Source organism: Anas platyrhynchos, chromosome 5, assembly GCF_047663525.1.
Source record: "Anas platyrhynchos isolate ZD024472 breed Pekin duck chromosome 5, IASCAAS_PekinDuck_T2T, whole genome shotgun sequence".
Classification (NCBI taxonomy): Eukaryota; Metazoa; Chordata; class Aves; order Anseriformes; family Anatidae; genus Anas; species Anas platyrhynchos.
In genome coordinates this window covers 57,844,533-57,951,972 of record NC_092591.1, presented here as the reverse complement: position 1 = coordinate 57,951,972, position 107,440 = coordinate 57,844,533, and the positions used below count along the sequence as shown (strand labels likewise).

The window sequence follows — 107,440 nt, the reverse complement described above, 5'->3', positions numbered from 1 at the left end:
GGCAGTAAGCAATGTTCAGTGCAGTAAAGACTGTTTAGACTAGAAAAAGTCATTGTGCAGTATGTACTTTTGCTTTTTCGTAGCTGCTTCATCTTAGTTCTTCCAGCAGTTAAACCTGCTGGTTATGTCTCTGGCGAATGCTTCTGTGTATGAACGCAGATTTGTTTGAATCTTCCTCCTGTTTCTTTCACATAGAGTAACTTGCACAACCTTTGTAGGATCTGCTTCTCTATTTGTGTTTAACATAGTTTTAAGCTTAATGCATTCTAATAAATGTGAGTGTTCATCTCATTGAGCTCCTCCCAATTCAAACTGATGTTGTTACATGCTCGTGTTTTTCAAGGATGCTGTTCTTCAATTACTTATCAAATCAAATGAAAAGGCTTACTTATCCTCCCCTTTGCCTTCAGTCTTTTGCTGAGCAGATACATTATTAGCTGCTACAGATCTTGAGCAGATACACATACTACGCCTCGATACTGGGAATGGGTGAGCTTGATTTGCTTGACTGTAGATCATAGAATTATAGAATAACCTGAGCTGGAAGGGACCTACAAGGATGGATCACTGAGTCCAACTTCCAGGCTACACACAGGACCACTCAAAAATCAGACCATATATCTGAAAGTATTGTCCAATCGCTTCTTGAACCGCAGCAGGCCCAGTGCCTTGACCGCTTCCCTGGGAAGCCTGTTCCAGTGCCCGACCACCCTCTGGGTGAGGAACCTTTTCCTAACCACCCTGACCCTCCCCTGTCCCAGCTCCATGCCATTCCCTCGGGTCCTGTCGCTGTCCCCAGAGAGCAGAGCTCAGCGCCTGCCCCTCTGCTCCCCTGTGAGGAAGCTGCAGGCCGCCATGAGGCCTCCCCTCAGTTTTCTCTACTCTGGGCTGAACAAACTGAGTGACTTCAGCTGCTCCTCGTGTGTCTTCCCCTCTAGACCCTTCACGACCTTTCTCACTCTCCTTTGGACACTCTGTAGTAGTTTTATATCCTTATACTGTGGTGCCCCAAACTGTGCACAGTACTCGAGGTGAGGCCACACTAGTGCAGGGTAGAGTGAGGTCCCTTGACCACCTAGCTAATGCTTTATCATTCTGTACTTGGATTATTGTTAGTAAAGAAACACTTTGAAAACAATACATAAAAATGGATGATTGAGAGAAAATCAGGAACAGAGAAAAGAACACAGAATTTAAGCTACCATGCTATTTATGCCAGCCTTTCTCTTTTGGAGTATCTCTTATCCAGCATATATGTAAATGCAGAACATTCTTTCTGATTTAAATCTACTCATTTCAAAACAATCAGCACTACTTTTCTGTAAAATCTAAGATGGCACAAAGGAAATTACTTTGCTTTGATTTTCTATTACAGAACTGGGTTCTTTAGGCTACAGATTGATAAAAAGGTGCCTAAATGACTAAAGCATTTTAATTTGAATGTCAAATTCCAAAAGAAAATGTGAGAAAATGAAGCATAAAGTGTACCCCTTAACTTCTAACTTCTCACATTCTTTTGCTATCTACTGTCTCCAGTAACAGTCATTTTCTGATGTTTTTGATCTTAAAGTTCTATTAATTCAGCTTCATTTACTTTTACATTAGTGGATTAATTTCCAAAGTTGCTATATAACTTTGGATAGGAGGGAGAGAAGAAGAAATCTGTTGCTTATGACATACTGTTATGCTGGATCTGGCTGGGATGGAGTTAACCTTTTTTTTTTTTTTCCCCTTTTTTACTGAATGAATGGCATTAGAAAAAATAATAACATAGAATAAACATGCTGCTCATTTTTGTATTTTAGCAGGCTCTTTTTAGTTTAATATTGTCTCAAATGAACTCATGAATGAATTGCACTATAAATAGGTATTACTTCAAAATTTTTGTGATAAGATAAAAGGAATACACCTAGAAGGCCAGAATTTTATACTGTCTAAAGCAATGATGTGCCCAATTTGAGAACATAATTAATGTCATTGTATGTAAAGATTATACTAGTTGCTGCCTAACTGACCATTACTTTTACAAATTTTTAATCTGTGTACACAAGTACAGTCATTGCACAGGTTAATTAAATGCTATTGAAAATCAGACTTGGTGTAAAGGTTATATTAAATAAATATCAGACTACTGAAAAATTAAAAATTGGTCAGACTTACATGCAAGATATACATTTCAGAGTAGAATTCTGAAGTAGTTTTATATTACTGTTAATTGTTTTTACTTTTCTCACTTGATATATCTGTGAGTACATAAAGATTGATTGTTCTTAATACATTTAAAATAATTAGAAGGAAAAAGACCCTTTGGGATTATAAATCTGCTTTATATGCTAGTCTGTTGAGAGTAAGAAAAGAGAAATAAAATTTGAGATTAGTTTAAAGATTTAACAAACATTAAAGAGGTACAATATATCCTGTTCAATTTGCAGTTTTATTTTTGTATATCATTAATTATTAGATTGATGTCAGTCATGTAAATTCAGATAAATTCAGAATTATGACCATCCCAAAATGTTACTGGGTTTAGTTTCTGCACTATAATTAGATTTTTGTATACTAATTAAAACCTAATTTTATTTAAACTGGTAAAATATGTGTGCTCATATTCACATCCCAGTTACTTCCATGAGAATTTCAAAGACACAAATACAAATTAGCTTCCAATACAAGATCCAGAGCACCTACTTCTATTTGCAGAACAGCTAATAATGCCATGTATGAAAATCATACGTTGTCCACAGCAAGCTGATTGAAAGTTTTAAAACTGAATGAAATCAATGCCAGTAATTAGATACTACAAACAGAAGACTCAAAAGTCATCAATCTGCTCCCTGCTTCACACACTATGCCAATTAATTAACGAATTAAGCTTAAATGGATAGACAGTGTTGGCAAGGAGAGATCAGAAATGAAGTTTTTCCATCTTTGCTAAATATGCAACTACTATGGATAAGAAGAGTAGTTCTTTTGGGATTTCTCTTTGTCCTCATTTAAATGTGTAATGACCTTTTTTCACAATGAGACCAATGAGATTTCTGACCAACTGTGCTGTAGTTTGTATTTTAAGAGGCTCCTGAGAGTGGGACAAACTAGTGTCAGGCCCTCTGACTTCTTCAGTGACTGTTTTGGCAGCTAAGCTACGAAGTAAAACTAGAGGACACAAACCACCTACTGTGTTTTTGAATATAGGTCATATGGCTAATTTACTTCTGTTCACATATTGGAGCCTAATTGCAGAGACTTGGGAAAAAATCACTCTGAAGGATACAGACGAAATGAAATCAAGCACCTACAAAGCGAAGTGCTCAGTGAAATGTGAAACACTTTCTCGGTGTCTGGACCACTTCCTTGTTGTTAGATGCCTCCATCTTCAAACCCTTTTTATTCACCAAAACAAATACCTTGATCTTGTCCACACTTTCTATTGAAGTGCAGACATCTGCATACCTGAGCTCCTGCTGTAACTGGCAATCTCCACCAAAAGTTTATTAGCCTAGCAAACTTTTTTTTTTTTTTTTTTTTGCTTTATACTGATTAGATCCATGCCTACCTCACTGATTTTTTTTTTCCACTTTTCCTCATTTCTTCTTCCAATATTCATTCTTCCTTTCTTTGTCCATCTTTATGCAGCCTTTACCTTGTTGTAGCTATATTTGCACCCTCAGATAATCAACACCATTTTCCTTTCTCTTAAAAACGATAAAATTCAATGAAAGGCGGTAATAAAGGGTTGGTTTCGTGGTAGTTATTGCTGTGTGGACATACCTAGTAACAGCAGGGATTCATGACACATCATTCTTTATTCAAAAAACTGCCAATGTCATTTCTTAATCTACTACTTTTATGCTTTTGCCAGCAAAACTGAATTGATGGGCTAAGAATGTATACAGCTAGCTAACTTTGATGAGAGGCATAAATGCTAGATTCTGTTTTGAGAATTAATGGGAGAAAAGATAAAATAGACATATCCGTATCACAAAGCTATCATGTTGGAAAGAACAGTAATTCATTGTATCAGAAACAAATAAATATGAAAGAGAAATCTAGAAAGGGAAAGACGATCAAAATGAGGGGGGGGAACACTTAAAAACCGTGGAAAAAATACATGTATTTTTATTTTTCAAATGTTCAAAAAATTCTGGCATTAATGTGCTTTATAAAATGAATGTAAAACACATTCGGTACTACTTCAAACAAAAATGGCAGTGCAGTTTTTAAACTGTGAATTTAATTTATGTACTTTGAGTGTTTCTAAGTGTTATTCAGTGTATTAATAGGATACAGATCTCAAAGATTATAAAAACACATGCAGTTTGTTATTACACCCTTTTAGGTGTGGAATAACAGTTTTTGCTTTTCTTTCAAATGCAAACTTTCTTGTTGAAGGACTTCTGAGACTCCTGATTAGTGTGTGGTAATATTTTTTAATTCTAGATCGTTGTAAAATACATTGTTAACGAGACATTTAATCTGCTTTTGTGATGTCAAATTTTGTAAGTTTCATCTGCATAGGAAACTTTGAAATGCTATGACATTTGATGCTTTTACATTTTGACATACCACTCTGTAAGCATACAGTTTGAGCCATACCATAACCCTGAGTTATAATGCCAAAAAGCCATTTATAGATTTAAAAGCTGCCATCTTCATGCTATAAATACTCACTGCTGTCACTGAAAAGAAGTAAATGAATAAATCTGAGTCTTTTAGCCTCCTTCTTGTTAAAGACAAGGTTTTACAGCAATGTTTACTTGGCATTATAATATAAAATATTCTGTTAAAAAAATCAATCAGAGATTACTGTACATAATGTTTTCATCTTTTTTTATCTACTTAAGAGAATGGTAAGATATTAGTATTTGTAGTTTGTTGTTACCATTAATGCGCAAAATCCTTGCATTGTGTTTGAAGCAAGGCTGCTATGTACATCAACATTGAAATTTGATTCCACTGAAATCCATGGGATCTTCAAAACCTAAAAAGCACAGAAATGAAAAGATTTGGTTACCAATACTAGTTTTCCTTCTCTGTATAACAGAGACACAATTAGCCTGTATGGAACACAAACATATTGTAGAGAATATGGTATAGAATTCATAGGTGTGCTCTAATTCCACACCACCTTGCCCTAATGAAATCCATGATTTTCTGCCAGACCTATTCCCAGATCCTATAGTCTCTCCTTTAGTGAGAGTGCACATCCTGGAGTTTGAAAGGCATGGCTAAAACATTATCCTTTACATGAGCTAAACAAAGTATGCTACATTTTTGGCTGTAGATGTGGGGTCAATAGCGAGTTGTGACTTGTTAAAACACATAACAATGCTGACATTTTTCTGTCTTCATTTTCTTACTCTTCTTGCCTTTGTATTTCATATAACCAGAGTAACCATAATGGATGCATAATAAAATGATTTTAGGATGGTAAATGCATAGGTTCTTCTTCTTTTTTTAAAGGTACTTAATTATTCAGGTTCATGTATATCAAAGAAACCCATTATCATTAAGTCCTCTTGACAGACAAAGAACAAAATGGCTGATTGGTTTTACAGAGAGTACAAAAGAAAAGGTAACTTGTTTTCCTTTTTTAAAAGACCCTAATTGTTGTCCGTTCTTCATCTTCTTCAGCTTTTTCTTAGGCAAGTATAATAATTTCCAGAATTTCTTGAAGTAATTTTTGATTCGTCAAAGATCATCTTCATCTAAAAAACTAAGATTCATGACCTTACCAGAATCCATTCTCAAGGCCCCTCGGTGTTTTCAGAAAACATTACTGAAGGCATATATCAAAAAACAGTCTTGTATTCTAGTCTTGACCTTTCCAAAAAGTCTTGGAAGTTTTTGTTTGTTTCTTTGACAAAGAATAATAGTATTTTTTTTTCTGGTAATTAACCAAATAGTGATAAAACCCTAGAAGGACAATGAGACTCACGATATGCCAAATACAAAAATTTGCTTTTCTGTAATTTTAGTTTAGTTTAAATTCCATTAAAATCTCACAAAGGTTGTTTACGCAAATTTTCTTCTGTAATCCTATGAGATTTAAATGGTGCACCTCCTTTGTCGTCCAGCAATAAAGGTTCAGTCTTGATGGTATTTGCATTTCCATACACAGGCCCCTTTTAGTACAAAGATTTACTTTAAACATCCACAGACAGAGGTTTTCCACATCTCTTGTTTTTCATTGTGGATCATTCTGCTATGTTACCACCTACCCCTGTGGCATCTTTGTTTATCCTTATTACCTTCTTCCATGATGTAGCTGTTATAACTCGACCTTTTATTTAACCTGTTTTTATTAACATCCCACACATGAGCAAATGGATGAAATGAAATGTAGGTAGCTTGAAGAAAAATAGGAAGTTCAGAATAAATTCTTTATTCTAATGTTATAAACCTTGTCATTGGTTCTCTGAAAACCCAGGAAAAGCAGTTGAAAAGAGTGAAAATAAAATCACATTATCCTTGATGACTGCAGACAGTTTAAACGTGACAGCTGGTTCTTCGTTTGTGGACATCTGCAGAAAGCTAACAGAAGTCAATTTCCTGTGGAGAGCAACTTTTTGTCTGAGTGGTATGTATTCTCTGTGCACCCTTTCTCTTCTGTAGTGTATAGACGGACAAGATACGGTCGAAGCTGCCCTCCTGTGAAATGGCTGGCTGCTGTGTGTGCGACAGGCCATCGAGGGGCTGCCTCTGGGGAAGGAAAAGCATCAAGCAATGATTGCCTTTTCCCAGGGGAAAATCTGGGTCTGTCTCATCTACCCTATGTCCATTTTTATGTAGTTTTTTAGCAAGGTAATATACCTGAGTCCTTTATCTGCCTGCCAGGTTGGATTGGAATTAACCATTGGATCTGAAAGATGTTATGGGAAGGACCAACAGATAGACAGATTATTGCAGTGCCATAAGCTTTATTTCCATAGGTAATGAGGCTGATTTTCTGACAGTTTTCATTGATTTTCTGATAGTTTTCATTTATAAGAGTAAGAGCTTTAAACTATGTGTACATGTTAATAAGATGTTATAATAGCATCCTCACTGCCTTACAAAGGTGACTAATGATAGAACAGTTGATGTAATAGAAGCAGTTAAAATAAATGCAGATATTTTCTTCACTTTCAAGGATTTTGGTAAATCTGCATTCTTTCGTGGAACTTCATTAGGACATTTATCTTCAATTATTTGTCTATAGTTGAATCTACCTAATTTTGTCACTCTTCATCTTTTTAAAAGAATTTTATTAAATATTTTTCCATAATAGCAGTGATTATACTGACTAGCTACTAAAATCCATATTTATCCATAGAAAATATAGACAGTAGAAATACTGTATTTATTTTATGATATATTTAGAAAAAAAGAGTCAGTTATCTATAAAATATCACATTTTTCACTGATATACATACCAAGAAATGTAGAAAGAGAAAGTTATGTTAAGATATTGTTAAGCAATCTGTAATGCACATCGTTATGGATTTAGGAATTTATGCTATAATGAGGTACAAGTATTTTTTGAAAGTCCAAATTTATTCATATAGTTTGGTATTTGTGCACTTTTTTGACCTAGAGAAGCCTTTGTAACATACAAGGTTCTTCCCATACAGATTTTTCATGAAACAGTAATTTGAAGAATAACATTGCCTATGTCGGGAAATGAACTATTAGAAAGCAAGTTAAATTATGCTTTTGACAAATGAGGTGTAATGCGTGGGCTTGGTTAAAACAGAAGAATAGAATTCACCATAATCTTTATAAATACATGAGGTAACTCAAGGCAACTGGCAAGCAGTTAATATTTAAGTTTAGTAAACTTCAGTGTGGAAAAAAATCAGCAGTTTAAAAAATATGGTTAAACACAGCTGTGTTTAACACTGTGTACCAGCATGGTTGTCACGTAACAGCTACTCTCCTAGGACAGTAATAGAAAGCACAGGCAATAGGAAGAAAGTAAATTGGGATTATTTTCAAGCACCTAATCCCTTATCCAAAATTATATATCCATGAATAGTGGGAAAAGGCCTTTGCTGTTGCAGAACAAGACAGAAGTTAAACACAAAGTAGAAAGAAGGTGACATTTTTTTTTTCCAACATCTAAACAAAAGTTTTCTACATATTAACCCTTGCATTAATTCAAATACAAATCTGATTAATAGATTATTTGCTATCTGAACAGAATGATGTCTCTGTATTTACTGGACCTTTACCTATCAGCAAACCTGTTATTAGTTTTGCCTTGCAAAGCACTTTTTTAGTATTTCAGGCTCAATAACCTGAACAGTATAATTTCCATCTCAGAGGAATGAATGACAGCCTTTAAACCAGCTATGATGGTTCACGCAAGAAGCCCTATCTAGCCTGTAATAGTGAAGCACTGTGGAGGTTGGACAAAAAGAACTCAGGAAGAAATGAAACTCATTCCAAATGCACTGTATACAGAGGTATTTCAATATACTTCGTGTGAATATTCTACAGTATAAAATATTTTTCACGTAGTTAAAGAACTTTAGCAAATATTTTGGTTTTTAAAGATCCCAGTGATAATTTAAGAAGATTCTATATTACATTCTTTCTGAGGGGCTTAACAATGTACTCTAATATACATGCCATTTAAAGCACAAAAATGTTTCAGCTGACTGTAAGTCAAGAACTATGACCTTTAAAAAGATTAAAAAATAGTCATACAGACATGCGCATGACTAATTACATGTAGGACAGTAAAACAGGACTGATTTCAGTGCTAACAAATCCTTAGGGTAACTGTCAAAATATGAAAAGAGCAAAGAGTGAAGTGCTGTTTACTTTAGAGGCATTTAGAATGTAAAACGTAATTCTCATCCATATGGATAAGCAGTCAGGATTTTAGTACATGGTCATGCAGAGGATATGTGATCAGATCTTAAGCCATGATATATGTATGTAGAAGGTGTAGTAGGGACTATTTTTTTATTCTTCACTTTTTTTTTTTTTCCCTTTGGAAACATATTAATCAAAACTGCATTGAAATTGCATGGCTTAAAAGGAACAACTGGTGCTAATAACCTTAATACTGTGTAGCCTGTTGATGTGTTATGTAGTTTGTTGATGGTGTTGACATCACAAAGAAAGGCCGAACTAAAGATAACAAATAATGCTTCAAGATCAGATTGGAGAGATTATCTAAGCATATGGTGTACAATATAAACTGTGCACAATACATATTTCTATCCTAAATATGGAAGGCAGAGGAGAAGCAACAATTTTGTAATTGAGCATTATCTCAGTGTGCTGGGTCTGTCTGAAATATAAATGGAAAATGAAATATCCTAATTATAGGTAAGCAATATCTGGATTGTCTGTTGGCCATAATCAACTCTTGTCTCAGTTGTATAACATATCACTCTGTGATGCATTCAGCTTAGCATATATGTTCTTTCTTTGACATACCACTGGAGTATTTGAAATGTATTATTTTATTTATGAAGTCTAAAATCTTGAGAGAAATTTTTGGTAATTTTTCTTTAAATTTTTCATTGTATAGACATATTACTCAGAGTTGCAATCCAAAGGAAATTTTTCATTATTATGTAAACTTCCATCACCCAACCAGAGATGTCTGTATGATCAACCAGATGCAAAAAGAATTGTGCTTATCTGAATGGTTATAAACCTGACCATAGAACTTATGCCTCAGGAAAAATAATTGCAGAGGTAAAGATACTAAAAGGGAGATCTGACTGTCAAAGACAGAGCCTTGTATCACCGAGCAGCTTACAAGACCCAAGTCTTGATGGAAAAACATGGAGATTCAAGGATTGATTTCTTTACTAGATTAATTCCATAGATTCCTATAGTGCAGTCAGACTAATGAGAATTTCACTAGGGAAACAGTTTTAACAGCAGTCGTGCAGTCCTGTTACTTTGAATCCAGAGTAAAATGAAAGACATGGGCTATAAGATACAGACAATAAGGTATAGTTTGTTTGGTGGTTATTCTAAAAATCTCTTGCCATTATATTCTTTCTCCAGATTCATCCTCTCTCTTTGATTGTGTCTGGTACTATCTTGTTGCCTTCTTTGTCATTTTACAGTCTTCTTACAGCTTTCAGTCCTCCCTCATCTTTTTATTATGATATGGACAGTAAAATTTCTCCATGTAGATGAAATTGTGTCTATTTCCAAAGATACCCTTATTAAGTTACAGTCTTTGTGATTTTATTTTTTTTATCCTGTAGGCAGGACTCATCCACATGATCAAAAATAAAAATAAAAAATGGTTGCCTGCTAGAAGAAAAGTAAAATCAGACAATTCTTTTGCCACCTGATAGATTACATCTAGTTACAATTCTTGAGGATTGGTTACGTCCCAACAGTTGTTTTAGAAAGCAAGTTTGAATTTGCTGGCAATGTGAGATATAGCTGTGCTCCAACAGCAGATTACTTTTAGTTCGATGAAGTAAAACAAGAACAAATACTTGCAGTTCTATATCTTACAAATAAGGTGATTTTTTTCAGCAGGTTATCATCTTTTCTAGTATTTTGATCATCTGTGTCTTTTACATTGCTGTATCTGTGAATTTTTTTATTTATTTTTTTTTTTTGTGGAATTTTGAAGGAAAATCCTAGTCTCTATGATGTGAGGGCTTTAAAATATGACAAAACTAAAGGAGCAAAGGTCATTTGTTTGTGCATGCATTAGAATGAAATATTATCTTCAATATTTGCTGAGTTATTACTGTACTTAATGCATAGATCTGAGACCTAGGTCATCAGGGTCACCTGCATTGTCAAGAGATGCATATAGCTACCCATGAAATCACTGCTGTCTCTTCCTCCTGTGTAACTTATGGTCTCACCCTGACCTGCAGCTGCCTCCATCTCCTCTCCTGAATCTCTGTATGCATTGCAGCCAGGTTCTGCCCATTGGCTGTTGATCCACAAAAAGTGACTCTAAGCCTGGCATTAAAGCTTTATTTCCTTCTGCTCTGCTACCCAGGGGTTCAGGAGGACAGCCACTCTCTTGGCTTACCCTGTACTGCTCCTTGGAGTCAGGGGAGCCCTGGCAGAGGCCAAATGTAGGCCTCAACAGAGGAATGGACTCTGCCCAGGTCCAAAACGCTATTTCTCCATGTGTTCACACAATCCATGAATTGTGCTGACTTTATTTAACACTTCACATCTAATGCCTGATAGGTGATATTGAAAACAATATTATAAAGCAATTTCTTATTCTTTATGTAAATGTATATGTGTATGTGCATTCCCATGCATTCAAAATTCAATCATTCTCTGCTTGTCCATTTCTTGAATTTGGGGGAATAATATGGTTAGGTTTCACTAATTTGGGGGAATAATATGTGAAGTTGCAAGACTGTAATGATCTATTCCTGAAATTCGTCAAATCATGACCTAGACCACCTTCTCGTCCAGAATGAACTGTGCCAAGACATCCAAACTACCATAAAAGCATTCATGTTGATATGATATTTGAAAAACATTTACAATTACGAGATATTAGATGTCTCTGTCTATGGTGGTAACTGTAAAAGCATGTCCTCGATCATTTCTGCTAATCTTATATTGTATGGATCAAATCCAAACCATTTTCTTATTCAAACTCTTGTTAACAATTTTAAAAAGTTTGTGTGGGCCTTGACTGAAGGTCTGTGGAAAGAGGTATTATAGTGTTTCTTTTACTGGAGCAAGTTCTCTTATACCATTATATGCCAGTATTTTATTATTATTATTTAATTTATAATACTTAGGCCTTAAATACATACTTGATTTTAAGTTTGTATTTTCTTTTTCATCTACTAGATAACCACACCTTTCAGCTAAATGCACAACAGCCTGCTAAAGCTCTTTGTACACGAGACAGTGAACTGCACAAATCATGAGATAAGGTAGAGAGAGACGTGGTTCTGTATGTTTCTTAAGGAGAACCTTTTATGAGCAGAGGAGGTAATTAATTAATCAGATGTATCCTTCTACAAAAATTATACGAGCTACAAAGTCTTGCCAGATGGCCAATGCATGTTACTGAAAAAAAACGGACAATAACTTAACTGCACATAGCGAGTAACATCTGAATCCTTTTGAAATTCTTCATCTAAATATAGATTTAGACTTCATCTAAATTTAAAGTTTCAGTAAAACTACCTTTCTTTAACAAACTCCATTTTAAACTGTAATTTGGCTTAAGCCAATTAATTTCTCAAATTTTATTTGATCTTTCTTTTCCCTTTAATGGTTTTTTCTGGTATTATTGACATTTGCATTATAACATATCCTTATTGCAAGCAATTCATCAGTTTGGCGGCTGGTTTCTAAACGCCTAAATTTATATTGTCTTCAGCTGTCCTGAACATCTGATAAAGCAAAGCTATAGATTAAGGAAGCTGTTCACTCTGTGATTCCTTAGCTTTTGAAAGGCAATACCATCATTCATCAATCTGGATGTTCTTGAATTATATTGTAATTCAACTTAATGGAGTAATAATGAGAAACTGAGTGGGAGCAATGGACTCGTACTTATCCTCTGAAATAAAAAATAAACAGTATAGGAATTAAATAGCAAAGGATATAGAAATTACAACAGATTTCCTTGATGTCTTACTCTCTAACAAAATGAAATATATTCCATTCAACTGATATTCCTGTGGTAATTGGTATCGCTAATCATATTTCCAAGGAGCACTGTATGAGATTCACCAGAAAAAATAGTGAGTTAAATGACTGCATGTGAGGAGCATAGACAGAATTTCCCCCTCATTTATTCAAGATTGAACACAATAACCAAGGAAAACTGATGTAGCTAACCACTTCTGACTTGTGTAAATTGATATGGGATGGAGCTGTCATCTCCTAACCAGATTAAGTCTTTTCTTTAGGCCATTTTTAATCCAAGTTCCTTCATGAAGTTTTACTTGAGGGCAAAATAAACTGCTTGGTGTGCCACTACTAAACTATTGATTTAATAAGATGATCAAAAGATAATCATCCACTGGTAACCAGGCATTTTAGTTGTGTGTATTTTTGTGAATGCCTTTTCACTTGTCCTTCACAATATTTTGGGTATTATAAGTGGAATAGGGACTAAACACTAGCTTGCTTTAAACATGGATATAATATTATGGCATGGTTGGTTGTTTGAATTGTTGTGATATGGAAAAACTTGGAATGTAGTCATTAATATAAAAGACACACAGGTAGAAAAGTAATTTTTATTAGGTGCCTTACAAGGTAACATCTGACTGCATATGAGATTGAAGGAACTCATACTAGGAAATGCAGCAGCAATACTTACAGACACCTGAGAAAGCAGATTGACCTTTAGTGTGGTCAGAAACTTGAGCTCTAGATTGTACTAAGACTCAATTATAAATTTTTCACTCATCCTAAATTATCAGTGATAGTTCTCAATTATCATTTACGTTACACTGAACTCATTTACATTCCTGATGCATTATGGTTGTCAGCATTTTTCTGGGTTTACTGCTTTGTACTTCAATTGGAGGCTTACAGTTTTATATCTCCCTGTTTTTCAACCTCTATAGCTTATAATATTACAATCCCCCTTATGCTAACTTAAATCTACCTAATATCCCAATAATGCTTGAATTCTAAAACCTGATTATCCCTTCCACTTCTGCAAGGGATGAAATGATGATCCTCTTTTGAGAGGTGATGAAGGAGCAATAGCAATAATCCTAGATTTTTTAAGACTCCACCAGAGCTTTGTGCAGTCAGAGGTCCCCAAGATTTTGGAAAAAATAGGCAAAATCATAACAAAATGTGACAAACTATTCATTTCTGAAAATGGTTTCAGGACTAAACCGTTCAAGCAGCAAGACGTTATTTGCTACATAGATCTCCTATGGTTCTTTTTTTGTAGCTGCTCTACAGAGTTAATTAGTCTGCAGGAATGGCATGAGTGATCACATAGGAAAGAGATGCTCCACTGTTGTACGGTAGGGCTAAATAACACTGAATGCCTTCCTTCCCAAATTTTGACTACTATTATTTGGGTCCAAGAGTTCTCTCTCTTTTTCTTCCTTTTTTTTTTTTTTTTTTTTTTTTCCAAATGTGAGACCAGAACAATCTACAAATTCCAAGAGCCAATTTGATCTGTTGTTTTTTTTTTTTTAATCTTCTTTTCTACTATGATTTATTTCTCTTTATGTATCAGCTTATTTCTCTTTGCATGCAGCTGTCAAAAAATACAAAATTGTTTAATATTAAAATGATCAATAGGAGACATACTACCTGACTGAAATTCTGATTCATTTCCTTTAAATTCTATAGCAGCTTTTAGTCTGTAATCTGTAGGTCAACCCAAGATACTTTAAGATAATATGTATTCCTGATATTTTGTTCTGTCATCTCGCTATATTTTTATTTATAAAATACTGTGTGTTGTTGTACAGAATACAAACTATATATATATAGTATATAATTAAGGCATCTCTTTATAAATTTTGATTTAAAAATGTACAAATCTTAATTGTTATGCCAGCATCCAAAGGCAGCAAGATCCAGCTGCAACAAATACTGTTATTCTTCCTCCAGGGAAATCTAGCAGCCAGATTTTTTTGAAATAGGAATTTTAAACAGAATCTAGAAAAGATATATGGACACTATTTTTTTTATTTATAATTAGAAGTGCTTTATTCCATCACTGTGGTACATCAGTAGTATCTCTATACAGTTCATCTGCTATGAACTTCATAATAATACAGAATTGATTAAAAGGATTCTAGATGTGTAATGCAACGTATTTGAAAAATTTATCGTAAACACAGCAGTAGACCTGATAACTAAAGATCTTTCTTTGACTTTATTAGAAATATGCTTTCCATTCTATAAAAATAAGAGATGCTTTAAATTTGTAAATGCATGACCACATTCAATCAAGTGAATCAAAAAGAAATTTTGCTGGCATTGTCATGGAATTAACCCATATGAAGTTCTGCCCTTAACTATCATACCAAGTGGTCTTTGTGTGTCTGTCTCTCTCCTAGGAACTGTTGTCATATACTTTGGGACTGATGCCACTTATAATACTATATTTTTATTTTAATGCAGTATAGGCTACTTTCACTTTAGTAGAAATTAAGCAAAAAGCTATTAAAAACAAATACAACACAAGTATCAAAGAAGTTCTCTAAGTGAATAAGAGTCTCATATCCAGTTTTTCAGAAGTAAAAACATGTAAGTGGAGTTTCATAATGTGTTAGGCTTAATAATCAAAAGCTGAATGGGTCCAATCTAGCCAGAATGCTCACTTACAAATCTTACTTTGTCTAGATAAATTTTTCAGTAATGCTATTTTCCAGTGTGGTTGAACTAGGCTAAATTTTTCTGTGTAAGCGATATCCCCAAATTCTCCCTTCATCCCCACTTGCCAAGACATGAGCTGTGGTAATTCCTACAGAGTAGTGGCAAATATCTCTCATTTTTAAGTCATAAAAATCATCCCAGATGTATGAAAAAGGTTTTTTTGTCCTAGCCTGGCAAGGAAGAAATCCCAGCTTGTAAGGTAATATCTGTTGGTTCTCCTCACTGAATTTCTTTAGATTAGTTAAATTTCCTGCTAATATTGTGAAACAACAACAACAAAAAGGTAATGTTTGTTGTGTCCAGTCCTACTGTAACATCATTAAGCAAAACATAACTGCCTAAATGTCTAGTATATTAACCACTATGTAGAAAAACAAGTGTCATCCTTGTTCGATATTTAACTGAAAGATATTTTGAGTTAGTCTGAATAATGAGATTTTATGAAATAAACAATATCAAAATTTGGTTAGTATTCATTATTAAGTGAATCCTTGTCAAGTAAGCTAGAGATCTTTACTCCTAAATGCTTAAATTAGGGTATGGAAATGGTGGTAAGTGGGTGGTACATATGGGTGTGGAAATATTCACTGTTATTAATCCTTCAGTTAAACTTTGCACTTATGGTGACGATTGCAAAGTACCACAGCTTTGTAACAAACCTGGTAATTTCTGTAGGACTTTTAAAAATTTGCATCAACTATTTGAAAGCTACAGATTAAATTCCAGTATTTTAGATGAATGAGAAACCGTGTTGTTATTAAACTCGAAAGGTACCAACATCTCTGAGCTTGACAGCATCCCATGGAAGATATATTTCCTGCTGCTACAGAAACATTAAGGTGATCCAAAGGTAAATCAGCAGTGACAGATCAGTGACCATACTGCACACTCAGCATCCTCAAGAGTACTGTGTTTGTCTGCATATCTCATACTTTTCTTGTCTAAAGAGTTTTCATATCCATAATTAACATGAGGATGTGATAGCCATAAAGTGTTTATTTGCAAGGTGTTTTCAAGCAAAATAAAAAACAGCTCATGTTGTGACTGCCTCCCCTTCTGTAACTGGGCTACAGTTTTGGACAGAGTGGCATATAAATTGAAGTCTGACACTTTAATGTTGCTGTAGCAGCTTCAGAACAAAATATATTGAAATCAATTATAGAAGAAGCTAAGATATGCATTGCAATGTTGCAAAATATGCAAATACGCCTCAGGAGCTGGTTGCTTCTTTATTTCTATAGACTTTCTATGCTTATATTTCTACTGATGAAAAATAGTAAATCCATAGTTATACATATAAATAAGATTTAAAATATTCATAATTTTAAAGAGAGGTTATGTGTAGCCTTATGCCATGGCTTTCCTTCTTTGGATTGTTTTTTTAAACAATATGGGGTTACTTACAGAGGGGCAGAAATCGTTCTCTTTCTTTAATAAATCATAAGTGTTTCAGGATGGTTTGCTGTTAATAAAATGTTAGCATCTGCATGTTTGCTAAAAGAAGTGAAGAAAACACTTTTGTTACAACCTACTGGTTTTTAATTTTATTTTAAACAATGCCTAATTTAAGAATATGAAAAATAGCTATTAATGCTATGATACAGTGATTATAATTATCATTTTCTATTAATACCCAGGCTCCCAGTTTCCTTTTGGATCATACTAGCAGTACCCATCTCTCTGCTTGAGGCACTAGGTAAGCAGCAGATGTGGCCCCCATTTTGTGACAGATTGCTCAATATGTGATTAGCTGAGCAACTGACAGCCTTCAATGTCTGTAGATAAATTCTTAAGTAATTTATCCAACATGATACTAAGAGTGGAAACAATAATTTAGAGAAAATTTCAGACAGAAGCTGAAATGGAGTTGGTCAAATCATTACAAGATATTTAACAGCTATGACATAGTCCACAGCATGTAAGCGATAGCAACAACAAAAATGCATATCTCAAAGATTTTTTTTCCATAAAATTGATAAAGAGGAGTGCTTTGTCTGTAACTGTGAGGCAGGTTCAAAGCTGAGAAGAGGAAAGAATTTGCTCAGAGCTGAGAGCTTTATCTAGTGAAGTTATGTGTCCATTGCGCACCACAATGAAATTAATCTCACATACTTTGCTAAATTGAAGCCTAAGCCTATTACCAAAAACTGAGCAAGCAAAAAAAAAAAAAAAAAAAAAAAAAAAAAAAGGCATGACAAAGAATGGCAGCTTTATACCGAGGAAAAAAAGGAAAATATAAAAAACAATACTACAAAGTAGCTGCACAAAACCAGAGAGTTTCATACATAGTTTACAGAACAGATCTTAGGAGAATGACTTCACTGCCCTTAGAAGAATATATCTCAGAATTGCACGTGATACTGCAAGATTTCTTTGGAGAACATTTTACATTGAGGGAAACGCAAGTCATTAACTGGTTTTGGTGCCTGTACACTACCATGGGATGAAAAAAAAAAAGTTAAAATGTGAGGAAAAACTGGCAATGTAAGCAACAGAAACTCATAAACTCTTACAATTCCTGAAAAAAAATTCTATCTTTTTGAGCTAAAAAAATTGTCATACTCAGGGTCAAGCATGATGCAACAGAACCTTTAAGATTAACTATTTCTTTAGTCAACTTCAAATTCCGATTGTCTTCACTGGGAATCTCCTGCTTAAAATTAAGGAAATTTTTAAGCATATGAGAATCAAGAACTAATCTTATCTGCCTATGTGATTTTCATTACTGTATTGGTTAACTTCATAGTTGTTAATGTTGTTAGCAGTCTTGCCCCAAGACGGATTAGTGACTACTGAGGCTTGGTAATTCAGTTAGAAACCCACCTTATCGCAAGGATGTTCTGCTTGACATTGGTAGGCTGTTATATTAAGAATTCATTCCTCACTGGGACATTAGTTTGGTATTTCAGGACTCCTTAAAAGCTACATTTTGAAGGATCAGCATCCTGTTCATTATTACATCATTTTATGAAAAAAGCTTACCAGTAGCTACTATCTTTGCTATGAGAATATAGGAGATACAAATCAGTATGAATGACCCACCACATACTGTGCTTTTGAGGGATTGTCTATGTTTTAGGAATCTTTCCAAAGTAACATTGGAATTTCACTTGAAGCCAGGGGGATATCTGTAGTCATTCTGTACGGCTGTTACTAACAGGAGTCCAAATAAATGGGTTATATGTGTGCATGGGTTGTTGAAGAGGATGGTAGGTGTACAAAAAGATTAGTTAGGCAGAACCCTTCGTACATTGTGGCCCATGTATCTGGAGCACAAGTTAGGCCAGAGCTCTATCCACTCTTTCACCAGCAACATTTCACGGATGTTGCACTTGATAGAGCAATCTGACAATAACAGGAGTTCTTATGGTCATGTTATCTTCTCTCTGACCTTCCCTTCCTTCTTGCAGTCTCCCTTGACACGGAGTGTATTCTAAGAAGAGTTTCTAAACTAAAAGAGGGGAGATTTAAATTAGATGTTAGGAAGAAATTCTTCACTCAGAAGGTGGTGAGGCACTGGAACAAGTTGCCCAGAGACGCTGTGGATGCCCATCCCTGTAGGTTTTTCAAGGCCAGGTGGGACGAGACCCAGGACAACCTAATCTAGTGGGTGGCTGGCATCCGTACCCATGGTGGGTGGGTTGGAATTGGATGGACTTTAAGGTCCCTTCCAACCCAAGCTGTTCTGTTGTTCTGTGATAAAGTGTGATTTACATATGCCCAGGTGAGGTACTGCAACTGAAAAAAGCCCAAACATATATACACCAGCTGTGGGAATGAATATGTAAATACCTTTAAGAATTCTTGTTATTTGTAAATAACCTCCCTTTCAGAGGGACATTGCCATAGAAAAATCTACAAAAATCCTTATGTATTCTTATACAAATATTAGTAGTAGCATTAGAGCACAATTAGTTTGAGCATCATATGTAATTAAAATTTGAAACACCCTCAATATACTTTTGTACAGGAAACACTAATTCCAAGGTACGTTCTATTTTCAGAAAAAAAAAAAGGAAAAAAGAAGAAAAAAAAGTAAAGATTTTAAAGATACTAAATTAGGTGACTTGAAAGGATCTAAAATACATCAGTAGTTTCTTCTTCAAAGATGAGATTGAAAAAGCTACCATGATCACACCTACAAGAAAAAATGGTATAACACTAAAAAGTTACCAGTTAAAATTTTTACTTGTCTTTCTTCCTTTGATGTAAAGAAAATCTTTTGAGATGAATGTGGACTTAAAAAAAAAAAAACAGTGAAATTACTCAAGGAATATAGTAGAAAACTTAACCTTTTGACTTCTGCCAAGTGTCCCAAAATCTACTAAAAATGTTCAAGGTGATTCAATGAAATGAGTTCAAAGCACTAACATCTCATCTGCAGCAAAGAGCTGAAATAGCCCTTTTGTTTGAGAAGTTTTCCCATTCCATTTCCATATTCCTCCTCCTTTCTGTGACAGTCTATTCTTTGTCTTAAACTCTTTCTCTTTCTCTTTAACTTCCCACTTTTCCTATTTTTCAGTGTTGAAATTCCTAGACTCCTGCCAGATCACTTGTTTCCTTCTGAGCTGAGTCAGTGTCCTGGTTTCAGTTAGAACAGAGTTGATTTTCTTCCTAGTAGCTGGTGGAATGCAGTATTTTGGCTTAGGATGAGAAGAGTGCTGATAACACCCCGATGTTTTAGTTGTTGCAGAGCAGTGCTTATACTAAGCCAAGGACATCTCAGCTTCTTGCTCTGTCCTGCCAACGGGCAGGCTGGGGGTGCAGCAAGAGCTGGGAGGGGACAGACCCAGGACAGGTGACCCAAACTAGCCAAAGGGGTATTCCATACTTATTCCATATTTAGGGAATCACAATTACAAGTAGTATAAAAATCTGCTCAATGCCCCAAATAATGGTATAAGGAAATAGAGTTGTATCTCCATTCAAATTACTGAAGTACCAGAGTCAATGAACTGAGAGCAGTGTCTTACGTTCATTTCTGAGGTAAAACTGGAACTGTCTGGTGTTTCTCTGTTACCTGCTGCCCTTGGCGGGGGCGAAGAAGGTCCTGCCTTGTGAAGTTTACAGTGCAAGGGCATAAGGGCTTTTGAAGCTGAGTTCAGGGGCTGAAAGATGCAGAGGAAACAGCACATACAGAAGTAATAAATTACTCTTATCTTTGTTACTGCTGAATATATGAACATGTCCCAAGGAAACCAAAGATTAACAAAAATGTTGTTTAATGATAATCGAATAGTTGATAATCATTAAAATGTTGTTTAAAGATAATCGAATCAGTTGTGTTGATGAATTGCATCAACTCTGTCACCTACAACTGCACTGAATCAGTTAATATAAGCTCTAAAATACACAAATAGACTTAAATGTAATTGACTGTGTTACCATTACTACGGCTTTCATGCTTTAAGCTAGTTCTTGGTTAAATAAAAAAAGTCCTCCTAGTAAAAAGGTCTCTACCATATAATCAGTCCTCTCTGGCCTTTTCTTGGACATACAGAATAGATCTTAACTTGTCAGCAAAATAATGAAGTAAGAACATCTGGAAAAAAAAAAAAATTGGAGGCTTTAGAAAAATGAAGATCATGACCCGACATAAAAGAACCAGCTCTGTAGTTCAGGTAGATCCAGGCTGATTCATTCTTCACCCCCTCATCCATGGAGCACTTCACATAACCCCCTTCTGGATGTGCCATATAGGTAACATCTGCAAAGAATATGGGCATCACTCTAAAACCAGCTATGGTTCTTTGTTGTGTGCTAACTGCGAAGAGTTTCCAATTAGAATTACAGCTCATCAAGACTGTGCCAGCAGGCTTCTGGGTGGTTAAGCCTCCAATTTTAATTGAACTGCCTTTAGCTGGTGATAAAAGCTGTCTTTTTAAACAGGCAAACTGCATACTTTCTGTAGTTAGTTAAATTCAAGTTGGGTTTGCATTCAGGATAATTACATGGAGTGGAATCTAATTGATTTAGTTGAAATGTGTATTTTATTCACCACAGTGCTGGAAAATGCTATTCGTTTTTTTTTTTTTTTTTAGAGTATTCTGCTTTATTTCTCCCCATTTCTTATTTCTCTTTTCCTTTTTTTTTTTTTTTTTTTTTTTTTTTTTTTTTATTATGTTCTTCTTTGCAGAATAATTAACATGTAAAGAATAAGACATGAGAAGGGAAGAGTTCTCTGGTTGAAAGCCAATGTGCTTCAGAGTTGCCATACAAATGGAAAAGCAGTTTAAAAACTAAACTTAATTCATAATATACACCTTGTACTGCCAGAAACATTTAGCACTGTGTGAAATTTAGAGAAATATAGTGCACTAATTTATCAGATGGTAATACCAGAGGTTACCAGAGTTTCTCCAGCTTACTGTGCCATAGAAGAGCAAACAAGGAAAGAGTGTATTTCTCAAAATATTAACCAGGGAAAGCATACTTTTAGGACAAGTCCTCTCCAAGAGTAGCAAGACAGTCTTTAAATATATTGTTCATCCACTGTGTTTAAATAGAAGTATAAAATAATCTGGGGAGAGGGAAAAGTGGACAGACACAATATATTCTTTAAATCTCATATGTATTAAGCTGTAAGTATTAATAAAACAAAATTTTGAATTAAAGAGGTAGTGTAAGTATAGCTTTTAACTATTTCAGGATATTTTTAAAATTCACCAAGTATTGTAGGGACAATCTGAAACTAGTCATAATTGTATGTGGTGTAGTTAAGCTATTAATGTTAAGAATTCAGTCTATGGCTATCCAGCAAAACAGGTAAGCACACCTATTACTTTAAATGCTCCAATTATCTCCTCAGTCATGTTTATTATATTCATTATATAAAGTGGTGATGAGCAACAAAGTATAGTTTGCCTTCTGTCTGCTTCACTGCACAGGCATGTCTGACAGCAAAATGATCTGCCTGTTATATCCAGGCTCACTCGTCCAAGGGGTGCAATTTAGCTAGAGGCCTCATTTGCCACTGATCAAATATGTGGACATGTCATTATTTTTCAATGATGGGGAGAAAGTAATTATTGATCTTCAGTTGCAAAAGCAATACTCAGAGTGAAAAAAGGAATTTTAAGACGTTCAGCAACAAAAGCTATCAAATGCAGCAAAAACAATTCTCTAAATTATGCATGTACAAAAACTTCTTTAAAAAATTGATTTTTTTTTTTATCCAGAATAATCAGCAGTTGAAAGTATGACAAATGATTCACCTTCCAGCAAACCTGCTGTAATCTTTTCAGGACGGAAATGTTTGGGGGAAGTACACAGAAGCCACTCTGAATGCACATGGCTAGAATACTGCTCGAGAATATATTTTTCAGAATCATAGTATCATTGCAAAGTATGTCTCTCAAATGATGGACTATCTGCCACTCAGGATTATCTCAGCATAAGTACGGGCAAACTGCTTTGACAATCCCTTTTGCAGTGCTGGAGGAAGCCCAGACTTCAGTTGACCATTGTAATAAATGAGAAACAAAACACATTGCAAAGTTGTAATGTAATATCATTAGTGATTACTAAAGTTTCTTGACTGTTTCTATCTCTTTTTGCTTAATGTTTGCTTTTTTTTTTTTTTTTTTTCCCTAGCAGTTAAGTTTGATGTTAATGGAAAACCCATTTAAAACAATGATTACCCTCTGAAGAAAAAGTGAGTGCACTCAAGTGGAAACGGAAGATTTATCGATCAGTTTTCAGGTAAGGCTTACTTGCTTGACACTTCACAACAAAGAAATGCATTTTTATTACTTGGCCAGATAGTTCAGATTGCTTTCATTCTTAATAAAGACCTTCTTTATAACATTTATAAAACTTTATTACAGTTATAATAATAAAATTGGATTTCAGAATTCACATGAGATCTCGAGGGGTATGAATCTATAAACTTTAAAATCATTATTAATCTCAATGCATCTATTCTGATAAAATGTGTGTTTCTTCTAATTTCTCTGCAGATTTTAGCAGTATTTGTTGTTTCTTTGGACAGGTGAGAACTTCTTTGGTAATCATTTTTAAATTTATTTGATTACAAAAAAAGTTGATGTTATAAGTAGAGACTGGAACACTAGGAAGCAGGTGGCCATGGTACTTAAGGATATACCTCTGCCTGCAACAGTTAGCGGTGATTCCTCCAGAGGAATACTCAGAGTGTGAACTGAGCCCTGTCCAGGCTTTCTGAACTAGCCCCCGAGGGGTCTTGTCCCTGTTTATTGGGATACAGCTGGAAGAGATCAACTTCACAGATTAGGTTTTTCAAGTAGATACCCAGGTGGTATGAGTATCTGCTTACAATGAAGTTTTGAAGTCTCTCTCCTGTCTGGAGTTCTGAAGTTTAGTGTAAGCATTTAAATATTCAAAAATACACACCTTTGGAAAAACAGAAGACATATTCTAGTTCTAAATTTGAAAAATGCAAGTGAATTGGAATGAAGAGTGTAATTTAACTAGTATTAAGAAACCTTACGCATTTTAATTTGGTTTAAAATCTTTGGAACTTCTTTAGAACTACCCATTGGACTAAGATTCACAGAGATAGCCTTAGGAGGAGAGGTGCCATTTCTACTACTGCTTGAACACATCAATATCTTTCTCAAGCTAGCTAGAGAAACCTAAAAGCTGAAGATTCAGCCACAAAAGAATGTGATCATAGACATCCTTAGAAAGTTAAGAAGTGCTATAAAATCATCAGTATCATCCAAGAGTATTTTAACTTTGAGATGCTAGGCAAGATCCTCACCAGAGATAAATTAGAAATACTCCAATTAACTCAACTATACTATGACCTTGTAATTAAAAACAAATCTGTTTCTTTTCCTAGATGTTTTTCTGGAATTAGGTCTCTGTAGTATACAGATTATTCAGAAAATTCCCTTATTTTCAGATCATCTCTGAGTTTAAAGACTCAGATTCTACTTCGAGTATGACTCATCAAATGATCTATTCTTCTTTCAGCTTTTCACTGCTCACTTTTTAGGTTTGGTGGTGGCATTTGTTTTTTGGTTAGGGATATACATGTGTGTGTGTGTATATATAAATATATATATATATATATATATAAAAAAATATATATATATTATATCTATAATATTTATATATATATATAAATATATATTTTTTTTTCTTCCTAGGATTCCTGCTTCTCATATTTCTTTCCTCAAATAAGGATAAAGCCTTATGTCTAAAATCAGTAAAGGTCTAAGGTTACACTAAATGGATGAAAGTGTTTTTTTTTTTTTTTTTCTTTCCTCTGTTGAAAATATGGGAAATCCTTTGGTATTTTTGAGAACAGATTATAGCCAAAGTCATGTTGTCCTGAATGCTTATGGCTTGTTGTGTTGTTGTTTGTTTTGTGTTTTTATGTTTTAATTATTCCAGATAATTCTTTAATTACTGTTATAGCATAATTTCTGCACTAATGCTACATATGTAGTTATGTTATCATTGAGTCCCTGCAACAGATCCGGTCTTGGAAACTACTGACAACTTACAAATTTAACGTTCTTGTTTTCTCTTAAGTAATGAAAAATTTTCTGCAATCCTTAAAATTCTGTTAGGTGAAGGCTGCACAAAGCCAGTTACATAGACAGTAGTATACAGAGACTGATTTCTAGAATCCATAACTGAAATTTTATATTCCTTAAATAGGATTGCCTATTTTAACTAGAAAGTTAAAATTCAGATTCATGGCTCCTTTATTACAAGTTTCTTGAGGCATTCAGAGAAACAGCACAAGATTCTGGATAAAGAATATTCAGTTAAAAAAAAAAAAAAAAAAAAAAAAAAAAAAAAGACTAAGAAGATATTTTGGAGAAACTTCTCTGGCCCTTTTCTGTACTGTGTGAAAATATATACTGAGGAAGAGCATATCCAAAAGTATGACTAAACATTAGAATTTGAGAAGTAATAATAATAAAAAAAGGTATACAACCAATACAGTTGTATACACCTGCCTATAATTGGTTTCAGATCACAAATTTTCCAGTTGTAGTTCAATAATCTTAATCTGAATTATTTATTTTTTTTAGCAGAATTGGCTACTGTAGTGTTTCCTTCTTTGATTATGAGTTTTCTCAAAATCGTCTATTATCATGAGAAAATAGTTTTCAAAATGTAACAATGTAAAACCTGAATAACTAGTATAGAACTGAAATGTGGTAAGGGTTTAAGATAACTTGTAAGATAATATAAAACTGTGTAAACTAATAAGATAATTTTATGCATTAAGAAAAAAATCATGTTTAATGCAATTTTTAACAGAGGCTTGATAAAGCTTTTATGAATATACAAAAGACTTGGCTCGAAGCTGTGGCTCTTCAGTTTGTATTATTTAGTATGATTTCAGCAGGCATAAATCAATAGTCTAGACAAGTTGGGTTTGAATTTAAATAGTTTTGATCTCATTATTTAAAATTTTGGTTTAAGTTTTGAGGGTATATTAGAAAAAATAATCAAAGGAGAACAAATAAGAAATTCTTAAAAGACCCTTTGATTCTTGCTATGTTAGATCTCATTATTAAAGTATTAAAGAGACGTAATTTTCTACAGAAGAAAGCCAAACTTGATGCCCACAGTGTTCTATTGCATCTATAGCAGCAAGTGGACAGTAGTAAGTGCCTGATCTTCACACTATTATAAAATAATTGAAGTTGATGTGGTTATTCTACTGTAACTGGGAGGAGAGTGAGGCCCCGTCTTTTGAATTGTCAGTTTTAAAATCACGAATGAGAGTAGTTTTAACAAGAAGATTCTCTGTAATGAAACATAATTTGGATTATTCCAGAAGGCTGGGCCCTCTGACAGACAGAATATTTCCTGAAATTTCCTAGGCATAAAACTGGAAGCATTATATAGAGGTGATAGGAGGAAATGTGTCTTCTACTTTTGGAAAACCTGTTATCTTGCATTCTTTTTAAAAGAATTTAAAGACAATGATGATGTAGAGATTTGTACTTATTATAGCATTTATTTTTTTTTAATTGGACATTACCATTTCTACCAGGCTGTTTTAATGGCATGCTGCAGAATCCTCTGCAGAAAACAGGTGCTGCTAATACATATCAAACAACCTCCAAGTAAAAGTATAGGTAATTTTTTAGTTACTGCACTGAGGTGCGAGCAGTGAAGACCTTGACAGACTCATCTACACATTCAAGGGTGTTCTCCATGTATTGGACTTCCACCAGTTCACTAAAACTAGATAAGAGAATCACTCCCACCAGAAAGTGAATGCAAGTAGGTGATTTGCTGTCAGTAGAAGTACATTTGGAAGCAGATTAAAAGTTTAACTGAATCATAATCTTACAACCCTATTAGTCATGTGGTGCATTAATTGAACAATTTTGTTAGTGACTTTTAAAATAGCTGTACATAATATGTGCTTCTTAATGAATGAATGAAAATGAAATCTACCCTTTGCATTTTTCACATAATTGGCTTTTACTTATAGAAGCGATTGTATTTAAATCAAAAGAAACAGTAATGCACTTACGAGTAAAGCTTTTAAGGATAACTCAAAATTATCACTAAATGAATGCTTTTTATATTTAGGAATAATTGTAGTACGTCAATATGTGTAATTCATGGGTTTTTTTGCCATGTACTGAATTATTTCAGAATCTACAGAATCATTTGTAGCTTTAAAAATATTATACAAGATAGACTACTAAATACATTTTTTTCTGCAAAATTGAATTCTGTTTATCTGGCATTTGGCATGGATGTAGTGTATTTTTTGTTATTGCTGCTACATATTCTTTACTATTTAATTTTATTTATTTATGTATTCATTTATTTAAGATGGATCTTTGTAAAGCGTAGCTTGAAACGCATTAGAAGTTAGAAAGGCAGACTATAGAAGAAGCCTATCCACTTCACATTAAAATAACTTGATTGAAATCCCCCACTGATTTTAGTGCCTGAGTCATGTCCAAGCAATCTTTTTTTTTTTTTTTTTTTTTAAACCAGGTGTTATCTTAATTCCCTTGATAAAGGAAAGTATTTTTAAATGAGAAAATATTGGACTTGTTTATACCTAATGAGCCACTGAGAACAGTAAGATCACGCTTTTGCTGTTAAGCATGTACCTATCCAAACCTCAATTTTTAAAGTGTCTTGCAATCACATGCAGGTTCTAGCACCAGGCCTCTGTCAGAAAAGACTTACAGATCTAATAAATTGTATAAAAAACATAAGTAATTCAAATTCCAGTTAAATAAATGGGTGTTTTTTAATGTTTCATTGAATTTAGACCCATGTTTAAAAATATAGTGAAATATATCCACTAAAATCAGCTCATACTGTGTGAAGCATGTTCACATGTCCTTCTGTAGTCAGTGACTGAGCTTGAAGACCAAATAATGTGTAATACAAATTTAGCATTGGTATTGAACTTCCCAAAAAACATCAGTGTACATCTCAAAATCCCATTAGTCATTGGTGAAGGAATGATGTTAAAACAGAGGAGCAAGTGTAGCCAGGAAGCAAGGTATTTGGCAGAATCTCTGGTGGGCTTTAATAAAATGTGTACTTGACTTCTTTGGAAACAGTGTTTCCAAAATTCACGCAAAATCTTAAATGGAAAGAAAAGACCTATGCCTGAAGGGGTCATGGCTTCCCGTGCTTTATTTTTTATTTTTATTTTTTCCCCTCATACTTAAATCAGAAAAAGTATTCATTTATCAGGTTCAAGCAGAAATTGAACCTTTCTTCAGAGTTTCAGCTACTCTGATTTAGTGTCTGGTTTTGTAGCTCTTTAAATAAATACAAAATCTTAACATATTGGCATGTTTAATATATATGTGACAGAATATACGTAAGAGAAATTCTTAGTTTTATTTAGTCTGTACAATATATTTATTTATTGCTTTAAAGGTGCAATTAAAAGTTGTTTCTGATAAAAACTATCTTTTAATGGACAAAGAAGAGCATGCTCTTGGTCTTAGTTACCTATCAGAAGTTGATAAATTGTACCAATTCCTTCCTATATTTGTGTTACTTCAGTTACTGTAATGATGCCTGAATAGGCAGAGATTAGTTCCTTTAACTCCCATTTCAATCTTTGGAGGTTCTGCCATTCAGCAACTTGCAGAACTGGGCTCAGGAGGAAGACTGCTAGATAGGAAAGGTTAAAAACTTTTTATTTTTTTTCTTTAAAAAGAGGACTGCTGGGATTCAAACTGCTTTTACATTGACCATAATGTTTGTAAGATTCCCTATAGTGTATCAAATATTACAACAGTTATTAAGAACACAAGAAACTAGTGCATTTACTAGTGCATTTCTGCAACATCTGTCATATCAAGGGAGAATACAATAGAACACAAGCATGTAACATGTAAATATTAAAAAAAATAAGTGTCAGGAAACAGTATTCTCCACTCTAATATTTCATTTCTCTAACAGCACACACAAAATGCCAAGAATGCTTAGAGCCCCTGAGCTCAGTAATGCGACACCAGTCTCTTCTTTCACAGTCCTTAAGATACAGAATAATAATTATAGATTTTTGCCTTATGCTAACATCTGGAACTCACATGGAAAATACAGTAGAAAGGCCTATGATAACAGCACAGAGAAGGAGACATTAAAAGAAAACTTCTAAAACCAAAAAAAGGGGACTTTTTTTTTTTTAATTGCCATACGGTGAATAGGGAGGCTGTATAATGCTATGCCATCTAGCACAAGACTGATGCAGTATTTAAATAACCCTTCACACTTAATTAGTCATTTTTTATTATTGCAGTAGGAATATGTCCCAGCTGATATCAAGGCCCAAGTATTCTGAGTGCTAGAATACATAAAAAATAGAGCTCTGGAGAGCATCTCTTTGGAGTCCAGAAAATAGGTACATGCTAAGACTACTTAAGTAGTTCATCAAATTATTATGGTTCTCCAGGATGTTGTTAACCCATCTACTTCTTGTGTCTCAGGCCTTTCCTTGCTTCACAGCCTGATCCTGTCCACACTCCACTCACACAGCTCACTGGGCAGTACAGTTTTTGTTGCCTTTCTTGATGAACCTGATCTCCTTCTGTGATGAAGTGACGCGCTGGGTGGATGAGGGAAAGGCTGTGGATGTGGTCTACCTTGACTTCAGCAAGTCTTTTGACACCATCTCCCATAGAATTCTCCTCAAGAAACTGGCTGCTCTTGGCTTGGACTGGCGCACGCTTCGTTGGGTTAGAAACTGGCTGGGTAGCCGGGCCCAAAGAGTTGTGGTGAATGGAGCCAAGTCCAGTTGGAGGCCAGTCACTACTGGCGTCCCCCAGGGCTCGGTACTGGGGCCGGTCCTCTTTAATATCTTCATCAATGATCTGGACGAAGGCATTGAGTGCACCCTCAGTAAGTTTGCAGATGACACCAAGCTAGGCGAGTGTGTCGATCCACTCAAGGGTAGGAAAGCTCTGCAGGAGGATCTGGATAGGCTGCACCGATGGGCTGAGGCCAACTGCAATGAAGTTCAACAAGGCCAAGTGCCGGGTCCTGCACCTGGGGCACAATAACCCCAAGCAGAGCTACAGGCTGGGAGAGGAATGGTTGGAGAGCTGCCAGGCAGAGAAAGACCTGGGGGTGATGGTTGGTAGTCGGCTGAATATGAGCCAGCAGTGTGCTCAGGTGGCCAAGAAGGCCAACGGCATCCTGGCTTGTATCAGAAACAGTGTGACCAGCAGGGCTAGGGAGGTGATCGTCCCCCTGTACTCGGCTCTGGTGAGGCCGCACCTCGAGTACTGTGTTCAGTTTTGGGCCCCTCGCTACAAGAAGGACATCGAGGTGCTTGAGCGGGTCCAGAGAAGGGCGACGAAGCTGGTGAGGGGCCTGGAGAGCAAGTCCTACGAGGAGCGGCTGAGGGAGCCGGGCTTGTTCAGCCTGGAGAAGAGGAGGCTCAGGGGCGACCTTATCGCTCTCTACAGGTACCTTAAAGGAGGCTGTAGCGAGGCGGGGGTTGGCCTGTTCTCCCACGTGCCTGGTGACAGGATGAGGGGGAATGGGCTTAAGTTGCGCCAGGGGAGTTTTAGGTTGGATATTTGGAAGAACTTCTTTACTGAAAGGGTTGTTAGGCACTGGAACAGGCTGCCCAGGGAGGTGGTGGAGTCACCATCCCTGGAAGTCTTTAAAAGACGTTTAGATGTAGAGCTTAGGGATATGGTTTAGTGGGGACTGTTAGCATTGGGTCAGAGGTTGGACTCGATGATCTTGAGGTCTCTTCCAACCTAGAAATTCTGTGATTCTGTGATCTTCTCTAAATTTACTGTTTTACCGTAGTTGTGGAGACCAGAAATGTGCAGTAGTCAACATGACAAAAAGACAGCGGCTTGTGCCCCAACAGCTTTGGTTCTTGTCCAGTGTTCTGTTGGACACTTTAACTGATGCAATGACCGAATACTTTCAGAGAACTAGCAAAAAAAAAAAAAAACCTGCATATTGGGGCTATAGAGGCAATATCAGCTCGGAGTAGAGATCTTTGTCCTCGGACATAGAGACACATTTATTTGTGTATGTTTTCCACAGGCGCATCAAAAGCTTTCTAATCAACCCCTGGATGTGCCGCTTGGCGAGGAAGGAGACGCTGCAGGCCTCGCCCTTGGCGCCCAGCACGGCCACCGCCATGAGCGCGGCCTTCCCCTGCCCCTTCACAACGGTGAGGAAAGAGGTTTCATTTTCCCGGACCGTAATCTCCACTGAAGGTTTAATCATTTATTTACGTGTTGGGGACAAGGTTTTATTTCGTTATTTATTTGGGAACGCTTCGGCCGAGGGCCCCCGAGGCTTCCTTTGGCACATGGAGGCCGCCGGGGGAGCCCGCGGCCGCCGCAAGGTGGCGCCTGAGCGCCGGGAACCGCCGGCCCCAGGCCCCCCTCGGCAGCGCTGAGGCACCCAGGTGAGCCCGGCTTGCTAATTATGCTTTGAAGCCTCCAAAAGATTGACCGTAATTGTTCCCAAATGCATAAACACAACAAATTAGGTTTATTTCTCAGGTATTACTTTTGGTGAAGTAGGGCTGGGGCACACAGATGGACTGGGGCATGGTTTGTGTATTGGTCATAATTCATCCATCAAGTATTACTAAAATATTTTTTTCAGAAGAAGTGGCCTACTTCCAAGTGGCTTTTGTTGTGACAGTTTTTTGTTCTTGGATTTTAAATAGTACAGCTGTGACGTAAGCCTTTCCTTAAAATGACACATTTGGGGGTAGGGTATGGCTCTACCACAGTCAACAAATTCAGATGAAGTCTCGGTAGTTTGGGGCTGAAGTGCTGATTAGGAGGCAAGGAGCTCAGATGGACATTCTCCATTTGCATGGTACTCAGCCTCTAAAGTTTCTTGATGTATTTTCTCATTTCTCTCCCTGCCCGTTACAGGAAATAGGATACAAACAAATTACAGGCTATGAATGTTCTCCATTGAGCGAAGCATGATCTGGTCTTCTCTTTGTAAAGTGAACATATTTGAATAAATAAATATGTTTATATATTCATTTCTTTTTTTGCATTGTTAAAGTTGACAGTAGGTATCATTCTTAGATCTTGCTTTAATCAGTATGAGACTTTTCTTCTCTCTGCCTCTGAGGCACAACAGAGTTATTAACCATGGGTAAACGATAGCACCACCATGTGATTTCTTTAGAAATCATCCAGCCAGGGGGGTCACTCTTCTTACGGTAATAAGAGACAAGTACATCCCCAGATATTCTCATAAGCCTAATTTAACTGCCTGAGGGGAGGCAGGGTAGATTTAAAATCAACTATTTAGAATAGACATTGGCACTAAACTATTCACATTTAAACTTTTTTTTTTTTTTTTTTGGTGGGGAGCTTCATTGGTAATGAGATAAAATTTTAGATTGTTTGTTGACCATATAACTTGAATTTGCTTAAACTTTCTATTTGTCATGCATTTAGTTGTCTTTCATGTAAATAACACTCTGGCTCAGAGAAACAAATGAGGTGGAGCATAACTGTGCTGGTATCAGAATAGCTGTGCTCACTTGGACCAGCTCAAGATGTGTCCCTGTATGGTCAAAATCAATGTCTGATTTATTTTTAAGTAAAGGATGGGGGCTTGTTGGTCAGATGCTAGATTCATTGTCAGGAAATGCAAGCTTTATTTCTGCTTGGGTCCTGAGTTCATGTGTAAGCTGGAGCAAGCACTTAATTCCCTTACACTTTGTCTATAAATTGAGAACAATTCTTTTTCCTCTCACATGGGTACTATTAAGTTTAATTCAGTGATGCATAAAATGGGATAAATACCTAGATTAAAGTTGGTATGCAGGGTGTCAGTCACAGTATGGAAATAAATACATTTTAAAGCTGTGGGACATTTCTTCAATGAGGTTAAGTTGAAACAGTTTCCTTAAACCCCCAGAGGGGTGTGGGCTCGTGCAAGCTGAAGGTCTGATCCATGCGTATTTCTTGAGAGGTTTTCTGTAGTACAGCCTATGTAAGAATATCGAGTTTTGCATATTGAAGACGCTGTGAAGGCTGGAAGCAGTCTGTAAGTGTTACTTATTAATGGTCTGTATTAATAGAAGGAAGAAAGTCCATGTTAAATTTTTCAAATCAGCAATGCCTTTAAAGCTGAAGTAAATTTGACTCTGCCAGCTGCACATAAGTGAAATAGGTCACCATCACTACTACTCTGGTGGGCTTTTTTTCTTCCTTTGCTTTGATGATGCTTTGCAAAGCTTGAGGAGAAATTTTATACACATCTCCCACATACTTTATTAAAAAAGAAGGCTATGTATGTATACTCTAAAGGAATAGAATAATAAAACCGAGGAAACACCAAAGTGTCTTCAGGCTACTTACCTGTGGTAAAAATGAGTTGAATTCATATATACTGTACTTGCACAAGATAATGTAAAACAGTAATATATTTACTCTGTGATGCAGGGTGGCCCACTTATTTCTGCCCCATATTAAATGGAGAGGGGGATGAACACAACCTCCAGGTGAATTTTTCAGTGTTCTCCAAGGAGTTTTGTCCTTGTCAAATATTCTGCAGCTCCTCTATGTGGCTGAGCTGTTCTCGCTAGAAGTGGTTGGATGAGAAAATTAGTTTTGGCCCATGCCATGTAGACCTTTAAAAGAAAAAGGCCCGAGGGGGAGATCTTATTTAATAACTCTCCACACCCCTGCATAGCAATCAGGTTCTTCAGTACAGCCAGAAATGGATTTGTGCAGCTGTGAAAGGTATTGGTTGATTTGCCAAGGACAGGCCAGCTCAGAGGTAGGTCAATGGTGGCACGTCCCTCTAGTCCCTCCTCACTTCTGATCAGGGACCATGCTCTGTCTGCACGCTGCAGGTGTCTGTGCCATCCTTTGTTGGTTTTGCCTGTCACACTTCTACCCATCTCAGCGCAACTGGGCTACTGATATCACAAATATCAGGATATTAAGAGCGAATGGTAAACACACTCACTTTTCTTATAAGCTGGTGGATTGCGATGGCATTAGGCACTCAGCAGTCTTTAGCTTTAGAATAGTGGTGTTAGAGTGCAGGTATCAAGAAGATCCTGTCTCCAGACATCTTGTCTGTAGGAAGGTATCTGCATCAAATGAGGAAAGAATATGAAAGGGAATCGAGCGGAAGCTGCAAGTTTGTCCCAGGCAGTGGTATAAAAGCATGTAAACTATGCTAATTGGTGCTCTGAGGGGATTGATTTCCCCCTCTCCCCTGTATACAGTAGCTGATGACAATGAGGGAATGGAACCAGGCTCACCCCAAGGGTTTATGTAAATACATTTACACAGCTTGACTCTGAAGTTCACTTCTCTCCCTCTGTTCTTTGTTTTCAGTCTATTTGCGACTGACATTTCACTAGGACTTCTTACTGCTTCTCTTCTATCAATGTGTGTTTTCATTTGGAATATTAATCTCCTCCCCTACGTTCACTAGAAAGATTTAAATTAGCATTTTGCTAAAGCTTTTGCTGTATGTTGGTTTCCTCCCTCTTGTAGGAGGAGAAGTTGGATGAAGAGAAAGCTACTATTCTGTCTTTGTACTTGCTCCTATTTTGTGTCATTTTGTTCTGCTAGACAAACTATCTTTGATTTAGTAGGGTTGGAGTATGAGTGCATAATAGATTATCTGTCACTGGACCAAATCAATCATGGTTAACAGTGTATTGACAGAGCATATAGCAAGTATCCTTGACCTGAGGTTGACAATACCTGTTATCACCATCTTGTGGTTCTTGCTGCTGCGTGGCATGAACTTTGAGACAGAATATTCTTTATCAGCTGTTTTTATTCTTCTGTACATATGAGTTTTCTTTATTTGAGGCTTTTTGAGTTAACAGAAGCCGTCTCCTTCAGTCGTGAAGCACCATAGAACCTGGCTAGTCATGCCTGAGTGTTCTTGAAAGTCAGAGACAAACTCCTGTGCTTTAAATAGAAGTCACCATTTAAATGTTAAGGTTACAATGAGATTTTCACTGTAGTTAGGGTGCCATTTAATTGCCCAGGTCAGGTGGTTTTGGTTTTGTTTATTTTGCAAATACAGTATCATATACCACAAATGAGTGTTGTAGGAGGGAGAGCATTGAATTGATCACATCTGTTATGGTGGTTCCTTTGCTTCTTTGTTCATTTTAAGCATTTAGGCTTCAGCATTTCATTCACACAGCTATAGATGCTCCTAATAGCATTTCTTTTAATGTTATAGCAAAATGTTCCTGCTGTTTGTTGTGTAGTCTCAGTGCTGTATTATTTTCTATGAGAAGGGAGGTGACTTTTCCCTCCTTAATGGGGATGTTTGGGGATTTACCTTGTGATTCTACACAAATGAGGATGTTTAGCTACTTGCAAAAGCAGTCAGGAGATGACAGGGGCAGCCAGAACCATTGGTCTCAGTTGCAATGAACAGGTGAGATGTGCTCGATGTTGCCTTGCTTGCAGTGTTACTGTTGCTTACGTCTGATTTCAGAAATTGGAATGATGATTATATTTGAGCAAATACACAAACAACTCAGCTGAATTTTCTGGTGCTGAAGTTCAACATGTGCTCAGATGCCATGCTGAAGTAGGAGCTTGCTTTGGGTCTGCGTGCATCTTTACAAAGATGAAGTGGTGATGCAGAGTAAGTAAAGTAATCACTAGCAAGTGAGAAATAAAAGACTTGGAGAAATATTATTGATGTACTTTGCTACTTCAAGAAATATGTATTTGGTAAGCTTCCAGGCAAGCAATGTCTGTGCTCAAGTTTGGCTTGCAATTTATGGACAAATGAAAATATATTTTGCCTACGGACAACATAACCAGATCTTCTTTATCTTGCTTATGAAAACATACATATATTCATGCAAGAATGACAGAAATTCTACCAGAATGCATTTTTCTTCACTGTTACTTTTTTTTTTTTTTAATGAAAATGTTTTCTCATATTGTAGTCCTGGCGTATGAACACCGTCTGGTAGCATAATCAATGGTGTGGTAATATCTTGTCTGCTTTTTATATCCCAAATAAGGATTGTATGTTTTTGAAGTGGAAGGTGAAATGTTTTCCTCTGTGGACCAGATTGTAAATATATGTTGTTGCAGAGGACAAGGTAGTGGTTTGTTTTCTGTTTGAGTCAGGATTGAGGAGATATGTGATGATCCTTATTCTTTGCTTTTCTGTCTGTGTCAATTTCTGGTGTGAGCCGTGCAACAAAGAGACACAAAGTAACATGGCACTGTTGGCCCAAGTACAGTTTCTGGTTTCTCTAATAACATTTGTTGTCACACCACCTCTTTCAGGAATCACTGTTTCTCCTTTCAGGACTTCAGAACACTCTGCCTACTTCGTTGCTCAGGATTTGAGTCTGAGCACATGCTCCTTTCCCGATAGCTTTCCTATAGGACATACAGCCACTTTCTGTTACAAATATTTGATAATACATCTACCGTTTCTGAAAGAAAATGTCTAGTGAGATCAAATTTGGTCTAACCTTGGCTCAACTGAAATGCTACTAAGCAGCAGCTTGCTCACTCCAGTCTGGAACCAGCAAAACCATTGTTAGAAAAAACAGAATCAGATAATGCGAAAGGCAAAACAGAAGTGGGATACCTGTCATCCACCCTAAACCACAACATCTAAGAAAAAAGAATGATATGGTACCCAGGACAGAAAGGTTTGTCTGTTAACCAGTTTCTCAACGCGCTCACATGAGGCTAATGAAGAGTTTTCATCCGAGTCAGATGTAGTTAAATTGAAGATCTTCGAGGTCAAAAAGAGGAAAATAAAAACTCATTGCATTAACTTGTAGACCACAAAGCACTCACAACGACAACGTTCGAAAGCAGCAATGTTCGATTGCCAAAGATGTGCACAAATGCTAATCCTTCTCAAACTTAACCCAGAGGGCACTAATGAAATGCTGCTCCTTTGCTCTCCTTACGGTTTGGGAGGGTGTTAGATGCCAGGGAGATTTTTTACTTGGTTGTTTCACTGGGCCTTTGAAGAGGGAAGTGACATGCTACTGGAACTGAATGAGTAACTGGTAACACATCCAGTTTTATTTTCTGGCTTCTGACCTAGAGAGAGCTACTTTATTTTATAGCTGAATTAGCAACTATAAAGTTTAAAAACCAAACAAAACAAAGCTCTGGATATAGAGTGGCTACATATCTGTAGCTATATGTATTTTCCTTCTTTTCTTGCCTTTAGATGTTTTTGTGTAAATGTTTGGTTGATACCGAGTATATTGTACTGCAAAGGAGATGTAAACTCCATGCTAAAAGGGACTTCTGTTAAGTTTTTCTCTTAAATCAGATTTATAAACAACTTTAAACAAAAGGTCTTTCTGCCTTTGCAGGGGAGAAGGAAAACCAAAACAAGTGTGGTGAGCAAAAAGAACCAAAGAACCACAAGTGAAGAGACAACAAGAGGAATGGAGCTGGGAGAAAATCACCATACTTTTGTAAGTAGATGGCCACGTTGCCTGCTAAAGTATTTCCTCCAAGTCCAGAAACACTCAGGTGACATTGCCATTGCCTCTTTTGCACACCCAACTGCTAGCACGTCCTGTTGTTTTAAGCATCTGTGGTGGCCTTGGCAATTTTGGTTTGTGGTTTTGCTGTTACCTTCCTGCTATGGCTAATTATTGCTATTATTATTATCGGCTGAAGTCTTCCAGGCGTGGTGGTGGAAGCCGACTGATTATGGGCAAGCGATCTGGGCTGCTGCTGTTCCCAGTGTAAGGTGTAGTGGTGAGGAGATGTGAGATGCTTTTGGATCTTTTCTTGTGGTGGTCAGATAGCAAGGCTTTCAACAACTTCAGTTCCAGCTGGGTCATTGGGATTCTGAACTATGTACTTCAGCACAGCTCATGGATTTTAAACCTGTCACATTGTACTGTTATTATAGATATGGTCCTGCACTTGCAAGCTGTTTTCTTGATCTTTTGCCAGCAAGGCTTTTGTAGCAGTCCTTGGAAGATATACTGTAGCAGTTCCCTTTTATAATATCTATCATTAACACCTCGTTGGCATCTGTAAGAGTTTCTTCTTTGCTGGCGATTGGAGCAGTTGATTAAGCAGCCTTTTGCTGTCCACGGGCAATTTCTCAGATTTCCACCTTGTTTCAGATCCACCTTTTCTAGCAAAGGTCCTGGAGAAAGGTTGTGGCAGGGCAACTACAGCCCTTACCTTCATGGTAATAATAAACTGTTTGAAAAATTTCAATCAGGTCAAAGCAGTGAGACAGCTTTAATGAGGATTTGTAGTGACCTTCTGTTTTATAGTAGGTGGATTCTGGCACATTGTCAATTTTAATTCTTAGTGATCTTTCAGTGGCTTTTGATACTAGAGATCATAGATTTCTCTTAAAATATCCGTAGAAGATCCTGAGCCCCGTGGGCCCTGCCTCAACGCTGCCTCATTAGTATTTGCCTCAGTGGTGCCAGTTTGTCACTGTAAATATCTCATCTTCTGATACTGCCCCTGTGAACCGCCAGGTTCCCCAGGGCTATGAATTGGGCGTGTTCCTGGGTTTCCTGTATGTATATGGGAACTACAGCTTGCATTTCCAAACCTTACACACGCACAATGGCATGCAGAAAGTGCTTGGACACATTTGTTTCATACAAGTATTTCTGTGTATATGACAGCAACGCTTGCCTGCCAAAATTTAGTCTGTGTAAAATGTTGCAGAAGTAAATGCAAACACAGGGAGATTATGACTGCCTCTTGTCTCCTTTTGATTGAATTGTATTATTTTAGTCTTGATCGAGTATTTTAAATCACAGTGGTAGTCTGGGCACAGGAGGAATTTTAGGCTGTTTGTGGTTAGTCATGTGCTTGAAGAAGTATTTCTGGATGCCAAGAGGCACCATAAACTGACTGCTCTTACTGTTCGAGGTAGTAATGGCAGTACGACTTCCTGATGGAGAAAGTCTGCTAAATCATCAACTCCTCCTGCCTGAGCAGAACTTCACCCATAGGACATCTGCTAGAAGCTTCTGCCTAATCCTTGTAAAAAAAATCCGAGATAGGGGAATCTTTATATACAAGAGAAAAATTTTTTAGAGTTAATCTAATGTCCTTATTCTTTTTTCCTTTACTTCTAGTTATTCTTATAGTGACTTGAGGTAGAGTTAATCTTGTATTGAAGATGTCAGTAGTTAGATAAATAGCTACCTCTGGGCTAGATGTCTAGACTGTGGGCTTCTGTCTGTAGAAAGACAGAATAAATCTGTACTATGATTCATTTAATCCATAAGTGGGCTTGTATAGTGCAGACATTTAAATCTGGACAAATGAATCTTAAGACTTTTATATGTTTGTGAATTGCTGTGTTGTTTTGGTTGTTAAACGCTTGGCCTCAGCCAAGGAACTGAACCATTGCAGTTTGGAGGGTGGGTATAAATAGAAGATTATGGTCTGAACAGATGTAGGCTTGGGAAGCAAAAGCACAAAAAGGCAAGATGCCAAAGGATCCACAAGTAGCTTGTGCGATGTTTGCACGTCACAGATTTCTTAGCAGTACTGCTTTTGGTAATCTTGCCCACCCAGGGTGTGCTGTGAGGCTACAAGGGGATTCTTGTAGATTCTTGTAATTCTCAAGGGGAGAATTAATTCCCTGAAGGCCTGCTTTGTTGTAACGCAGAGTCCAGAATGAGTGTCCAAAACATGGAAGGTGTTTGTGTTGTTGCTGACTGCCTCAGTTGTGTGTCTCCCCTGCCACTCAGGCGGTGGTTTCATAACTCACTGTCTGAGCTTGTAGTTCATTGTGGTATCCATTCAATTAAACTGTCTCTGTCCATTGTAGAAGAAGAGCTAGTTGATAATTTACCTTGTGATTTGGTGTATATATCCTCAAATTGTACCTGCCTATTTGAATCATGTTTCACTTTGAAATGATTTCTAAGGTCTCTTATTCACAACCTCTGTGGATTTCACTGTGGCAGCTAAATCTGACAGGAGTTATGAATTGGAGCCCTTCACCACCACAGTTCAGTCCAGGGTATTAAAGTGAACTGAAATCAATAGTGGTTTACATGATAATGGGCCTGGCTCGGAACTGGAAACTGAAGAACAGGCACATCACTCCTTTTGCCTCTCCTGCTAGAAGGCAGCAGCCTGCAGCAGGAGGTAGGACGGCCAGCACCAAGAAAGCTCTTTAACCTAGCTAACAGGGCTTGGAAGAGCTCATCAGGAAATGTTGTTCCTTGATAGTTAGCTTGCTTTCTGTGTTGTTCACTTGCTTCTTCCATCTGTACTTGGGATTATATTTGCCACATGTATTAACTTCGCATGTGTTTCTAATTTACCTAGTTTCTTCAAATTTTGTAATCTCATGCATTTTGCTGTTTATCCCAAATTGTTACCAGCTGTAAAGATCACAGTACATTTTTTTCACACCGTAGTCCTAATCACAAATGAAAATGCTAACTAAAACCAAAATAGCAACCCTCCTATTGCCACAGGAGACAATTTCTGTATTTGAATTAAAACCGTGGTTCACATCAATTGCTGTACAGTGCTAGAGCCATGATCTGTGTATTTCACTGCTCTGTCTCCACCGCTGGTCGTGAGCAGCAAGGACAAGGGTAACAGCTTGTTTAAATATGGGATTTCTAGATGTGTAATGATTTCAAGGTAATTTCACTCTTTGTTTCTGGCTTTTAATTCCTTATTGTCTAATTAAATGTAAAAACAATGTTAGTATTGAGAATTTCACTTAAAAAAAAATCCTCAATTAGGTGAATGTAACTTTATCAGATGGAAAGAGTACATTACTGATATAATTAAATTTGAAATAGTTTCTGTGAATCAATGGTATTCAGTAGATGCTATCCTGCTTCTTTCCTAAGCTCTTTTCAAGCCTGAAAGCCGATAAATGTTGTTCCTACATAATGACACTTTCATAACAGAAATGATCAGGAGTATGCCCGTCTTTCTAGTTCTGCAAAGCAATGCTGTGATGTTGTTGGTGGTTGTTTTGTGTGCTTTTTTTTTTTTTTTAAAGGGTGAAGGGGGGCAGGCTGTCTCTCCTAGCTTGCTATGACTTCTCAAAAATTGCTGTCAGTGCTGCGATAAGTGTGGCAGCAAATTCCCTTTTGAGCCATAGGACGTGGGTTTCTGAACCAACCAGGTATGCTTATGCTCTGTTTTCAAGCGTTACCTTAACTGCTTTTTTCTATAGTTGCTTTTGATGACTCCAAGACGCTGTGACCATCAGATAGCATTGTTGAGCAGTAACATTAAAGTCCCGTTCATTTCCATGAAGCAGAAAGACAGCAGCAAGCCTTGTCACCCTAACTAAGTATTCACAGCACAGCCCCCCTCCCCCAAGGGCTGTACTAGCTTCGTGTTAAATCGTGTATTGATTACAAGATTACAGCATTTTGTATACAAAATGTGTGTGGTCATGGGCCTTTAGATTTCAATTGCCTATTTATCTCTGTGGAAAATTGTATAGATTCAAGGGAGAGCTTCTTGGGGTGGTTTGGCACACCGTGGGGAGAAACCAGTTGGGAGTGAGAAGCAGATGCATGCAGAGAGCCCTCTTCTGAGTCCTCTGCTCTTCGGTAGACCCTGGACTTCAGTGTGTGAACAGCAGCAGAGAAGGAGTCACGGTGTTGCCTCTCTTATCACTGATGCACAATGCGTTTTTCTCCTGTGAAACGCCTCCCTCATTTTCTTTAAAGCATCCTGAGGTCTGTGGGGCTGCAGCAGTGTATCTACCTTAATTGAAAATAATAATTTAATTCCATATTATGTGAGTCCATTTAGTCTTTCAAGGCAAGTAATAACAATGAAATATCTCACTTTAATTCTCAGTTCTTAACTAGTTGCTTAATTTTCCCTCCTGTCCTCCAAATTGTTATAAAACTTTGAAAGGCTATCCTAATATTCAAGAAGTGGCAACTAGTATAAATGTGGGAAATACTGATGAGAAATGCAAACTTGTACAGCTGCGCGCAGAAGTGTGTTAGTGAGAAGTGAAGAATGGCAGATACTGAGAATTTCCTGGTGGTTGGATGCACTCAAAGTATTCTCTTGATACTTGTACGCTATCCATGTAAAGACTACTTGGTCATACAAAGGTCGAGTACATTTAATACAGGGGCATGAGAAGTGCAGAGTAGTCCTGTATTTGCTAGAAAAAAAATGTATTTTGAGACTGTTTTGTACCAGGAGGTGCTGATCTGTTATGATCCCAGTAGGAAAGGCACTCAGACTCTGTAAAGTGTCATCTGAAATGTTACTTATTGGAGCTAACAGCAAAAAGAAAGAGTGAATAGCATAGATGATCGTACATCCCTTTCCATACAGGGAGCCCTGAGCTGTACGGTGTCCAATGGGACTGACCCCCATGCTGCACACCACACGGACCTGTCTGTAGAAAGGGTTACCCCGTTTTGGCCATTGAAGCTGTTGCAGGCTTGTCCAACAAGGAGACAACTCTGTTCATCATTCTTCTTGTCAAACAGAAAGGGTGTTCACGTGTGAAATTCTTGCTGCACTTTGAGATAAAGGCAAGGCCATGCAGGTGGTGCAATCACTGGTGCCAGTGGGAGCTGCTCCTCTGCTACCCTGAGCCAGCAAAGTTTATCCTGTGGCTCAGGGATATGCGGGGCACATCTCAGCCTGAAGGTCTGGCTGTACAGACAGTGCGGCACAGGCCGGGCACTGCTCAGGTGAGCTGCCACACAGACCACCACCTTCTCAATGTACAATAGTCTGCTGCTCCAGGGAATATGACATATATATGAATATATGCACGTACATATTACTGGTCTTGGATGCAGCTTTAGAGTTTTATACATATTATGGCAAGAGTACCTTTTAAGGAAAAGCAAGGATGTCACCAGCTATCGATATGCTAGAAATGAAAACCTCATAAAGGTTTCATAAAATGAAAACCTTATTAAGTATTCAAAGAATGTCCCAATATGGTCAGTTGTGGTGTTACTGGGCTGCCACAGCTTGAAACAGAGAATATAGAATTAATTGAATCTGAACTAACTCTTTGGACAAAGCCACAAAGAGAATTGTGCACAGGTAAAATCCAGATGGTGACCTTACTCAGGAATTTCACCTGTTCACTTTACACTGTCTCTTCACTGCATAGCCTGAACTCCTTCACTATGCAAAATTTCCCCTAATGCATATGAATGGAGTTATAAAACAACAGTGACAAATGTTTCTCCTAGATTTTGTATTTCAAATGTAACTACTTAAAGCATTTTGAAATATTTGAAATTTATAATGGTGTGACTTTCCAGGCATCGTATGTTGACTTGTAAGCCAGCTTCTGAGCAGTATTAGTAGTAGAGTATTTTACTAATATCTTGATTGTATTTGATACACCAAAAAAGGTGTTTATAAAAAAAATGTAGACATTATTTTTTTTTTTTTTAATTTTTTTTTTTGTGCATAATCCTTGTCACCAGGTTACTTGTGCGAGGCAGAGGCAAAGGAGATAGTAGAAAATCTGAACCTGTCAGCTATACAAAGTTTACCAAGAGTTGTATTTCTCCGGTAACTTGCACTGATGCTTATTATGAGCTGCTGCAGGGAAGTCTTTTGCTTTGTCACTTAAAATAATCTGTAGGCTAAACATTTGAAAATACAGTAACTGGGACCATTGCACTGAGTATCCTGTAGCCTTAAGTGTGCATGTGTACGTTTTCCCTATGCAGCTGTTCAGTTTGCATTCTGAAATGTGTTTTGTAGCCACGCTTGTTCCTAACTCTTACCTTGCCAGTATTGCTGTTCTTCGTGCTCTGATGCCCAGTGTAACATCAAACAGAGCGCGCTACCTAGCATGTGAATGCCAATGTGTAATTAGTGTTTTCAGGATCAAGGCTTTTGTGATAAGAACTACAGTACTCTAAGCTGTGTCAAGTCTCAGAGCGACAGATAAAACAAATAGGCTGAACCATAAGGCTTCCTTCTGATTATACTGAATAACCTGGATTTCAAAACAAAGATTTGTGGTTTTAATATGACATATTAAAACAAATGGAGTCCTTTTTCTCCTTTGAGATGGTTACGGATATTTACTTTGCAAGGACTCCACAAAGTAATGACTGAGTTCTACAGCTGTTCCAGAATTTAGGAAACTCCAAGAAAGAAACTAATAATTAAAATCCCACATGAGAGTGGGTTTAGGGTTTTGATTTTTTTTCCCCACCTACTAGACAACTTGATTGTTTGAATGCCTGCTAATTAATGTAGGAATGGCATAGATCAGTGCTCTCCTCCCCTTTCCTGGTGTGTTTGGAGAGGTATGTTTCAAATTATTTACAATCTTGAATTGGTGAGTATTCTCAAATGTTTCACTGCATTTTTTCCTACTGTTGCCTTAGACGCAGTGTAATTCGTTGTCTCCAATTCAGTAGGTCCCTCAGGCTGATGTGTATCCTGAACGAAATCTTCTAATCTTACATGTAACTATTACTTAGAACATACTTAGCCCAATAGGGTTAATTATTGATATTTAACTTACTTTTTTAAATTCCCATCTTCTGTATTTCAAAAATGTGGGGTTTCATTTGTAATGGAACTTTATTTATTTTATTTTTATCAAATATGTTGCTTTGTCTTATTATATGGTATCTTAATGTCCTCTTAAACTGATTTATTTTTTTTTACCATTTTGTTTTAAACTTACTTTAAATGTACACCCAAGTCATGCACATTGCTGTTCAATCTGTTCTGTTTTCAAGGGAGGGATGAAGTTTGGGTTCCCATCTTGTTTGTTTTTAAAGATTACCTCTTCCTCCCTCCATTATCTGTTTGGTCCCTTTCACTCCTCAGGGCAGAAATGGGAAATAATATTGTTATTAAAACTGCAGAATACAATTCCTTCCTTTTCTCTCCCATGTTCACAGCAGTCTCCCTCCAATTGCAAAATGTTTTGTCCTGGTGACTGCATTGCAGACCAGGTTATTAGGAAGTAGAATATTGATAATTTAGGATGAGTTTTTCAAAGCTAGCCTAGAGGGTTGGGGTGTCCAATTAGAAATTAATGACCTAGAGGCAGCTTTGAAAATCCCACCTGAAGAGTCGAAGCTTTTAAATGAGTCTGAACTTAAGAGTGCAGCCATAATGAGTGCACAAATTGTGTGATATTTTCCTGTGATTGGAAGGAGTGTTAAATAGCAGCTCTCTATTTTCATGTCAAATAAGTAAGAAAATTACCCGAAATAGACTTCAGATTGGTAAACCAATCCCCCTTTCTGTGCAACAGGCTAACAGGCAGCTACTTAAAAATACTAAGGCACAATACAGCCCCGCTGTAATGACGAGTTTTGTCTAGGAAGTCATGCTGTATGTGTTTTCTGGAGATAGCTAATCAGAAACTTTGAAATAAGCCTAGAGCAAGAGCAAAAGCAGGAAATGTAGATTTTCTTTTCCAATGGAATAAGTGAAAAATATGTTCTTGGTTATTTTTAAGAATTTAAAGTAGTAGTACATCAACTAAGAGAATAAAATTAAAGCAAGGCTCTTGCGTGCCAAAGATTTTTTTTTTCTTTTTTTAATGATTCCAAGGGTATGGCAGGTGAATCCATTTAGCAAGTCTAATGAGTGGAAAGTGGAATGTTTTTCAAATAGCATGGATGAAACGATCTGTAGCCCATCAGCGTACAGCTGGAATGATGTCATACATGGTTATGCTTTAATTCTTCCTGCATTGCTAAAGGGGGAATGGGGTCTGTAATATCCGCAGACTGCCTTGCTGAATGCAAATCCTCAAGCTGGAAATGGAGAGCCTTCTCTTTCTCAACATGACTAATGTTAATTTCTTTAGCAGAAAAAAAAAATTAATATCTCTCTCTAATGGTAAATTACCATTTATTGTAAATGTGCCACATAAAGGAAGTAATAAGTCATTATTATTGACCTATTACTGTTCTTTCTATTTTACCTCTAATTAAATAAAAATGTGCACTTTGAGTTAATATGCTTTTTGTTTGAATATTCCCTTATTAGTCCAGAGCCTTCAGCAACTGGTACTGATACTCCAGCTCACTGTGATAATCCAAACTTTGTGTTGGATTTTGGTTAAGCTGGGGGTGAAGTTTTCATCTGAGCTGTTCTCCTTTAATCAGATTCCCCCAGCCCGTTACTCTCCTTGTGGCTTTGAGCCCCGGTGTGGCACTTTTAGGTGGTGTTTCTAGTCACTTGTTGGCTCTTCGAGCACAAAGGGGGGGCTTTCTCCATGGGTTTCCCTGATGATACCTAAAACGTGTTAGTGCTTAAGAGAGTGAATTCTAAGATAAAAAAAAATGAAGGCGAGTAATTATAAAAGAGAGGCAGGAACTTGCAGGATGAGGATGATGTTACAGTGTACCTGCTAGAGCAGCTGAGGGATTGAGGTAGTGGGTAGTACGTGTGCTGGGCAGTGTTAGGAATGAGTCTCCTCTCCAGACAATTAACGCATTTACTGAAAATTGCCACGAGGGTAGAAACTATCCCAGATAGACTCGGAAACAGAGATCATAATCTGGGAACCTAGGGGCAATTTACCCTGTCTTTATGGATGACCGGTTGTGTTCATTCTTTCCCATGCTTTTTCCTTCAGATCAGCAATCCTTTGTGCATAACAGCACAGGGCTGGTGGGAGGAATGGCAGGAGGAGCTGTCGTGGCTTTACGTACACCCTGGAGGCCAGGCACTCTCCTTGGAGCTGGGAAACACAGACCTGAGCCTTGTTAGGTGAGGAGAGTAAGTGCAGAAGACTACCCTGAGAAGGTCCAGTACTCTGTGTGCTGGCGCTTGTCTGCCTTGCTGAATAAATGCATTAGTTTGGCATTTAGGATGTTCTGTGAGCTCAGATTTTTCTCTGGATTCAGTGCGCTGGTTGTTTTGAATCCTTCTCTGAAATGCCAAGTTCCTCCATGCACTGCAGACATCGGACTCTGAAATCCGAATTCCCTCCTTGGGATTAGAAGCCTAGAAGTTAAATGTCACTGCTTGTTCTTTATGGAGCCCCACGTCTCTTACTGGGCATACCTGACCCCAAGAGCACAGCCAGAGAGCAAGGCGAATGTTACCTCGTGTCTCCTCTGTGAGTAATCCTTTTGCAGTAATTCTCAGCGGGGTTACTCCGGGCTCCCCGGTTCAACTGACTGGTGGCACCGATGCTGGGACTGCAGTGGGGATGAATCTTTGCTGTGCATCTCTTGACTCTAATTAAAATATGGTGATGTAAATGTAACAGTGGACCGAAATTATCATAGTATGATTAAAAAAAAAAAAAAAAGATGCTGTTATTCCTTGAGAGATGCTGAAGAGCATTGCTAATTGAGGACTGTAAATCCTCATAGACTGTCATGACTGCTGCTAATTATGTCAGTCCATGGCTGTTGCGGGAGGAGTAAGGAAACCTGCAAAACCAGCTGCCATGTGTTTCTCCAGAAAAATATCCATATGCAAGAACAACTTAAAAGTCTTTTGAAGTGCCGAATCTATTGAAATTTTACTTTCTGGCAGTCATAGTCCCCTTTGTCATCTCTTCCAAAGAACACCTTCCCGCAGCGTTTCTCTGGCTTTCCCAGTCTTCTCGTGCTTGCTCAGCTCCATCCTTTGCCTCTTAAGCACACATCTCCACTTGTTCTCTTCTCCCAGAGCCTCTTCTTTCCACCAGTCCCCTGGTACCGTTCACTGTGTGCTTTGTTTGTTTGTTTGTTTTACTTTCTTTTGCCTTTTTTTTTTTTTTTTTTTCCATGATGCCTTTGCTTACCTGAGCTTTGTGAGGAATGCTTTGAGGAACACAGATAACCGAGGCCAGATAGTAATGGAATAAATGCATTTAAGCTAATTGCCTTCTTCCGAGGAAGAAGACATTCTTTCTGGCAGAAGTGCCATTGCCTCATTGTAAGAACTCCTAAAAGAGAAGAAAAAAGGAAGGGGGGAAAAAAAACCACACATTTTTTTCCTAGAACTCCTAAATGATCGATCTATTCAGCTCAGAATTTTCCATCTCTGATGATTATTGTTAGTCTTCAGCAGTGCTCCTTAATAAGATGGAGAAAAAAATAGAAAATATAATTTCTCTTTTAATGCTCTTTGTATAAGAGTTCTGATGTAGAAAATCAATACTCGCTATTCAAGGGAAAGCTACTGAAACAAATAATATTGCTGGTCAGCGGGCTTTGCCAGGCTGCTTGCCCTGATTACATTCCTGCTGACATAGGAGTGTGCTGGTGTTTAGAAAACCCCTAAAAAACAATTTTAAGTGCTTATCTTATGAAACAATTGAAACAACTTAGTGTTTAAGAATCAGTTGAAACAAAACTTGAGAACAGATGAGAATATGTTATTACATATGTGTTATATATGAATGTATATATTACATATATATGTTATAATACGTTATTAGCCTTAAAAAGTGATATTAATAAGCAAATAGATTTTGTATGTCAACAGAATGAGTTACTGTCGCCCCCCACTCCCCCCCCTTTATTTTGGTGGTTCATGGTTAAAAATAAAATAAAAAAGCTTTTTGTCAAATTCTTAAGTAAGAAATATATGATACTTGGATTTATTTTCCAGATTTCTCTGTGCCCATACTTAATCACAGGCATTTTCCTTGTTATATCTGAAACACAGATTACTCAACAGTCTTTCTTTGTCTGTGCCAGCTCATATAATTCACATTTTTATTACCCTGATCAATTGAAACATTTTATTAAAGGTCAAAAGCAAAGAAAAATTGTAAAATTAGAAATGGAAATGGATTTGATTAACGATTGAAAGCATAAATATGGAAGCAAATGATCCAATTTATTACCTTTTTCTGTTTAATAATTATCTTTGTCTTTGATTCTAGTTCTGCATTTTACTCTAGCTGCTTTGACTCTACAACTATCTATTCTTTTTCTATCCAGCCATATATAAACGTGGGAGAAATCTGTGTTAGCCGAGGTGTGTTTAAAATGGCTGGTGACAGTGGCAGCTCAAGACTTGCGTTAGACTTGGTCAAATGCGTTAAGCGTTCTTTTTCTGATTTGCAAATTCAATTCAGTGCTGAAACGCTGGGGGAGGTAAATCTTTTTCCTGAGATTCAGATTGTAATGCTAATCATTTATTACTATTGAAAGCCTGTTTTACAGACTCTGTGTGCACGGTGCTTGGAATCACCGTGGCTGTGCCTATGGTGTGGGTACCGGGATTTGTGCTGCCAGTCAGCCCTGGGCTCAGCACCCATCGTCTCCCATGACTCCTGCTTTCCTCCAGAAGGAGACGGGGCTGTCTGAGCAAGAGGGGAGCTGACCTACAGTACAGGAGGCCAAGGGGTTTGGTGATGGGGTGACCGGGCGGGGGAGTTTCTGCATGTCTGAGCATACTTCAGCCACACGGTGAGTACACCATGTAGGTTATCCCGTCCTGGTGGGGATGAAGCTCCAGGGTTCAGAGGTTGCAGAGTGTTTAATGGGTATGGTGGTGGAAAATGGAGCCGTTGTAGCTGAGTATTGAGGCCAGGTTCAGCAAAAATACTAGCTGCTTTCTTAAATTTTAAGCATGTCAGTAGTCTCCATGAAAGTTCAAGTCAGTTAAATGTGAGCATATGTAACATGCTGAACTGTAGGCTATGTTCTTTTTCATATTAATGCTGCCATGGAGCCCTTGAGACCTTTTGATGGAAAATGGAGCCCTACAAGCAGCCAGAAACACAGGCACTGAGCAGGAGCAGTTGCACCCTGTACACGGTATGCTGGCTGAAATGCTATCAGGCCACATCAGAAACCTGGCAGAGGGCAGGTGTAGAGGACAGTTGGGCTTCGAGAGGGCAGCTGGGCTGACGGTACAGCTGGACGCTCCCCAGGAGCTGATCCCACGTGGCTTCATTCCCCATCACCACCCGGCTGAGGTTATTTGGAGGGACAAGAGCCCAGCCGTCCCCATGACACAGGCTGAGAACGAGCTCCCCTCACACATCTCCTACGGGCATCTCCTACTGTTACTGTGCTCCTCACACAAATAAGGGAGCAGTACCTGAAGTACCATGTAAAGAAAGTGCTGATGACATTTTGTGTGCTTTTAATTATGCAAAACAGATTGACAGGTACAGTGACATTAATGTTAACTGAAGACCAAAACAGGCTGAAGCCTGTTATCCAGGCGATGACAGTATTCATCAGAGAAACACGCTGAGGGTTTTATTGTTGTCTGCTTGTTTTCCTGGAGAAGCACTAGTGGATTATTTATTTATTAAAGGAATCACAGTACACCATTTTTAGCACTACTAAATCGTGTCCCTTATAACTTGCATAAATATATTTGTAATAATACTTTATCTCCTAATGTGAATGTTTTATCTCAGTGCCCACTGCTTGTACCGTACACTAAATTAACAGCTTTCTCATAAGCTTTCACTGATGATTACAGCAACGTTATCTAACACAGCCATGCTTTCAGCAGCAACCAACAGTCGTCTTTGGTTCCAGTAACAGCTTTGTTCGTTCTCCCAGGCCTCTGTGAACTGCTGTCTCGCCAGGTATTGTTGGTAGGGGCAAGGTGGGGAGTGCAGAGAATGTCCAGTGGGAAAGTGGAACTGGTGAGTGCTGGATGAATAGGAGGGGAAAGTGGAGGGGTCGGAGGGGAGCTCTGGAAGAGCTGCAAAACAGTGCACTGATTTATTATTATTATTTTATTTATTTTTGGATGCTAAATGTAAAATGCCTAGGACATCTACTTCAGAAAACTTACTGGCAACTGGCACTTGATATGTTGAAAGCTGAACTTGCACTGAGGTCACATTTGAATGTGCTCTATCTGCAGAACTGCATTCATACTTGCCTAAATCAAACCCCATGTCAAGCACTGACAACAAACACCTGAGGAATTAGTGACCATCTGAGGCGGGGCAAAAATGATTTGCGTAGCAAATAGCTTATGTGACAGGCCGTGAGGTTGTATAAGCTTTCTAGGCCAACTTAACAGCTGACATATCTTTTTTTGTATCATCCTGGACTCTCAAAACACAGCTTTTTTTTATTTTTTTTTTTAATATTTTTTTTTTTAGCATCTAAAGTGGGTTTCCTTTAGTTACAGCTCCATTCCTTCTCCAGAAGAACTCCAAGTTCCATGAATGAAGCAAAAGACTTGTGAAGATGTCACTGCAGTGTGCTGTACGTGCTGCATGAAATGGAGTGAAGGGAATTGTTCAGTCAGCCATAGTCAGATATTTCTCAGGTTTGGAATTCTTATTTTTTTATTTTTTTTGTAAGGCTCAATACTGTTGTAACACAAGGGTTTTTTTGGTGCATAATTGTACAATACTCCAAATATGCTAATATGCATTAGTTGAGAAGATTGATGGATTCTAAATATATCAACAACAAATTACCGGAGATTATCTCAAGGGGTTATTTTAGAGACAAACAAGACAAGACAGATATTTTGAGCAACAATCATATAATTCTTTTACATGGAACAACTCTTTGAGAGATGTCTGATTCACTGATAATTAAAATTATAAATGACTCTTGTTTGGCCTGAGTGATTATGTTCATGCTCCAGTGACCGTGGCCTCTAAGTACCAAGGCGTATAATTAGACCCCTCTTTGACCTTTCAATATCATGTTGACCACATCTAGGCTATAACAGATCCATAGCCTAGATAGTTGTTTAGGGCCAGATGGTGTTTTCATGCAAAATTAACGCAAGAGGTTGCTACAAAGCTCCTTGTTCCATGCAGAGCACAAGAATGGATTACTGAAGCGGGGTCTGGTATGATATGATGAACTGTAGCTGAACTTACTGAGGCTGGGTGCCTTGCGTGTATCATCCACCTTCCTGTCCAGCATTCTCCGTGTCCGTCTTTCTAGGTGATTTAACTTGTAATCTTTTAAGATTTTTTTTTCATTTAGAGGCTTTAATCTGACTGTAGGAATAATTCATGTGTTTTACCAATAACAATCCTGTATGTGTTTAGCTAATTATAATAATGGTCTTTTTAGAACAGCGTGCCAAGTTACATAATTCACATGAAGCATTTATGTACTTTGTACATCCAAAGTGAGCATTACCTTTCCAAACTGCAAGAAGAATAGGGGATTTTCTTTCAAAAGTAATTATAGCGTGGCAGAATTTCATGTATAAAATCCAATTACTAATTCATTTTCCTGAAATTTTAGTTTGGGCTGTTTCCACTTCAAGCATTTTAGATTTTGACAATTCTCGTAGAAAGAAGGGTCAAACTAAAGAAAATGATAAAACACAGGATAGTAACAAGTCTGTCAGGCACTGCTAAGAATTTCCTCGAGTTAGAAGATGACAGCCAAAGTAAGCATGCTTTTTGAAATAGCCTTATGGGCCTGAACTTTCAGAAAGTAGTTAATGTTCAGTGCATGAAACCAGCACTATTTCTTAGTACCCAAGAATACAAATAATCATTTTTGAAGTTACGGACGATAGCCATCGACCTGTTAGAAAAACAAAGCTATGAAATGGAGAAGTATGTATCAGCTCTACATCTTGAGTGCAGCTGTTACTTCACATTACCTACTGATGAGTTCGTCAAGAAATAATGTAACAATCCTTAACCTTCCACGTAATCTTTAAATACATGCACAGGAAGGCATAAAATACATGATTTTTCTATATTCATTGTTTTGCTAACGAGTTGATGAGATAACGGGGCTAAACTGCACCCTTGTGTAGCTTCAGTGTTGCTTTACTGAGAATTAATATTGCCACTTTTTTCCAGAGTCAGCTGTGGGTATTTCTGTAGTGCAGTTTCCTTTTAGTGCTTTCTGGTAGACTTTGGAAATGAGATCCAGCGGTAACTTTTTCTGGCAGTGCCTCCAGTTTTCCACATGTTCATTTAAATGATTTACATCTTCATCTACCCAGTCGATAGCCAAAGTCTTCATGCTGTACCTTGCTGCATGCAGGTAATGGACCCAAGATGTATTTAGAAGGCCAGATGGAAGGTTATTGCATTTAAATACTTTGTGTATGAGGCATATGAAAGTAATATAAAACAATTTGACTGTTGATGTTGATAACCTAAAGGAGTATATTACTTTTCAATTATTGATTTTTGAGTAAGCCTTGTGGTGAATGTGTCTTTGGTTCTGATGATTCAGGCTTTTAACTACAGAAGAAACCGCTGCTTTTTGTTTGGTTGGGGTCTTGTCCTCCTGATCTGTTTAAAATAGAATACAGCATGGCCTGTATTTCTGTTGGCAAATCAAGGTTTTTCTCTTTTCCTTTTATTTGTTTCATCTGTAAACCTGGAGTAATGCCACTAACTGAATAGTTATAGTAGCTTAGTGTGATTATAAAGCAGGTGGAGGTTTGGTCTCTGTATTAGGTCTCATTCAGTTCTGTTAGGTGTGATTTCCTTCATAAGTAGAAATTAAGGAGTCTGATTTGCTGGTAGTGGCATGCCTGTTGGTGGCATGGAATTGCCATGGATGCACAGATGAATGGGGAAGGACTTCTTATTGCCCCTTTGGAAATCACTGCTGTTACCTTTGTGTGCCTGGGGAGTCCTGGTGAGCTGGGAGCTGTTGGAGTTGCACTTGAGGAGCAGGGTAGGAGAGAGCCAGAGCTGCTCCAGAAAATGCCACAGCCTTAGGCAGTGAATGCCCAGGAAGTCACTCAAGGTTTGAGGTCTGGCCCTGTTCTGTACAAAGGTGGATTTGATCGTCATACATTTCTTGTTCCCTTTCTGTCATCTCTCATGACTCCTGTGAACTTCCCTGACTTCTGCTTTGAAAGGGACAACTCCAGTTTGTTTTTCTATTACGCAGGGAAATGATGCAGCTTGGCCTGGTAGCCCTAGGAAGTTTTCAAGCACTTCTTTGAGAAACTGAAGATCAGCATAGGAACCTCTAAGGAAAAATGAATAAGGCAACTTATGATAGAATTTTCTAAAAGGGTTTTTTAGTAATCATTGTTGCTGATGGTTTTTTAACCAGTGCAGAACCTGCTTTGATTATCATGGAGTTTCCTTTATTCCATTTTCTCCAGTTGTACCTGTACTGTCACTTAACTTCTTAAAATATGAATATTCTATTTTTATTATAAAAAGTGGATTATAAGAAGACCCTGTTCAAGTAAGAGTGTACACCTGCTGTGTTAAGGTCTTGCCTTCTGTGGGGTTACTGGGAGAAGTGCTTTAGTAAAATAACCCCCCTTCCAAGTCAAGTATATCAAGCACCTCGTCTCAACCAATTGTATTTAACTATTGGCTATGAAATTCTGATTTAAATATAAATAGATGTAATGTGTTTTTTTGTTTTGTTTTGTTTTTCTGTTTGATATTGTGTCTTTCCTTGTCTACTCTCATTTTGCAAGGCAGCTGTTTAGGCTTATGCAATGCAAAATAATGCAAACAAACACAGGAGGTTCAGTCAGCATTACGCTTTTGTTTTACTCTGTACTGAGCACTGAGTACAAATGATAGGTTGCAGTAAGTATTCAGTTTTCTGATGAGGCTTAAAAGAACTTAGGCTCTCCAGTGTATCAGCATAGGACTCCTGTTTCACCATGATAAGAAAGTGTTTGCCTTTAGGGAAAAGGAAAATGATTGAACGCGTGTGTTTTACATTACTTGAACCATGATCATTTTACTGAGACAGGCCAAGACATTAACAAGGGTTTGGCCATGAGGGAATTAAGAGTCAGCCATGTATCTTATATCCTAGTCTGATGTTGCTTTTTTCTTTCTTTTTAAAAAAAGTGCTGGAATTAACTGCAGTTGGTTCTACACACGCATACATAGATAACATACACACATATGTTTGTCCATCCACATACACGGGTGGCCTGTATGCAACATCTGTGTATAAAGCGTGTCATTAGCACTAAATATTAATAGCAATCATTGAGTAGCAAAATGTGTTCTGAGAAGAAAAAGTTAGAATTTAGGCAATGGAAGTAACAAAGAACAAGATGTGGTTATGCCAAGTTCAGCGGCATTATTCAGATAGATTTGAATCTAAATGAAAGGTGTTTCAAATTCATGTGTAAAGCTGAGTTATGCATTATAAACTTGTGGCATTGCAATTCTTTGGTAATTATTGTAGCATCCATGTAGACTTCTTCTCATTTTCAAACCCCTGATCCACTCAGGAGCTGTCTGGCCACAGTTGTCCACCCTTTAAAATATTGTTTTGTACCTCTGGGCTGCATCCAGAAGTATTGTTGCTTCCAAGTCGTGGAGGATTCCACATTCATTGTTGCTGGAAAGCCACCTGGCTGGCAGTTCAGATGATAATCTGGATGTTGTAGCATGATCCTATATGCCGTGTCACTACTGATGTCTGTCTGTCTGCTTCCTTTCAAACAGTGGCTGCATTGATGTTGTCTTGAATGGCGTGATGTGAGGGGCAGGCACTGGGCTATTTGCTGATCTTTTGTAAGAAGCGATGTTCTGAAACACAAGAATCCCTTGCAGCAGTACTTTATGACTGAGTTGCTCCCACAGACCAAAAGCCACCCATGAATAATGGCACAGAAAAGAAAATCCTGGATTCTGCTTACTAAAAACAGGACAGCAGAACTCATTGTGCTATTTCATTTGGTGCTTATTTTCAAACAACGATATCGTAAAAATAGGATGTTGCATCCAGTTAAGATTTATCTCGTCAAGTTGGTAGGGTAGCAGTGGTTTATTCCAAGTTTAAAGCTCTGAAAGTTGTTACCTAGTTGTTTAGAAATGATACTGCAAACTCCCGGAGGTACCAGGTTGCTGGTCTGCTGGGAAACAGCGTGGAGACCACTGCTGCTTGTGCCAACTCTGAGTTTTTGGGCAGCTCTAACTTAAGCCTTTAGCCAAGCCCTGTTATTTCATCCATCCTGGTGAAATACACGGGGACAACGTGCTTTAAGAACTGGGATGGTTGCAGCCAGCATGTTTATATTCACAGACTGCATGGACCAGATCCTTTGCCTGCCTAGGTCAGTCTGTGCTGGTGCAGTGCGCGTGACGTGCTTTAAGTTCTAACCATGGACCTTTGGAAAGCTCTAAAAGACATCTGGTGTATGCCCAGAGATCCGTGCTGATCTACAAGGTAAGCTGTTCAGATGCCAGCCAGGCTTTCTGGGGGCAGATTTTGGTGGTTCCCAGGGCCCGTTGCTCTCTCGGTGCTGCCCGCGATTCCTGGCGGGGTGCTGAGCCTTCAGCCTCACGGAGCGCGCCGCGTTAACCTGCGAAATCAACATTTTCACTGCAGCGTGAGCTGTCGCCCAGGAAAGCGGTGTACAATGCATTTGTGAAATGTATGAAAAGAAGTCCAGGAATTCAGTTAATTAACCACATCAGTTTCTTAACGTGATCAATTTTAATTAAACTGAATTTTAATAGAGATCTGTGTAGTCTGTAGAGAGCAATTGCTAATTCTACAAAGCATGTGCTGCTTTTCACTTCAGATTTGCTCCCATCTAATTAATATGGATAGGGCATTAAGCCTTTTTGGACTCTGGTGGTTTTCATTTCATGACTATTAATGATTTTAATGAACTGGACTAATTCAGTAGTTTTCATCCTAGTGTTTCAGAGCTTTGTTCATCACAAATTTCAGGTTTATAATTGGTTTCCAGGTCTTAACAGTGGTCATTGATCAGCTTCAGCAGTTTCTTTTACAACCCAGTAGGAACATAAGAAAAGTTTTTAACCCTTTGCTAGCACAAGGGCACATCAAAACTGCCTCAGTACCCAGAGAAAGAAGATGGGCTCCAGGAGCTCGTTGAACACACCAAACTGCCTCTGAATGGGAGCTGTGTACAAGTGGTGCCATTTAAGACGTAAGACAAATGAAAAAGCAAACACGCGAGGTGAAACTGTCAATCTTAAAGTGTAGCTGTGGTGCAGAGTTTACAAAACAGAGGACAGGATTCTGTACTGTTCCTCAGTAGTTCCTGATACCAATGCACAACTATTTTAAAGCATTGCTGCTCTAAATGTGTGTTTTACTTATCCACTGCATATATATCAAATGGTTGTGAAAAAGCAGCGAATGCTTGTTCTTGAAGTGTCCAGTGTATTCGAAATGTTGTGCTAAGAGATCAACAGAGCTTTTTAACTCTTTCTGAACCTTAGGTATTTAGATTGGAAACCCTTCATAGGTTCATCTCTGACTGCACGGACTAGCACCAGGCATTCTTCTCTCAGCAGAGGCCTTTAGCCTGCTCTGCATTATTACTAAACAAAAGCATGAGATAAATAAAATATGTATTATTTTGGCATTTAAGGATGTTAAATATTTTAATGGGCTTTGATCAAGAAAGCTCATGCCTGTAAGGCAAGTCTTATTGGTATGACTTCTTGCACTACCTTTGCAGTTGTTCAGAACCTTAGGAAAACCATTTCAGAGGAAGAAAATAGCATCGTGTTTCATTTTTTAATGAATTGGCCATTTTAGACCTAGGAAATAAACAACAACAAAAAGTTTTAGATTTGTTTTAGATGTAAACACTTGCATTTGCAAGCCACATGGAATGCTTTGTAGTTGCCGCAGACACCAGTGCTGAGGTGTGGAAGCAGCTCTGTGTGTCCTGGTGTCATGAGAATGCTGTTCTGTTTGTTGAAAATATTGATCACTGATCAACAAGAGTGCAGAAGGTAGAAGATTGTTAGCTTGCCGCATGCTGTGTTCAGCAGCTGCCTGGCTGTTTGCTGATGGCCATCTGCATTAGGACACAGCCCACTGCAGGACTGCTGCACACTGGCATGAGAAGGCAGCGTGGGATCGCAGCTGAGCTACCTGTGGACGTTGGCTTCCTCTGAAGTGAGTTAGGAAGAAGCTGTGCTCTCCAAGTCTCTTGCTGAGTTCTGTGTGCCAACCTTTTTTCCCCTTTTTGTCACGGACCATGCAAGTTAGGTGTCCGTGATGATGAAGCACTTCATATGAACACTTGTATAAATGCTTATATACATTTCCAGGCTCTAAATACTTGGCTTCATAGAATCACAGAATGGTTTGGGCTGGAAGGGACCTTAAAGCCCATCTAATTCCAACCTCCCTGCCATGGGCAGGGACACCTCCCACCAGGCCAGGTTGCTCAAAGCCCCATCCAGCTTGGCCTTGAACACGAGGGATGGGGCATCCACAGCTTCTCTGGGCAACCTGTGCCTCACCACCCTCCGAGTGAAGAATTTTTTCTCTATGTCTAATCTAAATCCACTCTGTTTTACTTTAAAGCCATTCCCCTTCGTCCTATCCCTATACTTCCTGGTAGAGTCCCTCCCCAAGTTTCTAGGTGTTAATGTCAGCTTGGAATTACATTTGCAGATACCCTAGATCTGGTCAGGGTTTGTTTTTTAGATAGCCCTGCCCTCAGACTGTGTCACTTCTTATGAAGATGATAAGGATAAAAATGTATGGATGTGTAAGACCAAAATTGTTGGATTGTTCAACAGTAATGGTGAAAAAACATGCTAATGGCTTACATTATTCTCTGAAACAAAGGTGTCTTTTATTTTGGAGCCTGCTTTTTTACTTTCACCTAGCAATGTTAACACAGTCTACAATTCTAAAACAGTAATGTCTGAGTCAGAGCTAAGAAAAATGCTGAAGCAGTAGGACCCAGTGAATCCGGTAGCAAAAGACAGGGAATTCCTGGCTCAGTATTTCCTATGGTGAAGTGAACAGAGGCTCTCGTTTTATTTACTTGCTGTTTGTGAGGTCTGAGTTTAGCTGTAGTCCAGCAAGCTACTCTTATGCAGTGCTGTGATCATTGCTTGGGTTGAATGTGGCAGGGAGATATGACTTTCTAAATTTCAAGGAAGAGGAGTTATCTTTGGGTTTCTACCCTGTCTTGACTAGTTTTTTGCGACTACTGGATAAGTGCATAAGGGAGTACTATGGGACAGTAAAATTAACAAAGTAGGATCCTTCTGACTCCCCATCCCTGCCCCTGCTTTGCTCTGTCTTCCCCCTAGAGCAGTGCTATGGGAGGTGAGCAGTGTGCTGACTTGATGATGACTTGCAGCAAGATATGCACAGCATTATCTGTGTGCATGCCCCAGGCAGGATTTCTTCATTTCATGAAATTTGCAACTTGCTGCAGTGATTCTGTGAAGTCAGAAAACGTTCTGTGCAGCAGGATTAAGAGCCAGCTTGACAGCTGTAAAAAACACAGATACGTAACCGTGTTTCATGATCTATTAATTCCTTTGAAGTGATGAGTGTAGATATTAACGTGTCGGTATAGGAATGTAGTGACACCGAGATACCACAGTGCTAGGAATCGTGTAGGTAAACACTTGTTCTTCTGCTGGGGGGTAAAGGAACTGGCTGGTAGGTGTGGAAGGTCTGAGGTACGTAAGGGCAGGTGCAGTATTATTAGAAAAAACTTGCCTGATTTTAACCTGATTTTAACCATTACGACTGGTTGACTGTTTTCATGGCAGTTGACCGTAAGGGTGTTAAAAAAGCAGATGTCAATCGATTCAATTAGGTTAAAAGCGAGGCTTTTCTTAGCTTGGTTTGCACTTCTTCCCTTTGATATGATGCGAGAGGTAATGAAGACAAAACAAAAAGAGAATAAATAAGGGGGAAATACAGACAAAGGAACATTAAAATACAGAAAGCTGCAGTCTGTTTATGGACATGATTTTGTAAGCAAGAGTCAGAGGGGAGAAATGTTAAAAAGCACCAGAAAGGGACAGAATTGTGTTATATTCTCTGTTTAATAAAGACCTGAACATAGAGTTGCTGCAACACAAAAAGCAGCTGTGATTTAGAAAATGGTCACGTTTGAAATGTCTAGATCCCGGTTTTCCTATTTCTTTCATCATTGCAGTCAGTATAGTAACAAAAAAATAGCTCTCATGATGTCATAAACTTTACTGAAGAAAGCTGTGTGTTTCTTGAATTATTTATTTTACATAAAACATTTATAAAGTGCTACCAGACAACATGTAAGAGCAGCATAATAAAATCAATAAGCATTAAAATCAGAATAAATTTGGGCACCGTATACACCCTGTGGGATTATTCTTCAACTGTGCCCTATGTGTGGCTACAAAACACTTTTTCTGCCATCCTTGATCCTGCAGCATCTCCGGGGAGACTGTAGGTATTGGAATAACACAGCTGGGCCATCCTCAGCCAGCTCCTGCTATCGCCAAGGGTCTGTGTCCCAGCTGGGAGTTGCTTGTCATGGTTTGTGTTGGCCATACCATTTCCTCCCTCCTCGTCTCTGGGGCCTTTCTGAAGCTGCTGAGCACCAGCATTTTTTGCAGAGGTTTGAAGTGTGGCACAGAGCTGGCTCAACTAGCCTCTGCAACTGTCTCTGGGGTCAGGGATATCCCAGCTACCTGGTAGCAGAGCTTTTGGTCCCATAAACTCCCTTGGAATAGCAGAATAAGGACCAAGGAAACAACTTTCTATTGCCTTGAACAGCAACTGTTAATCTCAAGTCTGGAAAGGTGATAAAATCCTCAGCATAAGAAATAAAATGCAGCTAAGGAGTGTGAGCAATGTGGGAAGGAGATTGAGACGGCTTTTGTTCCTACTGAATAAATAAATTTGTAATTATCTGAATTAATAATGTCACTCAAATATTGGATTTCTGCAAAATGACAGCATTATATAGGGCATATATAAACATAACACAAATGCCATCGCTTTGATTAAAAGCTGAATGTGTGCATACGTACAATGCAGAGGCACTGAACGTTGCAAATACAGTTTGGCAAGTGAATTTAGTTCACTGCCACACAAAAATGCTTTTTGCAGCGTGTGTGCTGCTGTCATACATTCCATTACGAAATTCCTTTTTTAAAATTGCTGAGTGATAGCTTCGCTGCGAGGTGGTGCTGATGCAGCCAAATGCCTTTCTGAGGTTGCTGCTTCATCCCCTCGGATAGTTCTCAGCTGCATCTCCTCGGTTCACACTCGGGTGAGGTTGGTGCCCTGAGGAGGTAGGTTATCATGCTACCAGCTCTTGCTGTGCACGCTGTTTCTCATCTGCTCTATCATCTGCTTGCTTCAGAGCAACTGCGCTGGCTTTCCTGACTTAGTACAGCACAGTTCCCCTGGGGCAGTATTGGTATTGCCTGCTGATAAGCTGTCAATATGCTTCCCGATAATAACCTGTCAGAGGCTACGTGCTCCGCTGTGATTTCTTAGCATGTCATTTGTTGGTGGGGTGTTATAGTTCCCATCCAATTTCTAGACAATGTCTGCCAACAGATGGTCCTCCTGCTCCTGCCTCTTCCTCCTGATAATCCTGTTGGTTCCAGAATGCGGTCACAATTCAGTAGCTGCAAATAATTGGTGTGTTTTTGTTGTTTTTTTGTTTGTTTGCTTGTTTTTAAGTCTTAGGTCAGCTGTTGAAGAAAAAAAAAAAAAAAAAGAAGCTGGCAGAAAACTTGCTTTTGAGCCAAAGCAAATCTTGGCTATTTACTTTCTTATCTAAATGAAGGAGGGAAAAGTGAACAAAGCATATAATTCCAACTTAAATAAGCACAAAAACACCCTGCTGCTTCCTGTCTTTTCTCGGTTGAACCTGCATCTTACAAAATTAACTCGCAGACCAGGCAGTACAGTCACTTTCTTAGGCCTTTTTCTTTTTTTTTTTTTCCTCAGTAAATATTTACATATTTTGCACTAACTGAAGGAGTATCAACGGCAGAGGCTGAGATCGCATTCACAGACGCTGTGTATGGTTTTGGCTTGTGGAATGAGAAATGAAGGTTCAGATTTTCCTAAGCAGAAAAAGATATTGCATCTGGCCTTGCGTTGCTGTTACTGCATGCTGCTGACAGGTCCACTGACAGTTCAGAAAATTGATCTTCAGAAACGTTTTTTCACTCTCCAAGTGTGTTACGGTGAGTTTCACACAAATTCTCTACCAGTTTTGACCCATATGGCCTTGGGGTGGCCCAAATTAAGTCTTCCAGTGAATAACTTGGAATAATGTTTCCAATTTTTAGTATGCGTATTGGCTTGGTTTTGGTTTGTGAGTTTTGAAAGGACCGTGCATGACAGTCCTCTTCAGCAGTAGGCAAAAATACCTGGCCAAAGTGATGTTTCGCCAAATTTTGCAGTTTGTGACTGTATCAAAGATTCAACAGATAAAAGTTTTTAATTGTACGGGAACAATTTCTTTTAAAAAAATCACAACAGCTGCACACAGTTGTGAACGTGCTTTGTGTGTTATCATAAGAAGCTGAATCTGATAATTTTTCTGCGGTGTTTTGCTATGCTGATCAAAGTGTACTGGTCTCATGACTGAACTGCTAACGCATCTAAAGAGCTTCACAGAGAAGCCGCTACAGCATGTGAGTGCTGCAGGTTTTTGTATGCAGACTCACCAAATTGTGAGAGTTTTTATTTTTGCAACCTAACTTCTCTCTCCATGGCAAACTGGATGCAGGATCTACTTGCTTTAACTGGTGTTTAAGCGGCTGTGTCACGGATCTCTCAGCAGTAGGTGGTACCCTGACAGCAAGGCTTTGGGGCTCAGTTTGGACAAAGTTCTGAGATCTTACGCTTTCTGATGCCTAGAGATGTTTGAGATCTCCAACATACAAAGTTCAGTGCCTTCAGGTCTGCACTGCAGTTGCAAAAACAATAGACCTCCTTTGACTGAAGTGGTTTGTGGCAAAACGCTGCCTCTTTTTACAGCTCTCCCACCATCCAAGTGGCAGATGCGATCTGACACCGACGGAGGCTGGGTCGAGTGCCGTGAATATTGTATGTCCTGTTGGCACACTCAGCCTAGGAGCAGCAGCTTTGAAAGTTTCTTGACAGCTTTTCCTGGCAGGCCTTCCAGTACCCACAGCGTGCTCTGCCCATGGGGACGATGCCTGCTTGTCCCGTCCTGAAAGGTGGTCGGTGCTGCTGGTACGTGCCGTGGACTTGGGTCTGGGTGGGACCCAAAATTTGTGCCAGACTTTCTGCGTTTGGGGTAGGAGGGGAGTTGTTTGTTCGGTTTGGTTCCTTTTGTTTTTAAGTAGCCCTTTTGTCATCAGGGTTTCTAGCTTCTATTCTTATTGCTCAAACATTTCTAAATTGTCTAGTAAGGGTGCAAAGTGGAGTTAGAAACAGAATGGCTATTTCTTAGTTTAGAATATTCATTCTAAATAATTTAGTATAATTTTTATAAATTTGTGCCTTGCTGGGTTCTCCAGTTCCATTATAGAGTTGCTGGTAGGTTGCAAGGCACATACGTAGAAATTTGTTCAAATAATAACAAGCATAAAGACAAGTAAGTCTAGAATCTGCAAAATTTATCAGCTGGAGTTTTGATTTTTGTTTTTCTTTTAACGAGCCTCTGAAGTGGCTAAGTATTATAGAAGTATTATAGAAGTATTTAGTAAAAGAAGTAAAGAAGTATTTCCCAGCCAGAAGAATCATCTGGCTAAATGTTAGAAAGAGATGAAGTGCTGGTTAGTAGATGCCAGTCCCCTGAATGTGCACCTCTGTTTCCTGCCATGCTCCGCCGTGCCTTGCTCAGTAGGCAGCAGTGCAGGTCTACTGTAACCTAAAAACTCCACCTGTGCATGCCTCCACGTTGCTATTTGTTCTTCTTGCTACTGCTGAGCCAAAATGTGGGAGTGCAAACTGGGATGACAAGGCAGTGCTGCTCAACAAGGTCACCTGGAGCCCACGTTTTGTAGCTAAGCAGGCTGCTGCTCTTGACTGAGTCCCTGGTGAGTTCACTGCCTTGACGAGTAGGTGGCCATGATGAGCTTTGCTTGCTTACTTTTGGCAGGAGAATAAAGGCAGGGCCGGGTGCCTGAGAGAGGCAGGAGCATGAATTCTGTCTTGGAAGGTTTGTTCTTCAGGAGGCAAAATTCAGTTTTTCACGTATTGCATGGAGCCGAGCACATGACTGTCATACTTCAGACTTAAATTTAGTGAGGAATGGGGAATGTGGAGATGTTAACTTTGAAGTAAGTGATCACTAGCAATTCAGTTTAAATTAGGTGGAAGGATGTACGTAAACACTGAAGTAATTTCAGAAGGGAAGAATTAGGGAAACGGATTAATTAAAGATCAATCGAGTTAACTGGACTGAAAAATTGTGACGAAAAAGTGCTCTGGAACCTCAATTTAAAGGAATTCCATGGTACAGTATGAAATTTGCAACTAAGGACCTAATTACAGGGCTTCAGGATACAGTTGCTACGGAGATAACTTCGGGCCAAAATTAAGGCATGCAACCCGTATAGAACCATATTCTTTGCATGCCCCGAAACTATAATTAAGCTAACGCAAATCTGGTGGGAGAACAAATGTGTGTAATCTTGCTCTGAATGAATTTAGGTTGAGAACTAACCATTGAGATTCTGGCACAGCTCTCCAAAACAAGCCATGGGGGACAGAAGACCCAGTGGGAATGAAGGTGGAGCCCACCGTGTTTAGATGTGCTACCTAAAAGGTGGGTGGAAGTTGAAGGTGTAAACCAGATCCGAACTGAGTGGCCTCTGGTATTTTTCTGCACAATGCTGTACTGCGCAGCGTGGGTTTACCCTTGAAATTTGTTACAAACCTCTTGTACTTTTTCAAAAGACTCCCATTGACTGTAAATCGTCTTTGAATTATATCCAAAAAGCAACAAGTATGGTTTAATTGTACAGCCCCTGTTACTTCAGCTCAGGGTGTTTCTTATTTTCCTTTTCTTACACTGTAAAGCCTAAGAGAAAGAAAAGTCTGATTACCAATATTTTATGCATATCATCTGCAGCTGATATATTGGAAGGCATACGGGTGATTTTATGTGAAAATAAGCTGTCTAAAAGTTTGTAGTCGTATATGGATATAGGTATTAAATATGTTACATATTTAGTTTCAAAACCTGTCTAATGCTAAGAGCAGGAAGTTGTTATATTATCATAAACAGGATTAGTTATTGGCTTAAATCAAGTAATTTGTGTAGTTTGTATATAGAAATATCCAGTGTACCCAGTGCTTATTAAATTGACGTAACATCTCCTGTCCCTTTCATGTTTTGGGGATCCAGGAACTATTTGTTTATTGAACACTGGACATTAAATCTAGGAGAGTATATTAGCAAGGCTATTACACAGGTATAATACTTAAAAGACAGAGAATATTTGTTACTATTAAATTACTGTCTGCAATAGTGTATCTGTAACTGTAGATATCTGCAGTGGTACCTAAAATATTTTAGCAAGGTCTGTGAGAGCTTTGAAATTTGCTTTCAGGGCTGTATAGTTAAGCACTTTTTAAATGCACTGGTTAATTTTTCCTCACATTGTAATTCATTGTTGGCCTTTTCTGCAATGAATTGTTGGGATTAACCAATAAATCAGCAGAAAAGACATGCCAATTTCCTCAACAGTTGACAAATTACAGTGTGGGCAAAGTACTGTATGTTTTATTTATTTTTAAAATTTATTTCATGTGGAAGGGTAACATTCAAATGCCCCCCAAATGTGTTTTTATTTGGTAATGTTACGGTTAGCCATGTTCCACTGTTTCTCAAGCAGCATATGTAAATGCATTGCTAATAGCAATTACCAATATTAAAGTAACATTTTCCTTGATTTGCAAGTATTTACTTTAAAAAAAAAAAAAAAACGAAAAAAAAACATTGTTAGGAAGAAAAGATTTATAATTACAACCTTTTTCTTTCTAAACCTTTATTTTAATAGAAGACCTTTGTCTTGGGTGCAATTTTTTAGAAGAAGTGAAAGAGAACTTGGGGGTTCGATACTGTAGCACTGAATTATTTAAATACTTGCATTCTGGTTTCTGCACGTTCATTATTTCCCATCGCTTTGAGACTGTGGCTGTGCAGTCAAACCCGGCACAATATTGGCATGCACAAGCCCTGTACCCGTCTGTACGGCTGGATGTTTAGCAGGCCGTTTGTAAGCAACACTTGATGTGTGTGAGTAGCAGTGACAAATAACCGTGCAAATTAAACCCTTAATTGTACACTAACTTAGATTTCTCAATTCTTAAATATCATTGCCTGCATGAGTTAAAACAGATACAATTGGTGGTCAGGGGTGTAGCCTCTTTTGTCGTTATCGTAACAAACCTCTTGTTTAAGACAAGCTTTTGTTAAGTGCTTAGAAAGTGCCAGCAGAGAGAAAATGTTCCTGACCTTGGCCATGTACTACACCTCCTGAAATCGTATTAGCTTTTATGCTGCATGATGTATGAGCAGCCTTTTGAGATCAGAGTCTAGAATGTGATGGTGAAGAATAACCAGCCACATGATTCATTCAATATTTAAGGTAAGACATATCAAAAAGACAGCAACATCTTAGTGTATTGCAGCATGGAGGGGCTTCATATAAAGCTGCAGCTGCCATCTCTACCTGGGCAGCTCCCTCAGGCACCTGCCTACCCTGGGAAGTTCCCACAGCTTCACCAAGTGCTTCCTGCCCTGCTCTGAGCCCTCGTGGGGACTCTGTGAGACCAGGGTGCGCTGCCTGTATCTACCTGGTGCCAGAGGAGCGTGCACAGAAGCCTTGGTCCTGTGGATTCACTGCCTGGTGGGTGGTGTTGGGAATTCTTCCTCTGTACGGGACATCCAACTGTGGTGGGGAGGAGCTGGCTTCGGGGTCTGCTGCTTCTGTGTGCACCTGGGTGGGCGCACCTGCGGATGAAGAAGCCATGAATTGGGAATAGTGGGGGGCTTCTTGCTCACCTGTTAGAAGTGGTTTGGCGTTCAGTTATGATGCCAGGCAAAAATTGTGCAACTTCTGCACCAAAAATGGTGCAACTTCTGTCATTTGGCTCCATTGCTGTGCGATGCTCTTAGCCTGCTTCTGGACAGGGAGTGTTCTGGGAAGTCTGGTGGCCCCATAACAGCCAAAATAGGGATGGGACCAATGGGGGAATACATATAGTGGCTGTTTGCATTTTTAAACTGAGATTCTGTTTACTCCCTTAAAGCTCTCTGGAGAGGATGGCTAGGTATAGCTTATTTTAGAAAGCATACATTATTTACTGAGCTGTGACAAACGTGCTCCTGATTTAAAACAAAGCTGCCTCTTTCTTTGCTACCAAGCAAACATACTCTGTGTCAGAGGAAGCATAAATACTGAAATCATCAATAGCGATATAGGGTGGCTTTGGAAGGGGTTGCTTTGTTTCTGGAGCTACCGGACTTGGTGGTAAGATGCTAGTAGACATGCTCAAGCAGATATGAAGCAAATTCTTGGGTATGGAGCTGTCTGCCACACTGGCATTAGTTAGGATATAGTTAACAGGAAAACATTATGAATTGACAACACTTTGGCTTTCTATCTGCGCTTTAAAATGATCAGCTAAACTCTGCTCTATGAAGCTCTAGCTGTATTTCTGCATCATCATAACAGTTTAAACTTGGGTTTGGCTCTAAGTATAGCACAACTTTTAGAAGTTAGCTTACTCATGTAATCTGAAAAGTGCAATAGCACCACTCAAGCTCTTTATTATACATGTAACAATCTGAAAACCTCAGGGATGCCATTTTTCAATTCATTGCTCTGGGTGGTTGGGCTGATTTCAGCAGTTTCCAGCCTGGCCAGTCATTTCTGTCTCCTCGTGCTCGCCCAGCTTGCTGTGGCGCTGGCCTTCAATGGGAGCCCACGCTGGTTAAAATCAGCCTTGCAGACAAGTGAGAAGACAATGAGGCGTGCTGCTTGGGGGGGGCGAGAAGGAAAGCTGCTTGTGCCAGCCCTGCCAGCAGGGCCTGAGGGCTGGGAGACTTCGTCCTCATTCGGATCTTCTGTGCTGACTTGCATTTTTGCCATTGAATTGGAAGCTTCTAAAATTGTTTGCTTTGTTGCAAGGCAGCAATATTTCACTTCCCAGTTTATTTTCTGTTTTCCCCAGTGGTTCAAAATCGAGCTTCAGAAAACTGTTACAGAGGGAAAAGGGTTTCCTTTTGTCTTTTTCTATAAGCACGCCACCTCTTTCATGGCATAAAAATATTGTTTACCTGTCTTAAGAAGGTTGCAAGGGAGAGCCTGAGAACTTAGTATATAAATGTGTTAAGACAAACTGGTCATGAAGGTTACTCTATTATACTAATTTTGGTGGTAATTTACAACTACCTTTGGAATCGCTGTTTTGGCAACCTCTCTTTTTTAGTCTGTAAACAAAATATGGTTTGCAAAAGTATCATACCAAAAAAAAAAAAAAAAAAAAAAACAAACATAGGAATAGGCAATATATAGGGTATGGCTTTCTCTTTTGAACCAGTAGTAATATAGGGTGAGATATGTAATTTGTATAAACAGTCACAGATGGAGCTTTAGTTTTACTGTTAGGATCTCTCATAAAACACTAATTACTTGGCTTAAATGAAAACACCAGGGGAAAAAATGGGCTTCGTGGATCAGGAAAAAATGGAATCTGAAGTGAAGTTTCTGTTTCAGAATCGCCTATGCCTTTATTTTGGTTTGAGACACAGCGTGACCCCCAAACTGTATCTGACTGTTTTCCTACAGAATAATGTACATAAGGCAGTAGTTTAAATAACCTTCCCATTAAATGGAAGTGTTTGATTTTTTTTTTCTTGCTGTATCACTGGCAGAAAAAGTTGTGGGTTTTTTTTTGTTTGTTTGTTTGTTTTTTTACCTTGCTCCTTATTTCCCACCAGGCACATGTCAGAAATTAATTCCTGACAAAATAAGTAAAAAGATTAACAGTGTTTCTCTGAAAGTCTGCATGTTAGGACAGGATCCAGGACTGCAATCCTGAAGAGTGAACCCAGAGAAAAATTTGATTATACTGTGCTTTTTAAGTCAAAGGTATTTATAAATGTAGGTAATTTAAAAATAAGGTGAGGAAAATTGTCTCAAATTGTGCAAGTTTCTTCCAGCTTATTAGTAATTTTGCATGAGTTAAAACCACATGTGCACACCCATGGAATGTACACATTAAAATAAAAGTTGGTCTGTACCAAGCCCTAACAAACTTGCCCACTGATGGTACTGATGTTTTGTCACTGAACAATGATTCCGATCACCCACACAGCCTGCAGCTCTTACTGCCACAATTACATTTTCTTAAACTGGCAGGGCCACCCTGAAACATTTTAGGTATTTTTGTAAATAACTTTTGCTGTAAAGCATCTTTGTTTGTAAAAAAAGCAAGTTACATTTTTATTTCAAGGCTCAGTTGGTTTCTCTCTAGCTGATGCAATTTGGATCCTGTGTTCCAGGAATTCAACCTGCTTCTGGTATTTGCCCTTTCATGCTTTGCCCAATCCCCTGTTGCATGACTCTTTTGATCAGAAAGAATATGTATGGATGTGTGCTAATAATTTCATCTAGAATTTAATAATTGCTGTGGAGATTCGTTTTAGGAGTGATGATGATTTAAAAAATATTAATTAACCAGTCAGGTTGGGAGCAGTGGGTATCAGCATTAGATTTACAGGCCTTTGATTTCTTCCATGAATTTTTGTTCTGTGAATCTACATTTTTCTGCGTCTGATTAATCAAATTTTCTCTTTCCTAGCACTTTGCTTTTAGAATTCTGTGATCTTGTTCTGTTTATCTGAAAAAAAAAAAAAACAAACCACCCTTTGCTTAATATGTATGTATCCTGAAAAAAATAACGCAATTAATGAATTTTGCAATTTTAGGATATTTAATTAATTGAAACACTTGAAACAATGTCTTGAAATGAATGAATTTTGCTGATGAGGTGCTTCATATTTTATTTTTTGATACTATTTTAGTTTTCCTAAGGGGAAAAATATTTTCTGTTCTTAGTCCAACATTTGTCTCAAGAATAAGCGTAATGAGCATCTGAGAGTTGACTCTGGGTGAAATGATGTGACATGTCAATGACATTTTCATTAAAAAATATTTTAATGAGAGCAGGAAACAGGAGGGGGAGAAAAACCCTGCAGGGTCTGATGCATTGTTAGCTACCAAAAACTGCAAATACTTACTTTGGAGTGTGGTGGTTTTATGTACATCGTCTTTCTACAAAATAATCCTTAAAGAGGTGCCTTACAAGAAATTTCTTGTAATGGGGTGTAAGTAAAGCAGAACGTAAGAGTGAAGCGAGCCTTTGGTGAGTTCATGAGTGGCATGAGCTGCTCCAGTTCCTTGCGCTGCTGGAAACTGGAGGCTCAGGGTAGAGCTGTTTGGGTAGAGCGTGTTGCAGCCCTGTGCCATTCCGAGGAACTGGGAAACCTCTATGGAGATGCAGCCCAACATTTGTATCACCTTCTTGGTTATAGTGGCAAAAGCTATGTCATTGGAATTAAAAAAGAAAAAAAAAAAAGGCAACATCAACTGAACTGAACTAGGTGGATGCCAGATGAGCTGTGCTGGTCCCGAGCCATGTGAGTTATCCACGCTGCACTGCACACCGTCAGAGCTGCCTGCAACTGCCTGCAAAGGTACTTTCATTTCCACATATATATATAGATGTTCAAAGCCACAAAAGAGAAAGGCAAAGAGCAAAATGTCTGACTGATTGCTTAACCTGCTTCTGACAGTTGGCTGCTGTGGGTATGTGTGATTTTATTTTTTTTTTTTGTTTAAGATAGGTCAAGATATTCCGAAGACTTTTGTAATGTTATCTTGGCCGGTAAAAGCCTGAGAAGGTAATACCAATCAGTGAATAATTGTTGTGTATCTCAGAACACTTACACAATTAGTAATTCCCTTGGGAAACATTCTGAATTTTTGCCAGTGCTTGTATTGGTACAGAGCCAGTGCAGAAATAATTGAGGGGTCCTTATGTGTAAAACTTGCACTGTGTAATAGCGCTTGGGAACAGGGGAAAGGTCCAGGCTCATGTTTCAGTGAAGTCAGCACCGAGGTTAGGTACAAGACCTAGGAACCACCACTGCCCCCTTTGCTTCTCAACGGCTACCAAAGTGTGTCAAACCCTTCTTCTCCTCCGCAGCGTAGTCCTACTGAAGTCTCAAGGCACTTGTGGTCCAGTCTTTGAAAGCAACAGAGAATGAAGCACGTGTCTCACACAGAGGGCTGTTTAGACCAAAATAGTAATTAATCTTCAGGTCAGATTCTAATATAATAGTTGAGAGGGTAAGGACATCTTCCTTCATTAATATGTCTTTAATGCTCACTAGGAGGAATCCTGAAGCTCTAGTAAATATCAAAAAAAAAAAAAAAAAAAAAAAGCTCCACTGGAACACTGGAACCTGTATGTGAAGGTAGTAAACTTTAAAACAAATAAGACCTTGCATAATTCACTTCAAGCACATGGAAGGGCAAGCTTCATTCAAATGTCTGCATGCTGGCCTTGCTTTATCTGCTGGCTGTGTCTTGGTTGCCCTGTCAACACCCCTCATGTGTCTGCTAAGGGTCCCTTACAACAGAGACTGACAGCATCATGCCAAACTATGTCAGACAAAAATCAGGACACGAATACTTTCACCCTAGAATATTTTTTACTTGTGCCTGTGGGTGAATATTTAATAATAAAATCTCTATCATGGAAGAATAGCCTCGTAAAATCCTAAGTGAGCAATATATTGGTTATTCATTTTGAAAGAAAGCTCCTGCTACATTTTATCTGTAGAGAGGAGCAGAGAGAGTAGAAAGGTGTACCTAGTTTTTCGTGTACTTAGTCCAGTTTTGAGTTCTGTTGCTTTCCTTTTTTTTTTAAACTCAGAAATATATTTTAATGAAAATCCATTAGGTAGACCAATTTTCATAGCAGAAATAATGACATGTTTTCTTCAGAGTCTCTGGCCTTACAAGTTGTGCCACAATGAGCTTTTGCCTTTTTAGACAAACCAAGTATTTCTGCGCAATGAGCTAGCTTTGAAGGGCTGAAATTCATAACACACGATTGTAGTAGAAGAGTTACAGGCAACTTGTCTTTGCGTCTTCTTGGCACATAAATACCAGATTACATCAAACGTACATGGTGAATGGCCAATGCTCCCCATACTGAGGAAATGGCAGCCGTCCTGCAGATGCAGCAAGAGCATCCTGCACCTTCGCCAGGCGCTGAGCTGCTTTGGTGAGACACTTAACCTGGAAAACAAACAGTAGGACGAGATGCTGTGGCAGTAATTGGAACAAAGAGGGAGAGAGAAGTGTAAAAAGGTAAAACCAGATTGCTCTCCTCTATGCTTACAGACAAAAAGCTAAATATATAGTAGGATTTAAATATGATATAGTGCTTGGAGTTACAGTGCAGGAGTTCACTGTACTGAAGAATTACTGGGGTTTGATCCTTTTCTGGTTCTTAGGACTTGTGCTTATGTGTGGACAATCAGTTTGTTGTCTGAACTTTGATATTTAAACTGATTCATATTTTAGCACCCAAGGGCTAAATTTCAGACTTCCTTGCTGTTCAGGAGGCCAGCTGAAAGTACCTCACTTTGGGGATGAGTTTTTGGTGATTTTCTGTTTTGGTGTTGTTTTCTGAGGATGGGGTTAGTGTCATCTCCAGACAGCATTCCACAAAGTCCTTGCAGTTGAGGGAAAGATATTTTTTTATTTGTTGTTTGTTTGTTTGATAGCTCTTTCTGCACCTTGACTAATTAGGTTATGTTTAAATGAGTGCCTCTAAAATTGCAATATTTTAGCGACAACATTTTCAGTAACAAGAGTCAGCTAAGATCTCATTTGTAACGTGGGTAGTGTACTATTGATAGTGTTGCAGTGATGATCCGCTGGCAGACAGACAAAGCCTTTCACTGGAAATCAAATAACCTTTGAGCTTGCAATCCTAAGCACCAAAACTGACACTGCTGTGTGCAGGTAGAAGAGAAGACGGTGATACATGAGCCAGACTACTGATGATTTTCAGGAGAAAAATTTCATGGCTGTACCAAAACGTTCAAAGAAAAAAGATGAAAAATCTTCAGGGCTGCAACTTGGGTCTCATCTGGAAACTGCAGAAGTGGACAGATTCAGACTTGGATCGGTGTGGTCAGCTTGGAGGCAGTCTGAATACAACTTGAATAACAATTTTAACTAAATTGGTTTAGAAACCAATTCAGGTCTATAAACCACATCAAACTAAATCAATTTAAGGTTCTCTTAACCTGATTTAAGAGGGACTGCACCAGGAAGTTGCACAGGTTTAACTAAATCTGTTTCTAAACCACCTGAGTTAACTCAGTGCTCATCCTCTATAAATCAGCCAGTAGATGCAGAAGTTACAGGGTCCATATTTTATGGTTGCTCACTTGATTCATCTCGATCTATGTGCGCTGTACACAACTAGTTCATTAGCATGGAGCAGCGTGGAGTGGAAGCCACAATTTTCTTTTTTCTTTTTAAATGAGCTAATATTTGGAGAAGGAGAGATCTGAGGCGCATATAACAGCTTTCTGCTGAAACCTTTAGGAGGATGAAAGACACTGGATGATAATGAAATTGTATTTTGAGCTTTTTTCCATAAAACGAAGTAGTCATTCTAGTGTGCGAAGTGCTATAATTATAAAGCAATTTGCCACTCTTAATGGGAGGACTTTTATTTCATAAAATATTAACAAAATATAATATCGGTGCAATAGGTTAGGAACAGTCTTATTTTCTCCATAAAAAGTCAATTTGTAACCACTGCAGCCTGTCTTTCTCAAGATGGCTATATTAGGGTAGCTGATCCTTTTATAGAAGTATCAAAATATAAGCATTAAAATCATCGCCACGGCTATCTCATTTACCTTTCTGCTTAGTAATTAAATATTTTTCACTGTCTGCCTATTTCACTTAGAGGCTGGTGTTGTTTCCAGAGGTGATAGGCCCAAGGGAAGCAGCATTTGATCAATGCCTAAAAAAGTAAAATCATTTGAGATGAAACTACATTTAAGAAAGGTCTGTTCTGTCAAGATGATAACCTCTCTCCCAATGTGCCTAAAAAAGCATTTCTCTTAAGCTAGCAAGTAGGGAAAAATCAAATTTTTTTTTCTTCCCTACAATAAAATGAGGGGAAGAAAGTGAGGGAGTGTCAGTAATTATGGGATTTCAGTTCTGATCTGGGCAGCTGCAAAGCATATGTATCATAGGAAGAACAAAGGACTGGAGATGGCAGAATTAACCAAGCCTTAATGGATTCACTCTTTCTCTTGCTCTCTTTGTTACTATTTTTAATTATCCGGTAAATTTTTTCCTTTTTTTTTCTTCTTTCTGTTAGTGTTCCAGTATTCAACCAGTCAAGCAGAGCACGATCAACTCCTAGGGAAGTCGTTAATCATACTCATTTTGATAGTGCTTCAAAATCAAATAAGGATTGGATCTCTCTAAATAGTTGAGACAGAGATCATGGAGGAAACTACTTGGGCTGAATGATAAACGTGGTTGTTTTTTTTTTTTTTTCTTAAAATGAAGGAGACACACACACCCCAACCTCCCTAGCCTCTGTGCTCACGTTAGCTGGGACGTCAGCTAGGTAAAGGGTAGAGCAAGAGCAATGTCAGAAGACACAGAGCAAAACATTCAGTTAACAAAAGAATCAGAAAGAAAATGATCTCTTTCTCCAGCTTTCCATTCTGTCTGATCAGTCACTGAAAATGAATACACCAAACCTTAGTGCAGTATAAAATTGCTGCAGTGGAGCTGATGAGAGAGATGGGGTCTGCCTCTGCACTGTTCAGGCTGAGAATATGTCAGGGCTGAAGCTTGTGTGTTTGACAGAAGCTAAAGGGCCAGGAAACTGTCATTTCATTTGAGCAACCAGTTCATTGGCTTCAGAGCGATTGCACCAGTTTAGACTAATGATAATCTGATCCTATATCTGGTAAAGCGAAAGGTGGAGTTTTGTCAGGTTTCTCCACCAAAAAGACTCAAGAAAGAACCCCAGAAGACTCAAGGTGTTGGTGTTTTCTTGGGAAGCTATGAAGCATTGCTCTGCCTTTTTTTGGTTTTGGTTTTGTTTTCCCCTCAGTATTAATAATGACTATATAGTAGTAGTAAAGCCTTCTGCATTGAAAAACAAACAAAAATAAAACCACCCATATGTGAACATTTACCAAACTTTTTTTCAAACGCAGTCCCAAATCAGTTTGGCAAACTATATTTGTAAATTTTGATAAGTGGACTAAAACTTCATTTTAATGATGTCTCTGTTTTAAAAAATGATTTTTTTAATTTTTTTTTTTTAAAGAACAGCACCACCACAACCCCTCTTTTATTTGTAACTGCATTTTAAGACCCTTTCTAAAGAAAACAAAAATAGTTTAAGGAAGCTAGAGTTTTCTGATCAAGCATACAATAAAGATGATTAATGTTTGAGCCGTGCCAGTGCTGTGAGGTCCCATCTCAGCATCCTTTATGCCTCCAACGCTTCCAAGGATGTTAGGCTCTACCAGGGCTTTGGTTGCTGTTGAAACCGGAGGCTGGGATCCCAGCAGTACAGTTAGCTAATGTGTTTTGTCCCTAAGAGCTCACCATACAGCCTGAACTTGATTATTAGCTAACAAATCACTGTGAAGTGAATGTTTAGTCAGTCTGCCCAAGCTGCCGATTGGAAAATCTGTATCTAGGAATGTCATTCACACTGGAAACCCATCCTGCATCTATTATTAACAGAGGGGAAGCAATCTTGCTTATGTCTCTATGTATGTTCACAGCTGTCTGGCAATCAGGAGTGGTGGAAAACACAGAAGAAACATTGCCTGAACTAGTTGCTTGTGGGTTGAAAAATCAGCGTGTTGCTATTTATCCCTGTCAACAGCAGGCCCTATTAACTATTTTTAATGAATCACCACTGCTTTTACTTTTGCCATCAGCCATGACCTTCACCATTTAGAAACACATGGTCTCTCATAAACGATAGTCTATGACATATAAACTTGAGAAGGATTCTATCACGGCTCAAACTACAATATCTATCACAAAAACAAACTGCTCATTCCAGCTGAAGAGACACTCGTATATATCACGGAGCCAGCCTTCCATATTTTGAAATTTACTGCCCTGCATTGGTGCTTCTTTTTCTTAGCTTTTTTTTTCCCTTTCCTTTTTTTTTTTTTTTTTTTTTTTTTTTTAGGAGGCCATGCAACCTTGCTCACTTAATACTTTTGATAAACTTCTACTGACAAGGAACTTGATTAATGATGGTTAAAAGAATTGAATCAAGAGTAGGAAAGACAGGGCCAAAAAAGCAGACTGCTGGGCTGATGGAAACTAACGTCTCTACAGAAATATATGATGGACCCTCCTTTTTGCCATGCCAAGTAATTACTCGCACAGGCCTGTTGTAATAATTCCTATTACAGCCAAAACGGAAAAGTCAGTAACTCACAGCCCTGGGACAAGGTGAAGGCAAGGCCAGAGTAGCGTGGATCAATATTTCATTTACTCACTGAGGTTAGCTTCTATCCCTGTATCAAATTCTTTTACAGAAAGCCATGAAAGAAATGAGGTTTGCTGAAAAACACCAATACAGGGCCCTCATTTCCTTGGGGGTGCTCATAGAGTACACGGAGCAACAAAACCTTTCAGCAAAACAATATGCACTCAAGGTCACTCATTACCTGCTACTGTTGGAAAATAAAGTGCCATTAGCTTGATATGAGTAATGTACATCAATCAACTGCAGACCAGCAAAACTATGTTTTCAACATGGTATTGCAGCTGAAAATGAATGAACCATGTTAACGCTTTCCGAACAGTTTGACAACAGTGAAGAATTTTTCCTTTGGCATTATCATTTACTTCGGAGTTTCGCTACATCTCATCTCTGTAAAATCAAGCCAGAGCATCTCTGTTGTTTGCTGTGCTTTGTTGTAATTGAATTAATTCTCATTAAGCAAAAGTCATTATTTCGATGGGGACGGTTGGACGCTTTCCAAAAAGCTCCTGTCTGTGCCTTACAAGACTCTCAGGCTAAGGACAGATAAACAGATGTAAAAAGAAACGATCTATCATGTTAGAAAAATAATTTAAAGCGATACTTGCTGCGAATATAAAATGATATTGAGGTACACATACTTCTACTTTACTGCGTGCAACAACTCTTTTTTTCTGTATGGTGTTGAGGAAAAGGAGGACTTCAGTATCTCACGCAAGATTGGCATGTTGTATGTAAGGCTACCATTATGCTGATCTGAAAGGCACATACAATATATGTTCCTGAAATAGCTGAAGTACATTGCAGTGTATTTTTTTGCTGCCTTCTCTCACAGACCGTGTTTAATATTTTAAAGATCTTTCCCTGTAGATCTGGGGTTTTTCAGAGAAGCTGCTGGGGCAAGGTGATAAAGCACATGTGTTTTGGAGCTATTTACAGGAGACCTTTCCTTGGTTTCTATCAAATGTAGCCTTTCTGGTTGGAGCTTTCTCATCTGTAAATACTTCTATTAAAACAGGAGAGAAGGTTTTCTTGCTTCTGTGCACTGGTAGGAATGCAATTTTTCTTTTATTGGCTGCTTTTTGGAAAAAATATGCGGTGGGTTGTTTAGGACTGCTCATATAGTTGGTGCAGATCTCCTCAAATGCTCTTGACTGTCACCTCGTCAGAATGTTGTGTTTTGCTAGTTAGACCATCTCCTTTGGCCTTTTGTGGCGTTTTTTCGCTTATTTTGGGGATGAGTCTATTTTGTGATTAAAGATAAGAATTCACTAATATTTTAAAATAATTAAAAATTTGTATCATAGTCTTGAAGGGTACATTCCCAAGAACCACTGTGTCATACTGTTTAAAAACAAAGGCAATACTTTGGCACAAAATGAACAATTACCAAACAGGGGAAATTGCTGTGATGGTCATAACTTTTTGCTATGGTGTTTTCATCTTTTCCTTTTTTACCTTTTTATTCTTATGTAGTATTCTCCATCTTTCTTCAATGTTTTAAAATCATTTTCTGAATGGAAACTTGAAGTCTTATCCGGAAGACTTACTGGGGCGTACAAGGATAGTTGAAGTGTTTAGGATTCTGTATTCTCACTGTCTTTTGTAGGGGGAAATATAAAGCGGTTTCTTTTTCTAGCACCATCTCCTGAGATCAGACACCCAAAGCAAAGCCCTCACATCCGTAATGAGCACTGAGCTACTTCCAGCACCTGAACTCACTTAACCCATGGTAGTTCTATACAAGGCTGTAATGTGCAGGTAAACAGAACGCAGAAATAATGGGCCAAGGGGAAAATGATCAAAGGTCATATGCTAAGTCAAAAATGATTGTGCTCTTTCATGTCTGGCATTTGGGAGTTTCTGCAAAGTGTTCTGCCATGCAGTAGAGTCTAGGGACATCCAGTGAATTAATTTCATGTCTTCTGTGTAAATGCACCCTCTGCAGTTGTCAATGAGTTGGGTAATGCTCTGAAGTTTGCTGCAGTCATAATGTTTTGTATTTTTCTTTACAATTTGGAATTGTGGGCAGTTCAGCAAACAGCCTTAACCTGGTTCCTCATATGCCATGCTATTTCCTTTCCAGTAAATCGGTTGAGCCACTAGTAAGTGTGAATTTGACTACATTTTAGACTTTTCCTATGAATTTTCTTTTTTAAGGATGGAAATAATAGAACCACAGAACACCTGACTCTGCTTCCTATTTTCTTTTCTATCTGCTATTTCATTTTAACCATTTCATGTAAAATAACATACAGTGCGTGAGACTACACTGAGAGTACTGAGACAGTACTGCTCCTTTCTTCAAGAAGGAAGACGGATGAGCATTCAGAAGTGCTTGTGAGAGTAAGTAGAAGATCAGCCTAAAGAGAGTCTGTCTTTCCAGTCATGTAGAGAGACTATCTTGGATTAAAAAGGTCCACTAGATTTGATTTGCTCCAAGGTTTAGATGTGGACTCCTCTTCTTAAGGACGGAGTAATTCAGTCATGAAAAGTCTGGTCATTCCTAAGAGAGATTTTTTTGAAAGATGTAAAGGAGAATTAGTGAACCCGTCTCCTCTCCTCGTAGGAGAGTTGGAACCATGGTTTCCTTTTAATAAATTCCTGGCTTTGTGATGAAGTTTCTTTTTAAAATCTCTTTTGCTACAGATAGCAAGCCTATAAATGCTGTATGGGGCTTACCCACATCCATGTTCCTAAGGTTGTCCCAGAAGCCCAAGACCTCAGAATTATTTAGGTAACTGCGTGCAATTTGAAATGATTCGGTGTTTTTGAGTGCTTCCTTCTTTGAAACTGGGAGACAGCGTTACCTTTGGTTACTTCCAGTTACTGGGAGGAAGAGGGGTGGTGAAGCATTGAATTGGTTCAAAGGCATTTATGTGCCCAGTAAAACCAGAGGGAAACGGGCATCTAAGCAGCTGTTGGAGATGCAGGTTTCATTCACTATAGGGAGGATCAGCATTATGAATCTGTAGAATTACCTTATGCTTCTGCTTGCAATGAATGAACCTTTCAAGAATGTCTAAATCAGGGTAAGAGAATATTGTGATGGGAGGTGGAGTGCTTCAGCATGTTTTAAAAGAGTGTTAAGACACTCTTGCCCCCCAGCTTTCATTGGTATGAAGAATACTTTTTTGTTTGTTTATTGTTTGTAAACTAGCACCCTGACTTCTGTGGTAGGGTTTGTTTGGTTGGTTTTGTTTTTTCATTCTTACTTCACAGGACCAATACCCCAGTGGTTCTTGGCACCACTGAGAATGAGGAGGCATCACTTTTTCTCGGTGAGCACTCTGCTATAGCTTTCAGGGCAATAAAGTTGCATGTGGCAGAATTGCTCCTTGACCCAGTGCGAACTGAGACTGGGCTCACATCCGTCACCCAAATGCGAGGCGGTCTGCTTGCGCCTGCAATAAAGAACACATTTGGTCTGGAGGTCAACATTTTTGGATTCTCAGTGCACTTAGTTAGATCGAGGTCTGATCCGGGGTTAAAATCAATATTGCAAATTGCAGATAAAATGACAAAGAATATGTTTCCATCTATGTTATATTTTAGGTACAGTAGTATTAATGTATAAGTAGGTCAATTTCATTAAGATGTAATTTTATTAAGGGACTGTAACTGTAACTGGAATTTGGCCACTAAGTGATTTAATTTTTTTTTTTTTTTTGGCCAAATGCAAGTGTACAGACATGCATCACTCTTGGATGCTGCTCACTTGGATAGTTCTACTTTAGACCAGTAAACCAGCAATCATAAAGTGCACTCTGAAAGGAAGTTTGAAGGAAATAAGTGAAAAATATAGAAAATATTTGTCTCTAGTGAATATGCTCTTTTTTTTTTTGAACTGTCACAAGAATTCTTACTAAAGCAATATAGTAAAGCATTCGTGCATTTAAAAAAAAGTATATAAAATGCATACTTGATAGAAAGAGATTGTCAGTTTAGTACACCTGTATTAAACAAGTACATACACAAGCAGAGCATTTAGCAGTAGTGCCTTCGGGCTTGCTTTCCTAATTTATATGGGACATGAGACAAAACACGTAAGTTGAGGAAGCTTCACTTCAGGTTCTGTAATGTGTCAAATCCATTCATAGTTAAGCAGAAATGCTGGTAAAGGCATGGCATAAAGATACTGAAATGTTCTTTTGTGCGTTCATGCTGGCTGAGGTAGAAGGTCTGCGTGCGGGCACCTGAAGGTTGTCGGGTGGGGGAGAACTGGCAAGTAGTCTCCAAATCTTGGAAAATGAGGAAGGCAGTGGGATGGCTTTTAAGTAATCCTTGGTGAGAAGTACACTTTCACGTGTGTAAGGCTCACGTTGAGCCCTGTGACAGGGCGTGATGCTGGCTTTACAGAGCTCCATATCTGGCTCTGTGTCTGAAGGCTGAACCATAGGCTGAGAATCATCTGACATATAGAGGTAAGCTCGATGAAGCTGTGCGTATTTTGCACAAACTAGAAAAGCTTATTTTGATATTTTCCAAAGCTTATTTTCATCCCCAGTGCCCGTTCCCCTGGGGGCACTACCCAGCATTGCCAAACAGTCCAGAGCATCATGTTTTTTTCCACTTGCAGTGCAGAGGGGAGAGGAAACAAAGCCAAAGCCGTAGGCAAGCAAAGAGCTCCGACTCTCTGTCTTTCTGCTGTGGGGTTCCTAAGGAGCCCCGGTTTATGGACAAGGATCTGCAGCACGTACGTGGAGGAAGCCTGGGGAGAGAGAAGATCATAACTGGGCAACAGCTGCTCTGTATGACTTGCTTCCCTGGTAACCTGGCAGCTCTCCAAGCAGAAAGCTGAATAGGAGTAGAGGAGTTAAAGTGCTTGAAGCATTAACTCCCCTTGCAATCTGCAGCCTTCTCTTTCTCCTCCCAGCTCCTGCTGGAGCAATGCTCAGCAGAAGCGCAGGCGTCTTAGGGCCATGCAGGTTTTCAGGGGTTCCTGGGGGCAGCAGGGGGGAAAGATGCAGCTTCAGGTTGTCTCCCTTGTCTGGAGTGCCTGCTGGAAGGCAGAGGAGGAGCAGGCTGCTGGCAAGGGGCTCTGCTGCCTGCCCTCAGCCCTGCCACCTGAGCTTAGCAGGAGTTAAAAGCTGCATGTAAACGCCTTTGTAAGGGTGTCAGTATTGGGGGATTCCTGTTTACATGTGATGCTTTTCCGTGAATTTCCAGTCATGTGGTAGATTTCATGATTATTTTCTGCTGCCTCTGGGTTACTTGGACATCCTCCCCCAGTCCCCCAGGTACTCGACATGAGCAGAATTTTCTTGGCAGCTTTTCAGGACTCTCCAAGTTGTTACTGGGTCCTCTTGAACTTCAAAATGCTGCTCTGCATCTAAACCCTGCTGCAAAAACACAGTCTTATGCCTCTTGGATCTTTATAGATGCAATGTTTGAAATTTTCTAGTTTTAATCTTATAATTTTTGTGGCTTTTTTTAAAGTATCTTTTAAATTGTCCTGTTTCCTTCCTGTTGCCTTTTGTAACAGTTTTGTCTTGAGATTTCAGTTACTATGCAACATTAGTGACTCATGTATTCCAGAATATTGCAAAAAGGAAAAAATAATTTGTCTACCTGTTGGGGAGTTAAGAGCTGTAATTCAAGCTAGACACAAATTAGTCCCTGTTGAAGAAATGCTGATGCTTATTTTGTCAAGATACATAATAAAACAGTATAAAATTAAACAAGTAATAGATACAGCTGCTTTGTGCTTACCAGTAACTTTGCTCTCCATGGAGGCAGTAACGGCAGCAGCCCAGACAGTTTCTTAAGGCTTTTCCTGCTCTTCTGTGCCCTCTATTTGATCATCTGCCAAGGCTCGTGAATAGTGCCAAATCAAACAGTACAGCATCTCTATAAGTCTGCTCTCGGAGGCTAAGGAATTCAGCAGTTGAAGTGCAATGCCAGATATAAAAGAAGCAATTATACTGGACTTCCAGGAGTTTAGGTTGAATAACTTTAATATTTGTATAATAGATATTTTGAGGCTCCTTTTACTAATCTGGACTTTTGCTTTCTCTATACTATTTCAACAGAATCTTAAGTTACACAAATATAATCTTGCCCAGATGCAAGAAATGTGTGTTGTTTCCTTTTTTTCCTCTTTTTCTTGAGGTTCTGAAGTTCCATAAAAACTTTGAAGCCCGTTTCTGTGTATCCTGGCATTGGCAGCTGAAGTGCCATGTCCATCAGCGATGTTCCTTCCTTCGCAGAAGGAACCGCAGCAGTTTTGAGTACAGAAGACCACCTTCCTCTTGCCAAGTCTTTCTCTTTCTTCATACTTATGCAGAATGCTTCCCAAGTTTTGTGTCCTCCTTACTTCGTAACAGTGAAGACACATTTGATGTGGTATCTCAGGTTTTCATGCCGTATACAATGAAATGAATTAGTGGAGTAGTTTTACTGTTACATATTTTCTTGCCTTATAAAGAAGCAATTATTGATTGCTACTCACATGATGCAGACCTTCCACATTGAGCCTGTTACATTCACACCACTGTGTTTAGTGGGTAAAATAATTTCTATGAATAGCTTTAATCAGATAAAAGCCGAGTTCCATACCAATATTTGTGTTGTTCCAAAACGTCGTATTGGAATACTTTAGCCATCATGATAAAGGGAAATATTGTCTTTCACTTTAATGTGAAATTTATTGAAGTTGCTTTTGATGAGCTCTAACAAACACTAAAATAAATGAAAAATCTTTTCTTTTTAATCATACTTGACATTTTTCCCCCTTGTTATTTTACTGTGCAAGCTCAAGTATTCAGTAGAGTAGATAAATAAACAACTTGTTTGCATTAGGAGGGCTAACTTATGGTTGGTGCTTGGCTGCATACAGAGGTCACTTGCTCTGAAAAAGCTTGAGAGAAATCAAATCTTTTACCTGTTTGGTTGAATCTTGGGGCTGCTTCAGTACACAAAAAATTGCTCCTTTTTCCTCCAGGGCCTTAGGACTTAATTGTAGCTACTATAGCTCTGTTATTTATAGTCTCTGTAAGGCTCGTAGAAGTAATAAGAAAGAAAATCCTACATTTAATTTTATTTTTCAGCTCACTGCAAAAAAATCAAACCCTCTATTTGTATTGTAAGTTTTGCTTCACAGCATCACAGTCAAATTAATTTTCCAGTTACTGATTCAGAAACGCTTTGTGAAGTCCATCCCTTGGACTAATAGGTGGCTTCATTGCCACGCAGGCACACGTTTTCTCCAATAACATGATGCAGGCTCATTGTGAAAGATCTCGTGTCCTTGTTAGCTGACTTCACCTGCTGGTGAGCTTCCAAGTTGTAACGGCGTCAGCTAAAGAGAGGGTTCTTGCAGTCTCCTCTCTCTTCTCTTTCCTGGTTCTCCCCATCTCCAGTGAACGATGCAAACAGCCATGCGGAGGGTGCAGTATGGCCTGCAGATCTCGGGTCTGTTACTGAACTTGTGGTGAAGAGCTCAGTGTCTCATTTGGGACTGAAAACAGACACCGTACAGAGCTCTGGGATGCTAAAGAGGAGTGTGCTGGGAAGCAGCAAAGGGAGGGCTCCACCTGAAACTTCTCCTCCCACCACAGGCTTCAGCCATGCCTCTGGGGAGCTGTGCTCAAGCTGGGCTGGAGGAAAGGAGGAGGAACAGCTCCGGTTAGCCTCTGAGGTCCTAAAGCTTAAGTTCACAGGACATATTTAGTCCTAAGGATACAGCTACTTAATGTAGGGTAGAACTGATGGAGTGAATTTTAATATTTCGTCTTTTAAGGCTTCTTGAAATGTGGAGAAAAAAAAGGCTTGTAAGGAATCTTTATACTTCTTATATGCAGACTTACTGTATTTTTACTCAATACTTAACATTAAGGAGAGGGGTTTTTGTCTTTTTTAATTTCACTTAGTGATTCTATATTTTTAAGGAACATATTTCTAACTTTGCCTTTTCCTAGAAAATCAAATTGACATACATGCATATGTATGAGCTGTCCATTAGGTGACATGCCCTCGTAGCTTTTTCCTGGAGAAGTAGCATACATTGAAAAGATGAGTAGCAGGAAAATAATTCCACTTTGCTCTGGAAAGCAACTTTTGTAATGTATATCCCTATGTTAGCATGTTCTTGAAAAGCTTTCTTTTACCTAAAATAAATGTTCTGAAATACCTCTCACCATTTGGGAAACTTTCAACACATTGTAGGGCAGAATTCTTTCTTTTTCTCTTCCAATAATGCTTTGCACTGCGCTGTGACTTGAACTTTATTTTCACATGTTGTGGGAACACCTTACATTCCTTGCCAGTCTATCCTGCTCTCCAAATCCTTGAATCAAAGTTAAAGAAAAAAGTGTTTCTACATGTGGGTATGATACAAATACATGCACGTGGTAATTATTTTATAACAACGGTAGACAGCAAAATAAAACAGGCTGCAAATGGAGCCTTCTGAAATCATTTCAGTGACAGTACCAGCAAATGCTAGTTTTACATCAGGTTTTCAGTACACCTTCTGTATACTAAAAAAAAAAAAAAAAAAAAAAAAAAAAAAAAACTTGATTTTAATTTGATTGGTGATAAACAGTAATGGATTTTTTACTTTGTGCAGTTGTGTGGTTTTTTTCTCATTGTTTTAGTGAATGCAGTTTATGTTTTCACAATTCAGTGAATTTTTGTGAATTCAGTGGTTCATGTGAGTTATCCAAAATATTCCCGCTGAATGGCAGTGCTATTGTCTCGTTCGCTGATGATTTTTTTTTTCATGAAATTTAAGTTTATATTAACCCACATCATGTTAAAAGAGAAAAACTAATGAAGGGCCTGATCCTATAGTCTCGATTTCTTTGAATCAAGAACTGTATGATTGGGGCTTGATATAGTAACAGTTAATGTTAGAGATTCTTGCGTTCACCTTGAGCAATTATATAGTTTAAAGTTTATGCAGCAAATTATTAGGTTTGGCAATGACTCAGTCGTCAAGATTAGTTTTACACCAAATTGCTTGCAGATACCAAATGACAGGTTTTGTAATGAAAGGTTGCAATTATTTCTAATTTCTTCAATAGTAGTCACAAATCACTGATGCTGATTCTGCCATTTGTACGTGGCTTTCTAAAATAATATCCTGATGTGTCTGCCTTACTGGTCCTTTATTCTGCTCACAAAATTGAATAAATCAAGTGAAGTTACAAGTGTGCAGGACGAATTTTCAGATAAATTATTGCTGAATGATCAGGGTGGGTGTTCTGCTTTTTGTCAGTACATTTGGTTCATGGTTGTGGTTTTTTTTTTTTTTTTTAATTTATTTTCCATTGCTCATTGATTGTATTTGTTGTTTTTCCTTCTTTTGAATGATTACAGTGAATTTCAAAAAGGGTAATTAACCATGGTACAGCATTGCACTGATGTGATTATTCTGCTCCTAGATCTGCAGGTAGCATATCCAGCCCTGGCTCGGGGATCTTTGCGTTCTTTGCTGCTCAGTACAGTAGAAACGTTTTCAGTCTTCCCAAGCTCCTGAAATTATTCAGTACATAGAGGCTTATCATATTGCCAAGCTCATATAATCTCCTTATCAGGGTCAGTCTCACACCAAGTAACAAATATCTTATCCTTATGCTGTCCCAGCCAATATTAACGTATTCTTTCCAAATAAAACAGCTTCTAATTGCCTAAGCTGCGTGTGAGCTATCATCCATGTGGGTGCTCCTGCTATTGCAAGTATTTAATGGCTTTGTAACACTCTGGGTATGAAAAACACCATATAAAAGAAACTTTGGTCTATTTTATGTCATGTTTCAACAACTTGCTGCAGCAGCACTAAGGCAACTTTCTGATTAATGTTTTTGTTTGCGGTGCATGTATAACTGCATTTGACCAGGGACACAGAGGCTGGCATTGCCTCTTTGTATGTGAAAGGAAGTTTTTGACCCCTGCATGGTCTGAACAACAAAAACTCAGGAGGTTCACTTACCGTTGCAAAATCTAGAGCAAAGACATTTTGGCATTATTTCCTTTCATATTTTTTCAGGGTAACATTAGGAACAAAACTGTACTTCCAGAGCAAGCAGCTAAAATCACATGAGCTATGTGCAATTCTTTTGGTTAAATACTTATTTCATCTCATCTAAAGATTTGGTCAAATGCAAGCGGATGGCAGTACTACTCTGGATTGTATGAATATGTGACTACTTCAGTCTGCAATGTGATCTGGATTTAGATATTCATCTCAAATTCCTCTATATTTTGGTTATTTGTGGGAAGTAGCGTAACTAATGACGCATGATATCATATTGTGCAGGTAAAGCAGTATTTCCTTTGGAGAACACACTGGGAGCTTCCAGGTGTGTTTCAAAGAAAACTTCCTTTTTTCTTTGCCCCCAGTTTCAGGTTGTTTCTGTTGGGTTTGTTTGCACAGGACATGGATTTTCTCGATGAAAAGTCCAAGTGCAGGTTGTTGCAAGACCCTTCTCCTCTCCTCGGTGCTTCTCTTTTATTCTGACAAGATGTTAGCTTCAGGAAAATGAGTGTCAACAGACAAATATGAATTTATTTGTCCTTCCTTAACATTTGTTACTAAAAACAGTGCCAATATCATCCTTGTATAAATTTCAGTGACTCTAAGAGAGTCAAGCTTCTCTCATTTTCAAACAATTCTCAGATGAAAAATAATACAAAATAAGCCAGCACCAGTGGATGAGCAGTAAAAAAGTTGACTGTCCTCAGTCTGCTTGGGTTTCTTTGTGCTCAGTTTTTATGTTTGCAGATATGGTTATTAGAGAGGAGGCCCATTACAGTTGAAATAAATAAATTAATGTTTCTGGATTTATATAATTTGATAAAGCTTTAAGCAGTAGTTTTTTGTATATTTTATACATACACTATGTTTTCTCAACACTTTGTAGCTATTTTGTTGAGGGGTGAAAAAGTAAAAGGGTTTTAAATTATTTAAAAAAGAGACAAATGTGATATCATTTCTCTGGGATGCAGTTTGTTCTCAGAGGTTTGGGATTCTCAAAGGGGACTCATACAGAAAGACTGAAACACCCAATTCCTTTACATCTGTGACCTTACCTTATAAGCAAGACATTTTGCAGTTGGATGCAGCATCTGTGGAATAACATGGTCAGAAAACCAGTCAGTAGCCTAAAAATGCCAATGGTAATCACTGGCAATCAGACTAAAGCAAAACTTTTCTGAGATACAATAATACTAGCAATAGTATTAAGTGCTAAGTGTGGTGGTGTAAGCAATCTTCTGGTGCAATACAATCAATTTGAGGAATGGATTACAGAACATGACTACCTGATGGAAAAATAATCCCTTATGTTGCCTGGGAAGGGGTGGTAGCAAAGCATTTTTAGCTGAGGATATTCTGGGGAGGCAGCCACCTGGTTTCTTCCTTATTTGCAACACACTTTCAGTGGCAATTTTATTCCATGGCATCTTGGTGCTATCCAGTTAATATGAGACTTGACATGAAATACAAAATGAGTAGGAAGCCCAAACTACTTGCAGATGGGACACATTTGAATGTATAATCACACCAATGTATTATTACCAGGGCTTTGGCTAGCATTTTGGTCCCTTTGGTATTTTTTATTTATTTATTTTTCCTGTTTGCCCGGTGGTTTCTGTTCCCTAATTGCATTTACATGTACTGTGTTCCTGTATGACCTACCAGGCAGCCTCTGTTGATAGGACTGAGCATATTTTTCACTGTAGTGCCAAAGGAATGATTTTATACTCAGGGCACTGCCTCATGAGTAAGACCTAAAACTGACAAGAGCTTTAAGTCCAGAGCTATGTTCTTTTTCTTTTACTTAACTTCGTTTTGGGGCACATACGTTCATTTATAATTCTCTCTGCAGTTTCAAAGAGTTGTTTGTAAAACACATCTGCTCCTAAGCTGCAGTAAATACAAGCAGTGGTTGAAATGATATCTGTATGCTGAATGCTTTTGAGACTACACAGTAATCAATGGAGACAGAAGTCTCTTTATAAAAACAGAAGTTAGTATGTAAAATCAACTTTTGAAATACTGCAGAATTTTTAATTACTCTTAATTTAATTCTCTTATTTAATTACTTTTCAAATGTTCCCTTAATTTTTGTCAGATAGCCTTTTTCGTATGAATTCGGGTCAGGCAGAAACACAGAGATGTCAGAGCAGAACAAAGCAGGAAGCTGGCTGTGTCTTTTCCCGTCCCTTTCTTTTGTGTGGTTTCATGCATGAGGATGAACACCTGTCACAGGGCAGAGCAGCAAAGATTGCAGAATTTTCTCTATTAAACCTGGATGGTTTTAAACGTATTATTTTGCTTGAGACGTTCAATGATGGGAGGACTATGCCTTTCTAACGAGACTTCCCTTTAACACCTTTGCTCATCTCCAGAAAACGTCCTCCAAAAAGTAGTGCTTTTTATTTTTAACCCAGAGATATATCATCTTCCTGAAAGACATGCAGCCTGCAATTAACTTTCTTTCTTTACTTTTTTTTCGTGTGTGTGTAAGAATCAAACTTTACAGCATACCCTTGACAGCTTGAGTCATTTGATGGGGTCCTTCAAGGTAAAAGGGTCACGAAACATCACAGAAAAAGGAGACTTGTTCAAAAACCCCAGCCCTTAGCCTTTGCTGTAACTATGCTGCTTTTACTTCCCAAGAAGAAACACCATGCTTCAAAACGAAATACTTCTATCACATAGTAATAAACTAGTGTCAGATGGAGAGCAGATATAAAATTGCTCATCAGTTCTGCTCTTTTTCAACTCTCCACTGGGAAAGATAATCAGAATAAGTTCCATAATGAAAGTGTTTTATTTTGTTTGTACCCCATTCTTTGGTCCAATCTCTTCTTCCCAAATCAATTTTATGAGGTACTACTAGGAACTTCTGTTTAAGCAATACTTAAAATACCAAGAGAATTTGCAAAGGTGGACTTAATAGCACAGTTATCGGGATCCACCAGATACCAGCTAAAGCAGTAATACTTGGATCTCAAACATTGAACCTTGTGGTAGGTCTAATGCTCAACTGTACCACCAGCAGCAATGAAATCTTGATGCCATTGCCATCAGTAGGGACTGGCTGCATTACTGTCAGTGCTCAGGATCTCAGCTCATCATCGTTATCAGCTTGCTTTCCAAGTGTGATAATGACTATTAGCAAAGGGAAATGATATAAAGAAAATCTCTGTGACAACTATAGCAGTTGACCTGAGTTTGTTAATATAAAGAACTACTGATAATAGTTTAAAATAGTTTCCATTTAAAGGATAAAAGTAAGGAGATGAAAAGCAAACTAATCTATCATTAAAAGGAAATGAAACTTCAGAAGAACTTTTGGCAGTGCCCCTAGCTCTGTGTGTAGCCTTGTTAAAAACATTGATCAGTAAAGGCATGATGGCAGTGATAACGATGGTCAGGTGTGCAGCAAGGTAGCTGAGTAGTTATCTGATTAGCAAACTGGCAGACTATTTGAGGAACATCCAAAATGTTTATGGACTAAGGAATGCCGGGGACCTCGTCAATCCAGCGAACGGCATGGACTGGACACCAGGTAATAATGAAAGCTGTTCAAAGAGCAAAGCCTTGGCTTGGTTGATTCTTTTACTAATTTCAAATCAAAATGAAGTATTACAATCTATTCTTGAAAGAAATTAATCGAAGTAGAGAGCTATTCAGTAGAGTCATTGTACTGCAGAAGTCAGGTTCTGGATTAGCTGTCTACTTTTGGTTTAAAAAAAAAAATGTTTGAAATTTACATTTGAGCAAGAGGGAATAAACTTGTAAGGGTTTGAGGGCCGATGTTGTTATGTTAACCTGGGCAACCACCTAACAGAATATTAAGAGTAAAAATCTCACTAGAAATTAGGCAAGAAGCTGATGAACAGAGGACGAGATCTGTCATGGGTAGGAAAATTGCCTAGGAAAAGTGCCGAAATCAAGATGGCTTAATATGGGAAAGAAATGGAAAGTAAACCCATGGTAAATAGTTCCTTACTGATGTTTTTAAAGAAAAGCTGGTGAGAGAAAGTGGGACTTGCCTTTAATACAAATAAGGTTTAGACTGAGGATAATCTAGTTTGGGCCAAAACAGCTGGAGGGGATGAAGAGGGAGGGTGTCAGTGAAGTAATGCAGTTCTTAACGAGACCGAAAAGTATAAAAATACAATCTTAGTAAAGCCGAAATGAAAAATAAGCATATTATACTTCAACCTGGTAGGGGAGAAGTAGCAGAGAAAAACAACTGGACAACTCCTACCAAAAAAAAACCAAGCACCTGGTACATGAAACTGTTTGCTCGAGTTCCTTTTTATTTTTAATAGATCATTAAAATGGTAAATATGGTGGTAAATAAAAGCATTAATTAGGAAACATATGCATGGTGATAAGGATGGTCCTAGATAACTTTCTGTTGCTTCAGCTTTAATAGTATACAGAACTCAGAGCTTTAAACCAAAGGTTAATAGAAAGTATTAAAAACAAGGAAACAGAAAGCTCTGGGGATTGATGCATAATAGGATAACACACCAAAGATAAATTTTGCCACATCTCTCTTTCATATATCAAATTCTCCATGTAAAGGATTTGTTGTTGAAACCTGACCTCAGTAAATCACTTCTTATGGGTAACGTACGAAAAATCATAAAGGCTGGGGGCAGAGGGAAGTAAGAGGGAAACTATGTAAAGTGGCTGAAGAATTCTACAAAAATATATTCCAAAAGTAGAAAATTTTGACTGGAAGTAGATTGGAGTTATTTTAAAGGCCAGCTTTGGAAACATTGTTATATAATAACATAGGAATAAAAAGAAGGTACAATATAATTAAATTATTGCAACGCCCCAAATTATGAAATCATTGTAAAAAAATGAGCTTCATAAAGGAGAAATTTGGTGATTGAGGAGTGACTGAAGGGGGAAGGCATTTAATACTACAAAGGATGATGCTATTCTTTTAAAAACTAGTCCTAAGAATGTCTTTTGCAAGATCTGAGCTAATCAATTGGGAATGAGTACAAAGAGAAGAACCTGAAAATATTTGCACATTACAGAATGAGGGTGAACTACCGCTGTGACGTGGGTTGAAATAAAGCAATAGTTACATGCACCTGAAGAAGTATTCCCAAAAGGGACAGCAAATTGCTAAGGTCACATATGACAGTGCTACATGTCATTTAAATTATTGCGTGCTGTTCTTGCCCCTGTGTCAGTAATACAGTTCCAATAGGAAGAGGTGTAGGAAAAGGCTGCAAGGATTAATGATGGGATGAACCTCTCTGCACAGAGCAGATTGAAATAGCTTCATTTGTTTAGCCTAGCAAAGTGAAGCAGAAAAGTAGCTTGCTTGCTCTTTACAAGTGTGTTAAAGGAGGGAACGCCAGACAAAACAGCTGCTTAAGAGAAAGGAAAATATTGGCAAAAGAACAAATTGTGTTATCACCTGGTCTTAATAGGCATACATTTGGGCTGGAAATGAGAAGATCTCTTAAGGACTGAAGGAGGGAGATGCCAGAAGTGTTGTTTTATAGTAGCAATGGGAGAAAAATGCCAAGGTTCTTCTAAGATAAAATATGATTAATTCATAAACCGGATTCTGTGATGAAGCAGCTTGTGATAGCAGGCAATTAGTTTTGATTTAGAAGGCTCCTTCCTGCCCTGTGTTTGGGATTCATTAAGCAGTCTTCCCACCTGTCTCAGAGTGCATGGTGCACAGGATGGCATGGCAGCGAGGAAGCACCAACAATGTCATTTTCACCCGTGTTGTAAAATCAGGGGTATACCTGTTGAGATTGTTAAAGTCACTAAGGCTGTTCTCTCGCCTTCTGTCTGACTGCTTGCCACCTTGGCAGTTTGCTGTTTGTCTACCTACCATCTATCTCGTGGCAGTTTTGCTATACCAACAGAATATTTGGCCAGTTTTAGCCTTCTCTATAGAGCACTGAAGGACAAGGAAGAATCCAGAGCTCCTCCACTGCAGGTAGGTCTGAATTCCTGTATCTGTTCAGTTGTGGAGTTGCCTCCTAGAGCCCTCCTAAAGGGTCTGCCTCCACAGGAGTGGACGCAGGGAGTCAGAGGGCAATTACTGAAGTGCTCTTGGGCTTCACCAGCCCATGCAAGGTGGGGCGTCCATTCTGGACAATTCAGTAAGACCTGCTGAGCCATGCTGGGTCTCAGTCCAGCATGAAAACCAGTCCCAGAATCAATAGCTGTTGCCGATTCCTTTTTGCAGTTTTCTTCTAGTGAGCTTTCTGGTTTTCTGCGATCACCGGGCAATAGGAAGCCAGCTAAGAATTAATTCACATTGTTGTTGTGCATTAGTAATCAGTGCCTGCATCCCTGTTCTGAAGTATATGTGCTTTAACAGTGAATTAAATTACATTTATACACAAACTGAAAAAAGCACGAGTGAATGTATCTTACACAAATGACAACTAATTTTTTTACTGTGTTTAGTAAATTAAAAATATATATGGTGTCGGTAGAATATTTACACAGATGCTACAGCTTCAAGAAGAATAAAACAGAAACAAGGTAATGAAGAAGAATGTCTTTTTATATATATATATATATAAATGGAGATAGAATGTTAATAATGAGAATTGGATCTATAATGGAATTTGTGAGTGAGGTAGGGTAAGAGTTAGATACTGCCTTTAAAAACCCATGCAGTTGGATTGTTTACCAACATATCTTTGTAAGAAATTTTTAAAATAAGGAACCTATCTACCAGAAAGTCTTTTCATGTTTCTTTCTACGAAATTGTCATGAAGCTTTGACTCTAGATAAGGGAATTATAATGAAATAAGGGAAACATTGTTTAGTTGTCAAAACGAATTTGAAGTGTGACATGTGTGGGAAGAAAGAAACCACAGAAAATTGGATATTGGCTCCTTGAAATTTACGTATGTAATGTGATGACTGTGGATTGTCTAAAAGAATCTAGCTCTTCATGGTTGGTAGAATCAGCTATTTTACTGACCTTTCTGATTTTATGTTTTATAAAGAGTGTTATTATTGAGGAAACATAAACAAATACTGCCAGACAGGTGAAGTATTTATCTGTAATCAACTTAATATTCCATGTTTCTGCTTTTTTGCAGCTTTATTACTGTGCTTGCTCGAATTTCCTTGTAAATGAAATGGTAGATTTTAAACGAATGTTTCAGAGTAGCCATGAAACAAAATACTTTTTGCATCAGAAACAGAGTATTGGGTTTTCTTAGATGATTAAGATTCAGTTTTATACAAATAACTACTTAGGTGCCGTGCATGGGAATCAAAAATCAAATGTTTTAGTGTAAGAATGACTAATGCTATTTCTTCTAATTACTGCTCAATAAGGTTAAAGTAGGTAATGCTCAGGTATAAAGGCAGATACAGAAATATATTCTCTCTCTCATGTGTATGTATACGTGTGTGTATATATATATATATATATATATATATATATATATATGAAGAGTCAAAGGATGAATGAACACATTTTAAAATACCGATATGAATTTAAGGCATTGTGCTTCTCTTCTAATAGCCAAGCATTTGCATAATGATGATCATATCAACTTCAAAAGAAATGTATAGAATCCTAAAGTCAGCTTTGACAGCTGTAGCAAAGGGAGCTATCTCAGTCTTTTGTTTTGGATGTGCCTTTATAGAAAATCCCGGGGTGTGCAATAATGATAGTGCCAACGAGCTTCTGTAGGACAACTTGTTCTCCCAATAATAAGGTACAATTCTGTATAGACTACCGGTGGCTTTTTAAGTTTCTTTTGAATTCTGCTTGTACACGCTGAGGCACCTCATGCATGCCCTGTGCTGCAGTACGAAGGCTCTGCCCTTTTCTCAAAGCAAAGAACCTAAAGATCAAATACACGATGGACCCCAGCGCACCTCCCTCTGGAAACATGGAAGGAAAAAATACACTAAACCAGACTCTTTAAAAGTTTGAGCTTCTACAATGGACAAACACGCTGCATTTTTGCATGTTCCAAATAACGGTAGAATCAAACTGTGCTGGCGGAGGGCAGATGGACTCTGAGGCGAACAGCATTTTTTCTTTCATTTGCCCAGACAGATTCCACCATGAATGGTTTTCATTGAGGTGCTGTTATTTTATGGCAAGTCTGCCAACTTCAGAATGCATAATTGGGTTCATGATCATGATAAATTACGTCACAGCAAAATGGAAGGAAACACACAAAGCAACAGTGCTAGGACAGCTTGCTGGTTACAATGCCAGTCTAGAACCCATTATAACCCATTTCTTGATTGCATTTAGGCAAATAATTTCAAAAGCATCTAAGTCAATTAAGAGCTCATTTTGAAAGCATTGTAGGCACTCAGAATTTAAGCCTCTTTGAAAGGTGTTTTTGAAAATATAGCTGCAGGACAGTTCCGTAGCTGCAAGCTGGGGATCACAGCACTTCTTGCAAAGGTGATGTGTGAATAAACATTCTTGAACAGGAACTGGGGAGGCAGACAGGCTGCATGGGCTGCGGGACTGTGAGTGTTTATTGACTATAAGTCATAGCTTAAGCAGCCTGCACATCTCTCCTGGCTGCTGGTGGGTTGTGGCTGGCTCCTACATTTGGGTTGCCACAGCTGTTTGCACAGTGGCACAGCGAACTTGATCGAGGAGTAGATCCAGCTGGTAAAGGATAAAATATATGGTGACTACGTGGCAACACAAATGCCTGTGCCAGCCAGAACACTGGGTGGCATGTGCAGGAGGAGGAGGTTGCTGGGAAGGAGGGTGGGAGCCAGGTGAGCAGCCTGCCGCCTGCTGAGTGGGAGATCTCAGTCCAGCCTTATTCTTAAATGTTAATTGAGGCACAGAAGGGTTTTGTTCTAATGTACAAAAAGGATTGAATGTGGGCTCAGGAGAAAACTTGAAGATTTTGGTCACTGATTTGCACACAAGTAAAACTGGCCCTCTCACTCATGTATTAAAAAATAGAAGTAAAACATAGTGATGGCCTATGAAAGAGATGATTTAGGAGTCAAACTGTCAAATGTTATATTTTGATTTTTATAAAGAAGGTAGAAGCCTTTAAAAAAGACAGGTATAATTATTTATAAATTTTCTTAGAAACTTATAGTATGTCTAGTACAGCATTACTTTTATAATTACTGCTGCCTAATTGTGAGATAAATCATTGCTGCATTACCCTTTTACATTTGTGATAGGGATACTCATACTTCAGGTTTGTCTTTCCAGGCTTCAGTGGCGGTATACTAAAGATGAATTTCATCTATTCCATGTGACACAGGTTGTTTAACAGGAAAATGTTTTTGTTAGAGGAGCTGGGTTAAGGGTCCATCTGGAACCAATTGAATTCTATAATGGCCTAACCTTCTATTTCTAGAGGGAAAGAGGAGGAAAAGCAGGGAAGAAATCCAGGCTAACAATGTAGTTCTGCAATATGAATTTAAGAACATTCCCCTCCACTCCCTCCAGCCTCTTGTTCTCTTGCTGTAATTTGCCCCATCCTCAGCTTTGTGCATACAGACATTTCTGTGACGTCCTGTAAATTAGACTGTTCAAATAACTGCTCTTAGCAGTCTTCATCCTAAAAGGATGGGGGGAGCACCTAAGTAGAACAAATGAGGGAAAAGCAAATTATGCGATGGGAGAGGAAATGAACATGGGTCTAGGAGAGTAGGCTGGGAAGACAAGGAGCTCCTCGAGCCATTATCCCTCGAGCCAGTCATCACTAAAAGCCCATATGTCATGTAACTAAGACCCGGTTGTAGACTTTGATGCTCAACAGCCCTCCTTAGATTACCAAAGTATCCCCATGTACCTTCCAGGACTGCATACGAGGGCTCTGTCAATGTATGAAGTACTGTAAAGATACAAGACTACATATTGCAGCCTGATTCAAAGTCCGGTGAAGATCCCAGATGTCTTTCCTTTATTGCAAATGGCTTTGGACAGAACCTGTGTGTAGCGTTTCCACATCAGGTGGTAGGAATTCTGCCCATCATGTGGTACAAATCAGGCTGAGTTTATTTAAAAAAAAAAAAGGGGGGGGGGGGGGGAATGGAGAGTTGCAGTAACACTATGTGAAGCTGCAGGTATAGCTTTAAGGCACTTTTTTAATATTAGAACTACACTGAGGCAGCATTTGCTTGGTACTGTGCTGTTTATAAGCCACAAACTTCCCAAGGCCGCCATTTTGTAATCCCGTTCTCACAGTCAGGCGCCATGTTACGCAGTTCCTTCCACAAATGCAGGCAGCCTGAAAGAAAGCAAATTACTGCAAGTTGTCCAGGATGAAAAGAGTTATTGTACGTACATTGATATACATCACAGGACTCTGAACTTTTTTGATTGTGTGGTTTGTTTCTTTTCAAATAAGCTTGCGTAAGAGTCATCACTGATGTATCACTGTGGTAGCTTATGCAGCTTTAGCAGCGTAAAGTAAGGCCCCTGCCCAAACCGCCTTAAAACGTTTTTAGTAAGCTATATAGAGAAAAATGTCTCCAAGAAAAAAGTGCATTTCCTTTTAGAAGGTGACAATTGGAAACATTTTATTTCTAACTCATATTGTACCATTAGCTCACATCTCATATGTTAACTATGTGAGGGTAGACTGATGGCAAAATGTAGAAAAATTATTACCTTGGTAATCAAAACAAACAGCTGTGAACTCTGAAGCTGTGAATTTTCTGTAGCTTGTGTTCCATAGCGCCATATCCTTGACAAAAACATTATAGGCAAGAGTATGGCTAGAGGAAATTAATGTAAAAAGTGTTGATTATAAAATACTGGTGACTGTCTTTGTGTATGTGTTGGGGAGACAACAACTGTGTGGCTTACTTGTAACCCCATCTGCTTAAGTGCACTGCACAGTTGTTTGAAAAACCTTATAAAAAAGATAAAATCCTGAGTGCAAAAAAACTAAAAATGCATCTATATTGAGAAAGTGTAGCCAATTGATTATTCAGCTGGCAAAATGGAAATTTCAAGTTGCATAGACAGCTAATTGTGGCCTGCCTATGGAATGACAGGTCTATAATTTTTAGTTTTGTGCACATTCAAAGCCAGTCACCTTGACACTTAACAGTCCATTATCTGCTGGCCACCGACCATATGATGATATTCAAAGAGTGACAGGTCTTTTCCATTACAGAATGATAAAATGCACTATGCTTTATTTGGATAAAGCTGTCTTCACAGACAGAACAAACCAGGTGCTTATCTGATCTTTGCATGCAACAATGACATTGGGACACCTTTTACTCCACAGGGCTAACCCTTTTTTGCTGTCTTTGTTGTTCTTTGGGGATAAAGATGAGGGAAATTGGTCTCCTCAGCATTGTTTCCTAGGAGAACAGGTAAACTGGTATTCATATCTATTTCTTTCAGTATTAAATAAGATAGATTGCAGGAAGCATTGCGACCCACATCATGCAACTACATGATTCATAACCTAGGAACAGCATCAATTGTATTTTCAGTGTGAATACACAGCAAGGTCAGAAAACGTGTCCCAGGATACTTGTGACCGAATAAAAATCAACGACCCACCACAAATCAGGCTGAGAGCTAGCACTGAATTCAAACTCAAACAAGGGGTTGGATGCAGCCAGGGATTCTGCGAGTTCTACCGCACCTTCCTTGGATGTGGTGAATCTGTCTGTGGCTCTTGCTGGGCTGAGACAGGAACACAGGATAGCGACCTTCTCTCTTTGTGGGGAAGACCTAGCTTGAAGAGGAGGTGGTGTGATGGTGCTTCCTTCTGAGGTGCTGCTTTTTTAGCTTAGGGCATTCCCTGGCTGAGCATATCCCCAGGGCGTTGGAGTATCTACAGAGGAACATAAAGCAGTATTCTGTGCCAAAAACTTAAGTCACGATAGACAGAGAAAGACACGATAGACAGTCTCAGAGCTTGCTGTGAAGGGAAGGCTATGCCTTGGAACACTACAAGCAGTTTGAGTGCCGGAGCATGCAGTTTTCAGGAGCCTTGTTAGAGATGGGCCCCAGCCAAAGCCATAAACTCTGCTTTGGCCTCAGAGCTAGTTTCTGTGCTGAATAGTTCTCAGTGAATTGGTCTTGTTTATTTATTTCCAAGTGTGAGGTTTTAGTTATAAATTCAGAATGTGCCTTTAGGAAAAAAAAAAAAAAAAAAAAAATATATATATATATATATATATATATATATATATATATTTCTGAAGTTTTATCAAGAATCAGCGTTGTTTTTCTTTGCCTCTTCCAGTTCCTAGGGATATTAGTGCAGATACGCACTGATTCACTGTGTGCTGGAGCAAGTGGTATAGAAGTAACCATGCAGAACATTGAAAGAGAGAAGTTTTATCATTTTAGAATGATCTTAAAATGATAACAATCCTGTGAATTACAAATTCGCAAACCAATTTCTTGAGCAATTAGACTTAGCAATAATAACCTTTGCCACTAGAAAACACGATCTACAGATTTTTGAAATGATACACAGCTGCCATTTCAGTGTTAAATGTTATTCCTCTGGCTCCTTGCTCATCCAGTCACGAGTGAAGATAAATCTACAATATTTGTGATTTTTTTCCATAAGAATTGCAGTTCATATGCAAATGTACAATCTCCTATGTGTATATATACATACATACTGTGTATATACAGCGTATTGGATGTATTTATAGCTCTGGAGAAAAGGCTAATGAAGAGAGCATACTCCGAAGTGAACAGTCACGCGACTTCATTTGTTCCCTACATGCTGCAATAATACTAATAATACTACACCTTTTACTCTACAGAATGGCTTGTACTTGGGGAATTGTGTTTCATCCAATTTTCTTGCAAATAATGAACAAGTTCCCTCAGGTTCATTGGCACTATCTTGTGCACACTTTTTTGGTGTAAATTATTTATTCTACTAATTTAACAGCAAACAGTCCTGGATAGTGAGCTTAGTGAGGCAATTTCATACGTATTGGTTGTAGGTTAATTATTTAGGGATTGAGATATCTCTGGTAATGCCAAATAAGTACAGACCTAATCAGAGAAAGCAATTGAATGCGGCTAGGTTTTCCAAATCTCAGATTGTGCAACCATTATATGATGGTCATTAAGTTTGGTGCGTTATTGCAAAAGAACATGAATGTGTTTTGAGGTAGTCCACGCGTTAACCCTTATGGTTCCTGGCATTTCCCAGGTGATCGATGCTGATCACTCAGACCCAGCTGAGCAGAATACTCGTATCTCCATGTGCTGTTATTGTGGAAATGGAGATAGTTAAGGATGTTACTGGATATGCATCTCATGGGATGGCTTAACGGTTTGGGGGCTGATGAAATACGGATGCTGAAGAATCAATGGGTAAATCATATTTAGCAACTAAAATAAACATTCTCTGGTTTTTGAAAGGTGTTGTGCAGCCACGGAGAGGACATTGCTCAACTGTTATAGTTTTTACAACTTTAGAGAAAGATGTTGGTGCTAATAGACTAAAAAACGTTAAATATGTTGAGTCCTATGTAGCATCACTATCAGGTGTCAGTTAAATGAAAATACCTATTTTTTAAAAGTCACTGAGGGGAAAATACTCCTAATCGGCATGAGGGTTTTTTCAGCTGATGTAAAACGAGTTAGGCAGCTCATTTGAGAGAATTGTATTCTATGAGCAGAACCTGGGAAGATGATGAATGAAAAGCAGCGTAATGAGAAATCATTAAGGAATGTTTGGTGTTTAGAAAATGTTGATGCTGGGGCATAGTTGTTTCCATGCTGTCACCTTTATTTCTACAACAAAGTTAGTGCTCTGTGCTGTGTTGTGCTTTATTTCTTAAGTGGCATTCAAATCAGGGCCAAAAGGAAGGGCTAGTAACTCTTTATCTTATGTCCATGTTTTAGTATCTCTTCAGTAGCACTGGGGCACAGGTGGAGGGTTGGTCTGGTTTTCAAAACCACCAGTGCAGTAATCTGTTCTGCAGGGCATTTGTTTTGGTAGGGTTTGGACACATCTCTTGGGTGCAGATTCCTTTTTAATGTTAAATGTAAACAACATCCTAAAACATGACTTGAAATTGCAGCAGGTGGGGGTGAAGATCTGAGATGATCCCCTTTTATCTAAACCGTTTCATTCTACAGGTTTAGGTCAGCCTTCATGGCAGTGCTTGAGCCCTGCCGTGTTCTCTAAGGATCCATTTTGCAGGAGGAGGAAAGTTGTTCATTGCAAAGCTTTAGGATTCACGGGCTTTCCAGTGTAGAGAGTAGAGGACATGATGGTGAGATGACGATAGTGTGCATTGTTGAAGGGATGCACTGAAGCGTTCTGCATTAATTGGATTTTCTTTAGCACGAAAGCCTTCGTGCCAGATGTATTGCACTGGTAAGAGAGATGAATAACTGAAGCCAGATCATTAACAAGCCCGATAGGATGGAGTCACTTAGCAGAAGATTGAAGGAAGCCTCAGTTGTTGCCATGTAAGGGCATTGCACTAGCAGGGATTTAAAGAGTACAGCTAAATATGTTTCCCATTTCCCACTCGGTTGATCTGAGATGCATCCTAACAATGTTTTACCCTATTTTGCCATGTAAAAATAAATACCATCCTCTGATGAGGATGAAAAGCTTGGATGGATCACCTGTCCTCTGGTAGGAAGACATGAGAATCTGCTGAGTTCTCCAGTTGCTGTGGGATTTTTGCTTTTGTAAGGAGAGATCTAAGAAAACTCATGATCAGTGGAAGAAGGTAGGAGAATCTTGGACAGTATTTTAATGATGAAGTTGCTTCAGGGAAGCAAGGAAGAGACTAGGGGCTGGAGTCCATTGCTAGTCCATGGCTGCCTTCTGAAGAGAAGTCTAGAAGATGGATGTTAAAATCTGTCCAAGGTTCTAATGAAGCTATGGAATAAAGAGCTTAGGGATCATTCAGCAACTTCTATTTTATGGAACTATGGAAACTAAAAATTAAAAACATGAAAGGAAGACTGTAAGAGTTGTAAGAGTGCATGAGGAATGTTGGCAAAAGTATGAAATAAAACATATACAGCTGTGTTGAGAAAAATACTTAACTCCGTTTTAAATGCCATGAGTCATTAGGATGTTTCAAAAGGCAAAAACCAGAATGGTTTGGTTTTCTGGAAAAAAAGAAAAAAAAGAGGAGGAAAACTGTCGCAGTTAATCGTAAACTGTTTTTAATTATAGGAGTATGCTGCACTTCTGCTGAGGTGCAGTCCCTGTGCTCTTAAATCCACCAGTTTAGGATCGTGCAGGTACACATGGAAATGGAAACACAGCTAATCAAAAGCTTCAGAGTTACACGGGGGGAGTGTAGGAAGGTTGGAAAGGGAAGTGTGGAGGATTTGGAACAACTGGGCCTATGCTAGTTCTTGTGATTTTAGAATCTTATTTTGTTAAGACAAGGTGCCAAAGACAAGTAAGAAAAATGACTTTTTCGTAATTCAAGAGTTATGTGAGCTGGTAGGCTGGAAGAAAAGAAAGAAAATCTCTTCATGTTTGGACAGTATAGCTATTTTTCCTATAAAGCTGAGCACATATAGAAAACTGAGCTGTGCAGTGTAATTAAAATTGAGGAATACTGCATCTAATTTAGCGATGCTAGTCTGATCGGTGAGTGAGAGCAACACATGAAAGACACAACTTTGTGAAATGAATGGTTTCCTGGATGTGATAAACCACTTGTACTTTCAGTGCGAGGCAGAAAAATGGATACAGACTTAGGGAGCTGTGATGGATGGGTCTTTAAAAGCCTCCCAGTTTTGGGAAAAAATAAATATTTATTTTACTAACCTAGACGGAGATGCTCTAGCCAGTCCAGTGTTTAAATTTATGCCTGCATTACACATCTTAGAGTTCTGTAAAGAGCTACCTGAAATGGCTGTAAATGAGTAAGCCGGGCAGTGGAAACAGTCGTAGTAAGGAACTCGACAAGCCCAACTTCGTCCTGTTTAAGAAAATTCTGTTTTGAATTCTTTGTTTTCCTTTTCTGTTTGTGCATGTTAAATTATCAGTGCAGGATGCAGGGAAATTAGCAGATTATAAGGGTGCAATTTTGTTGGATGTGACGCCGCACATCCAGCGTGTTGAATATGATGCCACTGGGTGACTATTCAGTAGCAAAGCACTGCATCCCACCCTGTCAGGTTCCTTGTTTCTGCTTTGCTGATCTGAGCTGAGCTGCTTGCTGTAATATGACATGAGATGCAGCACTGTGTTTCTAGCAGCAGGCTTGTTCATCTGCTCGCAGATGGAGTTCCCCCTTCTCTTTGTGGCATGGGCTGGGCATTTTGCAGAGAGGATGCTGTAGACAGGCACAGCAGTCAGGATTTTAATCCTTTTCCTAACAAAACTCAATGTAAGTCTGCAGAAAGTTGACGTAGCTTGTCTGCTAGGCTTTCTGCAGTAGTTGTTTTTTATTTCTGCTGTGAAGTAGTTCTTAAATGTAGTGCAAACCAGTGTGCAAAAGGTGTCTGATGCTTTCCATTGTTTTACTGAGCTGTTTCCCAGTTTACCTCCTGGCTAGTGGCATGGAGATACAGCTCAGCCCATTTGCGTGAGAAGGAGAGCACGGGACTGGTCTGGATCCAACCAAAGTAATCAGAGAAACTTGAAGTAAGAGCACCTGACAGATTCAGGGTTTCCTGGGTGGGATATAGCCCTTGAAATCCCCTCAAGAGAGTTATATTTTGTATTTCAGGGACATGTCTTTCAATGAATCCTCTTGCACATTGTTCTGTAGTATGAAATGCTAAATGGACAATCCACCTGCCTGTTTCACAAGGAGGTCAGCATTTGATAACTGCATTAAAATTGGCCTTTCCTAAATCCTCTCTCACCACAATCTTTGCCGTCCCTCGCAATTTTCCTATGTTCTAATGCTCCACTGTGGAGAAAATGCTGAGTCTTTTGAGATTATTTCCAAACTGTCACCCACAACGAAGCTATTTTGTTTTTGTTTTGGACTGTTTCTTCCTCAAAAGCACGTGAATGGGTATCACAGATATGATACCACGTGGGAAAAATGTCTTTTTTTTTTTTTTTTCATGCTCATGCAAAACTCTTTTTTCTATTATCCTGAAAAAAAAAAATCCCAACATTTTGGGCTTGTGAAAATGCCGTAAAGAATACATTCAAAATATTTAAATGTATTTGTAATCTAATTCTCCAGCCTAACATCCAGTTCGTTTTCAATGTGGCCTATCACTTCTGGTGTGACATTACTGAAAACCTTCTGATTAAAGCCAGCTCTCTTATGCATACTTTACCTCTGTGACCTATGAGTAGCTTGAAACCATTTGAACTCCGTCTAAATTGGATCCCCCTGGTTGTAAGTGTTACTGCGTGTCAGTTCTGTGTCAGTTGGATGGAAATCTTGCTGTAGAGGATGAAAGTTCACAGCTCAGTATTAATCTACTGGGCAAACTACATCTAATGCCTTCAGTTTTCTTGAAATACAGCTGCTGATGACCTCTGACAGGTAAAACACAATATAGGATTTTCTAATATTCATTTTTAGTATAGGTATTTAAAAAGTGTCATGTATCCTTCTTCTGTGCCAAATAAAGAAGAGGCAAAATTAAGAATAGTGACGAGTAGGCGATCGGAAATGGAGACTTCTGTTAATAAAATACGTCTGAGTCCATTACTACAGAATTGTCTTGTTCCCAAAACAGAACGTGCAAATCCTGGCTTCAGTAGAGGAAGCTGTGTACCACTGAGCTGCTGGCTGTGATTCCCCTGATGTCTGTAGGATGAAACATTCAAACTGGTGTGTGAAGAGGAGCTTAACAAAGGAAAAAAAAAATTCTGAACCTGCATGGCTTCTGGAGCAGGCAGCATAAATCATTGCGTGCTGGTGGGGTCTAGCCTTAACTCACAAATAAGAACTAATAATTTAGCACCAGAAACTGTTTAAAAGAAAACCTGTAGAGTTGTGTAAACTGGGTGACACCATTATCAACATCTCTGTTACAGTGCAACACCTTTGCTCTGTCAGCATTAGGGAGTCTTAAATTGTAAGTACATTACATTTGGGTTTGCTTTTGAAGTGACCTTTTTTGTACGGAGAATTCCAAGCTAGAGCAAAAGTTTAATGGGTGCAGGTTTGTAAGTTTGCAACTTGATCTCACTTTTGTTTAAACTAATGGTAAAACCTCTGCCTCTTTCAGTAGGAGCAAGATTTAAATATTTAGTTAGCATCTGAAAGGAAGCTGATCTTGTATTCCTTGCAAATCCCAGATTGTCTCTGAAAACAGTGGGGTTTGGCAAGAGGAAAGAAGTCTAAGATTTAGCGCTGGTTTATGGTGGGATAATGATGACACTGGGAGGGACACTTTTAAGGCACTAAGCATGGATCAGATTCAGCTTTCTCAAAGCCATGTACCAGTCCTGTTGCCTTAAAGAGTGTTTTTGCTAGGTCTGAACGGAGCCTTGGCTGTGAGAGAAACCTGTGTTTAAAAGGAAAATGTAGTCTGTGGAGTGTGTTCCTATTTTATAGTATCTTTTGAGCCCTTTCAACTCCTCTTACTCCCTAGCTACAAGTGTGTCGTTACAAAGCATTGTAATTCGGTAAGTCAGAGAAAGTATCTTGTGTGACTCTTCCCATCCTTGTTCCCTCTCAGGGAAGAACAAAACAACAGTAATAAACCAGTATAGGTATGGCCTGAGGTGTTTTAAAACACCACCTCTTGGATCACTTCTTGGGCAGTTTACGAGCATGTTTTTATGTGGTTTCCATTTTGAAATCCAGATTTTTTAAAATCCTGAGAGCCTGACTCCTTTTTCTGTGAGTCACACAAAGAAGTAGGTTTTGGATTCCAACATGTGGAGAATCCAGAGTCCAAAACCTTGGAGATCTCTCCTGCCAGAGGCTCTAACACCTGCTATCAGAAGGGAGCAGCAGAGCTCCCCATGGTGCCATGCTCTGGTCACTCTTGTGCGGGAGAACAGAGCTCCTTCAGCGGCAATGCCGCTGAGCTTTCCTGTAAACACGCACACACGTTCTGATGTGAATATAATGTAAGGGCATAAGCACTCTTACAGCAGTGTAGCAACAACAAAATGCAAGAAAAATTAAAAAAAAAAAAGGTTAAGCAGCTTGCAGACTGTGGCAATCTTGTTGTTTGTGAGCTTTAATCATTGATTTTTGCTTCGTTAATTTGGCAGTATTGGACATAGTAACTAGCGTTCTGATCCAACAAGTATTTGGGAAAGAGCCCCCCGATGAAAATCCATCAGATGAGTGAATGTTGGAGAATGACCTGTGCACAGTTACTCAGCTTCTGAACTGAAAGTACTAAAGCATGAACTGACAATTATGATCTCTTCCTTTACTGTTTTTGGCTCACAATGTTAATTAAAAGGGAGAACTCCAGATAGGAAGAATAATTTACCCACAGAAGAACTTGCGTATATGCTAATTTTCTTTTTAAGTTGATAGTACACCACAGGTAACTTACATTGGAAAGAATAGAAAGTGTTCCTGAAACCAACAAGGAGGGATGAGGTAGTACGGTTTAATAGGCTTTGTTGCATAGAAATGGCTGGCTAACTGCTTGTTCTAAATAGGAAAGCATAACTGTCAGGCTGTTGGTTTATCTGGCATCTCGGCAGACACATCAGCTAGTCTCAGAATGTTTTCCATCCAGATTTGTTTTAGAAACTGTCGAGTTTTGTAGGCTTAGCCCCATGCTGAACGTGCCACTGGCCTTGTGGAGAGCTGGGATCTGAATCCGTTCTTTTTCCTTTGTCTTTTCCTCTGTCTTTTTTATGTTTTTAATTTTTTCTCCTCATTTCTCCTTTCCAGACATGAGACATCTCCATGGACACGTCATTGTGACAGTGAAGGTGCTCCAAAGAGACACTGTGACTCTGCTTCTCTCAGCCACTGTCAAAAGCTGTGTGCAGATCTGAAAGTGCAACAGGGATCAATGGGAATCCAATGTGGACAAAAAGGTACCCTGGTTAAATTCAAAGTGAGTTTCATGAACTGATTTTAGAAACTGTTTTTCTTTTAAAACACATCTTTCAAACAAGATCACAGTTTTGAATTTGCAGTAATGACATCACGAAAGATAGAACTGCAGCCAATATTTCTGATAGGGAAAATATATATATAAATGGTAAATTTATACTACCCTGACAGAAGAAGGCTTCTCAAGTGCAGAGTTTGGATTAACAGTAACTGACAGAAAAAATGACTTTTTAACGCACAGATTTTAAGATCACCTTATGGGAAAAGATGATACTAAAACCCATGGCAATCATGCATAGATTACTTCTGAAACTTGCATGTATTCCCAGTAAGTCCTCTCTAGATTCCATTTACCCTTTTTCTACTAAGCTTCCTATCTGTATATGCCCCAGTAGAAAGAAACCTTCTAGACATTTACTGGCACAACTTTCTAATTAGGTTTATTGATAATTAATCTGGATAAATCCATGTGCAAAAACATCTCATTATCATTCTTTTAAAGCATGATATAGGGTGTTTGTTTATAGATATTTTTCCATTTCATGTTTTCTGCTCTGTGCATGCTATAGTGAGACTGTGGGTATAGCTTCGTTAAATTTTCAAGTCAGTCTGTGCTTTAAAGAAATTAGTGCTTGATATATATGGCTGCATTGATGCTGACATTTGCCATTTGTACATGAAGATGTTATGACTGTAAGAAATATTTTTACACACATATTTTTGTTTACAATGGCACAATTTTTATCATTTCTGTGTCTTTTTTTTTTCCTAGTTACTTTCCGATTCTTGTCCAAGCATACTGCTCAGTGGCAGGAGGAATAACATATAGCTTGCAGACCATCATCTGCATTCTCTTTGCATTAGGTGTAACACTGGCATGAAAATCAGAGCCCTTGCTCCAATTTTTCCAGCTGTCTCTGTCTCCCTGTGATCTTTTTGTACAAATCTTCTGGCAAATCTTTGAATATGCAAGCTTATGTCCCTTTCTTGAGAGTACACGTGTCTCAAAACATGGGTACAACTGAACAGAATCTTCATTTATTTATTTCCAGTACTTCAAGTGTGTTTAGTGATCTAAGCAAGTACTTAAAACATGTATCTTCCTCCTGTGTCCTCTTGTTCCCAGATTTCTGTGTTTGTCTGGTTTGTTTTCATTCAAAATGTATGAATAAAGCGGTATCAGGATCTTTCCACTGCCATCTTCAGGTCTTTATTTATAGAGTGCTTTCACAGCTTCAGGAATTGTTAACTTTTGGGCAATAAATGTCATCTTACTTCTGAGGTTACATTTGTTTTATTTTTCTTAGCAATATTATTGCTTGAAAACTGTAATATGTTTTCTATTTTGGTCTTTTTCTGTTGCCCCGAGGGACTTGAGCTATTACTAGGATTTGCATTGGCCATGGTGCTGTTCTTACTCTGCACATGGTTACGGGTAGACAGGCGGGAGTGCCAGGGCCAAACATGGTATTCTATTGGAAGAGCTCGTGCCAAGATTCAGGCTTGAACAATTTGGAGGAGACATGATGTCACTGTCTCCATAAAGTGAATTTGGACAGGAACAGCGCATTGTATTTTGGGTACGTGTTTCAAAAATA

General features: G+C 38.5%; 2 long non-coding RNA genes across 2 annotated transcripts; both read left to right on the top strand.

Moving 5' to 3' along the window:
- Positions 1–11,832: 11,832 nt before the first annotated feature.
- Positions 11,833–17,016, top strand: LOC140002668 (uncharacterized). The gene is made up of 3 exons (XR_011809816.1): positions 11,833–11,943; positions 13,877–13,952; positions 16,959–17,016. It is a non-coding gene; the product is annotated as an uncharacterized lncRNA (long non-coding RNA).
- A 5,898-nt stretch (positions 17,017–22,914) lies between these two features.
- LOC119717059 (uncharacterized) lies at positions 22,915–105,837 on the top strand. Its single transcript, XR_005266031.2, has 4 exons — positions 22,915–23,022; positions 30,832–30,961; positions 37,121–37,225; positions 105,675–105,837. It is a non-coding gene; the product is annotated as an uncharacterized lncRNA (long non-coding RNA).
- Positions 105,838–107,440: the final 1,603 nt, after the last annotated feature.